At 41.1% G+C, this 144,179-nt stretch overlaps 5 protein-coding genes across 12 annotated transcripts; 3 read left to right on the forward strand and 2 right to left on the reverse strand.

Annotated features, from left to right (window-relative positions):
- Positions 1-5,486: 5,486 nt before the first annotated feature.
- Positions 5,487-16,356, reverse strand: LOC116324254 (WD repeat-containing protein 87-like). Of its 3 annotated transcripts, XM_039620273.1 has the most exons (6): positions 16,002-16,356; positions 15,244-15,317; positions 14,808-14,885; positions 14,187-14,242; positions 7,844-9,073; positions 5,487-7,751 (listed from the first exon to the last, which is right to left on the reverse strand). In XM_039620273.1, exons 4-6 carry the CDS (start codon positions 14,203-14,205, stop codon positions 6,196-6,198), a joined length of 2,805 nt encoding a protein of 934 aa, XP_039476207.1. In that variant the 5' UTR covers positions 14,206-14,242; positions 14,808-14,885; positions 15,244-15,317; positions 16,002-16,356; the 3' UTR covers positions 5,487-6,195. The 3 variants fall into 3 exon arrangements, with proteins under 3 accessions (XP_039476207.1, XP_031600686.2, XP_039476208.1); XM_031744826.2 differs by lacking the exon at positions 15,244-15,317; XM_039620274.1 differs by lacking the exon at positions 16,002-16,356 and having other exon boundaries at positions 15,244-15,985.
- Positions 16,357-28,490: 12,134 nt separating this feature from the next.
- Positions 28,491-63,231, reverse strand: LOC116324244 (protein mono-ADP-ribosyltransferase PARP14-like). Of its 2 annotated transcripts, XM_031744811.2 has the most exons (23): positions 62,972-63,227; positions 62,185-62,267; positions 56,157-56,184; positions 55,713-55,781; positions 54,695-54,868; positions 53,348-53,473; positions 51,714-51,815; positions 48,341-50,522; positions 47,897-48,061; positions 47,744-47,810; positions 44,745-44,981; positions 43,645-43,866; positions 42,486-42,612; positions 41,823-41,972; positions 41,578-41,640; positions 40,300-40,482; positions 37,829-38,032; positions 35,972-36,093; positions 34,739-34,974; positions 34,389-34,657; positions 32,027-32,166; positions 30,805-30,979; positions 28,491-28,978 (listed from the first exon to the last, which is right to left on the reverse strand). In XM_031744811.2, exons 1-23 carry the CDS (start codon positions 63,153-63,155, stop codon positions 28,698-28,700), a joined length of 5,589 nt encoding a protein of 1,862 aa, XP_031600671.2. In that variant the 5' UTR covers positions 63,156-63,227; the 3' UTR covers positions 28,491-28,697. The 2 variants fall into 2 exon arrangements, with proteins under 2 accessions (XP_031600671.2, XP_039476514.1); XM_039620580.1 differs by lacking the exons at positions 28,491-28,978; positions 32,027-32,166 and having other exon boundaries at positions 30,852-30,979; positions 62,972-63,231.
- Positions 63,232-71,109: 7,878 nt separating this feature from the next.
- On the forward strand, positions 71,110-71,667 carry LOC120443073 (GTPase IMAP family member 8-like; the record flags this gene model as incomplete). Its single annotated transcript, XM_039620811.1, has 1 exon — positions 71,110-71,667. A coding segment is annotated over one exon (390 nt), but the record flags the coding sequence as incomplete, so codon positions are not given.
- Positions 71,668-92,901: 21,234 nt separating this feature from the next.
- On the forward strand, positions 92,902-105,666 carry LOC120442997 (GTPase IMAP family member 5-like). Of its 2 annotated transcripts, none has more exons than XM_039620504.1 (9): positions 92,902-92,982; positions 94,387-94,434; positions 99,310-99,479; positions 100,680-100,778; positions 102,316-102,370; positions 102,444-102,500; positions 103,244-103,291; positions 103,580-103,627; positions 103,771-105,666. In XM_039620504.1, the coding sequence occupies exons 4-9, from the start codon at positions 100,710-100,712 to the stop codon at positions 104,325-104,327; spliced, it is 834 nt and encodes a 277-aa protein (XP_039476438.1). In that variant the 5' UTR covers positions 92,902-92,982; positions 94,387-94,434; positions 99,310-99,479; positions 100,680-100,709; the 3' UTR covers positions 104,328-105,666. The 2 variants fall into 2 exon arrangements, with proteins under 2 accessions (XP_039476438.1, XP_039476439.1); XM_039620505.1 differs by lacking the exon at positions 92,902-92,982 and adding an exon at positions 93,294-93,309.
- A 26,398-nt stretch (positions 105,667-132,064) lies between these two features.
- On the forward strand, positions 132,065-142,026 carry LOC116335398 (GTPase IMAP family member 8-like). 4 transcript variants are annotated; one of them, XM_039620507.1, is made up of 6 exons: positions 132,065-132,115; positions 136,731-136,866; positions 137,759-137,807; positions 138,626-138,679; positions 139,084-140,241; positions 140,366-142,026. In XM_039620507.1, exons 3-6 carry the CDS (start codon positions 137,789-137,791, stop codon positions 141,691-141,693), a joined length of 2,559 nt encoding a protein of 852 aa, XP_039476441.1. In that variant the 5' UTR covers positions 132,065-132,115; positions 136,731-136,866; positions 137,759-137,788; the 3' UTR covers positions 141,694-142,026. The 4 variants fall into 4 exon arrangements, with proteins under 4 accessions (XP_039476441.1, XP_039476444.1, XP_039476443.1 ...); XM_039620510.1 differs by having other exon boundaries at positions 132,076-132,115; positions 136,747-136,866; XM_039620509.1 differs by having other exon boundaries at positions 132,092-132,115; positions 136,516-136,866.
- Positions 142,027-144,179: the final 2,153 nt, after the last annotated feature.

Genomic DNA, 144,179 nt, shown 5'->3' on the forward strand with positions numbered 1-144,179 from the left:
GAGAATCACGATTTTTTTGCTTAGAATTGAGATCACGATTCTCTCACGATTTTCTTTTCCAGTATAAATATTTATTGCACTTATTAACTGCACATCAACTTCGTAACAGTTGAAACTGAACATAAAACAATAAATAAACATAAAACAATAAATGCCTCACATTTTGTGGTTGCCGCAAAATGTTGTACTGCTTGAAATTCCGTCTCCACCGTTGCTCGACACTGCGTGTATAGAGCAGGTAGTGCAACAATAGAAAAATAGTTGCGGGACAACACTGTGTAGCGTTTGTCTAGGGTGTTGATCATTTTCCTAAATCCCTTGTTTTGCACAGTGTTCATATATCTTTGGTCAGGTGATAAGTAATAGCCTCCGTAATTTGTTTGTGCCTGCGGGAGTTCGACGTGTATAGGGAAGCGCTGTATAAGGTTCCCGTTATTGATGTTTGGGTGGTTGACGAATTTTCTCCTGTCACTTTCTCGTCATCCCTGACGTGTTCTCCGTTGTTTTTTTTCCTGCCAATTTGAGCATCACGGCACAGCTTCTGTATCACGTGGTATAAGGCTCCGCCCTTGTCATTTGTTGAGCAGGAAGAGTGAGCGCTTGTTTTCATGCAGATTACGTCCCGGATCAAAATGCGGTACAACCGTCGTCGTCTTTTTTTTTTTCTTTTTTTTTTTTTTAATCGTTGTCATTTGGAAATAAGATCGCACATAAGTATGAATCTCGATTTTCTAACGATTAATCGTGCAGCCCTAATCACATGACACTTGTTTAATCAGCTACCATCTCTCCTATGGACTTTTTAATGTCTACAGTCTCAGATCAGCACAGCCCTGCCCTCCAGCACTATCAGCAGCAGGAGCAGCAGCAACCCCTCAACAGCAACATTGTACCCATCAGGTAAAATAGGCTACGTTTGCTTTGCCTCACAACAGTGATATAGTATGATGCGATCCCATATTAGATTCTTGATGAATGTGTTTTGTTGTTATTCAGCCTGGTTCAATGTGCCCCTTTTTAGCTTTGAGCACCCGCCCCTATAAACGTCTCTGCACGGCCCTGCTCTGGGATAACTTCCTCGGAGATGAAATGCTCGTTTGCTAGCGAGGCTACAAATACACACAGCCGCTCTATCACGTGAGCATACTGCTCCGACGTGCTACGGTTATGAGCCGAGTTACGCCGTGTCGCAAGTTTTGTGAGGTGCTTTTTTGATATTTAATGGATCGGATTACATTTTTTATTTCTCTCCGATATCCGATCCAGTAATTTACGTCAGTATCGGACCGATACCGATACCTAATATCGGATCGGTCCATCTCTACGGGATACATTTAATAATAATGAGTTCAGATGCTGCTTTGGTCATGGAAGAGCATTCCCCTTCATCAGAGGACTGAGGATGTCCACAGTGATCATTTTCTGAGTTCCACTGAGCACAACTGTGAAGTAAATATACGTCTAAATTATTGTTTATTTCTCAGTCTTCTCAAACCTTAAAATAATTTAAAAGTAACTAAGAACTGGAGCTGTTCTTGACTAGATTCTGATACAAGTCAGAATGTGGAATCCCACATTGGTAAATAATCCTTCCAAGTTGAGCCAAACCTCATGGATGAGAACATTTTCATACAGAGCTGTGCAAAACTGAGTGAAGAATCCTGAAAACAAACAAACAGGCCAAACCAGTCAAAAATGTAATTTGTATTAATACTTCAGCTTTTGGCCTCATGTGATGACATCCATTGGATTGAAGGCTAACTGCATATTTATGCTTCAGCAGCAAACCTGTACCTTCCACTATAAACACTATAGTGTTGTAGTGAAACATTATAAATAATCCTATAATAATAACTCGTCTGAACACTACGATGTAACCTGACATGCCACCATATTATTGTAGCGTCTACCTTACAATATACAGCGCCTGTTGTTGTGAGTTGGTGCTGTATAAATAAAATTGAACTGAATTGAATCTCCCTGGAAATCTAACTACAGTGTTGTGGATGGATCACTGCTGATTCCTCCTCCTGCATTTCTACATATTTCTTTCACCAAAGTTTTCAAATTGGCAGTCAGAAAATAACAACAGTCAATACAGGAACTCACAAATATAAAAATGAACGAATAAAAGCAAATTCAAGGAGAGAGACTGGCAAAAGTTAGACGGGAGAGAAAATACAAAGAAATGGAAACTTTAGGGATAATTATGGCCTGTATTTGTATAGCGCCTTACTAGTCCCTAAGGACCCGAATGTTAGGATGCCTGGGTCGTTGACCCAGGGTTTTTGAGTTTATTATATTAATTATAATTTCTAGTCTTTGGGTTTTTGTTAGAGTTCTGTCTTATGGTTTGTCTCTGTGTTATGGTTTGTCTCTGTGTAATCCTTAGTTGCTGTCTCCCCTGTCCGCTATATAATCCCGTTTCCAGTCAGTGTCTGTGTCTGTCCTGTAGTGATGGGTCGTTCGCGAACGAAATGGCTCTTAGAGCCGGATCTTTGAAGTGAACGACGCGAGCCGGCTCCTTATCGCGAGCTGTGGGGGTTTTTTTCTTTCTTTCACCCTCTCTCTCTCTCGCACTTTTTTCCGCTTCACTCCGCACGCGAGCCTTGTGCTTTGCGCTGGGCAGAGGGGGGAGGGGCGGTAGTTACAGTCGCAGTAGCACAGGAACAGAGCGGAAGGGAGAGAGAGAGAAAGAGAGCGAGGGACAACAATGTCACATTAGAAAGGTATAGTAATCATCCACAACTATTTTCAGTTGCAGATGATAAAGGATTCAGAAAGTTTATTCATGCAGGCCCATATGACAGAGAATATGCATCTTCTTTTTCATATTTTAATTTATATTTAATTGTGTTGTGGTTTGCAGTGTTTTGTGTTGTTTCATTTTAAATTTGTTTAAAAGGAAAAGCTGAAAATTTAAATAGTTAAAAGTTGAACAGTGACTGGTTGGTTTTTGTATTATATGATTTATTTATTACATTTTATGTGGAGTGATTAAATAAAAGTATATTTACGGTGGCCCCTAGAGACAAAGCAGCACAAACTTCAAAACACGTACAAACCCTGAAGCACGTAAAACTCCAAAACACATAAAAACTCAGGCTACATCCACACGTACCCGGTATTTTTGAAAACGGAGATTTCTAAAAAATGCCTGTCAGGGTGGATATTTTCTAAAACTCCACGTTTTGTTTCGGTGAAATGAATTTCTACAATACTGTTACTGTTAATTTTACTCTCTGCAGTGTTTAAATGCTTACATAGACACACACAGTTACTGTCCCTCCACACATACGACTCGGTTCTGCTTCTACGCCCCATCTTTGTTTACTATTTTCCACCGAGGCTTCTAGACTTCTGATTGGCCAACATTTTTACACGTTTAGGAATATATCGGCACCTGTTGCTTTGGCATGCTCCTAGCAGCGTTTTCCTTCATTTCTGCATTTACATGTGGACGGGATTATTTTTTAAAACGAAAACGGAAAATCTCTGTTTTCAAAAATACCCGTGTACGTGTGGACGTAGCCTCAGAAGCACGTAAAAACTCCAAAACATGTACAAAAGACAACAGAAGTGCTCCAGAATGCTAGGCGCAGTGTTGAGCTTTTGTCACCTAGAGGCTACACAAGCCAGCAAGTACCAACGACCGGTGTGTGGTAGTAAGAGGTAAATGACCTTTTTTTTTAAATTATTTGAATATATATGAGTGCTTGTGCATAAATACACAAACAATATACATATGCTTTCAATTGTGTAATTTAAGTGATCTAGGTAGCTCTGTTTTGGAAGTTCAGTTAACGCTAGAAATGTGTTTTAGAGTTTGTACGCGCTTTTTGGAGTTTGTACGTGTCTCTAGGGGCCACTGTATATATTTATATATAAACATATATAAATAAAACCACTTTTTTTACATTAGTAATTCCTTTTGTGCATAATTTTATATTATTGTAATAATAAATTAATTAAAGCAGCAAAACAACCTAAAGAGCCGGTTCTCTAAAAAGAGCCGGAAATCCCATCACTACTGCCCTGGTCCCACGTCTCTGTTCCCTCTGTTGTAGTGCCAGCATGTGAGTCTGTGGCCGTTTCTCAATATGCGTACTTGTGCGTACTTGCGTTCTCGTGTACTCGTGATACGTCATCAGTCGGAGACCAAGTACTGTTCCAATTTGAAATATGCATCAAGCCGAGAACGCGAAAAAGTCCCGGATGTGTTCTCGCTCCGCCCGTTTTATCGAGCATGAATCGGTGTGGACTTGGTACAGCTAAATATCCCAGAATGCATTTCGTCCAAAACTCAACAGCGGACTCCCGCCACATCCCCCCGCTCGCGGTCTTCTCACTACTCAGGTTAAAGAAACCCCAGCAGCTGTCTATAGTATTGAGTGTCCACTAGAATAGAAATAAAAGCGTTCTAACATCTCACCTGCTTGTTTTTATTAAGGTATGTACACGTATGTACATGTACACTATTTTTATTAATAGAGGTTTCACTACTGAGGTTAAAAATGATATATAAGTCACTTAGATCACTTCTAAATGTTAATGTTTGGTTTATTTCAGTGTTTTATTTGTTCCTGAGTAAACCGGTTTGGCTGTGATTACAGTTAAGCTTCATAACATGTTACTTACAGTTAAATTAGGAGGGGACGGCAGTAAAAACTCCGGACCTGTGACATCATCACGTACGCTGGTGTTCCAATTGTACAAATCGTGAATACGTACTCGCGTTCTTAGGCATTTATAAACGGCCAGAGACTAAATACACATGAGGGATGATCAAGGGAAGTGGCCACACATGGGAGCACAGCTGACACACATGAACCTAACGACAGGACAGGAGAGGTGAAACTAAATACACTGACATTGAATACAGACTTTCAAAGTAAAACAGGAAACATGGAGATTAGACATGACATGAACTAAACATAACCACGCAGACATGACGCATGAACCAGGGAGACTTAATACAGGGGGAGACAACAAGACTAAACAGCAATCTAGAAATTAACTAGGTGAACTAAGCTAAGGCACAAATAAATACAAAAGATACATAAACTCAAACACTGGGTCGCTCGACCCAGGACCATGACACAAAACAGTGAAGAAGGCGCAGCAACAAAACATATTGGAGAATCAATAATCAAAGAAAAAAAACAGAGCATTAAAGGCGTTTTTATTACAATATGCGATTGATTTAAGTGATAATAATATATGTTAAAAATAAGTTAATGCTGTAATATTTGTACTTTAAAAGTCACAGAGAGAATAGAATGACTTATATCTAAACATTCAATTTCATTCAAGTCATAAAAATCTTTTTTTTACTGAAAGAAAACCAAACTGTCTCTAATGACCAAAACTAAAGACGTTTTCCTCTCACCTGTTTATTCTTCTCTACTAATCAAACATATATTTATGAAAATAATAATGATTATAAATGAACTTATTGTTACTTTAACAACTCAGGGACATAAAAGGGAATCCACACGTTTGGCTTTAATAATACAGTATATAATATTAGCCAGTCTGAGTACAGTATTACTTGATACACATATGCTGTGTTGTGATAACAGCTGTATTATACCACTGTCTTTTCATATTTAGACACAACTATAGTTACATGTCTCATTATTAAGTCTCTATTAACTAGCAGTGGAAGTATATTATGATCACACAAAACTGTATTACAGCTTTCTGCCATATTGTTTACTGTAATAATCAAATAACATGTCGATCCACTGTGATTTTTTTATTGACTGTTTTTACTATTATAATTCAATTTTTCCCCTTTTCGGATCATTTTGTGGCCTGGCTGCATCTGATGTCAGAGATTTGTGTTGAACTAATAAATTCTTCTCATCTGCTGTGATTGTTCATTGTAATTGGTGACAGAAATAAATTACATAATTATGTGAAGAAGTGCTTGTATAATAACTTGTCTTTAGTGTTTTTGTAAGCTAACAAATGGAGTTCTGTAACATTCCCTCATATTGTTAGATTGTTTGTTGTGTATTAATTGGAAATGAATACATGTATTTAGCTTTAGAAAATAATGAATCTCCAGTCAAGTGTTTTCTATGTGCTGCAAAATATGGGGAAGTACACAGAACTTTGAAGAAGTACTGATTTCTTTTTGTTTTAATCTAAATGTCATAAAATGAAGCATCTGAAACTGTTCGTTTCTTATCACATAACGCTGCAGGCTGATGCGTCATTGATCTCTTCTGATAAGATTTCTTGCATAAGCGTAACTAATTCTTTTTCATGTGTTTCCTGGAGTTCCTCTTTTTTATCCTCATCCTTAACTTTCTTCATTTCATTTTCCTGTTTTTCCAGTAATCTCTTGATCTTGTAATAACTGGAATTCCTTTTGATGACATGTTTCAGTAACTCATTCATTTCCTTCTGATATTCTTTCTTCTGATAAGCTAATTCCTCCACAAGTTTCTTTTGGGATTCATTGGCATTTTCAGCTGCCTTTCTGGCTTCCTCTTCATGTTTTTTCTTCATCTCCTCCATCGATTTCTTATGTTTCTCCTCCAGTTCTTTCTTCTCCTTTTCCTCCTGTTCTCTTCTGAGTTGATCCTCCTTAAGTTTGTTTTCATATATTTGCTTTTCTTGTTTGTACTTTTCTTCAAGCTCTTTGATTTTTTGCTCTTCCTCTCGTCTCTTCTCTTCTTCTTGTCGTTGTTTCTCCCACCATTCTTTCTGTTCTTGCTCCCACTCTTCTTGTTGTTTTCTCAGCTGTTCTTTGCTTTCTTCCAGTTTTCTGTCCACATTTGTCTTTTCCTCTTTTTCTGACTGAATTTGTTTATCCACAATTTCAATCTGTTTGTTAAAATTCTCCCGATATCTTTCTACTTCCTTTTTCTTATTGATTTCTTGTTCATTTCTAATTTGTCCTTCTTTTCTTCTTCTCTCTTGTTCGAACCTAATTTTCTCCTCCATTTCCTGGAGTTCTTTGGCTTTTTCTTGTCTCTCCTGTTCCATTTGTTTTCTCTCTTTTTCCATGGTTTCTTTTATGGCTTCCATTTCTTGATTGTATTTTCTCTGAATCTCTTCTTCCTTCTTCTTTAGGATGCTCTCCATTTTCATCTGTATCGCAGTTTCAGCCTCTTGCAGCATCTTATTGGTGAAGTAGATGCCTCCATTGTCCTTCACCATGGTGTCAATCTTTGCTATCAGCTCACTGACTTGTTTTTGGTTTTGTTTGTCAGAGTTATTGAACACATGGTATCTTCTTCCACAGTCAGAGATCAGCTTCTTAAAGGAACTGTGACATTTTTTCTTGATGTAATCATCAATAGACTCTCCCTGACGCTCCAGTTCATCACCTCTGGTTAAAAGAACGATGGTGAACTTTTTTGAATCCTTCCCAAAGAATTTCTTGATGAGTTCTAATGTCTCCTTCTCCTCTGCTGTGAATCTACCAACCTGTATCACCACCAAGAACACATGTGGTCCTGGAGCCAGGAGACTGACACATTTCACCATTTCCTCTTGAATGTCATCATTGGTTAAACTTGTGTCAAACAGACCAGGAGTGTCGACCACAACAACAGGACGACCGTCCACCTCACCGTGTACTTTCTGACATTTTTGTGTAACTGATATTTGACTTGATTCAGCTTTAAACTCATCTCTTCCTAAAATGGTGTTTCCTGTAGAGCTCTTTCCACAGCCAGTCTTCCCAATCAGCACAATCCTGAGACAGTCTGAGTCCTGTTCTCCAACTTCACCACCTAAAACATGAACATAAAGTTTTATATTTATTATTATAGGTTGTTATGTCAAGACTGTAGGACATCAGACTAAGAAAAATATTTGTGCTTACCAGTGATCATGTTCATCTTCAATTTCTTAGCTTCATCTTGTTGCCTCTTAATAATTTTCTCTTGTTGCAAGACTTTCTCCATTTGTGCATGTAGCAAGGTTATAGCTGTATAACAGTGTGGTTTGCCCATGCTCTTTTCAGACAGGCTCATTTTATCCACAGTCTGAAGCATGGTCTCCAAACTATCCTTCTGCTGTTTAGCCTTGATATTGAGAACCACATGTCTTTGTCTGAAAGTCTGAAGGAGCTTCTGGATGTCCTGGTTTTCCTTGAAAAAGTTAAGAACAGCTGGATCTGTAGGATCTAAGTCCACAGTGAACAGAATCATGGTGAAGTCATTGACTCGAGAGCTGAATGTGTTCTGGATGGTCTCTAACTCTCCCTTGTCTTCATCAGTGAGGGGAGCCACAGGTAGGACCAGGATGAAGGCATGGATTGCCTGACAGAGGGAGATACACTTGAATGATTCCTCCATCACTGCCTCCTGAGGTTTTCCATACAAGGCAGGCAGCTCCACCAGGGAAACCCAACGTCCACACACCTCTCCCTGATGTTTAACACACTCTGATGAGTTGGAGACTGAATGAAGCTCAGTCTGACCTAAAATGGCCTTGGCTGCTGACGTCTTCACTGCTCCTCTCCTCCCACACAGAACCAGGTTCAGACTGGACTTCACTGTCTTGGGTTTAGCCTCTTCTTTTAATGTTAGATATTTTCCCCAGTTTTTACTCACTATCTCATTCATTTCTTCCATAAACTTTGAGTAAGATATGGAAATGTCTTTTTTGTCAAAACTGATATATCTCTGCCTGTGATCACAGTGTTTGATGAGTCTTTCCACTGAGTTACTCTTTCTCTCATTATGTGTCAGGATGACCATGGAGTGCTTAAATGCATCTTGACCAAACACACTGAGGACCAAATTCAGAGTTTTTCTGTCCTCTTCAGAGAAATCAGATCTCACTAACAGCAGCAGAACGTTTGGTCCAGGAGGACAGAGACTCACGTAGTTCTTCATCTCTTTAAACAGCGCTTCCACAGGCAGACTGAAGATGTCGGGAGTTTTGACTACTGTTAACGGTTTCCCGTTCCACTCTCGAGAGGCAGCGGGACATTGCTTTCCTCCAAGGACTTTAGACACAATGGATCTTTTCTTTCCAGTGATGATGTTTTCCAGGGCTGATTTCTTGTCATCATTTTTTCCAAACAGCATTATTCTGAGTTCATGTGCTGAAAAAAAAATTCATAATGAGAACACACATATGTCCATCACACTCCCATTTACCACATTTCATTACGTAGTTTTCAATAACTAAATAGACCAGAAAAATGTTCTTTAAAATATTTCTGACTATACCTTTTAGTTGGTTACAGGTGGATCAGCACAGACAGAAAACTTAGTGTTACAGACTCAAGTGACACCTAACAACTGCCATCAAATTTGAATATTATCTCACTGTCAACTTATGGTAAATGGTAAATGGACTGATTCTTATATAGCGCTTTTCTACTCTCCCGGAGTACTCAAAGCGCTCTATACAACATGCCTCATTCACCCATTCATACAAGCACTTCTAAACTCAAGTGCAAAGTAAACTACATTCACACACATTCATACTCCTATGAATGCATCGGAGGGCAACTTGGGGTTAGTATCTTGCCCAAGGATATTTGGCATGCAGACTGGGGAAGCCAAGGATCGAACCACCAACCTTCCGATCAGTAGCTGATCTGCTCTACCACCTGAGCCACAGCCACCCCCAACTTATCCATCCATCTCTCACCATGTTGTCACAGTGTGTGTGTGTGTGTGTGTGTGAAACTATGGACCGTATTTACTAAATGCAGTCCCCAGTTACAGTTAGGTGTGGGTAGTTTCCTTTTACACTCAGCTGTCTCTGCAACACGATGGACTGGTACAGCATCTGTATCACTTCAGCTGCAGCACCAATCCGTCTCTCAATATCCTGCTTCCTTCTCCTGTCACTCGTGAACAAGACCTAAAGATACGTAAAATCCTCCAATTGGGACAGGATCTCATCCATGACCCAGAGTGGGCTCTTCAAACTTTTCCGACTGAGGAACATGGTGGAAATTTGGAAATGTTGATTCTCATCCCCACTGCTCACACTAGGCCACGGCCTGTTACAGACAAACTGGACGCCATTTCCCACCAGGAGTCTGACTTATTGCCTCCAACGTTCCACATGCCACAGCTGTGAGTTGAAGATCTCGTGGACTGGAGCCTCTGCCAGGCATTCGCAGCACACCTTCACTGTACTTTTAGGTGTGGTAAATGGCCTGTATTTATATAGCGCTTTAATAGTCCCTAAGGACCCCAAAGTGCTTTACATATCCAGTCATCCACCCATTCACACACACATTCACACACTGGTGATGGCAAGCTACATTGTAGCCACAGCCACCCTGGGGCACACTGACAGAGGCGAGGCTGCCGGACACTGGCGCCACCGGGCCCTCTGACCACCACCAGTAGGCAACGGGTGAAGTGTCTTGCCCAAGGACACAACGACCGAGACTGTCCAAGCCGGGGCTCGAACCGGCAACCTTCCGATTACAAGGCGAACTCCCAACTCTTGAGCCACGAGCTTGGTCTGTCCATGTGATTCGACTCACCACCAGGTCGTGATCAGCTGATATCTCAGCCCAACTCTTTACCAGAGTGTCCAGAACATATGGCCACAGGTCCAGTGATACATTTACAAAATCCATCATCGACCCGCGACCTAGGGCATCCTGGTGCCATGTGCACTTATGGAAACACCTGTGTTCGAACATGGTACTCGTTATGGACTAAATGGGATTTGCACATAAGTCCGAGAAATAAACGGAGTGTCACAGGGCTCTGTGAGTGAGTGTTCCAGGGAGAAGTAAAAACACGAGACAAGACAAGGACATAAGAAGCTAAGCAGGGAAGATAAGGGAGAGGAGAGGAGAAAAGTGCGACCGCCTTCGCCGAGAGCCAAACGAGCAACTCAACTGTTGTTCAACAACTGTTCTCAATTCAGGCAAAACAAAGCTAGTGTTTTTTTCTAAATCAAGGAAATGGACCCAAACAATTCCATCAGTAACCACTCTTCAGGGTAATATAATAGAGTTTGTTCACACGTATAAATATCTGGGTTTTTCTTTTAATACAAAGAAGCGGCTTGTTGCTGCAACATTTTTACCTGTGCTGAATTATGGGGATATTCTATATATGAATGCTTCTGCTGCTCAATTTCTTCGAATGGTTGATCTGATGTTCATCACTAACCGTACATTTCAGACTCACCACTGTGAGTTCTATTCTCAGGTAGGATGGTCTGCTTTGGCAAGTCGGAGGAACTCTCACTTATGCAGTTTTATTTATATGGCAATACTGGGATTGCTGCCTTCTTATATATGTTCCCAGCTTGCAATGAAGCATGCTGGCCGCTATCCTCTTCATCCACAAGGTTATTTGTTGCTTTCTGTTCCATTTGCCCGAACTGAATTTAAAACCCTGTGCTTGGAACAACCTGCAGAACGACTGGAAAATGACTGAATTCTTTTCATTAAGTGCTTTTAAATGTAAACTAAGAATCCATGAAACTGTTTCCATTAGACTGATTGTCATTTTAACAGAATTTAGAATTTTTGTTTAATTTTATTTTTATTTTTTTAATTTTTATTTATTTTTGCATGTGTGTTGTTGCTGCCTGCCTGTCTTGGCCAGGTTGTCCTTGAATAAGAGGTTTTTAATCTCAATGGGTCTTCCTGGTTAAATTTGTGGATGACTGAATGTAGTGTAAAGCACTTTGGGGTGCATAGGGGCTAAGTAAAGCACTATACAAATACAGGCCATTTACCATTTAAATAAAGGTTTTTAAAAAAAGAAAGAAAGAAAAAACAAACAAACACACCACTCGGGTTTTGATCCGGGAGGCCGCTCTACCCAATCACGCCCCTCCAGGTCTCATTGTCATTGCCCACATGACCATTGAAGTCTACCAGTAGGACAACAGAGTCCCCAGGTGGAGCACCTTACCCAAGGACTCCAAGAAGGCTGGGTACTCATCATTCAGCGCATATGTGCAGATGACAGTCAGGACCCATTCCCCGACCCGAAGGCGCAGGGAACAAACCCTCTAGTCCACGGGAAAAACCCCCCAACATATAGGCAGCAAGCCCAGGGGATACTAGAATACCCACCTCGGCCTGCTAGTCCATCCATTCTCCAGGAGACTGGTTCCAGAGCCCAAGCTGTGTGTTGAGGCCAATTATATCTATTCGGTGCCTTTTCAACCTCACACACTAACTAACTTCTCACCAGTGAGGAACATTCCATGTCCCAATTTCTTGTCTTGGTAGCAGGGGATTAGTCCGCTAGGGCCTTGTTCCTGGCTGCTGCCCGACACACTGCACCAGACCCCTACGGTGCCTCTGCAATAAAATATTTTCTTCATTTAGTTTCCTGTGTAAGGGGTTATGTATGTTACTCCTCCCTGTTCCCTAGCAGAGGGGGTCGTAACATAAGTAGGGGCTCGTCCGGGATTTCCTTTTCCCCCATCAGGAGAATTCCATTTGTGAAAAAGAGAGAACCTGTGTTTTGCTACCTTTATTTCCCCTCTGCCCTCCTCCCTGGTTGAGCACCATGTTGGCTGCATTTTGTTTGGATTGGTTCTTAGCTGCTCCATCTGTTGAGCTCCTTGATAGCTGCCACAAGTGTGAATTGCTGCGGATTGCAGGTCACCTTAAGCTTCGTGTCCTTAAAACACTCTGTAAGAGTAAGCTGAAATAACTAGTAGCAGACAAGTTGGTGGAGGCTGGTTTGATCCAAGCCTCTTACCTGCCTGAAGGCTCTGGTGAGCTAAGACGAACTTCTTTGTTTGAGGGCGACCATAAAGATGGTTCTAGTATGGATGGTGTGGGAGATGAGCGGGCGAAGACACCGTGCATGCTCCCTGGCTATGATCACCTCTTCTCTGGAAGTTCAGAACCATGGATTGGGGGCCCGGTTAAAGGTGCGACTGGTACGGCTCCATTTGGAGGCTGAGGAGAAGCCCCAGGTCAGGCGAGCTCAGCTAGAGCTTGAGATCCATTGCTTGGAGACAGAAGCAGATAAAGGAATGAGGCTGCGTAAGCTGGAGTCTCAGCCACAAGCCTCATCTGTCTCTGCTGTTCTTCCAGGTTCTACCCCGACTTTGCAGTGGCCGAGTGATATCTGGCCCCTTTTATTGCAGTGTAAACTGACTGGCAAAGCCCAGAAGGTGGTGGCCACACTTCCTTTACAGGACAGTTTGAATTATTCCAGTGTAAAATCGGCTGTTTTTCAGGCCTATGAATTGGTCCCTGAAGCATACAGGCAGAAGTTTCGGCAACAGAGGAAACTTCCCTCCCAAACATATGTGGAGTTTACCAGGGAAAAAGGGATCCTTTTTGACAAGTGGTGCTCCGTGTTAAAAGCCAATGATTATTAATCACTGCGTGAATTGATGTCACTGGAAGACTTTAAAAAGTGCCTTCCAGAGAGTGTAGTTTCACACTTGAATGAGCAGAAAGTAAACACTTTAGCAACTGCAGCTGTTCTTGCCGATGTGTATGTGCTCACCCATGAGTCCTTTTTCACAGTTAATGAGAAGTCATGGCTCAGTGCCGTGCAGCAGGCAGGCATGACTAAAACTTTAGGTTCAAAAGAGAGTCATGAATGTTCATGTTGTCATAAACCGGGACATGTCATTGCAAACTGTTTGGACCTGAAGTGCAAAACATTAAATTCTCAGCAAACTAAAGGTATTGCCTTTGTGAAAGCAGCGTCCCATCCTGAGGTGCCTGGTTGTGGTGGTGAGGTGCCGGGACCTTATTTTGAACGGTTCATCTTTGATGGTTTGGTCCCACTTACTGATAGAAACACTGACCTGAAACCAGTGTGCATATTTAGAGACACTGGAGGTTCTCAGACTAATTATTTCTAGTGTTTTACCTTTCTCAGCAGACTGCATGTGTTTTTAACGTTGTACTGCGTGGAATAGAGATGTCTCCCAGACCAGTTCACCGGGTTTATATAAAATCAGAACTTGTTGCAGGATTTTTTCCCATCGCAGTATGCCCAACCTTGCTAACCTGCGAGTTGTTGGGAAATGACGTTGCGGGTGGGTTAGTGCTTCCTAGTCTGGAGGTTCTAAACAATCCCCTCAGTCACTATGCCCCAGACGTTTCGTTGACCTAGAAGCTGTACCCAGCTTGTGTGGTTACTCGTGCACATGGCCGTAAAGATGTTGATATTAAACTTTTTTTGTATAAGTGCTTGTGAAATATGTCAGTGCAGTATGTTATCTCAGTGAAGTATGACTGGACTCACCAGATTCTGAAAAGGCCATGATGTCCCTCTGCTGAAAACACCTTAGACTGGCTGACCTGTAGAGGAGAAAGTGTTTGATGCTATAAACACAACAGTGACAAATACACACTCCAAAGCAAGGCGACTGTAGAAAGTTAATCCTTCTAACCAAACAGAATCTTTAACCTTAACTATGATGTCATTTTTAAATATTAGTATTTAAATTAAGTGATGGGTAATTTATGCATAATAATCATTAATATTAACATAATATTAAAAGTTCAGAGTTAAGAGGTTCTCAGTCATCCAGGTCATCATAGTCTAAGGAGCTTGGAAAGAAAAGCATCTGGACTTCCTTAAGTTACTTGAAAATGTTCATATGGCTGATAACTGTGATTTGGCGTTTATTTTTTTCCAAATTCACAAAAAAAAAAAAAAGAAAAAATCACCTACGCATTGCCCCTTAGTATTACTTTGTACTATTATTTCATCTAAAATTTTGATATAATAATTAATTTGACAGTTACCAATAAGCAATTTTCAGTTTTGGGTTTGATCAGTGATTTACTTTCTAAATACATTATCGACAAGCTTCATTTACATATAATTTGGAAGAATTTGCTTTCATTCTAGTTCACTCACCTGCTGATGTCTCCAATGTCTCCTTACACCAAGATTAACTTGACAGTTCAAAAGGTATGAATTACAGTAGAGCTGCGCCTGGATTAATAAAATAAGATAAAAGTGTTTTACATGGTGATATTTCTCCAAATGTAAAGTTTTAATACAAACTGTGAGTGCTACAAAGATCAAAGTGTTTACAGCTGTTTTTTTATGTTTGAAACACATTTCCATCGCATATTTACCAATTGATGAACATATTTTACATAACGTATTCAAAATTCAAACTATATTTAAGAAAAAATATATACAAAGGTCACAACTGCGGCGGCAGATGTGTGGAGTTGTGATAGAGGACCCAAAATGGAGGGACGGTTTATGATGCAAGTGAGCTTTATTTAAGGTGAGCAGGATACAGCAGGAGTGGAGAATGGCATACACAGAAACTAAGGGGAACCTTAAACAGAGGAAACACAGGGAGACTCCAGGAGACGTCACAGACGGACCAACGATGAGAACGACATGACTGCACTACAAATACAAGAGCAGATACATGAAGGAATGAGGAACAGGTGGCAAAACAGCTGGAACTAATCGGGCAAGACAAGGAAGCAAAACAGAATACACTAACATGAGACACAGACCTTCACAATAAAACAGGAAACTCAACACACACAGACTCAGAGACACGGGCTTTACACAGAGACCTGACTACACTGGAACACACAGGCAGGGAAGACAAGACACAGAACAGAGGGAGCACAGAATAACATGAGGAGTAAAGGGATCAAAACTAGGACCTGGAAATACAGACAGCAATAATGTGAGGGAAATAAATAATAAACAGTGCAACTCACAGGGTCACAGACCCAGGACCATGACAATAAATACAAACAAAATAAAACCTGAAAACTGTGCACAAGTATATAATTTATGATTACACAGAAGGTTACCTGTTGTAACCAGTAGTGACTGAAAGTCATGAAACATCTAGTTCTGGAGGTGGAATGACATGTTCTCTATAAAAATATGTAATCATATAAGAATTTTACAAAAATGCTTATATAAATTGCTAGAAGTAATCTGAAATGTCAGCTGAGATCAAACAAACAAAAAAATCACCACTTATTCCGTCACATTGAAAATTGTATTTACGTCAGTAGTTTGTCATGTTTTCTTTCAATAAAGGCATTTAGGTATCTCGGTATTACTTACCTGCTGAAGTCAGTTGTGTCCTCACACCAAGATGGCTAAAGTGAAAGTAAAAAAAACTCCTGTCTGCCTGTGAAATATGTGGACTGGGTGTGGTTTGGAAAAAAATGTGTCAGGTAACACTAGCTTGTTTTTCAGTTGAGGAACATGGACTGAGACATCAAGATGTTAAATCCCACCATATCTGTGCTCTGATCATGTTTTTCCCCTAATGGTTAAAGTCCTCTTTGTAAAGACGTGAAGAAGTCATCAAAAAATGTTTTGCAACTATCTCTACTTTCAAGATTAGGCTTCAAACTTTCCTTTTTGCTAAAGCATATAGTTAGGGCTGGACCAGGTGACCCTGAATCCTCCCTTAGTTATGCTGCAATAGACGTAGGCTGCCGGGGATTCCCATGATGCATTGAGTTTTTCCTTTCCAGTCACCTTTCTCACTCACTATGTGTTAATAGACCTCTCTGCATCGAATCATATCTGTTATTAATCTCTGTCTCTCTTCCACAGCATGTCTTTATCCTGTCTTCCTTCTCTCACCCCAACCGGTCGCAGCAGATGGCCCCGCCCCTCCCTGAGCCTGGTTCTGCCGGAGGTTTCTTCCTGTTAAAAGGGAGTTTTTCCTTCCCACTGTCGCCAAAGTGCTTGCTCAAAGGGGGTCTTATGATTGTTGGGTTTTTCTCTGTATTTATTATTGTGCGATATACTGTACAATATAAAGCACCTTGAGGTGACTTTTGTTGTGATTTGGCGCTATATAAATAAAATTGAATTGAATTGAATTGAATCAACAAAGAAATTAGTGAGTTTTGGGAAGTAAAAGCTACTGAGACATGGTGTTTTGAATCAGTGGGCTTTGATCAGTAATGGTCCCATTGTTAATTCAATGGTGCTAGTTTCAGTTATTATGCAAATGTCCTGTTTATAAGGTTGGGGAAAGCTGCAGTCAGCTGAGACTAGAGAAGTCACTGTGTGGCAATACACTTCTCCCACTGAAAACATCCAGATGAACAGAATCAACTTTTTGGGATTTACATACCTGGATGATTGAGCATGTATCAAGACCTTGCCCAAGGATTTTTGGCATGAAGACTGAAGCAGTCTGGACTCAAAACACCAACATTTCGGTTGACTAGGTGACTTGCTCTACCACCTGAGCTACAGCCACCCCAAAAATATTACAGGGTTTAAAGTCTACAAAAATTAAATATCTTGGAAAGAAGAAAGCACGAAACAAAAACAGAGAAATTGTTGTTCTTTCATTTTTACTCATTGTAACTCACTAGGCCAGAGTTTGTTTGTTGCCACAATTGTATCAGCCATATAAGGACACTAAACGTTTCTCAATCCTAAAAGCTCACACAGCATCTGTTATGCATGTTTAGTTCTGTAAATAGAGACCTGCCTGACCTGTTTTATCTGCTCACTTTGTGTCAGTAACAGATTCCATGAAGATGAGTCGTCCTGGTTGGTGCAGTTTTCATGAAGTGTTTTTTTGCATTTTCACTTCAGCCAAACACCCGTGTTGGAGTTAAATTGTTAAATGTTGTCATTGTGTTTCTTACATTTGTGAGTCTTAGTTCAAGCAGCAGGATCAAAGACATTCCTCTGTCATAGACCACCTCTCCAGCCAGTTTGTTGGTGGGGGAGGCTGAAGTGTTTTATTAGGGACTTCAATGTGAGGGTTCTGTTTGTTGCTTAGTAAACTTCATTTTGTGGGCAGGAGGTCACACACACGCACCCTCAAACACACACACACACACACACACACACACACACACACACATTATTGCACATGCAATATTGTGGGATCGCGGTGCCATTTTAGAGGGCTACGGATATAAACAAACACTGTTTTGGAAGCAGGACTGCCAGATCCATGCTTAAAATCAGCGCAAAAGACAAAGGGCTATAGCGTGACAGATTGCGCCTAGATGCCAAGAGATAGTACTTGGAAAAAATAGCGTGCATCGGTAATGTGGACCCGTATGAAATAAGGCAGTGGAGCGGAAACCCAGACGACCTACTGCCGTTGTCCTATCCCGATATCTTCGCGTACCTTGTCTGTGGAGTCAGCGCATACAATACAATTATAAATCCCTGGAGGCGCACATCTAATTCACAAACGGCTGGGTGCAAGATTTGTCCATTTTAATCCTCCACATTGCGAGTACGTTGTCATTAAGACAAAGGTAAGTCGGCTTGAACTTGCTAACTTTCTAAACAACTTCCTTGTTATAGTTTTGATAACTGGATTTGCACGTACAGCCAACCCATCTGTGTTAGCCTTGGTTAATTACACAGGTATGTCGTCGTGCCCAATCAGCAGCGTTGGTGCCCAGTCTGGATTTGTTACATCCATTTCATATGCTAGTTTGCCTGCAATAATGCCATAATGCCAATTAACAACCTACTCCGTCAACGTGACGTGGTTCTGCAGCATCACACATTAGGATGTTTGATGTAATTATCTATGACCGCAGCGCACTGAAAATAACACTAAAAGCTCATTAAGAGCGATATTATTTTATTTAGAACAGTCTGTGTTGCAACACAGACTGTTAGTGGATGGAGCGAGACATTTCATTTCATTTCATTTCTTTATTTATTTATTTCACACATGGTTCAACAGTGCCTCTCCTCCCACACACAGAACCCCCTCCCATCAACATAACTGCACCCATGGGTGAAAAGGAGCAGGAAGAAGAATAAATTCTTGGTAGCACCTGCCCCCTATCTGCAATCCAAATATTCTTACAAGACGGCGCCAATACCCCCAGAAAAACCTCTAACATATCTTTATGTAACAAATCAGTATAATCAGCAATATACAGCATTAAATGGCAATGAAAATGTTTTCTTCCACATTTAGTCCTTATTACTTTCATATTCTTCATATTGATTTATCCTTTTAAGTATGTAACACATTTTAAAACGGTGCATGTTTGTACAGCTCTTGAGATTATCTTCAAGAGAATTCCATATTCTTATACCTTTGACTGTTGGACACATTTGCCTTTGTGTGGTTCTAGCAAACTTATGCTTAAAGTCAAACTTCCTTCTACTGTCCCCACTTCCTGAACACAATACAAACAAACTTTGTAACTTAAGAGGTAATGTATTATTTTTTGCCTTGCACATGAATAATAATGTCTGTAATTTCACTAAGTCTTCAAATTTCAACAATTTAGATTTTATAAACAAATTATTTGTATGTTCTCTATATTTAACATTATGAACCATTCGTACCACTTTCTTCTGTAACAAGTATAGAGGATGTATATAAGTCGCATATGTATTCCCCCACACCTCAGCAGATTAACTGAGGTGTGGGGTAACTAACTGAGGTAACTAACATGATGCCTTGCCACACCTGCCGGCTGGTGTTACTCTCCAGATGGTCCTCAATCCTCCTCCTATAGTCCCCCTTCGCCTCTCTGATGCCTCTCTTTAGGTTGGATCGGGCTGTGGTGTAGTGATCCTTATTGCCAGACCTGAACGCAATGTTCCTCTCCTTCAGCAGCTGCCTGACCTCCTGGGTCATCCAGGGCTTTTGGTTGGGATAAGCCCGGATACATTTAACTGCTGTAACAGTGTCTATGCAGTGTTTTATATAGCAGAGAACACAGTCTGTGAACATTTCCAAGTCCTGATGTTCAAAGATATCCCAGTTAGTCCTGTCAAAACCTCCCTGCAGCTGCTGAGAGGCACCCTCTGGCCATATCGTAATATTCTTTGTGATGGTAGGAGCAGTTTTCTTGAGGGGGGCATATGCAGGGATTAGAAACAGTGACAAGTGGTCAGACTGACCCAGATGTGGCAAAGATCTGGCCCTGTAGCCCATTTTGATGTTGGAATAAACTTTATCCAGAATCTTGTCACCCCTAGTGGCACACTTGATGTGCTGATGAAATTTGAGGATTGCTGTTTTTAAGTCTGTGTGATTGAAGTCCCCTGCTACGATATGTACAGCGTCAGGGTAAATGCTCTGTTTATTATTGATGTTTGTGTGCAGGAGTGCAATCGCCGAGTTAGCATTAGCATCAGGTGGTATATAAACAGCTGTTATTACAGGGAGTACAGAATTATTAGGCAAGTTGTATTTTTGAGGAATAATTTTATTATTGAACAACAACCATGTTCTCAATGAACCCAAAAAACTCATTAATATCAAAGCTGAATGTTTTTGGAAGTAGTTTTAGTTTGTTTTTAGTTTTAGCTATTTTAGGGGATATCTGTGTGTGCAGGTGACTATTACTGTGCATAATTATTAGGCAACTTAACAAAAACAAATATATACCCATTTCAATTATTTATTTTACCAGTGAAACCAATATAACATCTCCACATTCACAAATATACATTTCTGACATTCAAAAACAAAACAAAAACAAATCAGCGACCAATATAGCCACCTTTCTTTGCAAGGACACTCAAAAGCCTGCCATCCATGGATTCTGTCAGTGTTTTGATCTGTTCACCATCAACATTGCGTGCAGCAGCAACCACAGCCTCCCAGACACTGTTCAGAGAGGTGTACTGTTTTCCCTCCTTGTAAATCTCACATTTGATGATGGACCACAGGTTCTCAATGGGGTTCAGATCAGGTGAACAAGGAGGCCATGTCATTAGTTTTTCTTCTTTTATACCCTTTCTTGCCAGCCACGCTGTGGAGTACTTGGACGCGTGTGATGGAGCATTGTCCTGCATGAAAATCATGTTTTTCTTGAAGGATGCAGACTTCTTCCTGTACCACTGCTTGAAGAAGCTGTCTTCCAGAAACTGGCAGTAGGACTGGGAGTTGAGCTTGACTCCATCCTCAACCCGAAAAAGGCCCCACAAGCTCATCTTTGATGATACCAGCCCAAACCAGTACTCCACCTCCACCTTGCTGGCGTCTGAGTGGGACTGGAGCTCTCTGCCCTTTACCAATCCAGCCACGGGCCCATCCATCTGGCCCATCAAGACTCACTCTCATTTCATCAGTCCATAAAACCTTAGAAAAATCAGTCTTGAGATATTTCTTGGCCCAGTCTTGACGTTTCAGCTTGTGTGTCTTGTTCAGTGGTGGTCGTCTTTCAGCCTTTTTTACCTTGGCCATGTCTCTGAGTATTGCACACCTTGTGCTTTTGGGCACTCCAGTGATGTTGCAGCTCTGAAATATGGCCAAACTGGTGGCAAGCAGGGCTGGACTGGGACAAAAAATCGGCCCGGGCATTTTGACTGGAGACCGGCCCACAAGGATAGAGATTGAAAATGTGACGTCATTCAGGGGTAAAACCGCAAAGGATTCTGGGAACTTGAGGCAAGAGGTACTAGCGCAGCAGGCTTTCAATTGAACTCAGTTACACAGCGATAAAAAGAAACACAAAAAATGACAAGAAGCTGTTGTATTATTAACTGCAATAGCCGGTCACATGACAGCCACGGGAAGGCGATGGGTAAAGAGATTGTTTTTTTTATCGGATTACGTCATGGAAGAGAATTTTTTAAAGCCATGTTTCCGAAGTAAGAGCCGACGGATGGTCTGGATATACCAAATATAACGTCTCAGAACACTCCAGCTCACATGTTAGTCTGCTCCAAGCATTCCCGCAAAGGTCAGTGTTTTGTAGTAGTTAATACGTCAGTTTTCATAACATAATTGGTGATATAGGTTACAAGCAAGTCTGGCGCTGAACAGAAATTGTCGCGCTATGCTCCTTTATTTATTGTGCATAAATAGTGAATTGTCCTGACACAATATTGCGTTTCGCTTCTGTTATTACCACGGTACATTGACAAAAACATATACTTTTATTCACAGGATAAAACAGTTGTTTTGTATCACTAATTGTCCAGTGCGATTACAACATACAATATTACTGTTACTGCTACATTTCTGTAATGCCTACCAGAAATTATTTCCACTACGGTTAACGACTTATGACGACGATTTGTGAGACTGGTAAACTTACCTTTGTTTGTACGATGGTCTTTCGTTCTACACGGTGCATTTCAAGGTCCTGTACGCATCCGTCGGTAAACTGTACCTGGGCTTGTTGCAGTGACCTGAAGTTACTAAAAACTTCATGAGTGTATGCACTCACTCCAAGAACCGTATAATTATAAATATGAGCGTGGTGAAAGTTGGGCAGCACGCTAACGTCTTTTGTTCACTCTGTGTGCTCCTAAGGGTCTGACCCTTTCACTCCTTTGATTTTTTCCTCGTATCTTTTCTTTGCCTTTTCGTCGAGTCTGTCTTTGTACGGTCCGGCATTGTTCTCCTTAGTTTTGTACATTCCTTTTTTGTGCAGCAAAGAAAAAGCAAGAAGGTATTGGAACCGGAGAATGAACGTTTTGCAGTGCTGCAAATGCTTGCATTTGATGCGGTACTTGGATTGTTCTGCCTCGAGTTCCCGGCATGCAATGCGCGAAAGTCACGTGATCTGTCAATCGCTATAGGAAAAACCTTAAATTAAGACCAAGAACACTAGAGGTGAGACATGATCATTAATTAATATTAAAATTAAAAAATGACAGATTTAGTGATATTTTCATAAACACCTTTCCTTTTTTTGTTCTTCATTTTCGTTAGTTCGTCTATAAGATTGCTAAACAAGGGGGAGGGTGCATTCGGCCTCCTCGGCTGTAATTGGTCCAGCCCAGAGTCGATCATGACCAATTGGCCAATCCAACACCTTTCCTAAAAAAAATTAAAAAAAATCCATCGGCCCATAAAAACAAAAAATCGCCAGCGGCCCACGGGGCAAATGCCCGGTATGCCCGATGGCCAGTCCAGCTATGGTGGCAAGTGGCATCTTGGCAGCTGCACGCTTGACTTTTCTCAGTTCATGGGCAGTTATTTTGCGCCTTGGTTTTTCCACACGCTTCTTGCGACCCTGTTGACTATTTTGAATGAAACGCTTGATTGTTCAATGATCACGCTTCAGAAGCGTTGCAATTTTAAGACTGCTGCATCCCTCTGCAAGATATCTCACTATTTTTGACTTTTCTGAGCCTGTCAAGCCCTTCTTTTGACCCATTTTGCCAAAGGAAAGGAAGTTGCCTAATAATTATGCACACCTGATATGGGGTGTTAATGTCATTGGACCACACCCCTTCTCATTACAGAGATGCACATCACCTAATATGCTTAATTGGTAGTAGGCTTTCGAGCCTATACAGCTTGGAGTAAGACAACATGCATGAAGAGGATGATGTGGACAAAATACTCATTTGCCTAATAATTCTGCACTCCCTGTATGACAATGGTGAGCTCCCTAGGTAGGCAGATGGGCCTGCACTTTACAGTCAGATATTCAATGTCCGGTGAACAGTGACGGTCTGTTATCACTGTGTTGGTACACCAGCTGTTGTTCACATACATACAGAGCCCCCCTCCTTTGCGCTTACCGGAGTCCACTGTTCGGTCAAGTCGCTGTGTGGTGTAGCCTGCTAGCTCAATAGCAGAGTCTGGAATGGATTGATGTAGCCAGGATTCAGTGATAAGAAGGATGCATGAGTCTTTGATGAAGTTATTCGCTGCTATTTGCAACCTCAATTCATCCAACTTGTTCGCGAGGGATCTGGCATTTGTGATGAATAGGCTGGGGAGCGGTGGTTTGAGTGGCTGCCTCCGTAGCCTGGCTAGCGCGCCGGCCCTGCAGCCTCACCGTCTTCTTCTATCTTGACGCCGCCTGCGCCTCAACCCCGAAGGGATAACAATCCATGGGGAGCCCGGACTCCTTGCTATTTCCACCGGTGTCTTGTGTAAGCGGACAAATTTGCTAGTCACGCTCTCGCGGTAACTTACTCCAATCTTCGATTGCATCGATTGGTGGAACGCTGAGCTGCTGCAACTACGTGCGCCGCCATCTTCAATACCAGAAAACGTTATCAGAACCATCGTTATCAGAAACAAATCTCCTCTATGACCCGCAATGAATCCTGGGATATAGTAGGGCACGAAGGATACATCGGACCCATCCTTAAAATTCGGGGGAAAGTAGGACGCATTTGTCGTCACATTTTGAGCACTCTTTGAATTCGGACAGCCCTCGTCTCGTCGCCTTGACGTCATTGCATCCAAATATGGCATTTTAAACATCCTTCCCCTGAATTCGGACACAGCCAATATGTGCGTTGAAGGACATGTCCTGGTCAAAAATTACTTCAAGGTTCCTCACAGTGTTACTGGAGGCCAAGGTAATGCCATCCAGAGTAAGAATCTGGTTAGATACCATATTTCTAAGATTTTCAGGGCCGAGTACAATAACCTCAGTTTTATCTGAATTAAGAAGCAGAAAGTTAGCGGCCATCCAGGTCTTTATGTCTTTAAGACATCCCTGCAGTTTAACTAATTGGTGTGTGTTACCTGGCTTTATGGACAGATAGAGCTCGAATCATCTGCATAGCAGTGAAAATTTATGCTATGTCTTCTAATGATGCTGCCTAAGGGAAGCATGTATAATGTAAACAGAATTGGTCCTAGCACTGAACCCTGTGGAACACCATAATTGACCTTAGTGGGTGAAGAGGACTCTCTATTTACATGTACAAACTGGAGTCTATTAGATAGATATGAAAGGAAGGTTGGAGAATGGCCTATAATTAGCTAATAATGACCCAAAACATAAGTCCAAGCTGTGCCAGAACTACATCAGGAATAAAGAACATATTGAGCTTGAAAACATGGAGTTTCCAGCAGTCTCCAGGCTTAAACCCCATCGAGCTGGTTTGGGATGAAATGGACAGAAGAGTGAAAGCGAAGCAACCTACAAGTGCCACACATTTATAACAACTTCTGTAACAGATATGGGAAAAACTTTCTGAAGAAGATTTGATTTCTATTGTAGAAAAAATGTCACCGATGTATTCAGCTGTTATATCTTTCAAAGGTGGCTACTTTGACTAATCAAAGGTTTATAATAAATTTTGATCTATATATTCATTCCATGATTTCTTTTTTAACTCCAATTGCTTATTTGTACTATGTTTTCATTTCAGAGTGCAATGAGACATTAAACTGCATAATTTTCAATAAAAATTGGGGTGTTCTAAAACTTTTGACCAGTAGTGTACATCAGGTATATGAAGGCAGACAACAATGAGGAACAGGAGGAGGAACTGTCATGAAAGACCAAGCCCCTGCTTGTTCATTCATAAGTTAATTGCGCTTATTTATGCACACATTTATTCAAAGTTATTCATGCAAAAACACAAGGCCAAGAGAGGAATAGTGCTTTAATAGTGGTCCAGGGAGAAAGGGAACCCACACATCCAAAAATCCATTCCAACACTCTGCTCACTGCACCTCGGGAAGGAAATCCAGCAAACTGCACAGAAGAAACACACAGTAAATGTGTTTCCAGGAGAAACAGAAGCAGCACAGAGCAGGAGCCAGAATTTTCCAAACTGTGTAGTTCAACAATCCAGGAAAGAAACACCATCTTCAGTAGTGAGTGGTAATGAGATCATCGGAGACAACTTTGTGATTGCCACAGGTGTGTCAGGCCAGAGGCCAGAACCCAAGATGAGTCCCATCAACAAACACAGACAACAACAAACGAACACAGATAGTGGAGAGAGACAAAACTAAGGCAGAGAGACAGATAGGAAAGAAACTCAGTGAAGAGAACTGAGGGACAATAACAGCAGCAGCCTGTGAGGAAGTGAGCCTATACTGCTCACTCACACTTTGCTGAGTTTATGGTCTCGTTTGCTAGTTTAAAGACTTGTTTAATAATGCATGATATTATTTTTTTTAAAGTCAAAGTTCCAAGTTTATGTAGCCAAGTGAACTGATACTATGCATGGAAAGGGTTTAAAAAGAGGGGATCGTGTTTACGACTGGTTGCCTGTCTACCAGAGGTCTGTTGTGGAGTTGTCATGGTGATGACTAGACCTCGCGTTTGGGGGTATACTGTCCCTTTAAGAGCAGCTGTAAGCCAGAGCACGCATGCACGCAAGTTTGCGTCACACACTGAGCGCTGTGAGCGGGAGGACTGGAGAGTCAGAGCAGTGTTGCCAACTTAGCGACTTTGTCGCTATATTTAGCGAGTTTTCAGACCCCCTAGCGACTTTTTTTCTTAAAAAAGTCGCTAAAAAAAGACGTGAAAGCGCGTATCGCTTTTACTCTCAACAAGCAGCGGGTGCTGTAACACAGTCAGTTCTTCTTTTACTCTTTTACTCTTATGCTGTTTTGTGGATCACAAGGTTTAAAACTACTTATAAACACACACACACAAAGTAACTCCACCAGAGTGCCTATTTCAGATCACTTTTGCGGTCCAAGCCGGGTAAAGGAGCAGGGTTGGAATTGTGACATTAAAAACCAATAATTGCTAAAAGAAATTTAATTTGTAGTTCTAAATAAACTCTAAATGCATTTAGGACGTTTTTTACTCACTTTATGTCTCTTCCACGATGTTATTTCTCTCTCCAACAACATAGGTTACAATTATATTAGCATGACCAATTATGAAAATTAGGTGATGACGTCATTTAGCGACTTCTAGCGACTTTTAGGACAGCCAATAGCGATTTTCCTTACTGAGGAGTTGGCAACACTGAGTCAGAGGCTGCAAACGATTCTGTGGCTAGCTACACAAGAGAGTTCGTAACGCGCGACGGGTGTATGTTTAATGGTCACGTGCTGTGAGAGGGACTGAAGAGCGAGTTGGCGTGAGTAGTGACAGTGTCATAACAGAGTTCAAAGTTGTTAAGTTTATACTGTTATTCATTTTGCATAACTCTGCATATTTCTGTTTGATTCAGAGGGGAGATCACTTGCTGTGTGATTCCTGCGTGTGTACTTGTCTTAGCAGTGGCTGTGTGGAGAAACCAAAGTGAGTTCATGATGTTCTTCCATAGAAATGTGTATGTTTAAAAGAGAGTTTACTGTGTACTTTATTGCCAGTTGAACTGCGAAATTGGGGGATGTAAACAATGTGTTTATTTGTTTTGTTTTCTCTTTTTTTTTGTATTGGTTTCTAGACAGGTCACTACTGTTGTCTATACTGTTTAAATTTAATGTGTACATATGATAGTTACTGTTGTCTCAGACCCTGAAAGACAGTTTTAGGCTGAGCCAGTGGAGTAGTTACATTTCACAGTTTTCACTCAAAACTATAGTATTAAAACTGTGCTCCTCCGAGTACAGTCGGAGAATAAAAAAGCCCACAAAAGAGTATTTCCTGTGTCCTGTCTCATTCCCCATGACCGGGCCACATTTAAAAAGGAAAAAGAAAAATCAGAGTATACTTTAGGGCAGGCCTATCTTATGACTGACGAGTTACTGCCATGAGTCAAGCAGTGAGTCAGCAACTTACTCGTTACACCTGGTTTCTAAATACCATAATAGTGACGGTCAATGTGTTCAGTTTGAGTCGTCCAGAGTTGGATGATGTCATGAGCCCGCAAACTGAAGCATTATTCAAATAAAAATTTTGATTGGATTAGTCTACTTGTTTGTCTGTTTTCAGGATTACTCAAAGTTATGGAAAGCTCTGCATGAATGTTATAATAAATGAACGAATGATGTTATGTGACATGGGCCAACCTTGACCTTCTGAGTGTCCAATTCAGATCCAGGGAAGTCTTTGTTGTTACAGTTGTGAGACTAAATATTCAGACTTGTGCTGGAATCCAAAAATCAAAACTGTGGGTAGTAGGTATTTTTTCAATTTTAAGTCTGGAGGACATGAAAATATGACACAAATGTCACCAACTAGTTTCCATATTTTAGAAAAAAAATGTGAATGGTAACATACATACGACTGTATAACTCTTCCTCACTCTGTAGGTGATTTTCCTGAGACTATTACCAATGTTATTCTGTTTCTTTTCAGACCATGCAATATTACCCAACAGTACCTCATTGGATATTGAATATTTGTTTCATCCCCCCATCATAGGCTGCTACTCCCTTTATTCTATTGCACAATACTTTGTCACTTTCTAGAATCGCCTGCACTGATAATTAAGTTATTTATTCTCCAGGATACTGTCATTTATATTACTACTTCGTTAAAGTTATTTGATACTATGTCTTGCACTATCCTACTGCTGTATATTACTGTATCCTACTATTCTTATTGTATACATTGTATATCTTATTCATCTGCTCCTCTGTCTCTCCTGCTGCTTTGAGCATGTACATGACAAAAGAATTTCCCTTGGGATAAATAAAGTTATTCTTATTCTTATCACAGTAGTGCTGAAGGAAAATTAGAGAATCTTTAGCATGAATACCATCACCTCTGCAGGTTCTCAATCATCCAGGTCAGAAGGCCTTAAAACACGAATGCCATTAGCTCTATAAAGGCGAATGGCCTTTCATGACCAACGCAAAACCATAAGTCACTACTACAGGAATATATCCAGTCAAATTTAAAATGATTAATTCCATTCATAGCTTGATATCAAATCAAATACAACATTATCAACATATCGCTATACACAACACTAGTACAGTCCTTTAGGTGTAAAAACTAACTGACAAGAGAATCATTGGAATTTGTTGGAGTGCTACTTTAATGTTTCTTTAAAACCTGTGAACAGATTTAAAATACAATGTGAAACTAGAATAGCAAAAGCCTTTTCAAAGAGGTACAGTCTTTTTATATTATTTGAAATGTTTTTTTGCTGACTGAATTAGAACTCAACATATATTACAGGTCTTTTTTTTTCCTGAGACGTGTTGCACAGTGGGAGTATGGCAGTTCATGTAAATGTAATGAGGTATTCTGGGTAGGCCTGGATATCATTGAAGACCACAAACATGGTTGGATTGCCAGCGTTATTTGTGACACTGTCATACAGGTCTGAGGCACTCCCAGATTTGGGGGGAGGGGTGATCATGCCTCGTTGTCCTTGGGCGTAGTCTCCAACTAGAACTCTGGCCTGGTACATGCGTTTGTGTCCATTGGTGTCGGGCTTGGCATAGTTTCCTGCTGAATAGCTTGGGTCCACAGCAAAGTAAGAGCCGTTGCCGTACATCGCACCTGTGACCAAACAAAGTGAATGCTGTGGTTCAGTGGATGGGCAATTTTAAGTGAAATCTGACTGATGCTCCTCCACTGTGCTCTCTGGTACCATTGTAACTTCATTTACAAACTTATTTTTTGACACAAACCCACTTTATTGACTGAACTGGATTTTGAAGTCAAACTCCTGGATGAATACAACCTTTCTGTCTGAGAGGTGCATTCTGAGATGCACCTGAGAATTAGTGAAGTTGTGTGAGAACCAATTGACAAGGACTAATTAACATCAAATCTGTAACATAATGTATTGTTTGGAGTTTATTCTGCTACTGTTACTATTTTTAGAATTTTTTCTTGGAGCAACTGTAACCCACATAATTTCCTTTAATTAATAAAGTATTCTGATTCTGATTGTTTCAGGATGACCTGCCATTGTCCAATGACACATCTGTTTACCTGTATCTTTTGCTCGTTTCTCCTCCTCTTCTTTTCTCTTTTTTCTAAACTGAGCACCTGATGGCTTTGAACTTTTCTTGTCCCTCCTCCATTGGTTTTAATTTTGCACTCCAGAACACCCATCCCCCAACCCGAGGATCACCACAACATAACCTAATAGACCTACACCTTAGTTCACAGATTCACTTTGTCTAAGGTTTATTTCTGGGATTTCACACAACCCAGGATTCAAATCATGAATACATAAAGGGCTTGGATTTACAAAATTATGAATGAAATGTGCTCTATTTGGAAGCAGCCGCCCCCCCCCTCCCTTTTCGACAGGTTGTGTGTGAGACTTTAAATCATCAAACTGTAAATTATAAATTTTAAATTGTTATTGATCCCTTTACCCCGAGTCCTAAAGTGTATATTTATTTCCTTACTCAATATACAATATATTTATTGTTCGTTTACTTGCACTGCTGTAACTGGAGCCTCGTCGTCTCGTCTCTCTATATCCTGGACTGTATGTAGCGGAGATGACAATAAAGTTTACTTTGACTTCAGCAGCGCGCAGGCGCACTGAGGGCTCTCGCGCTCACTTTTCGCGTATAGAATTTTGAAATGCTATCTGGTGTTTTCGTGTTTGTTGGTTTGTTTTGATTCTGTTTTATTTTGCAAGTTGGCTATTAGATGCTGCTCCAGCCAGCCAGAGAATCCCCCCTGCCGACCCGCCCTCTCCTTTTTTGCCGATGCCCGTGATGCCGCCCCTCATCACGATGCCGCCCTGGGTAACCGCCCGTGTCGCCCATATCAAAAACCGCTACTTTTTGTGAGGACTGAAATTTGCATTCTACTGTACTTGTGACAACCAACAGGTATTGACAGATTTGTCATGTTTTTTTTTTTGTTTGTTTGTTTTTTTAACTTATGAGTCTACAGTAAGATAATATCACAATATGGGTTCAAACTAATTTTGTTTTATTGTGACAGCAAGTCTTGGATTACTCTTGTATGCTCTGCCCCGGTCTGATCGGGCAGGCTCGCTGTCGTTTGTTGTCCAAACATGTGTTGCCAACAAGGAAGTTGCAGAGTGCCCTCTAGTGGACAAAATTTGTACATTTTCATTTTTTTAGTTTTAAATATACTGGCAAATAGCTCATATCAGCCAATATGTCAGCTCTGCTGATACACACACAGCTATGCTGATACATCAGTCAAGGTGCACTTAAAATGCCCCTCTAATGAAAAATCATAAATCCCCAGAAAATATATTTAACAGTTCACATTATTTATTATAAGCGGAGGGTTTTATTGATTATGCTGCTTGATCAGCAATTAATGTGAACCAGCACTAATTTTAATATATTCTAAGTGGAACTCTGTGTGTGTGCCTGTTTGGTTACCATTTTTTCCTGCGTAGCTGCGGTTGAAGCCTTTGCTGTTGATCAGATGGATGGAGGTGTCAGTGGTGCCGTGAAACAGAAGCCGTTCATTGTTTGTGTGTTTATTCTTTGTCTCCATTTGTTTCTTCAGGATCTGGTAGTTCTGCCACAGTGCTGGGTTTTGCACACGTTCAATCTGCCAAAAGAGTCCAAACATAACATTAATTCTCACAATTCATCCCCTTCTTATGTCTGTTACTTTTCTCTAATGAATTATATTTCTTCTCTTCTTGTCATGAAAACACTGGGGTGGCTGTCTCTGTATATGCATGAACTTTGAAGCAACACACGTCTCCCCAAGAGGATGGCTGAAGCAGCCTCCAGTAGTGAGTCAGTCCTATAGACTACAGCAGAAATAAACATGTTTACAGAAAAAGGTTTTGGTCTCTTTCATAGGAATAGAGAAGAGAACTCCAAGAATATCGACTTCATTGTCATTCAGAACATACACCAGTTAGTGCACATCAGAATAACATTTCAGTGCATTTACTCGCCATCGAACTGTACAATATAAATAATAAACAAATCTAAATCTGTAAGGTGTAAAAAAAAATGTACATGTAAGAATATAGGAGAAATGTTTACAAAATATTAGAAAAAATAAATATATTGCACAGCAATAATAACAGCAGAAAAATATAGTGCACAATTTAAAAAAAATTGCACTGTCCTAAATAAAGTCATAACAACTGTACAGGGGGTCATTTTTTATATTCTAATCTATTTAAATGTATTTAAGAAATACCACTTCCATGTTATTGGTGGCTTTTGGAGCTTACTCTGTGGTTAACAATAAGAGACCATCAAAGAAGTCTGTGCTCCAATTTGTTAAGTGAAATTCTAGGATGTTCTTTTTTTAGATGCCAGGTGAAAAATCTTTAAGCACCTAAAAAGTCCAGCTGACTTCATCTCAAGCATGACCTGCATGAAAACCTACACTGACATAAATTATCAGGTATTTGTTTCTGTGGGATGTACAAAAAATTAAATTTCACACATATTTCATTTACAGTCTATGAGAAACAAGCTCAATTTAAAGTTGAAATTTAATATAATAATATAATTATAATTATATATATATAATATAATTATATAAAATTAATAATAATATAATTTTACTAGCCAATTATTTTTAACGGTCACAGTCATACAGTCTGCTCTGTGTATTTGTGACTGAACATACACTGATAATGTTAAGATAAAGTCCGGTCTTTGTCAGTTCCTGCTCCACGTTGTTGTATTCCTGAGCTCCTGGAGTCAGAGCAAACAACTTCACAAGGTCTCCTTTCATGTCCTCCCAACAAGAAGGCAGAGCGCTGTCATCTGTAAAGATCATTGGAAGAATTCAGTTTAAATAATGTTGTGCTACACTAATAGTTTTCACATACTTCATACGTTTCAAAGGTTTTTATCGACAGTTACATGACATTTATGCAAAGAGTCAGTATTTGCAGTGCTGCTCTCAATCAACTTCTGGGCCAAATCCTGACTGATAGCAACCCATTCTGTCATGATCACTTCTTGGAGTTTGTCAGAATTAGTGGGTTTTTGTTTGTCCACCCACCTCTTGAGGATTGACCACAAGTTCTCAATGGGATTAAGATCTGGGGAGTTTCCAGGCCATGGACCCAAATTTCCACATTTTGGTCCCTGAGCCACTTAGTTATCACCTTTGCCTTATGGCACGGTGCTCCATCGTGCTGGAAATGCATTGTTCTTCACCAAACTGTTGTTGGATTGTTGGAAGAAGTTGCTGTTGGAGGGTGTTTTGGTACCATTCTTTATTCATGGCTGTGTTTTTGGGCAAAATTGTGAGTGAGCCCACTCCCTTGGATGAGAAGCAACCCCACACATGAATGCTCTCAGGATGCTTTACTGTTGGCATGACACAGGACTGATGGTAGCGCTCACCTTTTCTTCTCCAGACATGCCTTTGTACAGATACCCCAAACATCGGAAAGAGGCTTCGTGGGAGAATATGACTTTGCCCCTGTCCTCAGCAGTGCATTCACCACACTTTCTGGAGAAGATCAATCTGTCCCTGATGGGTTTTTTGGAGAGAAGTGGCTTCTTTGCTGCCCTTCTTGACACCAGGCCATCTTCCAAAAGTCTTCGCCTCACTGTGCGTGCAGATGCGCTCACACCTGCCTGCTGCCATTCCTGAGCAAGCTCTGCACTGGTGGCACTCCGATCCCGCAGCTGAATCCTCTTTAGGAGATCCTGGCGCTTGCTGGACTTTCTTGGACGCCCTGAAATCTTCTTAACAAGAATTGAACGTCTTTTCTTGAAGTTCTTGATGATCCTATAAATTGTTGATTTAGGTGCAATCTTAGTAGCCACAACATCCTTGCCTGTGAAGCCATTTTTATGCAATGCAATGATGGCTGCACGTGTTTCTTTGCAGGTCACCATGGTTAACAATGGAAGAACAATGATTTCAAGCATCACCGTCCTTGTAACATGTCAGGTCTGCCATTCTAACCCAATCAGTCTGACATAATGATCTCCAGCCTCGTGCTCATCAACATTCTCACCTGAGTTAACAAGACGATTACTGAAATGATCTCAGCAGGTCCTTGAATGACAGCAGTGAAATGCAGTGCAAAGATTTTTTGGAGATTAAGTTAATTTTCATGGCAAAGAAGGACTATGCAATTCATCTGATTCATCTTCATAACATTCTGGAGTTTATGCAAATTGCTATTATAAAAACTTAAGCAGCAACTTTTCCAATTTCCAATATTTATGTGATTCTCAAAACCTTTGGCCATGTCAGGAGAATTATTCTAAAACACTTCTTCAGTTGAGAATCAGAGAGGAGAAACACACACTGCAGTTAGTTACTTGCAAGCAAGGGCAGCCACAGCACTCGCACAGAAGTGCGGGCTCTGAGACTCGCGCCGTGCCACTGCCCTGGTCTTTATTTATACATCAGTGGGTGTTTGTTCCTTACATTGGAATGTGGATGTTTAGGTGTGTGTGTGTGTGTGTGTGTGTGTGTGTGTGACCCCATAAACGACTTCCCTAAACCTGCTGGTCTGGAAAATCCAACAGTTCATCTATATGTAAAGAAGGCACTTAGACTAAAACTGACATAGCTACGTTTATCCTACCGTAAAACAATAAAAGAAGGTACGACCTCTCCCATACTCCCAGAGTGTGGGGGGGTGAATACCAGAACACTCTGGAATCACACAAACCTCCTAGGATGAGACATTCTTTCAATATACCATCTACTACATACTTCTAAACACAAATGATTACATGCAGCATTCTACCATAAGTAAACCTGTATAATTAAAAGATTATACTGACTACCAAGTAATAATTTTATATTGACAGGCCACGACTGTACTTTAGGACTGTGGTTACCTGTTCTCAGGGTTTTTATAAGTTTTCTTTTTTATTTGTTTTTCCCTCCTTTTCTTTAGAATTCTAACATTTTAAGGGAAGATGTCAGAACTCACCACTTAGTCTTTCATGAAGGTTTTACTTTGGAAAATACAAATGGTTAAAGGAGGACTACATGCACATAGGTGACTCACCTTTAAGGTCTTTCCGAAGAAGCTCTACATTACGCCTCTTTGCTGAAACTGCTTTTCTAAGTCCTGGATCAGCGGTGTACATTTCATTGTTGATCTGGATCTTCACCTTTTGTTTCTTCTCTAGAGCCTCCTCCAGTTTGAGGTTGGTGTAAATATCAAAGGCCACCATTGAGCCACTACTGCCTAGAAACTGCCATTCTACCAGACTGCTCACTAACAAAGCCTGTCTCTTTGAGTTCTCCGCCCTCTCCACCTTTCGGATGATGTCCCTGATGGTCATCAAATAGAAAAAGCAGTTAGCACTTTGCACTGAACATTGCTGAAATACATTTACGTCTCTGTTTGCTGACCTGACTGCAGACTCAGCAGTGAACACGTCTCTGGTCAGACCCTCCAGATGGATCTCGGGGTCCTGGTCCTCTGTTCCTTTGTCCAGACGGATGCTGACTGTCAGCTTCCTCTGCAGACCCTTCAGCTCCTCCATGTCAGCCTGTGACAGCTGACTAATGAACGGGTCAGAGATGGTTTTCTGTGCCTGCTCGGCAACAATCAGGTCATTAATCCTTTTCTTGGCCTGACTCAGAGCCTGCAGTGTTGGAGAAATTGTGGTACATTTTAGTTACAGGCATCGACACATTTTGATAAAATAATAATCGCCCATTAAAACATTTACTGGGAAAAAGCTAGTCCTGAAAAGCTCCTGATCAACAAGCTTTGATGGAAATAAACGTGAACTCTGTAGCTTCTTCATCCACCATGTTTGTTTTACACCGAGAAAAATCTGCAGGAAGCTCCAGAAGACGATTAAAATATGCAGATGAATTGTTAACTTAGTCTGATATATGTTTAAATCATACAGCTTGCTGAAGGCTGACGGCAGCCGTCCTCTGTGACATGGAAGTGATGCCTGCAGTAAACAGGGGTGAGTCTAAAGGGGGACATGAGGTGTACTGGACCGTATTTGTTTCAAGGCTTTTGTAACATTTTTCATATTGAAAATGAAATAATATAAAATACTGTGTTAATTAAATTGCATTAATTTTTAAAAATATAAAAACAAAAGCTTTTTTCACAGGGCATCAAAAATGTCAATGGGCCATCAAACTCTGAGCTAATGGCCTGAGGGTTTTTAAATATTGCAATTACAATAGAAACCAACGAGCAGTTCATTCTTGTTTTTCCCTTTTAAATATTTATTATTGCTCTTTAATAAGACAAATGCATTTCTTATCCGATTACTTCATTAAGCAATGATCAGTACAACACTTGTTAAAATAATCAATAGCTGCAGCCCTAGTTTAACTTGCACTTCTTTTTATATTAAATGTGCCCTTACTCTCTAAACTGAGAGAAAGGGCCTGGCCTGTGGCCCACGATGTAAAATGTGCTCCGTGGTAAAATTTTTGTAAAGTTTGAATCTGACAGAATCTGAGGGGATTTTTTAAAATTATACAGGCTTTGATTCATTGTGTCTTTTGATTTAGCACAAAAATTTGCAATTTCAGTTGTTTTGTTTGATGTGGGAAGCCTTGCCCTGCAAAATTTTAAATATTGTTGGAAAAAAGTATAAAATACATGTATACCTTGTTGTCGTCGGCACACAGCTGAAACACCGTGGGCTCAAACTCTTCCCTCTCCAGAACTAAGTCAACAGGGCTGGACTCTGACCCGAATCCCAGAACTGAAGCGACTTGACGAAATTTTGCTGAAACAATAAAACAATAATAAAACTACATGTATACATAACAAAGCCTCATATAGCCTGAACTTTAAAATAAACAACTGATTCAGCTGGCCTCATGGGCTGTTTCACACTCATTTATATAGGTTCCCACAATCTGTCACCATCACTTTTGGCTATAGTTCAACCATAGTTTTGTGCAACCAAAATTTAAACAAACAAAAAAGAATAAAACAATCAGAGTGTTGTGAAATGTAAATAAAAACCAAATGCAATAATTTTCAACTCACATAAACCCATATTTTATTAACAACAGAACATAAACTTGTTAAATATTTAGACTGAGAAAATGTACCACTTTAAGAAAAATATGGGCTAATTTTGATTTTTATGGCAGCAACATGTCTCAACAAAGTTGGGATGGGGACAACAAAAGGCTGGAAAAGTAAGTGGTAATAAAAACAAAAAGCTAGAGGAACGTCCTGTGACTATCAAGTTTAATTGGTAACAGGTCAGTTTATTAATGGGTGTAGAAAGAGCATCTTAGAGAGGCCGAGTTTCTCAGAAGTAAAGATGGGCAGAGGTTCACCAATCTGCAAAAAACTGTCTACAAATTATGGAAAAATTCAGAATAATGTTTTTCAGTGAAGTGAATCTGGAGAAATCTCTCTGATAAGGTGGAAAACACTGGATTTTCTTAATCTTCATCTTGATCTTCAGGCCATCGGGCAGTGCTGCATTACAAACATGATTCTGGGATGGAGATCAGTGTACAGGCTCAGGAACACGTTGATAAATCACTGCCTGCACCCACACATGCAGGTTAAAGCTCCATCATGCAGAGGTCATATGAGAATATGATACAGAGACACTGCCATCTTCTCTGGACCAAACTTCATTTAAACTGGATGGAGGCTCTAGGAGTATGCTGAGCAACTAGAATCCTTTATGAGACGAGGATGGGACAACATTCCTCTCCCAGAAGTCCAGTAGCTGCTCTCCACAGCTCCCAGACATTTACAGAGTAAAAGAAGAGCGGATGCTACTTAGTGGGAAACATGGCCCTGTCCCAACATTTCTTGAAATGGTACTTTTTATTTTTAGTTTAAACACTTGATATGTTTTCTGTGTTCTATTGTGCAGATCATTCCATTTATTTATTTATATTTCATGCAGTGTCCCAACTTTTATGAAATTGGGGTTGGCTGTAGTGAATGTGAGACTGTTATTATTATCATTATTATTATTATTATTATTATTAACATATCTATTTATATTATTACATATCTAATTCCTTTGATCTACAGAGTTATAACACTGCACCATAAACGCATCAGGGCATTGTAATAATAGTAAGTGACATTTTCCTTTATCACTCTGACCCACAAACGTCATCCTGCTGCAGGAAAAGCACACCACAGCTCTAAATATAATCATAGGACTAATGGATGCCGAAAGAAAATTCCCTCTCAGATGCATTACTGCCTTCAACACATTGACCAAGAATTAATTCCAAACCATTTTATATATTTGTGATGTGCTTTTACAGACTTTCATCTCCAGTATAGAGCCAAAGAGTTGTACAGACAGGTAAGATTATTGTGAAATGCTTTTCTTTCATTAAAAAAAACACACAAAAAACGAGAATTATGTTTTGAGAAAATTTTAAAAAAAAAATTTCTGTGCAGAAAAAAGGTTTTATAAATGAAAAAAAAAATCCTCTAGAGTTGGGTTTCCCTGCCAATGAACAATGACATACCTTTGACTTTGTCAAAGACAGTCTTCTCCTGCATCGTCTCTCCCTGTCTCTTCTTCATGCTGGTGTGGAAATGGTTCAGCATGGCTGTCTGGAAGATCAGGATCTTCACACTCTGAACAAACCTCGGCTGTTTCTTCCTCACAAACTCCACCACTGCATCCACCATGGCATCAGCCACGGCTGATGGGCTGGCCCCTCCCTGACCTAACAGGCAGACAAGGACCAAGTGATGATGATGATGCAAAGACGGAAAGAGGATGAAGAGTCCACTTTGTAAAACTCAGCACAGCAACAATCTCACACACATCACCAACAAACCAATGCTTTATGGCAGAGGTGTCCAACTCCAGGCCTCGAGGGCCGGTGTCCTGCAGGTTTTAAATGTGTCCTTGATCCAACACAGCTGATTCAAATGGTTAAATCTATGGTCTACCTCATAAATCCCTCCATAAATTGCAGTTAGTTCAAAATACAGCTGCTCGTATTATTTCCAGAACTAGATCCACTGAACATATAACACCTGTTCTTAAACAGCTCCACTGGCTTCCAATTCAGCTCCGTGTCAATTTCAAGATCCTGCTTCTCACTTTAAAAGCGCTTCATAACCTCGCTCCTCCATATTTATCCGATTTTCTCCACACATACTCACCCGTTCGTACACTCCGCTCTTCTTCAGCTTCCCTTCTGTCTGTTCCACCTGCTCGCCTGACTACTGTGGGACTCAGAGCTTTTAGTTGTTCTGCCCGAGACTTTGGATGCACTTCCACTTGCTCTCTGGACCACAAACTCTCTCACCACTTTTAAATCACGTCTCAAAACTCATCTATTTAGAATTGCATACACCTGATCTGTCTAAGTCCATTTTTACCTGCTCAGTTTTTATATTTGCTTTTATACTTTTATGACTGTTTATGTCTAAATTTTATTTTACCATGTTTATTATATATACATATATTTTTTAAAATGTTTTTTTATGCTATTGTTCACGTGTTATTGTAAGGTGACCTTGAGGGTCTGAAAGGTGCCTATAAATAAAATGTATTATTATTATTCTTCTTCTTATAAATTACCTCCTCAACATGTCTTGAAGTTCTCCAGAGGCCTGGTAATGAACTAATCATTTAATTCAGGTGTGCTGACCCAGGGTGAGATCTAAAACCTGCAGGACACCGGCCCTCGAGGCCTGGAGTTCGAGACCCCTGCTTTATGGACTGTTCAAAAAATATTTGAACAAGTGTCTACACATGTGACATGTTTCCTACCCACTGACACTAAGGTCACGCTGTGTTTTTTCATACTTAAGATCAAACTTGGGAAATAATTTTTTGACCATCCGGCATCTTCAGCTGAGCACATTTCTAGATAATTAGCAAACAGGATCAGCTGAGCTATCCCACTGCCACACAGAAAAAAGGGTTTCTTAAAAACTTCATGTTAACAATGTCAGATTTGCAATGTTTGGATCATTTTTTGTGAGACAAACACTCCAACTAATTGACACCCTGTGACATGCAGGTGGTAATATGGTGTGTCATTTACATCTGATTTTCAGACAGTTTCAGGAGAATCTGCTTGGGATATTTTCACATCACAGCTCAGAGATATTTGGAAAAAAACATTAATGTGATTTAGTGTGGAGATGGCAACCACTTCCTAGCAGTAAAGCTAGCTGCTCTAGTCACACATCTGAGATCACACAGATTCTGTACAGTCGTGACCAAAAGTTTTGAGAATGACACAAATATTAGTTTTCACAAAGTTTGCTGCTAAACAAGAATTAAACCTCTTTCCTTGAAGTTCTTGATGATCCTATAAATTGTTGATTTAGGTGCAATCTTAGTAGCCACAACATCCTTGCCTGTGAAGCCATTTTTATGCAATGCAATGATGTCTGCACGCGTTTCTTTGCAGGTCACCATGGTTAACAATGGAAGAACAATGATTTCAAGCATCACCCTCCTTTTAACATGTCAGGTCTGCCATTCTAACCCAATCAGCCTGACATAATGATCTCCAGCCTCGTGCTCATCAACATTCTCACCTGAGTTAACAAGACGATTACTGAAATGATCTCAGCAGGTCCTTGAATAACAGCAATGAAATGCAGTGGAAGGTTTTTTTGGGGATTAAGTTAATTTTCATGGTAAAGAAGGACGATGCAGTTCATCTGATCACTCTTCATAACATTCTGGAGTTTATGCAAATTGCTATTATAAAAACTTAAGCAGCAACTTTTCCAATTTCCAATATTTATGTGATTCTCAAAACCTTTGGCCACGACTGTTGAAGGGTTAGTTAGTGTGTCTCAGCTTTACATTAAAGATGTTTGTTGTGACACAAACTCTCTGCAGACTTTAGCTTTGTGAGAGTGCTTTGATTCACCACCCGTACTGATGGTTTATGGAACCGTCCATGAACCATCAGCTGTCTGCACAGTGAATCAGTGAACTGAGTATAAAGTTTGTACAGACCTGTTCCCAGGGCAGGGAAGGCCACAGAGCTGAACTTGTTCTCCTCGCAGACCCTCAGCACTGAGTAAACCGTGTCTTTAATGTTTTCAGGGTCGTTCTGGCCGATGACGTGAATGATGTTCCTGCTGGGCAGCTGCCCGGCTGATGTCAGGATCATTGCACGAGGCTGAGCCGTGGAACTCACTGCAGAGAGGAAACACAAAACACTTATAACACAAAGGACCAGATTTACTCAGAATAGTCTGTGAGCACAGTGTCCAAATAGCGTTCATAGGTGTGATTACTTTAATGAGGATTTACAAACGTTGCACAGCTTTCTAAACATGACGTGCAGTCAGCTCATTTCAGTGTGACAATATACCAAGAGCCAAGCAATTCAGTGCAAGGTCGCAATCTCAGAGATGATATTCTGTTGTGAGTAACCACTTATCAGGACAGGCACAGCTTGTTAATTGTAATCAGAAAAGCAAATCACTATAGGTCAAACATGGTAAATGTAGGCCTATGGTGGCAGTCTGGCAGAGTGAGCTGTTATAAAGGAAACAGATTTTGGTAAATGGCAGGCTCCGATGTAGGACAGCAAGCCCTTTGACAATATTTTGAAATCTCTGTAATATTCTTCTATCCTCTGTGACTGGTGGTGTTAACAGAACCAACACAGTTTTTCTCTCCTGGATTTGTTTAGTTTTAGTTTTAGTGTTTGTGTGTAATCGATATCTCACAGGCGCTGTTAAAGTGAACGCAGAAGCCACAGCATGTTTAAAGACCTGGAAAAACTTTTATTGCCGCTGGTATTGCATGACTATTTTAGGTTCGAGGTTTCAAGTCGTCTCTGAGTTCACTGAACTTAGAGCTTAGAGCTTAGTAATATACACTGCATGTTTTTATCACATCTTTGTCTAGCATTACAAATGATTGGCATAAGTAGAAAATTGTCTCACTTATCTAGTGTGCGCTCTTAAAGCTAATCCCTTCTCCATGCAGCAATAACTGCAGCCGTATCAAGGGAAAAAATTAAAACACAATTTTTTACTGCTTTAAATATCAAATCGTATTTTGTGATGAAAGTGAAAACAGTGGAAAAGACCCAGGCTTCGCTAAAAACTTGGGGCTATACGAAATATTAAAATAAATCATTTAATGAATTTAGGGTTGTGAGGAGATCGAGTCTGTCCCTCTGTGAAAATAAATATCAACACATTATCAGTTAGAACTGCTCAGCTGTATGAATTTGAAGCACAGAGGTACTGAGGGAGTAGTGTCGTTCCATGTACACACCAATCTGAACACACTCCAGCTCGACTGTTCTCCCAGCGCCTTCCAAGATCGCCCTGGAGACTCCTGAGGAACAATAAGAGGTCCTGTTAGTCAAATGTTACACTGTCACAGAATTAAATCCAGACCACAAAAAATACATACATACAGCTGTGCTTACTCAGCTGTAGAGATAAATATACTGATACATATAACAAACGTGGATATCTCTGTTTTTTTAGCATCAGCACTGAAAAACAAACACTGACCTGCTTTAAGGTTAAAGGTTTTATTCGAGGAGTTGACAATGACATCACTCGTCTCTTTGGTGATGTCACCAGATGACACCTCAAGGGTCAGCTGACCCATCTGCATCTGGTACACACCGAGGGAGGTGGACAAGACTGGACCGAAGGAGGCTATGACACACACACACACACACACACACACACACACACACACACACACACACACACACACACACACACACACACACACGCATATCTCAGCCTTTTCTCTTTTATCTATTGTGGATAGATGACCTATTAAGACTGCTTCTGTGCCAAGTTATGTCTAGACAACACTGGTTCGTACCTTAGGTGCCTTTTGTATGCCTGAATAATTTATAGGGCAAAAAGAAGAAAATGATGAGGTTCAAGGACTAGACTGAAAATGTGACCACTTTAAAAATTACCACAAAGACTCTTTGGAAGCGAATCTAAAGAAAGGCTTTTGAACAGTTCTGTATCACCAACAGTCACATCAGGGCTGTTAGACCTTTATAAAACAGTGACTATCGTCAGTTTGTTCTGGATGAACTTTAAATCAGTTAAATTCAGTGCTCTAAGCCTAAATACTCGGTAAATCGTGTATGAAAGAAGGCTTCTGCTGGAGTTGTTTTGTGCTCTCTTAGTACTGCTGAAGGCTCTTACCTGAGGAGTGTTTTGATTGGCTGGTGGATTGATGAGCTGGTAACTCGCCTGGAAACTCACTAAAATCACGTGCTTCATGCTGCATGTTCCTTGGAGCACCCTGACCAGTGAACTCCCTGGAGAAACACTGACAAGGAATATTTATAAGACTATTTCGTATCAATCTATGTCTAGTTTTTATTTTTTTGTTATTTTTGCACTGCCTAGTTTTTGCTAAAGCAGAATGAAACAGTGTTGACCATGTAAAAAAGAAAAAAAGGAGCTAACACATCAAATTCAACTAATGTCACTACCTTTAGAAACAAACTGTGTAGCCTGAAATACAACCTGGGTGTATATTGTTTATGTGTTAACACAAAATGATTAAATTAACAATTTGGATAAAACATTTATTTTATTTCGTGCTGGTGTTAAATGAATACTAAACTTTCTGATCCAAACTTTGTTGTTGTTGTTTTTTTTTTTCTGGACATAAAGCAAAGCATCACCTGTCATCTGTTATTAATGCAACTCACTCTACTGGATACTGGTCACAGAGATTATACAAATACCCTATTCTTAAAATCAAAAACACTAAAATTCACTGATCTGGTTCATTTTCACCACAAATTATGTATAAAACAAAAAAGAACCTACTTCCTGACAAAATTCTGAAAACTCTCCTAAAACAAATGTGGGAAACAACTTCATGGAAGAATCACATTTATAACATCCCTGTATTTGTACAACATTAAAAAGATTATTATTAGTATTTAGTGATGATTATTAGTACAAATAGAAGAAGTGTATGCTTCTTCCTACTCCTTTTTGAACATGTTATTTATTAGGATTATTCTGTTTTCCTTGTGCTTTGTTTTGATTGGTTGTGTTTTTTCTTTTGTTGTTGAATTATTTTAACATGTTCAAAATAAAGCCACACAATGACAATGACAACTTATTTGCACTGCAGTGTATTTTTGCTTTAATTTACAGGCTCACCATTTTCCCTCTCAGCCCTATGATTAGCTCTGTAAGTCCATTTGAACACGGAGTGAAGTGGAGTATTTCTTGCAGCAAAAGAGAATTTTGCAATTTTGGGGTTTTTTTTTTTGTCTCTAGTGCTCACTGTCAGAACATGATAAGCACTTAAACAGCTCCTATCAGAGAGTCACAAACTCACATCCACGGTTTGGCTGTCACTGGGGTGAACGACGATGACCACCTCTCTCAGACAGCGAGGGTTTCTGCTGCTGCTGTACGAGCGGATCTCCCTCAGCAGGAGTTTGGACACCAGGGCTCTGGGGAAGCTCAGGTTTCCTGTCCCGATGGCTGGAAAGGACAACGATGCCATCTGACGTTTCTCAGCCTCCACCAGACAGTATCTGATGATGGATGTTAACTCCTGACAAACAGAGATAAGACATAAAGTGAGGCTGGACTTCAGTGATATCATAACAAGCTTAATATGCTGTATTACCACACAAATGGTATCAGACAGCGGTGATCTGAGGCCTTCATATAGATGACCACTCTCTCCTGTAACTATCTGCCGTTCAGCTTGTCTGTATTCTGTCTGAAGTACTGTGACTGTTTTCTGTCTCGATATTTATTATCCATCCATCCATCCATCTTCATCCGCTTTATCCGAGGCCGGGTCGTGGGGGCAGCAGCCTAAGCAGAGAAGCCCAGACCTCCCTCTCCCCAGCCACCTCCTCCAGCTTATCCGGGGGAACACCAAGGCGTTCCCAGGCCAGCCGAGAGATATAATCTCTCCAGCGTGTCCTGGGTCTGCCCCGGGGCCTCCTCCCGGTGGGACATGCCCGGAACACCTCACCCAGGAGGCGCCCAGGAGGCATCCTTGTCAGATGCCCGAACCATAGGGGGTCGGGTACACACAATGCACCCGACCCCTATGGCGCCTCCTGCGGGTGGTGGGCCTGCGGGAGGATGGGCCCATGTCTCCTCTTCGGGCTGTGCCCGGCCGGGCCCCATGGACTAAGGCCCGGCCACCAGACGCTCGCCCTCGGGCACCCTCCCCGGGCCTGGCTCCAGGGCGGGGCCCGATATTTATTATTTGTCCAAAAAGGTCCCAGGTTTATCTTTTTATTATTCAATTAAAAAGAAACATTTCTTCTGAAACATGTAAGTGAGCCTTACAGTTCAGAGTTTTCTTTGACTTTTCTTTGTTTAAATGAGGTTAAATCATCCACATGAATTCCTACAGATTCAGCCGTCGCTGGACTCACGTTAGGTGTCTAACCTTTAAATAAGAGGCCTCACCTCCTCTGCCTGGCCGCCTCCGTTATCCCAGAATGGACAAACAGCATGAAAGACTTTGTGACATGTGAGGTTGTAGCCGTCAGTGACGACGACCTCCCCGTGTCGCAGTGTGTTCCCTCTGACTTCAGAGTAGATGGCGTCCTGCAGGCTCCCTCCAGCTGCTGATAGGATGGCTTTGGACACAGCTCCCTGGTTCAGTTTCATGTCCTCTGAGATGGTGTTGACGATGACGTCAGTCTGTGGAACAAAAGCAAAAGGCACAAAGTTTATGCTTTAACGATCAACGGTTCACGCAAAAATACAAAAACATTTTATGATTTTCATTTTTAAAACAAAATGGCCGAGGCACTAAATGTCTGCAGAGTGTTTAAATCTACAAGGAGATGATACCAAACTGCTTACAGTAAAGCAGGCGTCTGCTCAGGCTGGTCAAATGAGATTTTTGTAAAAAAAAAAAAAAAAAAGCTAAAACAGCAAAAACAACCTTGAACCAAATATTCAGCCCCACAATAAAAGTTTACCCTTTGATATTTCACATTAAATGATAAAAATTCTTCACAGATGTATGGTACAAACAGTGTAACACAGACTGTTATAACTATACTTTTTGTTTTAACTTAAATCTTAAACATGCAAATTACTGCAAATTGTATTCTGGTTAACGGGTTTTAGATTTGGTATTTTAATGTCTTTTGTGATGTAAACTGTCGTGGTTATGCTGTGTGGCAGACAGGATGAGGACCCAAACTGAGGACTCGAACACAAAAGGTAAACTCAAAGCGGCAGCTTTATTTGCTAAAAAATACTCAAACACTAAAAACAAGAACAAAAACTAGAAGCTAGGACACTAAGACTCAGAACATGTGAGTCGAGGAAAATAGAAACAAAGGTACTTGGAACTGACAGGAAGTAACAATGGGACTCAGGAGCATAGAGACAACACCCAGCATTGTAAGGACACGATGCAACAACGCACAGAGGAAAACACAGGGCTTAAATACACCAGGGAGTAACGAGGGAATGGAAACAGGAGGGAAGCACAGCTGGGGCTAATCTGACAAAAGGAGACAAAAGAAGCAAAGCAAAATACACTGACATAGGACACAGACTTTCAAAGTAAAACAGGAAATACACGAACGCAGAGGCAAGGATGACAAGGAAGACAGAGAACATTGAGACCTGAAATGTGGGACAGGAAGGCAAAGAGTAAACATAACAAGGAACACAGGGGAGGCACGTAAGCAAAACCTAAAGACTAGAAATCTGGAAATACTAAAGAACTTACGGAGCTAGAATACACAACAGAAACCAAGAGACTAGTAATGATAAATCATGATGAAATCAAAGATTAATAACAACACAAAACCCTGGGTCACCGACCCAGGACCATGACGCCCATTAATGGGTGCGGTTTGGACCTGATTTAAAACTGACCTGTTAGCAGTGCTAAGTATAAGCAGACTGAAATGTCTACATTGCACTTCTGCTCATCAGGTCAGGTTTGTTTTTTTTAGCTCAGTGGAGATGTTGGCGTTGGGAACCAGAGACTGTTAAACTGAGATGACAGACAGCGATCAACAAATTGTAATAATCTAGAATTAACCTTTAATCCTGGTTTATATGTGTATGTGATCTAATCAGTGTTGGGCAAGTTACTTTGAAAAAGTAATTCAATTATAGTTACTAGTTACTTCTTCAAAAAGGTAACTGAGTTAGTAACTGAGTTACAATATTCTAAAAGTAATTAATTACTTGGAAAAGTAACTATTGCGTTACTTTAAAAAAACAAACAAAACGTTTAACCCTCTGGGCTCCAGGGTATAATTGGCCATTTTTTACTACTTTTGATGTTTCCTCCACATTTCACCTTTAAAAACTATTTACTTTGCCTTGTTTGGTATCATCCTTTTCAGCACAACCTCACGTGTCTGAATTTACAGTCATGTTTTCATTTTGACATACTGTGTTAACACAATTGATCTAAAATCAGACAAAAACCATAAAATCAGAGTAGAAAAAGTTATTTTACTGTAACAACCATAAACATGTTTAATGAATCATATTTCATAACTTCAAATGCAAATATTAATTGTCAATTTTAAAATCCTTTCCACAAGTTTTGCAAACAACAAAGTTATTTGCATCCATTTACCTTTTACCCTTTTTTAAAATAACCATTTCAAACTATTTACAGAACAATCAGCTGTTCTTCAATAAGATGCCACAAATTATTTGTGCCACTCCAAAAAAATAATTTCTGTCCACTCTAAAGGAGAACATCACAGCCTGATACCTGCAGGTCTGACAGCAGCAGGTGTATCACTGCTGTTTCTACCTGGAGACAGCAGTCGCCTCATTGTTCTGACACACAACACAAAACTATCCACAACACTACACACTAACTACACAAGACAACACATTAACTACACAAGACAACACCGCCGCGTATATCTTGTTGATCATGACTCTGGTTTTACGTGGCCTATCAACACAATTATAAACTGGTATATGTCACCTTGTTGCTTCTTTAAGTGGTCATGTGATTGACTTACCATGACTACTTTATTCTTCCTCAGTCAAACAGCAGCACTCATGCGATTGTTTTGCCCCCTGAGCTCCAGGTGTTGTGCTGGACAGTGATCATGATTACCGTCCGCGGGAGCGCGCAGCTGCTTAAAGCTGTAGCGTCCAGATTACTTACAGCTACTTCCTGCAGCTGATATAAGATGCGGTAAGCTGAACACAGCTTCAACCGTCTGTTTGTTGAAAAATAGTAACGGACCGCGTTTCCTTGTTAGTAACGGTAACGGCGTTGTAACGATAGGAATAGTAATTAGTTAGATTACTCGTTACTGAAAAAAGTAACGGCGTTACTTGTAACGCCGTTATTCCCATCACTGGATCTAATTCTATATTCTAATGTTAGAATTAGTTCTAAACCAGCCAGCAGTTTACAGAATCCTCTCAGTCGTGATCCAAACAGCACCACAGGTACTCACAGTCTGGTCCTGAATGTTTCCCTTGCACAGAATGATCTTTAGCCCCTCAGCTGTCATCTGCTCCAACCTATACCCAATCAGATAACAGAACTGATGACATCACACTATGGCAGAGATTTATAGAAACAAAGAAAAGAAGATGAGGAACCTTACCCTCCGTGCTCTCCATGGCTGGTGTGTTGCTTGGGACTTTGGCTTCCCCTGTTACCCTGATGATTTCCCCAAGATTCACCTCTTCCTCCTCTTCCTTCTGTTTCAGACCAACTGGCACCACGTGACTGGCTCTGACCTCGTTTGCCTCGACCTCGGTGATATCCACTGAGAATCAATTTTAAAATGTTTAAGTTTACTTTGTTTTAATAAAATAGCTGACATTCAACTTACATGCTGCATGTAAGTTTCTTTGCAAGCACAAACTCTGTGTAAACAATCTTGGTATCAAAATAAAGCTTGTGAGATTTCATCAGAAGTTTAAATATTACACTAGATGTTGCTGAAACACAGAAACACGTCTATTTTATTTTTGGATTTTATTGCATATAACCAGTGTTGAGTTGCACGCAGTAAAAGTTCATTATTAAAAAACTTTAACATTACCCTGAAGCTCCTGTTCGTTTCCCGCCTGCTTGCTGTGAGATGGTCATGGTAGGTCTGAGGTCTGAGAACTCCTTGCTCACAGCTGTAGCCATGACTCTGACGGTCTTATCGTTGTTGTCCACCAGGTGAATCTCAGTTAATGATCTCAGACCTTGTGGGCCTTCACAGTACTCCCGAACTGCCTGGGCTATGGCCTCAGCACAGAGGTCAACAGGGAAACCAAAGATGCCCGAGCTGATCGCTGGCAGTGCAATGCTGGAGCAGTTGGCCATCTCTGCTTGTCTCATACTTTCTCTAACTGCAGTCTTCAGGCGTGACACTGCTGTCTTCCTGTCAAAGTCAGAGAATCGTGGACCAACTGCATGGACAACATGTTTGCAAGGCAGGTTGTAGGCGTCTGTTATGATGGCGTCACCTGGACGTAGACGTCCATTTTTAGCGACATAGTCGCTGCTTTCTCTCTGCAGCTGTGGTCCTGCAGCCCTTAGCAGTGCCAAAGCCAGGCCACCAATGTGGTCTAAGTCCTCATTAGCTGCATTGACCACAGCGTCCACACCAAAGCTGCAGATGTCCACCTTACTGACAGAAATCAGAACTCCACTGTTGGTCTGCACTTTACAATAACAAAGGGTAGTTTCTCCTCCATAATTCTCAGCTTCTTCTTCTTCATCATCTTCAATCTCTGGACGAAGGAGAATCACACATCTTAACTCATTCATTATTGTAGACAGGAAAATGCTTCCTTGGGTTTGGAAATATTTCTTTGCTCCTGGCTTGTCCACAGTTAAGGTGTCAGTGAAGAGAGCGCTGGCCAGTTCCATAAAGCAGGATTTGGCTTTCTGGACATGAAGACGAGCTCCTGCAATGCTGATTCTTGGCCTCTCTACATCAAAATTTACTGAAACATCATTATTTTTGGCAATACTGGACCATTCCTCTGTTCTTTTTCTTTCAATAAACTGAACAGCAGCACAGGATTGGACACGAAGGGTTTCTTGAACTCGTGAGTAGTTCTCAATAAATACCCTCAGACTGTGGCTGACCTCTTTCACTGGATTCACAAAACCAGCCACTGTTATTTTTCTCTCTGGATGCATCTCAATGGCCACAGTTTTTTTCTTCGATAAGTTGTAGGTATCTAGCAGGTTTTGTTTCAGGTCTGCCCAGGTATCGAGTTTTAGAACTTCCTGATCTTCCACATTTACAATCTGATGAGCAAAAGCAGCCTTCATCTTACTTTCTGCATCAGCAAGGATTCTGTCAGAACTCCCAAACAGGAGAAGCCCTTTGCTTTCGATGGTGTAGATTGCACTGATGCCTTGAGATGTGAACAGATCCTGGGACAAGTCCATGGGATCCAATGTTTTGAGAAAGTCTAGAAGACATGGGGACACATTCTGATGTTTCTTACTCATATTCACATTCCTCTCCAAGATCCATGACTTAGTCTTGAAGACCTCTGCAGGGAGTCCTGTAATGGTTAACTTCTGGGTGCCTTCATCATAAGAGAGTTTCATCTCAGGAGAAATATCCAGAGCAGCTTTCTGGAGCCCTTCCTGCTTCAGGATGTAGAACCATGCAGGGGACAAAATCATTTCCTCAGAGATGCTGTTTGTCTGCCGTTCAATGTGACTCATGGCTTTCAGAAGAATGTTCTCCACAGGAGCCCTGATTCGTTTTATATCATCAGCTCGGCCAGCAACAGTCAGAACCCCTTTGGATGCATCCAGCACCAGGATGGCATCTTCCTTCACAACTGAACGGACATCTTTCTCTGCAGCTGTCCATCCCGGTGCATTTACGTGACATTCGAATGCCGTGTACTGAGACATCAGGCGACGGAAGGCATGTTGGGCCTTATTCATCCAGTTATCTACATGTTCTGCAGTCAGAGCTTGCTGCCTCAAAAACTCCGGCACAGGGCTGAGTTTCACATCAGGGCCATTCAAATCCACTCTGCAGAAATGTGGACGCATCTGATCATTGATGTGTTCTGATAGTTTCTTCTCCACAAGGAATTTCCAGATAACGTGGTGAACAGGCTCTGTGAAGGGCTCGGGCATCTTCCATGTTGGTCGTTCTTTGCCGTACAAGGCGGTTCCCAGTGACTCATAGTATGGATACACTTTCACTGTGATAGATTTCATCTCGAGGTCTTTCTTTACACAAATCTTTTCCACAACTGCAGCAAACAAGGAGCAGAGAAGCAAAGGTTAGATAAGTGGTGTTACAGGTTTTTTGGTTTTTTTTTTTAATGTTTCTATAAAGTTTTATCCAAGTGACAAGCAGTTCTGAACCTTTTTTTTATTTGACATAGCCCCACAGACATAAAACATTCTTCTACAACTCTTTTCATATTCAAATTATTTCAGTTGAACATATTTCAAATTAGAACTGGACAGCTATGAGTTTGCAATTTATTACTTATTGTTAGCTAACTGTTTTAGTTATATATACATGTATCTATATATAGGTCCCCGTGTGGAGATTTTGAGTATGAATCAATTATTCATCAATTTATTCATTTTTTTTTTTCATTTAAACTTTAGGTTCACGTTTAAAACATTGGACAAAGTGTTCTTTTACTCCAGCTACTGAAACACAATTCCTGTCTGGGACTTGATTATAAAACCAAAAGTATGAGGATCACTTTGCTATAACTGGTCACAGCTGTTTAGTTCCAGGAAAGGGAAATATTGTATATTAATATTATAGCCCCGATCGTGGCTGTTCGGGGCAGTTCGTCCTGTAACCGGAAGGTTGCCGGTTTGAGCCCCGGCTCGGACAGTCTCGGTTGTTGTGTCCTTGGGCAAGACACTTTACCCTACCGCCTACTGGTGTTGGCCAGAGGGGCCGATGGCGCGATATGGCAGCCTCGCCTCTGTCAGTCTGCCCCAGGGCAGCTGTGGCTACAACTGTAGCTTGCCTTCACCGGTGTATGAATGTAAGCGTGAATGAATAGTGGCATTGTAAAGCGCTTTGAGGAGTCCCGAAAAGCGCTATATAAATGCAATCCATTATTACTATTATTATTATTATATTCTGAAATTTTAGGCAGTAGTTTCCAAATTTGGGGAGAAAATTAAAAGATGTGGAATAACTGTATCTTGAACTTTTCTGGACAAAGGTCTCAACTTAACCTGAGTCAACCTCTAAAATAAACTTGATCTGATTGATTAATGGGAGCAAATCCCTGCTGTGGGTTAAAAAAAAACTTTATAAAAAAAAGAAATCAAAGAATTATAAATTGCTAAAGCAGTTGATCAATGACCATGATTTCCCAATCATGTTACACTACCATGGATGACATACCAGTGTCCACATATGTCTGAACCTCTTATAGCTATTTAGATCCTAAATAAAATAAATAAACCTTTAGGGTCGCTGAAAGTGATGATGGCAGCCTGTTCAGTTGGCATCATGACAATTTTGGCCGGCAGAGTCCAGGTCTTCTCAAAATACAGCTCCAGCATGTCTAGAAATAAGACAGAAATACACAATTTTACAGCTGTTTAAAGGACAAATTAAATTTCTAAAGGTTGGTCTCCATGACATTTGACAATAACGTGAGGTTCGTGTCATTATGAACGTGCTCAGGAGCAGCAGAACCCCCTCAGGACATCCAGCATTCATTGTAAATAACATAAGATAACTCTTTTGTTTATTCTGTAACATTTAGCCATATAGATTATTTTAAAATACATATTTATGCCATAAATAAAAGTCAGCTCAAACTGACATATATAACTTTTCCAAAACATCACAAAAAACTGTAATAATATAGAATCTACTGTGTGTGAGAATCTTTTTTCTTTCTGTAGGTGTTTTTCTAAAACAATTTTTGGCAAGATCTATAATTAATTAATTAATTAATTATAGATCCTAGCATGTCTCAGGATTTCTTGCCAAAACTGTTTAATTAATTAATAATTCATCGTATTTATTGAAAACACACTGTAATATGTGTTGAACCTCACAAGAGAGGAAAAAACAGATCTCTATGGTTTAAAAGGGGGAAAAAAATTTAAAACCCGGATAATGTGAAATGGTAACAACAAAAAAAGAAAACCAGGAGAAAAGGAATCATCAACAAATATGCAACAAAGCTTTAAAATACGCACAAATACACACAATCAGCAACCTCACATGAATCTAGTCCCTGTCAGGACTCTTGCTGATTGAAGATTTTCAGGGCTGAGTACAATAACCCTCAGTTTGATCTGAATTCAAACAGTGTAACTAATTGGTGTGTGTTACCTGGCTTCATGGATAGATAGAGCTGCGTGTCATCTGCATAGCAGATGGCACGCCTAAGGGAAGCATGTATAATGTAAACAGAATTGGTCCTAGCACTGAACCCTGTGGAACACCATAATTGACCTTAGTGTGTGAAGAGGACTCTCCATTTACTTGTACAAATTGGAGTCTATTAGATAGATATGATACAAACCACTGCAGTGCAGTACCTGTAATACCTACAGCATGTTCTAATCGCTCTAATAGGATATTATGGTCGACAGTATCGAACGCAGCACTGAGGTCTAGCAGGACAAGCACAGAGATGAGTCCACTGTCAGAGGCCATAAGAAGATCATTTGTAACCTTCACTAAAGCTGTTTCTGTGCTGTGATGAGCTCTGAAACCTGACTGAAACTCTTCAAATAAGCCATTCCTCTGCAGATGATCTGTTAGCTGTTTGACAACTACTCTTTCAAGGATGTTTGATATGAAAGGAAGGTTGGAGATTGGCCTATAATTAGCTAAGACAGCTGGGTCTAGAGATGCTTTTTAAGTAAAGGTTTAACTACAGCCACCTTGAAGGCCTGTGGTACATAGCCCATTATTAGAGATAGGTTGATCATATTTAAGATTGAAGCATTAATTAATGGCAGGACTTCTTTGAGCAGTTTTGTAGGAATGGGGTCTAAAAGACACGTTGATGGTTTGGAGGAAGTAATTATTGAAGTTAGACTATATACAGTCTATGGTTTTTAGAAGCACATGTACCTTGAACCACAGTCGGAGGAAGACTCTCTACTCGGATGTTCGTTGCTGCCTCCAGAGGCCGAGCGGTCAGTCCATGCTTCTTCATCTTTGTGCTGGTCTGACTTACAGAGAGGAATCTCTCCACATCTGCAAAATAATCCAGATTAATCCTTTCAGACTGAAACTGTTTCATCAGAGAATGAGAGACAGAGCTGGGCTATAAAATGTCAGATTTATTTATTTTAGTGTTATTTCTAATAGAACTTGTTAAAAAGGTTAAAATCAACGTTTAATCTCAAAGATTGAGCCAGGATGAGCTGTCCACTGATATCAGCTCTACAATGTTTGTAAGGATATTTGAAAGACATGGTTTGAAAACATAGACATCTTAAAGCAACATTTACAAAATGGCAAATGGCCTGTATTTGTATAGCGCTTTTTACATATCCAGTCATTCACCCATTCACACACACTGGTGATGGCAAGCTACATTGTAGCCACAGCCACCCTGGGGCGCACTGACAGAGGCGAGGCTGCCGGACACTGGCGCCACCGGGCCCTCTGACCACCACCAGTAGGCAACGGGTGAAGTGTCTTACCCAAGGACACAACGACCGAGACTGTCAGAGTCGAGGCTCGAACCGGCAACCTTCCAGTTACAAGACAAACTGCCAACTCTTGAGCCACGATCGTCCCAAAAAATGGGAAATGAGATCTGGGGTTGAATCCAACGTGAACACTGAGCTCAGACGTGGAGTGAAAGGTTATACCGAGGAAAAAAGTAACCCACATGTGCCTGAAACCTCACCAGTAGACATCTTACATTAACCTCTTAAGACCCGACCTCTTCCACGGCATTTTTAATTTCTCTTTGATATTTGGGCTGATTGGGACCTGATGAATGTAAAAACAATGAATTACCAGATTTTTTTTTAACCTAATTTTTGTTTCTAGGAAAAATGAGAGCCACATATGAGGATATTTGTTTAAAATTTCGATGGAACAGTAGCAGTATAATGTCCTCATAACTGGATATCCGGCCCTTGTACAGCAAAATGGAGTATTTTGGTCTAAATAACACAAAATATGATGTCCACATATGTGGACGGCAGTTTCCTAGGAGGTTAAGATAACAGTTTTTTATATTTCAAGTTCCGTAAAATCATATATTAAAATAATTATTCAATTATTATCTTATAGTTTTATTAAAAATTTCTGTAAATATGGACAAATCTGCACAATTTCTCTGACTGCTGCATGAAGAGAGTTTTAAAATGTAAAATCAGAATCAAATGTTTTAACAAAGGGGATCTGGGATGCCTGCCCTGCAGTGTAGTGTGTGGGAGGAAAAGTCCAGGTGTGTCCTACCTGCAGGGCTTTTGAATGTGACCACGGTGCTGTTGGATTCCCAGATGTTCTCCATGCTGTAGCCGTTCTCATCCAACCCGGAGATGTTCTCCACCAGCATGGAGAGCAGGTCTGTGGACATGTTGTCTGTGGCATTTTCCAAAACCACTGCACAGCTCTGACACAACTCTGAGTCTGAGAGAAACATGAATCAGAACCAGCCCATCAGTGTTGGAGGAAAATGATTCTTCATTCCAGGCTGTTATTTCCTAAAACTTTCCTTCATAGAGTCACAGAATTTGAGACTAATCAGATCTGAGTTTATTCACTTAAGACTGAAATGTGTCCGTTTCCATAACACTAGCGTGTAAGTGCTCAGTACTTATTTCTAATAAAAATATTTTAATTGTGAGTCATTCACACTGCTGAGTAAACCTCTTTCACACAACAACTACAGGCGTGAACCTACGACACTGAGAGTCTGTGACAACCAGGTGAGCCGCATGAGTACAGTGCAGGTCCACTGTGTGCAGTAGTGAGCTGACCTCCTTACTGCTGTGTCCAATAAACCTCTGAAGAGGGGGATCCACTCCATCAGGACCACATCTTCATGAACAAGAACTCATCAATAAGACCTGAGAGCCTCATAAACACTGACACTACATAATCTAATAACAAAGTCACCCCCCTGTCTCTATGCATTTCTCTATCCTGACTATTATATCTGCAAAAACAGCATATTTACTCCACACATGCTGCTGTTCTTTTCACACATGCTCACAACTGGACTTTACACTGGTTTTAATACATTTACTGTCACACTCAGACATTGAGTTCATACTTAAGTTCACTCAGTGCATGTGTGACCACAGCTTTTAACAGCAGAGGAATCCAGTGGAATTAATTATTAGTGGAATTAAAACAAACTGTCACATACAGAAATATTCAATTTGAACCAGCTCCAGCTTTGATGAGGCACTGTGGCATATAGTTTTCATAAGTTACTGTCACAACATTTGTTCCATCAGTTTGTTTTTACCCTCTTTGTTGGCAGCAGCAGCTCCACTTCCAGGTTCAGCCTGAGGCTTCTTTGAGTCTGTCGATGAGTCTGAGAATCAAGAGGATCCAGTTTGTCCAGTTTAGAATAATTATCAGCAAACATGAATACAGAGAATACAGGAGCTCAGAGAAAAGCTCAGATGAAGCTTGAACACATCAAACTGATTTAAAGTTGATCTCATTGCTTTTCTTCATAAAAACGATGAATAATCAGTCAAATCAGAACAAGTTTAACAAACGTATCTGACATCATGACAGATCATTTTATGATATGAATGTGCTTCAACTTAAATAAAGTCCAGTAAAATCACCCTTCAGTACCACAAACACTCACTGCAGCTCATTTTACACAAAGAAGCTAAAAAAAACTAAATAAACTCTGTGATGATAAAAACTGAGGAGAGAAGCTGAGAGGAGGATTTACCTGAGACATCGTCGCTGCTTGTTGGGCTCTGAAACAAACAAAAAAAAAGATTTAATCTAAAAAAATAGATCTGCAGTCAGTTTAATGAGTATTTCAAAGAGTTTTGGTCAAAAAAAAGAACAACATTAACCAAAATAAACACAAAGTTAACCAAAGCACTGCAAATCAAATGTTTGACCTCCTGCTGGCACCAGCTCACAAAGTCAGAACATCGATCAGTCCTCCTCATCGTTCGTCTGAGAATGACGTCAACTTTGTGATCAAAAGTTGAATCAAAAGTCTTTGTCAAGCATCTGCGTAGGACTGGACTTCTTTAGGCTTGTAAAGATGTTTCACCCTCATAGAGGGGCTTCTTCAGACGCCAGTGTTTGGACTGAGAAGAAGGTTTGAGAGAGGAGCTGTCTGTGCCCACTGTGGATGGAGCTGCTGGATCAGGACTCCAGCTATCAGCCACCTGCAGTCTCAGAGCCCTGCCCAGGCAATTCAACCCCACACTTACACCTTTGTTCAGGTGACCATAGTAAGTCATATAACCTCCACTGGAGACAGCCCCCACTAGGGGTTATTTACCCGCGACACTCCACCAGCTGATTTAGAAATGAAGAAGCTTCTTGGATAAGAGGAGAAACGTCTCCACAGACCTGAAGTTTGTGTCATGAAGTCGCTGTCTTTGTGCGACACACTTTGTGATGTGAAATTATTTTACCTGAGAGATGCAGCAACAAAAGAAACGTGAGTGTTTTTGTCTCTTCAGCAGGAAGTGACAGCATTGGTGGATCACCGGCTGAGAAACTGTCACAGTCCTGGGTCAGTGACCCAGTGCTTTGCTTCTGTTTAATTTGTGTTTGTTGATTATTTGTTATTCATGGTTGTCATTGTTAGTGTTTTGGTTTCTGTCCTAGTATTTCTAGCTCCATAGTAGTAATTCCTGAGTTCTAGTTCTTAGATGTTGTTGTGCTTCCCTGTGTTCTGTATCATCTACTCTGTACCCTCCTGTCCCGTTTCAGGTTCCTATGGTCTCTGTGGTAAGTTTACATATTTTGAGTTCAGTCGGTGTGTTTCCTGTTTTGTCACTGGATTCAGTTTTGCTTCCTTCCTGTCTTGTTATGTTCAATTCAATTGAATTCAATTCAATTGAATTCAATTTTATTTATATAGCACCAAATCACAACAAAAGTTGCCTCAAGGCGCTTCATAGATACAGAGAAAAACCCAACAATCATATGACCCCCTATGAGCAAGCACTTTGGCGACAGTGGGAAGGAAAAACTCCCTCTTAACAGGAAGAAACCTCCGGCAGAACCAGGCTCAGGGAGGGGCGGGGCCATCTGCTGCGACCGGTTGGGGTGAAAGAAGGAAAACAGGATGAAAGACATGCTGTGGAAGAGAGACAGAGATTAATAACAGATATGATTCGATGCAGAGAGGTCTATTAACACATAATGAGTGAGAAAGGTGACTGGAAGGAAAAACTCAATGCATCATGGGAATCCCGGCAGCCTCACGTCTATTGCAGCATAACTAAGGGAGGATTCAGGGTCACCTGGTCCAGCCCTAACTATATGCTTTAGCAAAAAGGAAAGTTTGAAGCCTAATCTTGAAAGTAGAGATAGTGTCTGTCTCCTGAATCCAAAACGTCAATTAGGTTCAGCTGTGTCTCCCTCCTGTGTTCAGTTTCCTTCTTTCCCTCTGTGCTTATATATTGTGTGTTCTTTGCTGGTGCCTGGTCCGTCTGCGTCACCCCTGCATGTCTTCCCTGTGTTGCCTCAGCGTTACCACCGTCAGCTTTCCCTGTGTTTCCCGGTTCCTCATCCCTCAGGTTATGTTTATGATTAGCTTTCCTCGGTGTAGGTTTCGTTAGTTTTTTCTGTTCCACCTGTTTGCAGTATTGATCAGCTGTAAACAGAGACTCACTTTCTGTCCAAAACATTCTCCTGCATCCGTGTCTGCATTTGGGTCCTCATTCTTCTATAATTCCACATGTCTGACAGAAACATGTCTGACTACGACCATCTGACCTGTGTGACTGTGAAACTTTATTCTTTTATTCCCAGCCTCGTGTTTTTCACCAGGCTGTCCACCTTTAAAACCTGCATCTGTATCTGAGACTCTCTGGTTTAAATGTGGGAAACTTTGAACACAGCAGATCCTGCTTCTCTTTTCCTCAAGTGTCAGAATCCACGATGGCTTTCCTTCACCTCAAGTTTTTCCAAAAATCCAGGAAGGTAATTTTAGGAAAAGAAGAAAGTACATTACATCATAACTGTGATTTTCTTTAAATAGTCCCGTGTAACATATTTTAGTCATATTTAGTTACACTGTGGTAGTGAAGGACCCGACAACACCAGCGTTACACTTTTTATGTCTTTTATTTTCTAACTTTCCGGCTGCCCTGCTTCTGCACACACAGCCCTCTCCTCAGGTCCCAGCAACATCTTTAACAGGTCAGATGTGATTGGATGATGAGGTCAGGTGTGTGAGTCAGACTCCCCTGACACCACACCCTGAACCCACTGCTCCACCCCTCCCCTGCAGCTCGCAAGCCACACCCCACCACAGTGATTGTTATATAACACTTTAGTGCTCAAACCCTAACAGTGCTTTATACAGCACACCTTGTTTATCCATTCATACTTTCTTCTGTCAGTGCTTTCTCTCTGACACTCACAGTCTGATGGAGAACTACTTCAGGTTAGCACCTGTGAGTACAAGAAAACAATTATTACAATATGATGTGTTACATTTGCTTAGATGAGAGGGTCCAGCAGTAGATCAGAGGAATAGAGATTGAAAATGTGACGTCATTCCGGGTTAAACCACAAAGGATTGTGGGTACGAGTGGCAAGCGGTACTAGCACACGCAGGCTTTCACATGAAAACAGTCACACAGCGATAAAAAGAAACACAAAAAATGGCAAGAAGCTGTTGTATTATTAACTGCAATAGCCGGTCGCATGACAGCCACGGGAAGCCGACAGGTAAAGAGATCGGTTTTTATCGGATTACGTTGTGGAAGAGAAATTGTTCAAGCCATGTTTCCGAAGTAACAAAGAGCTGACGGATGGCCTGGATTGCAGCCATTCAAAGACCAAATATAACGTCCCAGAACACTCCAGCTCACATGTTAGTCTGCTCCAAGCATTTCCACAAAGGTCAGTCTTCTCTTGTAGTTATTACGTAATTTATCATTATCATATCAATTATGATGTAGTTTACAAATAAGTCTTATATTGATTTGGATTGAATTCGTTGTGCTATGCTGCTTTGTTCACTGTGGCTTTGTGGGCTAATGTTTGTTGTGTTTTGTAGGAAAACCAGCCTACAAAATGCAGAAATGTGATCCAGACTGGGCACCTCTATCAACCTGGGTCAGACCGAGTTTAAAGCTGCTACCACAGCCAGATTTGATCGGTTAAGAGAGAGAGCGATATCAAAACAGCCACGAAAGGTCACACATATATGTGCCCAAGGGTTGTATTGAAGCAAGCAAGTGATGAATAACTGTTTTCCAGTATGTTGTTTTGTAATGGTTTTTTTTGTTTGTTTTTTTTTCATTGTTGATTTGTTTTTCACCAAAGCAGCTAATAAAGCATAATGGAATACAATTTTGCGTCTTTCCTGTAAGATTCTATAATAGAATGAAACAATAATGCCAGTTATAAATAAAGACAATAAATTGAATCAATTAAGAAACATTTATTTTATTTCTATTAGATCTGAAAATGTTGTGTAATACTACAACCTGAAACGACAAATAGATGCGTTTGCCTGTACAGGAGATAAAGGAAAAAAATGTAACAACAGCTGTGAAATGGAATAGTCCAAATCACCAAAGTAAACTGGACCTGGGCTTGTTGCAGGGATCCAAACATTTTGTGAGTGTATGCACCCTTTCACTCCTTTGATTTTTTCCTCGTACTTTTTTTTTGGTCTTTTCATCAAGTCTGTCTTTGTACGGACCTGCCGTGTTCTCCGTCGTTTTGTACATAACTGTTTTGGGGGCAAATAAAATGCAAGTACAGATTAAAACCACAGAATTAACGATTACCGGTGCTGGAAATGCTAGCGCTTGATGCAGTGTTTTGAGTTTGCTGCAACTCGTACCCACAATGCAATGCGCGAAAGTCACGTGGTCTGTCAATCTCTATAGGGAAGGATTTGTCTGTGTTTCAGTTTGGTTTAGCTGTAGCCTGAGAGTGTGTGTAATTGTGTAGAGGGAGAGGAATTTATTGACACTGGGGGTCTGCTGTCATAAAAGGAGACAGGAAGCTACAGTCGGGGGATGCTGATGTTTTTACCTGAATTTAATAAAAGCTCATAATTGTCATTACTTAGAAGTAGGTTTGCAGGAGACTCTCCACATGCTTATCTGTAAATGTAAGACAATAAGAGGCCAATGGCCCAGTGGATGCAGAGTGGGGGTTTCAGTGTTTGTAATATGTTAACTCTGTTTTGTATGTTTTGTAGAGGAATTTGGTGTAGCTTGGGTGAGGAGATTACTTTTATGACCGGCAGGAAGTCACATACACAGAGACACACACACAATGCTTTAACTGTTGCACTCACACATACACACAGGTACACGCATACAGTCACTCACGTGCACTCACATACATACACAATCACAGGGTTTGCAGCACACCATGGGGGTTTTATGATGGGGTCGCTTCTATAAAACTGGTTCTAACAAACAAAGAAGTGAAGATCTGCAGAGGAACACCGGCCTTGCACATCTCCTCTTCTAGAAGATGCATGCATAACTGAAAATGAATAAAGGTTTTTGTGAAAATGACTACTGAGTCCGGTGCCGTCTCTGGATGCCCAAGAATAAAAAGAACCGGGGTGAAACTGCTTTACGTAACACACCCTGGGCAAGGATATTTGGCATGCAGACTGGAGCAGACGGGGATCAAACCATCAACCTTCCAATTAGTAGATGACCCGCATGCCCTCCTGGGTCACGGATGTGAGAAGTGTAAACTGGGAGGTTTAGAGGTGAAGCTGTGATTTCACTGCTTTATAAACGTGAAGAAAACGTATCATCATCATGTCAGCCAGGCTGGTTATTAATGGAGTTCATAGGAGCCACACCCGATCACACGTGCAAAACACACAAACAGCAACGACAGGAGGAGGAGAAGCTGAAAGTGAAAGTCACGCTCCTGCTGCCGTCACACAGCCAGGAATTTATTTCCACCCATGAAGAAAACACCTTTAAAACCTGCCACACAGACTGAAGTTCACCCTCTCTAAGGACAGCTGATCCCTCCTCCGTGCTGTTATTAAGACTCTTTGGACTGATCAGCACTGAAACAAGAATCCAGGTTTGTTTAATAAATCACTCACTACATCACAAACATGAAGCCACCTCAGTGACTCCATGATTATCGATGCTTCTGCCCTTTATGGGATAAAAATCTGCCAAACAGTTAACTGAAGTTTCATATACAAAAATAGGGGAAACTATGTTTGCCCCTAAATTAACCCTAAAATGAATGGGATCAGAGAACCAGTGAAAATATTCACCTTCCTTTAATAACTGGCTCGTCCTTTTCTGCAGGACGTTTGTGTTAAACTTGTATTTTCCTGTGAAATTAAAATCTGGAGCTCTGAATCTGTTTGTGCCCTGAGCTGATAAGAAGCTCAGCAGCCACAAAACTCCTGCGTGGATTATTTTACAGTCAGTATCTGATGTTTCCAGATCTCTGATCAGGTCAGAATCACAGCTTTAGGACCAGGACTAATGTCACAGCGTCAGAGTTTTCTGTTTTTAAAGAACTAATCATGATATTTGTATAAAGGGAGGAGCTCAGTGAGAGTTTATGGAGTCATAAAAACCTAAAGGTGCTTAGTCCAAAGAGCTGAACCCAGAGCAGTGATAGTGAGCTGTTTACAGTCGTGACATCAGGAGCAAACATGAAACTGAGCTTAACCCAATTTCCCTCGGGATGAATAAAGTATGATCAATCAATCAATCAAACTCTGAGTGAGGAAAAAAACCACATGAAACATCTAAAACTGGACTTACTGCTTCTGAGCTCAGCCGCAACTGGATGGTTTTACTGTCCAGGATGATCTCATGATTCTTCCTCGCGAGGACTCGCTCTCTCACTGAAATCACATCAAACACACACACACACACACACACTTAATGATCAGGTGTTTGTAAGAAAGTAAGAAACTAATCCTTTCTTGGATCCACTGTGCACTTCCTGTGAATAAAAACCTGCTTCCTGTCATGTTTTTGGTGACAGCTGCTGAGTATCAAAGCCACACAGACTCTTGGTGTGGAATAATTTTCACGCCTTTAAATACACGTTTCTAAAAGTGATGAAGGCTCCACGTATGAAGCATGGAAATAAAACCCTGCAGGAGCTCTGCACTGAAGACATCAGAGGTCCTGATGTGCTTTATTAACCGGAGGAGCTGCGCCTCAACAACAACAGGAAGGAGTGGCGCTGGAGGGTGAAGTGCATGCTGGGAAATCATCGCAGAGGCTCTGGGTGTTTATTAACCAGCTTCAATAACCGGACAGATATGAAAATATGAAGAATGAAAGAGTTTTAAAGCTGATGTAAGTCAGCTGCTCTCTGAAACTTTCATCTCTGAGCTGAAAGGTTAGAAATATGAAGTTTTGAGATCCTTCAAAGCTTTGTGGCCAAACCTTCTCTGCAGTCTGTCCTGTCACAGTGAAACTCTCAGACCTGTTTGTTCCATCATTACACTCGCAGGTCTCTGAGCTCTCCGACTGTCTGTGTTTTTAATTATGAGATAATTTATTTTACTATCTGAAACATCATGAAGCAGACTCTCACCCTCCGGTGAGCTGAAGTAAACGGCCGCCCTCGGGGCTCCTTCCTCCGCCTCCACCCGGCAGTCTCCTCCGCTCGACTTCTTCTTGCTCTGGAAGTAAATCTGTAGTTTGTTCTTCAGGGCTTTGGTCTGAGCCGGAGTCCAGTCCCCCTCCACGGTCACAGGCGGACACTCGGATCCCTCCATCCTGCCGTCCGCTCACGCACACGGACACACACACACTGACACTGACAGCTGAACACACTTCAAACTAAACTTTACTTTCACTTTCGTTTCTTCACAAACAGCAAGAACTCTGGAGCCTGACTCACTGCTTATTCTGACACACGAAACTTAACTGTGCAAACACGTTTCTTTAACCACTCATTCCTTACATTCAGAATTATTTTACTAGTTTAGGATATCTGATAAAACTCAAATCAAATATTATTTAAGGCCTTTTGTAATGTTTGAAGGCATAAACACGCAGAGAAAACCCAGTACATAAAGAAATGCATGATAAAATACTAGAAACCACGGAAACTGCCGCTATTATTGAAGCGAGGCTCTAAATGCAGTGTAAATATTGATATTTCTGAAAAATGAGATGTAATATAAACCTGATAATCACAGATGTTAATGTGTAATATGCATTAAAAGAAAAAAAAAATCTACAGTAATAATTTAGAAATGATTTGTTTGAGGTGACATAATTAAAAGTGAGCATCAGCAATTTTAATGAAAACTAATATTTTAGATTTAATTATGTTTCATTATTTTAAATGTGTTGTAAAGGGAAGCTTACGTGTATTGTTTTAAGTACATTTTGTTTTTCTCTATAAACCTGTTAGAGCTTAATGTCCCCCCCTGGTGGACACAGCTGCACATTGCGGTGGGTTTTGTTTTGAATTTGCAGAAAGCGAAAGCTGAACATTTGGAAAGAAGACCCTCTGTCTTATGACCTTTTGTTCAGCAATCAGCTGATTTATTTTCTATCACAGAGAGATTACATGTTTGAATTTTACTTCTTACTTTACTTTCTGCAAAATGATCCAAAAAGTGTGGTTAAAGGGAAATCAAAGATGTAGTCATTTTAACTAATGTTTTTAATTTTATTTTAAATTATTGTCTATTAACTGTAATTGTATTTATGATGTAATTTGGTTTTTATGAAAATGTATGTTTTATTGTCAAATGTATCTATTTAGATTGTAAGCCCAACAAGGGACAATTGTTGAAAATTAGCAGTAGCTATAAACCTATGTGCGGTACATCAGTTTCATGTCTTGCACTTGAACTATGTTAAACTGCACTGTCCCTTTTAAATAAAAAAAACAAAACAAAACAAAAAAACAGGAAGTTAACTAATGACCTATAATAAACATGCATTAGAGGTCTATCATAGGAGATCATGTGACATTTAGAACGAACAAAATTCATTTCACAACATTAATGATGATCCAGGAAAAGTTATTTTATTGATTTCAAATCTTTCTGCTGCAAATGAGCTCAAACTGTTGAATGTTTCAGAAATCCACACAAGAACTTTTGCAGGTCAGTTCCTGAATCTAAGACGCAAAAATATTTTTATGACAAGATGAGACGACATTCTGTTTATGGACCCACTGACTGGTTTGTTCTTTCATAACAAACACAGTGTTAAGTGATTGTTGAACTTAAGGTTTCTTTGGCTGCTTTGTTTTCACCTGCAGAGGAACGAGAACCATGATGAGTATCAGGAGGAGGAAGAACCACTTTAACCAAAACAGATTCAAATATTTGTGCTGCTGTTTAAAATGACTGCTGCCTTGGTGCAGGTGTAGGACACCTGCAGTTACCTGGTCCTTTGATGCATATTTAGCAAACAGGACCTGACAGACATCTTGATCCCACAGCTCTACAAAGAGTTCAGTTTGAAAGAAAAATCTGTGATCAGATTTATGTTCAGTTGAAATAATTGACACGTCTCTCTGTGACTACACTACCCATGATTCTTAGCTGCTCTTAGCTGCATGATTCGTGTGCTGTGCATTAAGAGAGCAATTAGATATTTGAATCATAACTGAGGGAAAAGAGGAATTTTCTGTTTTATTTGGGGACTCATGATGTTTTCCAGAAAGGTGGAGCTGTGTGGAGCTGCAGACCACAAATGGAGGATGGGGCTGTGGATTTAGTGACATGTTTGTAAGTGTTGCATTTCCACAGTGGAGCAGTCTGATAGCATCACCTCCAGTTACCACAGCTGCTGCTGCAGAAAAATATTGGTTTGGCCCCATTAAATCCTATTCATTGAGGACTGTCTCATTAGCGCCCCCTAGTTGAACTGCAGCCAATTTCGTATGAATATTATTGACTGAAGAAATTGTCCATAAATCAGATTGAACAATCTGACTGTTATAAATGTAAACATCTCAAATTTATCAGAAACTGATGAAGAATTTGAACGTGATTTAAAGTTCAGTGAGGGATGTTTGTTAGGTTGTAGTTTACTCTGCCCCTCAGAGGATTTAATGACTTCAAGGTAAAGAATTATCTATTAGTCTAATACTTGGAGACAGCTCCATCAGTCATATGACATCGTCTACAACAAAAACAAGGACTCTCTGGAGATGATAGAATAAAGTTATGCTGCACAGGTTTCCTTACAGATCCTCCCCCACCACCTCAGACCAGGGGAGGGGCAGTAGGTGCTGGGTCTGTTGCTAACACATCTGCAGACAGAAGTGTCACAAAGCAGAGCACAGTTTCATTTCTTAATAATTTGTTGCAATTTAATTTCTTTACTTCAGCTTAGATGCAGTAAACTGACAATATAAATGAATATTTCTGTTAGTGATGTCACGTTTGTTGGTCACATATGCTCCACAGGCATCACTTAAAGGACTGCACTGATCATCAAGTCAAGAGAATGCAGGGTTATTTATAAAATATGAAGTTCCATTTGTCAGCTGGGTGGCTTAGCTCGTGGCTAAGATGGAGGTGATTTATAACGTCTTATTGTCCTGAGACTAAAAAACACATTTCCATCCCTGTTATGTTGTCTGGCATTACAGTTTTTTTTAACCGTCCAATTCTGGGCAACCTCATCCCACTTGTTCCCAGTCAAAATTGACCTTTCTGTTTTAGTAGCATAACAAACATCTTTGATCACTAAATTCAGTTCAGTGGGTCGTTCAGCCCCATTAACTCATTACATCACTTCCTATAAATGATGTAACAAGGTTGATTAAAACACTCAAAATACAATGAAAGAGGTGATCGTCACTTTTATATGTTCAAGTGCATAGTGTGCAGGATTTCATAAAGGAGTCATACCTTCAGCATAATAATATTTCAGAGATGCAGAGTACATTCATCCAGACTTACTGTGATTTTTTTTGTCTTTGTGCCTCTCAGCCGCCTGACAACGTCTCTCCCTCAGAGCTGTGGTGGGGGCTGTCAGGACGTGAGGTGAAGAAGGGCCAATAATCCAGTGCTGAAGTTTTAAAAGTTTTGAAGTTCATTTGATTTAATCATTTGATTCATGTTGATCATCTGAACAGGTTTAGATCTCGGTCAGGCGAGGGAATGAATGATTTAAAATGAGTGCTTTCATACCACAGTCTCACAAATACTCCAAACACTGATGTTACCCCGTGGTTGACATAATACAGCTGTTGGCTGCAACATATAAAAGACAATTTAGGCTCATACAAAACAGCAAGATTTGATTTACTGTGGTGAACTGATGTACTTCCATGCTACACCAAAAGGTGACACTGTGTATTTGTGTCGGCACTAAAGTTGTGAGCTTTGGTAGAAGGATATGAAAAAACAACAGGTACAAGAATGATCTGATGCATGGCCCTGTTCTATCTGCTAGCCAAGAAGAAAGTAACAAAGGCATGTAGCAGAGACTAAACAACTCGTTGTTTAAAGATAATAAGGAGGTAAACATACACTCAATACTTACATTTTTTATGATGAGGACACTCGTAGACAAACACGTCTGGAAACAGAACATTTTTTTATCTGGCACATCTGAAGGTGACCAGATTTATACTGTGAAAGCAAAAATATCTGGAATGATGCCTGTTATGCAGAGTTTTCCTCTCCATTAAAGCTTAGATAGATATAAATACATAAGATAGATTAGATTGATACTTTATTGATCCAACACATGAGAAATTCACGAGTTAGAGCAACATAAGGGTCACAGAGAAAAACTAAAAAAGCTTAACTTTTAATCCAAAAGCCATTAAATTTCCTTTAGTCCATTTCTGTGAGAAGAAAACATTAAATGATAAAGACTCTGCATCTCAAAGCTTATCTCATAATCATTGCTGTATTTTTATTTCATTATATTTATAAACTGTTGATGCACACTGAGCCTGTCATAAATGGTCATAAATGTCTTGATTTGATGACGTTAGTCTTTCTTGTCACGTCCCTTCCTCTTCCCTGACACACCCTTTGTCAGTGTTTGCATTTACTCAGGTCTCATTTGTTACTGTCAGGACTGTGCTTTTGTTCACTGGAGGCAAAATGATGCAACATTAGTTTCTGGTGAGAACATTTAAGATAAATGTGAGCAAATACTGATACTGATGAGTTACACAATAACACTGTACAATATAATGTGATCCACTTCTCAATTACATATATGCTCATGTGTTGGTATAGTTTAATTAAAAGTGGTTTTAAAATATAGTTTGACCATAATGTAACATTTATGGTGTTATCAGGGCTTTAATAAAAAAAATCTGAACACTATGATGGATCAGCACTCATCATTGCAGAACTGCTGTAATTCAGCCACACTGCTGGGGTTTCTAACTTGGGCAGCCTGTTTAAAGCATCTCAGTCTGATTTAAGTCTTGATCTCAACTCGGCCACTCCAAAAGCTTCATGTTTTTTTTTTTGGTTTATTTATTTATTTATTTTTTAGCCAATCAGAGTTGGGCTTGCTGCTGTGTTTCGGATCATTGTCCTGCTGCATAACCCAATTGGTCTTGAGTTTCAGGGCATGAACTGATGGGTGGACATCTCCCCTCTGCTGTCAGGGGCGTTCTAGATGTCATTTATCTGTCTAAAGTCCCTGGAAAGCAGAATATGAACCAGCTTCCATTTAGAGGCAGAATATTTGGAAGCTGACTATGATCACAGAGTTTATTTATTTATTTATTTATTTAGGACAGTGCATGCTAATGAACATAAATGTAAAAACAAATTACATGAATGTAAACATGCCAGATTATAGCCAAAGGCTAATTTCCATCTGTTGTGCTTAAACATAAAAAAATAGACATAATAATTCATAAAAATTCATCATTCATTCATAATAAAAACTCCATCACCAAACTTACACATACACACCATTCTGTTCCCAAATAAAACATTAAAACTATACAACTCATACATGATCACACACTTGATTTGTCCATAACCAGTTGATCCTTGTGATGACAAACTGGCTGGAGAGGCAGCTGATTATGGCTTTATTATATATTTTCACAAAGTATTCCATCCATCTATTCATTGCCAGGTCACAGCAGCAGCCTAAGCAGAGAAGCCCAAACCTCCCTAGCCCCGGCTCATCTGAGGGAAAACCAAGGCATTCCCAGAGGTTGCTATGGAGATTAGCCAGGCTGGCTTGATGGACGACATTTGGCCAATCCAATTAAAATCAATTCATTCAAAAAGATGCTCTGGAAAAGTGTAGAATTATTGGAACAGAGTTTAATACATTGAATCAGAGCCACACAGACAAGGACAGAAAGAAGCTGTCCTCTTGTCACTGAATTTATAGGGACCAGTAACCCCGCCCCATTCTGCTGGGTAACTTTCCTCTTGTCCTCCAGCCAAAAACAGCAGGTGCAGGGTTAGGTGCCGGCAAAGGTCCTGGCCTGGGGCCAGTCAGGACTCTGGCTACCCTTTGCTTTGCCTTATCACAATAGGTCACGACACGGTCAAACATCGCACATTACCAAATTATTAAGTCTTACAACAAGCAGTCAGCAAGTGGTATAATCTTATACATGTGAATAATACTTGATCTAACTACATAGGCTACATGCTTAACATGATGATCCTCATATATAAAAACATTCCAGTGTAGGTTTATAGTGTGTGTGTGTGTGTATACATGATTACTTAAGGTGATTTGATTGTCATGTGTTACCGGAGCTGGAGAGTAAGTTATTCAGGAAAAATCTTCCTGGCATTAACTACCCTGTTACTGTAAAACCTTAATAAAACCTGGTGAGGGCAAAATGTCTTGTGCTGAAGAGTTACAGCATATACAGTACAGTATATATGTTCAGTGCAAATAGATATATAGTTATATAGATACACATGTCATCCAAAAATCACCACAGGATTGCACAGATTTTGGTGTAAAATGAACATTTTATTGTACAGGGTTTATTTTTAATTATTTTATTTTTTAGCATTGTTTGCTTATTCCTGCATTCCTCCTCTGGGAATAAACTTTTTCTGGTTAGACCTGTTTAGTCTGTGTGCGCTGGGTTTCTGATTTACTTGCTCCCCGCTTGTATTTAAAGAACCCCCTGTATGATATTTTGGTGCACCAGCTTTAGTGCATACAAACATATGAAGATTGCCAGAGTGTTTTCAATACTGTGGTTGAATTGAACCACGATATTGAAACACACTATCGAAGTGCCAGAATGCTGCACGAGAGTCATTGGACTGTTAAAAGGAAAGGAAATAGCTCTCACCAACACTCTATCACGGCCGGGCAGCCAAACACAGGTAAGTGGACCCAAATGCAGACACCACACGGAGGCTCGGAGGTATGGTGCAAACGAACAATTTATTTGGCACTCAAAAGTGGCACACAATGAAAGAGGTGAATGAAACAAAACACTACACGTGAACTAAGGGCGAGCGGGAAAACACTTGACCTCTGAATATAAACTACCTATTAAACTAACGCAAAGCTTCATATTATGGTACTAAGAATCTGTAACTAAATACACACTGTGACTGGCAAGAACTAAAAAGATGCTAATGGTGGTATCATTAGTTTTGATACCACCATCAGGTTTAGATGTCACAGAAAGCAATCTTGGGAATCCACCCTTAGAAGATATCATCACAAAATGCAGAAGGTACTTTTTTTGGGAGAAGACCACTGAACCTTTAGAGCTGTTGGATCACTTGGACCAAACTGTGAAGAACAGCAAAGGACAGCATGTTAGACGTGAAACATTTGAACATTCTGAAACCTTTAACACGGCTGGTAAGTTAGTATAATGGGTGATATCCCTTGACTGTCATAAAACTAGTCAGATTACCGAATACTTATAGTATACTGAATCAACCAATTGTACTGAGCGGGTTCTGATTGTCATTTTAACCAAAATGGTGACACCCAGAATATTTAAACTGAAGCTTTTGTATCAGAGTGGCTATGACCATGATCTTACATATTCTTTCTTGTCTATGTATATGTTATTTCAACTATTACCTCCACTACATACAACATTATTTAAACTGTGAGTGAGGTCTTGCTTTGGCTATCTTTAAAAAAAGACCAATGGCTTCTTCATATTTGTGCAAAGCTCTGACAATCACCACTTCATGAGTAGTCTTACTAAATGCATTTGATCACACAACAGGTTGTTTTTTAATCTACATAATTATTTTTTTACTTTCTCTCATTGCTGAGTTTCAGATTCTGCATTCAGAATTCTGCTGTCAGGAAAAAGTGAGGACAAAAAGACTAAGCTTGGAAACTTCATCATAAGTCACAAAGGGAAGCATTTCCAAAAGCATTCTTCAGTGGACAGATGACCTGTGGAGAGTGGAGAGCATATGGTTTAACAGTAGTTAAAACTCCAAACATCTTCAACTTGTCTGAGGAAACTGTAAAAAAAAGAAATTAGCAGATGTGTGAGTTTATGTACACCTGGACTAAATGTTCTTCTGCTGTTAGTTAAACCCTCGACATTCACCGAAAAGAAGAGAGAAAGACCAAACTTCATCCTGAGATTGTTTGGTGAAGATGCTTAAAGCACTCAATGGTCATCATGACTAATGAGTCCACTGAAAGTCAGTCTGTAAAGCAGCTGCTAGAGGATTGTAAAGGAAGACAGTACAGAATGAGTGAAAATAGCCAAAGATCACTAATGAAGCAGGTTAAGTACATCAAAACTAACGAAACCTCCTCACCTACACCGAAGAGACCAAAGGACCACAGCCTGAGAACATCAAGCGGACTTTAAACCTGGTTCTGTGTGGGAGGAGAGGAGCAGGGAAGACGTCAGCAGCCAAGGCCATTTTAGGTCAGACTGAGCTTCATTCAGTCTCCAACTCATCAGAGTGTGTTCAACATCAGGGAGAGGTGTGTGGACGTTGGGTTTCCCTGGTGGAGCTGCCTGCCTTGTATGGAAAACCTCAGGAGGCAGTGATGGAGGAATCACTCAGGTGTATCTCCCTCTGTGATCCTGAGGGTGTCCATGCCTTCATCCTGGTCCTACCTGTGGCTCCCCTCACTGATGAAGACAAGGGAGAGTTAGAGACCATCCAGAACACATTCAGCTCTTGAGTCAATGACTTCACCATGATTCTGTTCACTGTGGACTCAGATCCTACAGATCCAGCTGTTGGTAACTTTTTAAATGAAGAAAAGGACATCCAAGAGCTCTGTGAGAAATCTGGAGGAAGATCCGTTGTTTCCAACATCGAGGACAAACAGCAGATCCCACAGCTGTTGGACACTGTAGAAAGAAAGAATAATAACCCACATGGCTATACAACAAAAATATATGCATGCGCTCACACAAAAAATATAAAGAAACTAAAGGCAGAACTTAAGGAAATGAAGTCAAGGAACATGTCCAGGAGTTAGTGTTTTTAAAGATACAAAGCTCTGTGTCTGAAACTATTTTCTTTAGTGGTCTTGCAGCTCCACTTTAGCAGCTTTCAGCAATTAAATTAACTCCATGCTTCTTCCTTTGCAGATAATGATAAGCAGAGCCCAGAGCCTCTCAGGATTGTCTTCTGGCTCCAGGACCACATGTCTTCCTGTTGGTGATGCAGATTGGCAGATTCACAGCAGAGGAGAAGGAAACACTGAAACTAATCAAGAAATTCTTTGGGATAAATTCTCAAAACTTCACCATTGTGCTTTTCACAAAAGGAGATACACTAGAGCACGATTCAAAGTCTGCGGAGGAATTCATTAAAATGGGACAAGAGGATTCTTTGAGAAGGTGGTGTCTGACTGTGGAGGAAGAAATCATGTGTTTAATAACTACGATGCACAAAACCACAAACAGGTCAGTGAACTGATAGCAAAGATTCAGGAAATGGTGGAGAAAAATGGTGGTGAGTGCTACACAAACCAAATGCTCTGAGAGGCTGAGGCAGCAATACAGAAAGAAGTGGAGAGGATCCTGAACACCAAGGAAGAAGAGATGCAAAGAGAATCTGCAGAACTTACAAGACAACATGCGGAAGAATTAATAGAGATGGAAAGAAAGATGAAAGAACAGAGGAAAGATAAAGAGCCAGGGAGAGAACAAAGTGTAAAACAGATGAACAAATGAGAGAAAAACTTGACAACGAGCGTGAGAGGAAGATGAAAGAACAAGAAAAGAGGGAAGCAGAAGATGCAAAGAAGAAGAAACAGGAAGAACTACAGCAGCAGGAGTGGGAAAAAGAGCTAAATGGTTTGCAAGAAAGAATTAATTCTACATCAGATGAGGAAAAAAGAATCGAGCTACAGCAGAGTAAGAACAAGATGAGAGAGGAGCAGCAGGAGAAGAAAAAGGAACAAAAAGAATTTGGGGTAAAATGTAAAAAAATCAAAAGCACTCAAACAAAAGCAAGATGAAGCAAAACTCAAAAAGTTCCAAATGGATTATGAGAAGGAGAAAGAAAAGTATGAAAATGAAATTAAAAAAGAAGATCAAAGCAGAAAAGAGGAAGAAGACAAGGAAAGAAAAGAGTTGAAGGTAAATTACGAGCAGAACATCCTTGACATGAAGAAAAGATATGAAGATGATGCAAGAAAGCAAGCTGAAGAAAACAATGAATTCAGAAAGAAATACAGTATGAACTTTGCAGGCCTGATGGAAGAACATAAGGAGGAGAAGGAGGCAATGAAGAAGCAGCATGAGAGAGAAATGCAGGAGAGAGAGGAAGAAAATCAAAAAGGGTACACTGAAAAAAAGGGATTGGCCATCTCTTCGATTTCTGTAAGTATCTTGTGTGTATTTAACACAAGTGCCTCATGCTTTAAAGTTAAGTGTAACTATATAGTGTAGAAACTACAGAATATGCAGAGAGGGTAGATTAAATTGTTCATATCATGTTCGAGTGAAGTAAGTCAATAATATAGGAATGTTAAATCTCGCGACACCGCACCGGATTTCAGTCTCGCGCGCTTTGGATCGTGGATTGAGGAAGGCATCCATCTCAGTCAAGTCGAGCAGCCGCCTCTATTTTTTTTGGTATACTGAAAAAAGTAAATTGGGTGGTTGTTACATTAAAAAAGTCTACCTTGTAATTTGAACACAAAAATGTCATGTTTCTATCTTGAGCGTAATTAAATCATGTAGGATCTGTACGAAATTCAACAACTGAATTTGTTCTTGTTGAGATAAAGGAGAACAACAGCCTGATACCTGCAGGCCTGACAACAGGAGATGTATCACTGCTGTAACACCTGTAACATTCAGCAGCCGCCTCATTGTTCTGACACACACAACAAAACTATTGACTACACTACACACTAACTACACACTAACTACACACTAACTACACAAGATTTGCGCTAAACGTCTCAAATCTCTCACATCTCAAACACCGCCGTCACTCCTAAAACTTCCCCCTCCCTAAACAACTAAATGCCACGTTGCCATATCACTTTTTGATTGGTCCACATAGTACATTTTTCCACCAATAGGAAAGGCTGGCGGCGGGGAGGAGGGGGGGGTTTGCTCACAGGTGGAGAGTGCTTTCCGGCGTTTTCCTTCTAAAACGCCGTTTTTACCGTTTCTTCCCGCAGTAAATATAAACAACGATAGTATTCAGGAAGAAAACCAAACATTGCAGATATTTTTATCATAACTCTGGTTTTACGTGGCCGATCAACACAATTTAAAAACTGGTATAAAGTCCACACTTTTTCCGTCAGTTGTTCCGTCTGTCCTGCTCACATCTCCAATGGTTGTACACGTTGTCATTAACGTGGCTTCACCGCACATCAGCCACGCCGCTTTGCTAGCTAAAACACCGGTGTCGGCACATAAGGACGCTGTCATAGCCTGTCAACGACGTTGATTAGCTGTGTATATACGAATGTGAATCGCATCATTGGCTGGACTATAGGATAAGGTGGCATCGTTTAATCCCATACGGGAGCAGCCAGTCACTCACTGACTAACACTGCAAAACAGAATTGTTAACATATTAATTTTAATTTCAATTCAGGTTAGATTTTTTTTGTGTGCGCAACGTAGATTTTCTGTGCGCAGAGACCGTGCCAGCAGTGCGCAATAGCGCACGTGTGCAGCTTAGAGGGAACATTGGTAACCAGTAGCTACAACTGTCAGATAAATTAAGTGTGAAACAAGTGCACAATAGGACAAAACAGGTACCATGGCATTTTACCTCAGTACAGTAGTGGATTAAATTGATAATAAACTCTGTGTGCTTCAAATGTAATCTTATTTCAATTAACTCACTCTTCAGTGTTGAGATTTATATACTTTTATATACTAAAAAATGCAAAACTGCAGTTCATACATATGATCTCCAGAATCTCTGCAGTCATTGTGACCAAACATTTACATTGAATACAAGGGGACTCGTCTAATGTCTATTTGACGGTCAGTTCAAAGAAAAACTAATCAGGCACTGAAATTAAAAGTATCCCATTTGATTACCTTGTGTGAAGTTTATTCATAATTTTTTATGTTGTCCATAAAACATTACAGACAGTAACTCCAACTCTTTCAGAGGTGTAGCTTCCAGTCAAACAGCAGGTCAAAGGTCAGATTTATTGGAGTGCTGCTGAGTGTTGCTGCCAAGTTTGGGTAAATCATCTTCAAAATAGTCTAACACAGACACCATTTGCGCTCACTTTCACACTTACAGGTAATTTAGAATCACCAATTAACCTAACCCCAGTAACTACATGGGTGTTCTGGTGGGAGAAAACCAGACAGAACCCACTGCAAACTATCCTGATTGTGGATTTGAGCCCAGGATGTTCTTGCTCCACTGAGCTGTCGATCCAAACTTAACAAAAGGAAATCTATGATAAAAAGGCTTGATGCAGAATTTTCTTTACTTTTTTGTCCTTGACAGGTTAAACCACAATAAATAGCGAAAGCATACATGCAGTGGCAGTCCTAGCCTGTTTGGTGCCCCGGGCGAACACCCCCTCTGGCGCCCCCCTACGCTGTTACATGCTTGGGCAGCAGGTTGAGGGTCACAGACGCCAACAGACTAAATAAACTGATTCACAAGGCCAGTAATGTTGTGGGGATGGAGCTGGACTCCATTAGGGTGGTGTCTGAGAGGTGAATGTTGTCCAAGATAAGGACAATCATGGATAATACCTCCCACCCACTCGATGACATGACATGCTGGCTAGTCACAGGAGCACGTTCAGTGAGTGACTGAGTTGACCAAAAAGCACCACTGACTGACAGAAGAAATCATTCCTGCCTGTGGCCATCTCCCTGTACAACTCCTCCACCTAACACACTGTAAACACTGCAATAGTTACACCCTTTTTGCACACACTCTTTTCTACTCTGTAATATTCTTGTCAGTTTTCTTGATATTTATTTATAATTACCTCTGTTAATCCTTGATATTTATAATTGAGTGATCTGTATATATTAGTGCTATTTCTTAAATGTGTAAAATCTGTAACATAATGTATTGTTTGGAGTTTAGTCTGTTACTGTTAATATTTTTACCATTTTTTCTTGGACCAACTGTAACCCAGATAATTTCCTTTAATTAATAAAGTATTCTGATTCTGGTTGTTTCGGGATAGATGACCTGCCATTATCCAATGACACGTCTGCTTACCGGTGTCATTTGCTCATTTCTCCTTCTCTTCTTTTCTTTTTTTCTAAACTGAGCACCTGATGGCTTTGAACTTTTCTTGTCCATCTTCCATTTGCTTTAATTTTGCACTCCAGAACACCCATTCCCCAACCCGAGGATCACCACAACATAACCTAATAGACCTACACCTTAGTTCACAGATTCGCTTTGTCTAGGGTTTATTTCTGGGATTTCACACAACCCAGGATTCAAATCATGAATACATAAAGGGCTTGGATTTACAACATTATGAATGAAATGTGCTCTATTTGGAAGCAGCCGACCCTCCTCCCCTGTCAACAGGTTGTGTGTGAGACTTTAAATCATCAAACTGTAAATTATAAATTTTAAAATGTTTTTGATCCGTTTACCCTTCGTCCTAAAGTGTAGATTTATTTTCTTACTCTTCTTATATTTATTGTTTGTTTACTTGTGTAGCTGTTGCTGTTCTGTGAGTCTATGGTGCATGTGGTGTCAAATGCCCATGTAGAAAGGACGGCACTCCAACGCTGCACTTGCCCTTACTCTGGGCTCCCTCTTTATTCTGGCAAATGGTACAAAGAAAACAGCACACAGTCGTCATCAACAGTGTGAAAAGCAACCGCCACATTCAGTTAAAATTGACAACAGCATCGCTCACAAGCACCTACCACCAGCTTGGGAGTATTTTCCTTTGCTGAGGCATGCGCTGTGCAGCAGTTTGGAACCTTAACAGTTGCAGTTGCGGTATTTGTCCGCCAGGTGGCTCCAACTATTCACAAAACACATCAATTCTGAGGAAATTCATTAAGCTGTTTTCTAACTCTGTTACATCCACCCCCACAGAATTTAGCTAAAAATTATAGATGCACAACCCACAGAATCCACCAAAATCAACAAAACAAAAGAAAGACCCAAAAGAAAACAGACCCGACATGGTTATATAGACACACCAACTCAAGAAGTATCCGCAAAAGGATGAAGCAGAGTGAGCGGCGCCAACTCATTACCAACTCCTGGATGCAGAATGCCGTCTACACTCCACACAAACCATGCCCCACAGAAAAAGAAACGTCCCGCATCGGGACCGAAGTTCAAACATGGGGGTGCCATGGCAAACCAGAACGGAACAACGAATACACCAAACTGAAAACCACAATGTAGAAGAAAAACCTTACTGAAAAGCCTGACGTATAGATTTAGAGACTTTGCCAATGATCTGACTTGCATCATTAATGACCTCTTGAGTGGACATTATATGGAGCAACCGTTTGACGGATTTGATAATGCTTCCAAAATGAGATCTGACTGATTGTACATCACCAGGACCAAATTGGTTGGAAGGCGTGAGTTGTCTGTTTACTCTCTGAGTGATGTCGAAGGTGCCGGTAAGCAGGCTCGTTCAGAGGTCACTGAACCGGATTGATGGTGCAAATCACTCACACGCCCAGGTTCATCAGCCATGCTCAAAACACGACTAGAGGGCTCAGCGCCCTCACAGCTGTCCGAACATGCAGCTGACAAATTGTCAACCCATTGCCGAGTTCTGTCCACAGAATCCCCACTTTCTGAGAAAGACAGCAATCCTGTCGCATCCATGACATCATCAGATTCAGCCTCAGAAGAAGACTGAAAAGTGTGATCTGGGCGACTGTCCACGTCCACAGGTAAGAAGTTAACAAGCATCAACAGGTTATGGTGCACAATCCTCTCCTGTCCAGTCATAGGGTTCTTGATCACATATGTGTGAGTAGCGGGGTTCACACCAACGACAGTGTATATGGTGGACTACCACCTGTCTGCTGTTTTTCACTTCCCCCTCTCACGTCTGTTGGAAACCAGGACTCTATCGCCCATAGCGATCAAGTTCCCCTTCACACGTCGGTTATAGAGCTCAGCCTGATGTCTCTGTTCTTTGTCAACATGTCCTTGAGCAATAGCCATTGCCTCTTGAAGATCCTTTGTCAGGGACACCACGTAGCTATCATAAAAACTGATTTCAGGATCTTTTAGTGTGTTTTTGAACAGCACATCAGCTGGAAGACGGGGGGCCCTACCAAACATGAGATAGAAAGGAGCGAAACCTATTGTCTCATGCACAGTACAGTTATACATGAATGTCAGGGTCTGGAGGCGTCGGGGCCAGTCGTGTTTTGCATCAGGAAGAAGGGCACGAATCATGTTGCCCAGTGTCGTGTTGAAATATTCCACACTACCGTTGCCCATTGGATGGTATGGTGTCGTCCGAGACTTCTTCACACCAGCAACCCTGAGCAATTCAGCAACAAGTTGACTTTCGAATGATGCCCCCTGGTCAGAATGGACCCTCTCTGGGAATCCATAAATGCAGAAATACTTGTCCCAGAGTTGCTTCGCAACCTGTTTAGCAGACTGATCTCGACAAGGGAAGGCCTGGGCCATCCTAGTAAAATGGTCTGTCACCACCAACACATCAACAGGCTTCTTGGTAGAATCCTCCGCAGTCCAAAAGTCAATGCACACAATTTCCAAAGGTGCAGATGTCTTGATACTCTCCAGGGGTGCCCTCCCCTCAGGATCAGCTGCCTTACCAACGACACACTGCTGGCATTGTCGCACATAATCCTTCACATCTCTGTCAATGTGCGGCCAAAAGAATCTCTGGCGGGCCAGACATAAACTCCTAAACTGCCCCTGGTGACCAGCATTGTCATGTGTGCCCTGGAGGACCTCGAATTTAAGGGCATCAGGGACAACAAATTGATATCTCTTCTTCTTGGAGACCTGATCCCTAGATACTCTGTAAAGGCCACCATTACACATCGTCAGTTTGTCCCAGTGTTTAAGGTATCTAATGACCATGGCACACTCCCTGGATTTCTCCCTCCTGCAGAATAACTCCCTCGAGAGGCAACAGGATCACTCATCTGCCCCTCACGAAGCTCACCCTCAGAGAACACAGGTTGAGCATCTGTTGCAGGGAGAAGTAGCTGTGGAAGCTGTTGGAGGACGTCAACAGCACGCGTTGACCTCTTCTTTAGTCAAGGACTGGTTCTTGGTATGCACTGACACATTAGGCTCCTCCTCGACCTGGCTGTCTAAGAGATGTCGACTGTGGTTCGACTGTTGAAATGCCTCCTGTACTGAGCCAAAAGAGATGGGAAGAGCTTCTCCAACTAGGTCGCTATAAGGGCAGCAAAGCAACCTCTCTCCAGCAGCCAACTTCACAAACGGTCGACGGCTTAGTGTAGATGCGACAATGTTCTTAGAACCAGAGACATATTTGATATCAAACTCGTAAGACGCCAGCTTCGCCACACACTGCTGCTCACAGGCATCCAGACGAGGTTTAGTCATAATGTGTGTAAGCGGGCATCCAAGGAGGCGTCGGTGGACAAGACAAAAGGGCGAGCAAAGTCAGGTTGGGCCAAAACCATTGAGGAGACCCAAGCAGCCTTCAGATCCTCAAATGACTGTTGATGATCACATGTCCAGTCGGTAGATGTCAACTTCCGAGATTGCATAGCATGGCCCACACGTGCCCGCCCCTTGCGCCTCTGCTTCTGGCCAGGCAGAAGGTCAAAGAGAGGCCTCGCCAAGGCAGAGTAATTGGGCACAAAATGCTGGTAATAGTTCACCATCCTCAGAAATGATCTGACACGGGACTATGACGGGGTGATCCCATCAGGCTCCATTAGGTCCGCAATGGTCATATTGCTGACAGCCTCGACCTTAGCAGGATCTATGGACACACCAGACTCATCAATGATGTGCCCAAGGAATTTCACCGACCTCCTGAGAAGCCAGCACTTCTTTGGGGCCAATTTCACGTTGTGTTGGCAAAGTCGGCTGAAAACCATTTCCAACCTTTCCAAGGTTGGTGGTCCTGGTGGTCTTTGCACCAGATGGTGCAAAGACCAACAGGTCATCAAGGTAGCACAGCAGGCTGAGGAAATTTTGATCGCCAAAAATGCAGGTCATCATTCTCATGAAGCTAGCTGGGCTGTTGCACAAACCCTGAGGGAGGCGGTTATACTCATACAAACCAATGGGCGTTGTGAATGCAGAGTATTTGCGATCCTCCTCATGTAGCGGCATGTTATAGAAGCCAGAAGTCAAGTCCATTGTGCTAAAAAACACATTGCCACCAAGGGCTGCCAAGCAATCAGCTTGATGTGGCAGGGGATGAGCGTCCTTTAGCATTCGCCTGTTGAGCCATCGGAAATCGGTGCACACTCGCAAGTCACCATTTCTCTTCCACACAAGGACAAGAGGTGAGGCAAACTCGCTAGTAGACTTCCTGATTATGTCTCTCTCTTCCATCTCGTTAAGAACCTGGCGGAGCTTGTGGTATTCGGCAGGACGAATGTGCCTGTAGGGGAGACGAAATGGTCTGTCATCTGTCAGTCAAATCCTGTGTACAAAGCCCTTAGCCTCACCACAGTCCAGATGATGGCGAGAAAAGACATCTTGATAATTGACCACAGGGGTGATTCTTTTTTTTTTTTTTTTTGCCTGTCCCATTTGGTTCTTTAGCCGTCAGAATTGTTGTCTGAAGACCAACAAGGATACCAAATGGATTTATTTTGCCAAATGGATCATCATGGCATTGCCGTATTGGTCCATTTGATCAAACTTTGTTGTTATTATTTATTTTATTTTCAGTTGTTACAGATGGGACAGACATGACTGGGGGATAGGAAAGGGAGAAAGAAAGAGAGGAAGGAAAAGAAAAACAGAAGGGAAAAGGGACAGTGAGAAAGGGCACTTACAAAGACAAAGAGAAAAAAAAAATCTCCTGGATCACCTGTTGAGAGAAAAAGGAGAAGACAAGCAAAAAAAACAAACAAAAACAAAGCAACATACTAAACACAACACCATCACGTTAATCTAGCTGAGTGTGAACAGCAGTAAATACTAAATATTGAAAGTTGTTGTGCAGCACGCAGGACAGACAGCGCACAATGTGCTTTGAAGTAGCAGCTAAGAAAGGTGTAGTTTATGTCTACGAACAGTGAACACCCGTGTGCACATCTGTGTGGATCAACGCGCTTGTATACAAAAGGTTTCCCCATGTAACTGTCTGCTAGAGGGTGTGGAGGGCCATAGCCCCGTCCCCTAGGGCATGAAGCAGGCATGGAGGAGATCCAGGCTCCAGACATCCAGAGGCCCCAGAGTGCGAGAGCCCAAGGAGTACCACCGGAGGGGCATCCGTGCCACCCTCCTGGGAAGGGCTGAGGAGATCCCCAGACGAGGGGGTCACCCAGTAGCCACGGAGCAGAAGCCAGAGGGGGCTGCACTGGCGTGCCCGCCGGCACAGGGGTGATTCTAGGATCAGAGTTTTGTGGGTGCTGAGCACCCAGAGAGCTGCCCAGCCAGGCAAGATAAACTTTACTCGTCATGAGACTTCTTCCCTGTCTCTGTCAGTCCCTTAAATGTCTCCAGTTGTCCAGAGTTCCCTCTGACTGTCTCCTTGGTGCATTTAAACCCCTGTTCCTCCCTGTCCTCGTCGTCTGTTGTCTTTGTCTCCATTATCAGTCATCATAATTTTACCATCTCTGTGCAAGTCTGCAAATTTCTTTATTAAATCATAAGATTCTTAAATTCATCAAGTCTCTCTGTGCCTGGGTCCTCGTCACAAAACATGACATCACTGTTTTGTACATTTTAACTCAATGTAATCTCCACATTTGTGAAAGAAAAGCAAAACTTTTTTGAAAAGTCTGTAAAAAACATCAAATCTGATAAAGGTTATTTAAATGCTGCAAAAGAAGAATGGATTGGAATAAAAAAAATACATATCCTAACCTTAATTACTGGAGGAGAATAATGAATGATGCTCATAGTGAGTAAAAAGTAAACTGAGTGCATTTTTTGGACAGAGATTCACTCCTCTATGCTATAAAACCAGAACTCAGTGTATTTTTGTCAGAGCAAAACAGGCCATATGCTGATGGTTGTTCTCCGTTGTCAATAAACTCATCGTTTGATTGCACTTTTCTGGGCCTCCGTCGTTTGTTGTCTGGTCTACAGTTGATCGATCTCGCTTCAATTGGTGGAGAATGCGGGCAACTAAAGATCAGCAGTAAGAGGTACAGGTGTTTGTTGTCGGCGGAGGTCGAGGCCAGATCAGGTGATCGAACGGCAGACGTCACGGTGATCGCTTGACTATTGGGCCCGCAAAAAGGTAAGGCACAAACCTCTTAAACTGAAATTGTGCTGTAGTGGATTATAATTCTAGAATATGTAGTCAAGTGGTCATCCGTTGATCTCTGTTTTGAGTTTTGTTTGAAACGAAAACCTTTGTTGCAACGAAAGTGAAACTTAAGAGTGTGTTGTGTTCACGGTCGCTCGGAAAAAGCAGTACTGAGCTAAAAGTAATTTGTGTTGTGTTCACGGTCGCTCGGAAAAAGTAGTACTGAGCTGAAAGTAACTAGAGATTGAGCTGTGATTAAGGAATAAAGAGATTATAAGTGTTTAAAAGTCACGGAGCTGAAGAACTCCACCCCTGGGAAAGACGTTTCCTGGGTATTAAACTGGGGGAAGGGCCCCACTGAGATTTTGTGGCCTCAGATATAGCCCTGGTGATCGCAGAGGATCATTGTTAGGGAGACACTTAATTGTGAGAAAAAGAGTAAAATACCGGACGCAAGAGTCCGAGGAAGTTGATATATGATTTAAGAGAAACTCAGGTCAGCCGTAAGCTTGAGGTTTTGCAGTAAAGCCAGCCGAGCAGTAAAGTGAAACTAAGGTCTGTTGTGTTGAAGTAACTCTGAGAATAAATACTGTGAGCTATGAGAGACGATTAAAAAGTATTACCTATGCATTTGTGGACCCGCTGTGGTCAGTGAAAAATTTGTGGACCCGCCGTGGGCCGAGAAAAGCTGTGTTTTTGTTGATATTCCTGGAGAATTTGCAGACCTGTTGACGTCTCTTAAAGACGAGCAGCGGTGTGTATATCCGGGTTGTAGGGACCCACTCATACAGCTGGAAACCGTGACGTAAGAAACTGTCTGAAATGATTTAAGTGCCAGCCGGCTGCAGGCTGTGTGTGAGAGAGGCTGTAAAAGTCTCTTTTTCCGTTCTTTTTGCTGGGGAAAAGTGCGCAGTTAAAATTTGGGTGCGGTCACTTCCCCTTTTAATTTTAACAAAGAATAGATACATTGATTAAATGAGGGGTAGATAAAAAGGCATGCTCATTGTGCCGTTGTTTCATTATAGGTGCTTGGAAATAGACAGTGAGAGGCCCACGGGGATCCCATTAAGGCTGCTGAAGCATTTTCCTGTTTTGTGAGCGTGCCTTTGGTGATTTTGAAATACAGTATCACTGGACAGGGTGATTCTAATATAAGAGTTGTTTTAATCCAACCAGAAACAGAGTAAGAATAAAGCTGTGAGCCTCCTCCTGAGTGGAGAGAATTTGCAGAATTTTTGAGTATCTCTTGTTAAAGAAAAGGAAAAGAGATTCTGTGCACGGCAGACCGTGAAGTTTCTAGATTAAATCAGAGAGAACTAATGTGGCCGAAGGTTGGATCTGATATGAGGTGAACAGAGGACCGGTCTAAAAAGATTAAAAGGTACGCACAAACCTGTTCAATAAGCAAATTTGTGCAAATTGACTGAATTCTAAATTATCTGTTCGCTGAGTAGATGATCTTAACTACTAAATTGGCGCAGTAGGGGTAAAACTGAATTCTCGAGAATAAAGTAAAACGTTGAAGTAATGAATGAGTAACTTGGAAGTAATGAGAAGCTTTGAAGCAAGGATAATGAAACTTTGAGAAACAGACAGTACTGAGTTAAAAGGTTATATGGTATTTCATGGTAAAAGAGAAAAAGAGACCAATGCATGTTTAAGAATAGAAGAATATAAGAGTTATTGGTCTGCTTATGGTTTAATAAGTGTGAATAGCTAATGATCAAGAGGATCATTTTGGGAGACGCTCATTTGTAAGTAAAAGGATTAAGTTCGGACGAGGAAGTCCGACAGAAAACACCTGGTGCTGTCAGGATGTTTAAGTGACACAGAAGTTCAGAAAATCGAGTCAGAAATGGTTTTGTGGCTCTTGGTAAACTGATTTTGAAGGAAAATCAGTGTTTATTGTGCTGAAGTAACAGATCCGGCGTGGTCTGAGGAAAAGAAATAAATCGGTTAATGGCTGATATATTTATATGAATTTTGGTGGATCTGCTGAGGTCCAGAAAATAATCAATGCGGACTGTGTTTGTTCGAACGTTGATAAATGATCCAGGAAGAATTGCCCTGGGTCTGTGTCTGTGTGTGTGTGTGTTGTTCAGTGACAGCATGCGCAGTTTAAATTGGGCGCTGTTCCTTCCTCTTTTTAGTTTCAAAACACAAAGGCTGTTGCATTAAGAATTACTGGGTGAAGAACGGCTTCACTTTTGACTAAGGGAAATAATAATATGCTTACTTTTGGGTCTATGAAGATCTGGTAACATTCGGTTGAGATGCTGGGGTAAAGAGTGAGCTCGGACGAGGGGTCCGAGAAAAGAACACCGTGAGTTGAGCAAGGTGTTTTAACTGACTCAGGATTTCAGAGAATCGAGTCAGCTGTGATCTTGAGTTTTAAGGGTAAGTTGATTTTAAAGGAAAATCAATGTTTACCATGTTGAAGTAATTCTGATGATATTACTAGATGTGTTGTGATACAAGTAAAGAATAAGTTGTGTAAAGGTGAACACACGATTGTGTTGAGATGTATGGATCGGCTGCAGTCCACCTGATAAGTTAATACTGGGTAAACTGAGACAATAAACTGTTTTTAAATCTTCACTGGCTGCAGTGAGACACGTGTGTTGAAGATTACTGGACCCAGCGAGGTCCATATGATGAAGTTCTTGGGGAGATAAATGACAGAAACAGTTTCTGAATTTTGAGGAGAATTCTGAAGCACTGAGGTTGAATTTTCTCTGTGCTTAGTGCGCTGTGTGGACTTATATCAGAGTTATAAGTCCAAAGGTTATGACCTGGAGGTCATTCATGGTGTTTAAAGAAGAACAGGAATTAGAAAAGGATATTTAATGTCATATTTTGTGTAAATTGAGGAAAACTCACCACATGTGTTCACCTTTTTTCATTTAAAGGGACACAGATATTAACACACACACACAGTACTTGGGTGTGAGTTACTTCCTCTTTTAATTTTAAAACTGCAACACACGTGTTCATTGAACTAGAATTTCAGCAGTGGATGAGACAGGATTTAGGTTAGGGCTAGTTAAAGATAAAGATGACCTTTATTAGTCCCACAGCTGGGAAATTTGTTTTGTTAAAGCAAAAGTGCAAAGTTATGCAGCAGAAATTAGAAAACACTGGAATGCAATAAAATAAAGTAGAATAGAATAAAATAGAATACCAATACTATATACAGCTGAGTAAGAAAATACAAAATACAACCTTGTCAAAGAAAGAATTGCACATATAGCAGTCTTATTGCACGTATGAGGGTTCTGGTAAAGTACTAGTCCTGGTAAAGTAAAAGATTATGCTCAAAGTTTTATGCCCTGGAGGCCAAGAGTCGTGTGTAGAGAAGAACATGACTTGGAAACGGACATTAAAGGTCACATTTTGTCTAAGATGGGGAGAATTGTCCCATATGTGTTTATTTCTCTTCTTTTTAAGAGGACAGACGCACTGAGTGTTGTCTACTTGCTCTTTCTGATTCTAAGCAAGCATGTTTGATAAAATACTCTTAGGAAAGCGTATTTTGAGTGCTTCTAAGTGTGTGAATGTTGTGAGTACTTGATTTGAATGATTCTGTGTGATTTGTACAAAATAATAAATAAGTAATAATAACTCATAGGAGAGTGCGTGAATAGAGGAGGCCTGAGAGAGAACTGTGTGCGTCAAACAGGAAGTCTGATTATAGCTGGGGAGAGACGTTGCAGCATGAAAACAGAGCAATTAGAGACTGAATGTCTTAAGAAAAAGTAATAAAATATATTAATTACATGTTTTAAAAAAAAGAAAGACTGAAAAAATAAATACATGAACTAACAATTACATTAATGAATAGAAAACACACGTACACAAATTGTTACAGGTGAAATGTTGGGAATAATCAAGAAGTGAGATAGCATAATATACTGATGAAATGAAGAAAGCAGCTTACACTCCTTTGATTTCCAGAGTCAGTGTGTCCCCTCCCCTCATAGCACCCGTGCCCAGTTGGCCCCCCGTATCAGGCGAAGCATGGAAGGCTGGACAGCCCATGACGGGTAAGATCCCACCTCGAAACCCTGGGACAACCTAAGGCAAGGCGCAGTCACGATTGCTTGAACCTAGGTCCCTAAGTGAGCTTGGACTCACTGGAGGAGACGGGACTTCAAGGGTAAAGCCGCTGGGGCAGAGGGGGAAATGTCATTAACAATGACGAGTGATGAGCCAAAGAGGGGAGACACTCACTGTCTTACAGGGTGAATTGTTCCCTGAACCTGAAAATCAAGCTCTAACTTCTGGCTGAGGACAAGGAATGTTGTTATTTAACGAGGGAGATCAAATTTGGGAAAGAGAAAAACTGACTGTTTAAGTGGAACCTTGTGAGGGAGTCTGAAAAAACCACGAAAAGAAACATATACACAATCATACACACAAACAGAAAATGCATTAGCCTTAGAATACAAAAGAGCTCATGAAGATCAGATAGCAGGTTGCAGGTTTAGCATAGGAGTCTGTTTATCGTCTTGATTTGTGTTGTTTTCTTATTTTAATAGAGGGAGTTTTATCAAACATGCACATGTCTAAGGGGGTCCATCATTTTTGTAACAGTGCACTTAGAAACACCTGTCAGGTGATTTTGTTTTGTGTTTTGATGAGCTAATAATCAGCTCTCTTTTTCTCATTTTTGTTCTAAGCAGGCCTGCAAAAGAGTGGATAACAGCGCTGAAAATTCTCGGTGACCTTCTCCAGACTAAAAGGGCAGAGGAGAAGGCTAAGTCTCTGTCTAAAAGGATTGCCGCGAGCCAATCCAGTCTAAAAGCAGAAAGAACTATTTTCTTAAAAACAAAGTAAAACAAATAAATGAGTTGATGTTGCTGAGAGTGAAGACTGAATATTTGCGAGATAGTCTCCACTGTCAGCAATACCTGATGTTAATGCATGTGAGTGAATGTGTGTAAATGGATGGTGACTGGACGGATGAAGCAGACCATAGGTTGGACCGACTGGACACTGAGATAAAGACTGGACTAAGGTTAGACACATGACTGATAACTTTTCTGTTTAAGTTTTCTTTCTTATAACACAGATTGGATCATAAGTGGGGAAAAACTGAGTATGAAATGTGAAGTTCTGGTTAACATACAGGTTTTTGTTTCTAGGAAGTTCCAAGGATGCAGGCTGTGGATGGAGCCAAGAAAAGATTTGACATAATGATTAATTTGATTTCATTCCTTAAACACAGGTTTGAAGGGCCGGAGCATGTATACCTAATATGATATGACTAACCTTTTTCTTTTAATCTCCTAAGCTCGAGTGAAGGATTTTGAGTTTGTAACACATAAGATGTGTCACAAAAGGGGGGAGTTATAGGATTTAAGGTTTAATTAGAAATGGGTTTTAGGATCGTTTTATGACGTTTGGGGTTTTTGATAATTTAGATATGGTAAAATTGAGGCAGAAATTGTTATTTTCATGTTCTTTTTGATCTGTTTTTATGCTCAGATGGTGATGGTTTATATCTTACCCTGGGTGTGTTTAACAAGGCTAACAGTGTTGCTCACACACATGAAGGGCATGGAGATTAAGTAAAGTTAATATGAAGGACAGAGCCCAGAACATGATATGGTGAAACAACTTTGAATGATTAAAGGAACCTTAGATGAACACAGTAGATTAGTGAGGTGTAGCAGAGAGAGGCTGTTTGTTTTCTATCCTTTATAGGAGAAGATTTCAGGACCACAGCGACCATAGGGGGGCGAGAATCCTGGAAGCCTGAGATCGAACGGAACCAACCAGAGAAAGGAGAAGAACAGAGCACAAATACACCTAGTTGTTTATATAACAAAGAAGATCAAAAGCTTGTTAGACATAGGTTATAATGGAAGCATAAAGGGGATGAGAGGAACTTTACATAACATAGAAATCCTGCAACAATTCGTAAATTGCCCAAACACAGTGTTCAGACCGGATATGCGCTACCCGTTAAAGGGGGCGAAGAAATCAGGCCTAAGTTTGAAAAATGAAATGGGTTAACTCGATAGAGGATGTTTCCAAAGGTCGAGAAAATAATTTAGGACCTTTTACCAGGAGAAAGCTAATTGTATCTTTTACACTTTATAGTGTGCACGGAGGGAAGTCAGGAATAGTTTAAATTAGGATTGAAAAAAATTAAACTAGGTGAAAGGGGGTGTAGCAAGTAGATTTAGGGCAGCTCACAGCCTGGCGAAACGCAAGGTGCCGTCACACAGCTTAAGTTATTTGTTTGATTTATTTTAAACATTGAAAACATACAACCCGTTGAGGAGACAGATAGGGTTGGGGAATTGAAAGGTTTTGTTTGTTTAGCATAATTTCTTTTGTTATATTTTAGCTTTAACAGGGAACATGCCTCTCTGGAGCTTCTCTCCTGATGCTACCCTGCCAAAGACCCTTATCCATAGAGACTATGTCAGCTCCCAAACAGACAGCAACAAACCAAATCTAGCAATAAACAACTTAAACATCAATAGTAACAAAGCAAGAACAATACAGAATCCACATCTGAACCGAAGAATAAAACAGTGAAATGTGGATTATTAAATATTAGGTCTCTCTCTTCAAAGCCTCTGTTAGCTCACGCCAAGCGGTCGCAGCAGATGGCTGCCTGTACCTGAGCGTGGTTCTGGCGGAGGTTTCTTCCTGTTAAAAGGGAGTTTTTCCTTCCCACTGTTGCCAAAGTGCTTGCTCATAGGGGGTCACAAGATTGTTGGGTTTTTCTCTGTATCTATGAAGCGCCTGGAGCCAATTTTTGTTGTGATTTAGCGCTATATAAATAAAATTCAATTGAATTGTATTGAAGTAAACTTAATGTAATAAATTAGGAATTAGTTCATTTCTCAAGTGAAAAATGAAAAAGGGGGACTGGTGTTAGGAATAAAAGAAATATTTTTAATGTGTATCTGCTCATTATCTTGTTTTATGTACTTTAATAATGAAGGCTTGTAGAGCAAGGCCACCTTTGACTTACAAACAAGTGCTCAGCCAGATTGAAAAACAGGAAGTTTTAGTGCACAAGGCATATTAATAGATATAGACACAAAAAAGAGGAACTCCCCATATAAACAACGTTCAAGCCTGTGTGACGTGTAAAGTACCGAAATAACACCATATAGGTCACAGCTGATGATTCTAATGTTAGAGAGCTCTTGCAACTGGCGTCTGAGCTGTGCAGAGGTCTCTCACCCCCGGAAGACGATTGAATAAAGAAAGACAGGTACTTATGTATGCCAGCATAAGGTGGAGTCCAACAGAAGCAAGGCACCCTACATGCGCACAGCATGCAGCAGGGGTTGCCAAAATAATATAGAAAACAGCACATGTAGTGAGAGAACACCCACTAAAAGTTCTGACTACACATAGTGTGGTGGCATATGTGAACTCGCAGGCGTTCAACTATGACATCATTAGCACAACAGAGACTGAGTAAAGTTTTAGATGCTCCAAATCTGACATTTACACATGAAGGAATCAATATGGCAGATTTAATGGAATCAGGAGAACCTCATGATTGTACTAAGAAAGCAGAAGTTGAAGGGAAAGTCAGGGAAGATGTAAAAGCAGAACCTATCCCTGGAGCTGAGGATTGGTTCATAGATGGCTGCTGTCATCGTGATGAAGAAGGATCGAAAGCAGGCTATGCTATAGTCTGCAAACAAGGAACTGAATTTGAGCCCACGAGGAGCTCCAGCAGTGGAAGGAGCCACGCTGGACTGGTCCTTATGAGGTCGTTGCCAGAACAACTATAGCAGGTCAACTAAAAGGGAAAGGCGATACCTGGTATCATTGGTCACAGTGTGTACCAGCACATGAGAGGTTGGTAGAGGAAAACCCCTCTACACCCAACACAGGTGGTAACGAGCAGAGGCAAAATAAATCCTCTCACCTGTGCAACGGGCCAACCAGTAGTCTACCTGGGAGGCCGAAGAGAGAAGAGGAGCAGCGCAGAAGGTCACCACGCCAGCAGAAAGGAGCGGTGACAAGTTGAGGACTCCACAAAAGCAGGGGAGTTTCATTCCAGGATATAAAGTTTATATAACATGATGCAAACACACGAATCAGAGACACGTAATGAGAAAACTGATTAGAATGTTCCTTACAACTACATGTTTATTGTATGCAATGATATTAATGATGGCTGTGTTGTTTATTGTTTATATTTTGCAGGGCACTCCGGACCACTTGTCTGAACACGGAGGCCAGTCCAGCCCAGCACTTCCTGAGACTGTACTTGCCAATACGGGATCGGTAAAAACGACAAAAGCGCGAGGTGTCAGGTAAAGGTGATGAGTGTCTCAGCATGAATAATGGCATAGAGTTGAATTATGTTAAAGGGTCTACCAGCTCATTCATGTTTGATTTGTGTGACGTCATTAAGTGTACAGGAGCTAGTAGTAGCTGGAGAGCATATGATGTATGGGTCTGCAATCACCCCATGATATGCTTAGGGTAAATTTAGTTGATGCAAAGTCTAAGCCGTTCGCAGAAAGCTTAATCACCATTCTGACTGATCAGATGGTAACTTCGAGAACAGTAGCTCAAAAGGAACAGGAACCAAAAGGGAGAGTACTTCTGACAACAGATTACTTTAGACTGAAGCCTAAGGATTTGATAAAGCGTGCCACCGGTTTCAAGGACAGTAACCTCTGGCTTGATTGGGTGGCTCAAAATGTTAGAGAACAACATGTATCTGACTGTGTTGCCTGTGCTTCAGTTAGGCAGGTAAAGGCTATTCCACAACACAACACACGTACCTTAGCCGCCAGAGGTAAGAGACATATTTTGGCCGAAAGAGGGACCCAGGGTACACATGCATATGACCCTGGGTTAAACTCTCCGACCTGGATAGACTCTATTGGAGTGCCCAGGGGAGTTCCAGACGAGTACAAGCTGGTAAATCCGGTAGAATTTGAAAGTATATTTCTTTGGGTGACACCTAATAAGAATGTTGATCGCATTAACTATGTTCATTGCAATCTGCTGAGACTCTCTAACCTAACCAGGGATGCCATGATGGGGTTCGCAGAACAATTGGGTCCGAGTTTGCTGATGGGAAATCGAATGGCCCTTAACATGAGAAGGGAGGTGTGTGCGCCATATTCGGAGACATGTGCTGCACTTTTATCCCCAATAATACTGCCCCAGATGGCTCAGTAACCCGAGCTCTGGAGGGCTTGAAAACTTTGTCTAAAACTATGCATGAACACTCAGGTATCGAAAATCTGCTGGCGTCCTGGATGACATCTGTGTTTGGACAATGGAAAGGTGTGGCTATGTCAGTGATGTTTTCTTTGACTGTACTTTTGGGAATACTGGTCATCGCTAGTTGTTGTATCATTCCTTGTGTCAGAGGATTGTTGGTAAAAGTAATGGCGAGGGTTGCTAACCCTGGCTGGGTTGAGGGCATCTACCAGATGAACTTAGAACCCCTAGAGTGGGGCAGGGAGTGATACAACATGAGGTATGGTGACATTCCTTGATGGAATGTCAAAAGAGGGAATGTTGGGATTTAGAGATTCTTTTATTGCTGCCATATAATCTGCCTTATGATAAATGCATTAATAACATGTTCTACAGTATTATTTTATCAGTAATATTGTTTACAGGGTTCATATTGCATTGAATATGTTTGTCATCACATTCATTCTATTCACAGGTTGAGTTCATTCTATACACAATGCATAACTGTGCATGTTTAGAGTTGATGTTCTATCCAAGAGGGTTTTAAGCTTCACTGGTGAGAGTGTCCAGGTGATACATGTTGAGGGAAGATGAGAACATAGCAGGTTAATTGCATGCATGCTTACAATACACATAAATCTAGTAGCAGGCCTGAGCGAAGGCCCAAGTGTCTTCTGCTTCTTATTTGAGACCTGCGCCAATTTAGTCTACTTAGTGATTGAGGACGAGGGTCCATTATTAGCCCTTAGAGACCCTGAAGCTTGAAGTTATTACCTTAAAAGGAAGGTGTTATCAAAAAGAGAAGTTATATGTCTGTTTATAGTTATTAGAGATGTACAAGATGTACCCTTGTCTGTAAACAATGACTGGACATAATGTATTTTTGACCTGTATTGACGTGTATGTGGGGGTGTGATCCTCTATGCTATAAAACCAGAACTCAGTGTATTTTTGTCAGAGCAAATAAGCCATATGCTGATGGTTGTTCTCCGTTGTCAATAAACTCATCGTTTGATTGCACTTTTCTGGGCCTCCGTCGTTTGTTGTCTGGTCTACAGTTGATCGATCTCGCTTCAATGTATATGTATAATATAATACAGATACACTCCAAAAATAAAATAGTCCTTGAAATGTACAAATGTACAAAATATTAACAAAAAAAATATAAAAATGGAGGCAACTTTGCCTGTGGTACAGTGTATATAATGTATGAAAAAATCTTTACTGCAGATACTAATTTAACTAATTTAATAATACTAATTTTGTGTTGTAAGATTTATGAGTTTCATGCTTTCATAGTGGTACTTGGGAGAGCTTTACATTTGGTACACACTGTAAAAAGTTTAAGAAACACTGATAAGTGTATGTGTGCTTTTAGAAAACATTTAAAGCTGCTGTACAGAATCTTTGAAACAAGCTTAAAACATTTTTAGAATATAAACAGAGCATCTGCTTCTCTCTACAGCTCCTCACTCCACCAGGGCACCTTTGGCACTTTCTGATAGTGCGCAAATGTGGTGCACGTACTGCAGCAGTCATACAGACAACTGGATGGTCCAAAAGTTGGCCTACCTATTACTGGCTGAGGTTTTAGTAAGTAAGTAAGTAAGTAAAATTTTATTTATATAGCACTTTTCAAGATAAAAATCACAAAGTGCTTTACAGAGGCAGAAAACAGACATTAAAATCCAAAACAAAACAAAATTAACCAAAAGCGAGTTTAAACAGAAAGGTTTTTAACTGCTTTTTAAAAGACATGACTGAGTCCACAGATCTCAAACTCAAAGGGAGCGAGTTCCAGAGTCTGGGAGCCACTGATACAAACGCTCTGTCACCTTTTGTTTTTAACCTTGTATGCGGGACAACCAGCAACCCCTGGTCACAAGACCTCAGGGACCTGCTGGGGTGATAAGAAAGAAGAAGATCACTTAAGTAAGTTGGAGCTACACTGTGCAGGGCCCTATAAGTCATGATTATGATCTTAAATTGGACCCTGAACTTGACAGGGAGCCAATGCAGCTGAATCAGGAGGGGAGTGGCATGGGAGTGTTTGTGATGCTTTGTCAGAAGCCTAGCAGCAGCGTTCTGAACAACCTGCAGCCGTTCCAGGGAGGCATTACTTAAGCAAGTAAACAAGGAATTACAATAGTCTAAGCGGGATGAAACAAAAGCATGAATAATCATTTCCAATTCGGAACGTGACACAATAGGACTCAGCTTAGCGATATTTCTTAAATGGTAAAAACAAGAGCGAACCAAAGATTTAACATGTGTGTCCAGCGTCAGAGCTGTATCAAATGTAACACCAAGGTTCCTAATGGATGATTTAATATAAGAAGCAAGAGGGCCTAGATTTTTAACCACATGGGGAACAAATTTCTCAGGAGCAAAGACAATGATTTCCGTTTTGTCAGCATTTAGTTGAAGGTAGTTACCAGCCAGCCAATCTCTAACGGAATCTAAGCAGGACTGCAAGATTTGGAGCTTAGAAACATCAGGTGGCCTAAAAGAGATATATAGCTGAATATCATCTGCATAACAATGATATGAAATATCAGAGAAAGAGCTAAGAAGTTGCAGAAGAGGGAGTAAATACAACAAAAACAATAACGGTCCCAAGACAGAGCCCTGAGGCACCCCATAGGCAAGAGAGCTGACAACGGATTTGAACTTAGAGGTAGCCACAGAGAAAGATCGATTAGACAAATAGGATTTAAACCATTCCAATGCGGTACCCGATACACCCACCCAGTGGTTTAATCTATCTAACAAAATAAGATGATCAACGGTGTCAAAAGCAGAGGTCAGATCCAGCAACATCAAAACAGTGCACTCTCCAGCATCATAATTCATCAAAATATCATTAGACACTCTAATGATAGAGTGCCACAGTAGAGTTGTGGCTGAACCACAGATATCATTAATTTTAATCTCCCCAATCAATGATAATGTTATGTTGGAATGTTGTTAAAGAGGGTCAAAAATGTTTCAACCCAGTTTGTTTTGCAGATTCTGTATAGCAGCTTTAATATAGGGAGGACACAACTTCCTGATTGTGTGAGTAACATTAGGTTTTTTTTCTTTGTCGGTTTAACAGTTTCTGTTTTGCCTGTCACTGTTCCCTGTCTGTTTTCTTACCTGGTTCTTCCTGACCTTGTACTTCCTCCTCACGTTCTCTCTTTCCTCTCTCCTTCTTTTGACTGAAAATCATACACATTTAGATTGTATTCAATTAGATACTATTAAAAAATTAGTATTAAAAAATACTATTAAGATCACTAATAAAAAGTCCTCTCTCAGTGTACTTTCAACCAAAGGCAAATAACCAAACCACATGTACATCTAATAAAAGATATAAATATGGAAACACTGATCCAACATTATTTTCGATTGATGGATCATTTGTTCTTACACTTTCACCTGAATGTGGCTCCTTTTTAGAAAAAAAAAATCCTTATATCCATTATGAACCTGGCTGTCTCTCTGTACACAAACACACACACACACACACACACACACACACACACACACACACACACACACACACACACACACACACCAGGAGTCATAAGGTTAATGAGAATCCAGTCAGTTAGCTAGTTAGTACCTTGGGCACATGCACATATAACAAAATAAGCAGCTTCTCTCATTCGATTACAAACAGGACAGTGGTAACAACAGCAGGCTACGGACAATTTTAAGTTTTAGATTTTAAATAGGCTGTATACATTTCAGTGGGAGCAACAGGACGGTCAAATGTCGCTGATTTTACTACAGAGTAGGACGGATTGTAGGGTAGCAAACATTGGCGGAAAACACGTTTTTTTAAACACTGCAGGTTACCTGGGTGTAATGTTTTTCAGCTAAAAAGAAACATGGCCTGACTCCTACCTAACTATATACAGAGTAACCAAAGGTAAACGGTTCTGTACTCGTCTGCCACCCTTCCGTTAGGGGGAATGTCCATCCCCAGCCTTCACTTTATTCAACAGCTCCCTGAGCATTGACATCATTTCACCAAGCACAGCATTGTCGCTGGGCTGCTGACTGTGGGGGAACTGCTCCTCAGGCGCAGGGAGAGCAGATGGCTTCTGGTTATGCAGGCGAGTAGTCTGACATCTATTTTGAGATGAGGCCGTTGGAATCCGTTCCCCATCCTGTGACAATAGAGGAGGAACTGTCGGACGGCTTGGAGCAAGAAATGTCTGCTGTGTCTGGGGCAAGAGAGGAGAGGATGAGACAGAAGGCCCAACCCCAGGAGACGGGGCTGAGGTAGGAAGCGAGTCAACACCAGAAGACTTCCTGTCATCGTTATTCAAGATTATTCAAGACTATTTCATGTGTGCCATCATGAAATAGCGCTACTGCATGGGCCTCAACCACGCGTACTCTCACAGAAGACACCCTCTCGCGCCGATACTCATCTATCCTCTCCTGAATTTCCTTGCACGTCCAGTCATGGATCTGCTTGTACTTAAACACAGATGCGAGCTCAGGATCTGGGCAGTGTTTCACAAACATTTTAGCGATCTCACCACCAATGTCCTCCATGCATCTGCCTTGACGCTTCAAACCTTCCTCAGCCATATCAGCAGCCTTGTTGAGGCGTATCCAGTAATCAACAGGATTCTCCCTGTGAGAAGGCAGAGTTGAGTAGAAGTCCTGCAGGGGTAGGCAAGAGGAAGTGTCGCTGAAGTACCTTATCAGCATGTTGAATTTGACATCAGGGGTGCAGGAAGTAATAAGTGTGGGTTCACTTCTCAAGCCTATCTTAACTACATCCCTGGCCTTCCCCATTAGTCTCCCCATCACCTCCTCTGTCTGCAATGACACATCAAGACTTTGCTTCCTGATGTATGATTTCATCAGCTCAACCCATTCAGTCACTGTGTACTTGTCTGTACCATCACCCCTGAAAATGACAGGCTCCCTGTCGGATTTGACAATAACGCTGAAATGAGTGTTCTCACTAGGTGTTTTCTTATTGCCACCCGAATGGGAAGTCTGGTTATGTGAGTGAGCATTATCTTGGTCAACATCACCAACAGCTCCACCAGACATAAGTCTGGCCGCAATACATTCACCTATCTGTGAACCAGTTTGAAAGATCATGTCACCAAACTGGTTTAATGTGTCATTCCCATCACTGGGAGTGGAGTGACGTGCTTCGCCCCGCAAAAATTGCCCCACGGGAGACTCATCTGGATCTACACCCGACCCAAAGGCTCCAACCCTCCCAGGCAACACAGGTGAAGCTCCCTCATCCCTCCCAACTGACCCATGTGACAGTAAATGAACACTTGCTGCACCTCCACCCCGCCCAACAAAGGTGCGAACATTGTCACATATATCACTCAGCCGGAATTTGCTTGCCATATTAGCATATACACAGAGAAAAGGAAAAGCAAGAAAGGAAAAAAAAAGGTAGGCAATAAAAAATATTCAGAGTTGCCAATGTCAGCATAAGCAGTCCGGAGAGAGTCCCATCAAACCAAGGAACAAACAGTCCAGTACCTCAACGTAATTCACAGTCCAAGACGGGCAATGGATGAATCTTTAAGCACAATACACTGCAACCTGGGTTGGAGATCTGCATCAAGTGGATCTCAAATCACAGAGTCACGGCACCAATGTAGCTGTTGCTGTTTTGTGAGTCTATGGTGCATGTGGTGTCATATGCCCATGTAGAAAGGACTTGCCCCACGCTACTGACGCGTTTTCACATTCTCGCGACGCAAATCTGCTTCTGAATTTTCGCGGGACCCCCAGTCACGCGTCATCGCGCTCCTCCATTGACTTTACATGTGAACCTGACGTTCGGTGCGAACACACCGTAACCCATATCAACTACGCACTGTCACATGTCCCACGTCAGCTGATTTGAGGTCCCTCTCCTCACGTCGCGGAAAGTATGAAAATGTGGAGGGATACTTCCGGGTTCGACTCCTGCTGTGGCTGTGAGCTTATGGTGTTTAGAACGGCGTTGGAAAACAAAGCGTTTTCTCCCCTTAATTTGTCTGTAAAATCTTATCACCTCAGGGGTCAGGTTTTTTTTTCTCACTGAATTGATCTTCTTCATATTGAAGTGGCGAGCCGGTAGGACCATTCTTTTCCTCTCTTTTCACTCACTTTGCCGTCTTTGGATTACCGACATATTTTCCCCATTACATGAAGCTGGACCCTAAGGAGGAATTCCTTAAAAGTGAACTTTAAAAAAGAAACTTTAAAAAAGGACCAAAAAGGACTCTTGCACAGAGAATCACAACATTAATTTATTAATTAATTGTGGTACATTTACTTATGTTGTTTTGTATTTATTATTTTGTCCCATTTCCCCTTTCGCCCATTTATTCAATATATTTTTGGGTTTTCCTAAAAAAGAATTTGCCATCTCTGGTCTCGTCATTTACACCATCTAGGCTCCATAAAGAACTATTTCTTCTATGCGTCAAGTCAGTAAACTCACCCATTGCAGTAAAACTAGCCCTTAAATAACTTTGCGCTACAATTTCATAGACAAACAGAAGAAAATGGTATTGAGGTGAAAAGGAACACAGTTTGTCCTGGACTTCAGCTACAATGAAAAAGACAAAGCTGGAGTTATTCTGTCGTTACGCTGCACAGCTGCCTCTTCTGCTCTCATTCTCTCCCCTCCCTCTCCTGTTTCTGCTTCAATCACGAAACTGATCAATGATCAGCTGATCGGCTTTTCTCTCTTGTTTGTTTATCGCCCACTTTGCGCCAGAAAGAGGAAACCAGCGGATGTCGCGCTAAACAACAGCAGCACGTTTAAGCTTGATCAGCTGTTGTTAGAATTTATTTAATATTAATTTCTAGTATCAGCTGATGTTTGCTGGAGCCACAGCTGTAAAAGCTGCTGGTCATGATATCGGTTTGGATATGTGGTGAGAGGGAAACATGCAGATGAAACCAGGAGATGTCCTTACTGAATCATCAGAGCTGAACAGGTGATGGAGAAACAGGTTTACCTTTTAGGTGACATGAATGAGTTGAAGTTATGAGCTGTTTCTGAGAGACAAATAACACCAGGATCCTTTTCTGTGTAGCTGACAGCTGGTAACTGTGCAGGGGCGGGCCTAGGAAAGCTTTGCCAGGGGGGCAGGTAGGGCATTAACAGGGAGAGGGGGGCACAAAGAAATACTTTTCTTTCTTATTCTCATTTAAAATGTCTAGATTTTAATAAATAATTATCTGAATCTTGCAACCAACGTTTTTATTTGATGTAAACTGTATAGAAAACATACATATATACCAACAAGACTGTACATCACTGTCACAACAGCGTCTGTTTTCATTCAAAGGATTTATGGTTTTTCCTATAATACCTGGTGGGCCGGTCTCTAGTCAAAATACCCAGGCCGATTTTTTGTCCCAGTGAACTACTTTAATTAAAATCAGATGAATATGGCGCTGGCACGGCTGGCAGCCTTAACCCAACTTCGCTCGGGATTAATAAAGTATCAATCAATCAATCAATCAATACAAAAACAAATGCTCAATGCTCTGATAATGCTCTTCTGTTCCACTCATTATGATTCAGCTCAGTTCTTTGCTTTCCTGTAAACTTCAGAGGTTTATTTTTATAAGATATACTGAGAAGAGTGTGGGATTTAATTAACGTACATATTACATGACTTTATGTGTAAATGTAATCCTACACAAGGAGAAACTGTAAACCTCTGAGAAAATGATCCACCTGGTAGTTAGTTATATTTATCAGCCACAGCTTTTAATGCAAATAATAATATGAATGTTTAACAGGATTCTTTTTATAATAAAACTCTGACAGACATGAAGTTTCACAGAAACCCTCCTCAAGTGAGCGTCTTCCTTGTTTGGTTAATGTTTGATTCAGTTTAATAAGTTCTTACTAACAAATCCACCATCACGGGGAAATCTGATTGGTTCCAGGAAACAGTGACGGCTGTTTCCAGCAGACTGCAGACCGACTACAGCAGTTCTTCCTCCTGTTATCACCTCTGATCCTCTCTGCTGTAACTCAGCTCTCACTGAGTCGCCTTCACTCTGACTCAACTCTCCTTCTTCAACCTGGAAAGAAAATTTAGCAGCAACAATCTCAGGTGAGTAAACCAACGCTCAGCGCCACTGTGTTACAAACTCATGATTCAATATTCCTGCTCTGGCATAAATTCTGCATTATGAACTTTATAATTTTCATAATGAGTCAGAGTCCTGCGACTGGTCACCAGATAAACTTACAGTCTTTCTTTATTCTTGGCTGGAAATTCTGTCATAAATAGCAAAAGTAGTGATGAATTAATCAATGATTAGATTTATTTGTTTTTGCAAATAAAGCAGTCGACTTTAGGAGAATCTTCATCAATATTTAATATTTAATAATCTCACCATGTAGTTTTTGTTTCCATAATTTATTTTCCTAACTTATCATCCATGTTTGTGTTTGCTCCTTCGTGCATACAGTGTCTGCTGCCCTCTTTCCCAGGAAACCTTCAAAAAGGAGGTTTTTTGTTAGTTTGTTATTTGATGTTTGTTATATTGTTTGGTGTAAATAATACAGTGTTAACTTTATAATGTTCCGTTTTTGTAGCTTTGGAAATATGTAACATTGCTGTATATATAATGTTTATTACTGACATAATTAGAGTTTTTTATTTTGCTGTTATTTGGGTTTTTATGCACAGAGAGGTCAGAAACAGCTGGTTAAGATCCAGACTAAATGAGTAAAATAATCAAACAATTAATACATTAAAAAACATTAAAACCACCAAGCAGAAACATCATTTGATTATTTAGAGGAGATCATTTAAAGCAGAAGATACGCGTGAAGCTCTTCCTTCTGTGGTTAAGTTTAGGTTAAAGAAACACCGTACACGGTGCAGTCTGTGTCCACGTTTAAAGATCAGTTTGGGAGTTATAACTGAGGACGTCTGTTCAGCATTAACTACTGAAAACACAAAATATAATTTCATTATTATTTCTAAGACAATAGAAAAAAAGGCACTGATAAACCCACTTCCTGCCTCCCTCAGAATGAGTTATTACTGAGGGCTGTAACCAGAATGCAGGTCATGCTTTTCATGTCAGCTGAAGAACAACGACTCACAATGTTTGCTTTAAGGTCACCTTTGCACAGGTGAGGCAGGAAGTGGAACAAACACCTGTGAAGAGTTTAAACTTGGAGTCCTAAAAACCTGTGTGTGTGTGTGTGTGTGTGTGTGTGTGTGTGTGTGTGTGTCTGGTGTGGGGTTTCTAACTTTAAGTACTAACCACACATTAATATCCTTGTGTGTGCTGCTCAGGTGTGTCCTTGAACCACACACCGACACGTCATGTTTCAGAAGACACGCGAGAGCCTCACACAGAAGAAATACACAACAGTGATGACACACCGACCTCTGGTGAGTGCTGCCGCCTCAGAAGGGGAACAGAATCTTGGTTTGGACGTGCTCATGTTTAAGCACTTCCTGTTTGGAAACCTTTCCTTATGGTTAATGCCTCAGCGAATCAGAACTCCAGAGTCCAAGATGAAAGTGAGCATATGAGGAAAAAAACACTCCAGTGATGAAAAATCCAGGCAGAAAATAGGGCCATTCATTAACTGCTGCACCCTCTGCCAACTACACCTGCACCACAGTGTTATGCTGAATGTGATGCAGGACAAAACAGAAGCTCATAGGACTTTTGCACAGATTAGTTATGTTAATGCTACATTTATTTTTATGTTATATGTGCATCATTTTTATCTTTTATCATCTTTTTACTTTCCTGTTTCAGTAGAAGTTATCCTTGATGCTGAGCTAAGTTTATATCTTTTTATAAAATCACTGTAAAGAATATCTGTTTATTGTGAGTGTTTTAAACAAATTTGTACTGTAGTTTTTTTTTTTTAAATTAACAATTAAACATCAGGAAAGAACACATATTTGGGACAATGTGTACAGTCAGCAGAAATCACAGAACCATCGAGAAGATCAGACAAATATGTTTTTGAGTCTTTTTTTCCTGCATCAACATTTAGTGACTGTGTTTTTCATGCATTGACATACTCAGTGAAATCGGTCCCTACAGGGTCAGGATGACTCATCTGCAGACCTAATATTACAGCACCTTGTGTGTTTGCTACAGGAGAAATAAACTGTGTGAAACACTCCTGTGATGAGGAAAGAAGAACATCAGATCAATAATTCAGATAAACTTTCATTAATTTACTTGTGATTCTTGATTTAAAACACACACACACACACACATTACCATCTTATACAACATTTTAAACTCTGTCATCTCAAAAATGATGCAATTTTCACAAATTTAAATAAAAAACATTAAAAATTATACTCAGTGACGTGAAAATCTTCTGTCACAGAGCTTTCTGTGCATTGTAAAATTTATTTGTTCAACTTGTTTGCACTTTTAAAACTTTAAAAATTATTTTTAGAACAGCAGTGGCAGTATTGCTCCATATTTCTGTAGTACTGCTTGTTGCCCACCAGACGGCGGTGGTTTAAAGGACATCTGTTTCTGTCACACCTGTTTCACCTGTGAAACAGGTGTGACCACAGAAATATCTCCAGATGTAAAAAAGCTAGATTTAAGACAGAAAGCTCCTTAAAAATAAAAAGTTTTCTTTTCAGCCACGAAATTCTGACTTTTCAAGGTCAAACAAAAATATATTCACAGATACTTCTATGCAAAACATCAAATTCGTGACTGATTCAATTTTTTTTGCATAAATCTGAGTTATTTTAATTAATTAATTAAAATATAATTAATGTAATTAAATGTAATAAATGACATCTTTAAAACATCTTTAAAGCTGCCCAGCTCTTTATTTCTTTACTTTTACCTCCAGTGACTCTGTTACTCTGTAATGTTTGTCTCAATTAAATTGATAACTGTCAGCTGGTTTTATTAATTTGATCTGTATTTTCTAAACAGCCAGAAATTCCTCTGTTATGTCTCCCGCTGAGGGACAGTGCAGCTGAAACATCTGGTGAGTCCATCAAGCTTCATGTCACAGATGTTAAATACAAATTACTGCAATTATATTTCTGTCTGTTTCACAGACACATGTGATGCTGAATCTCCAAACAGCAGCAGCTATGACCAAAGACCTCCTGACAGTGAGTCCAACTGAAGTGAGAGAAAGTTCATGTGAGAAAAACTGTGGAGTCGTCTTTCTGCGACACGAGTCAGACTCCACACCTCGAGTTTAAACCTGCAGGATGATGAGCTGATGAAGGAAAAATGATACTGGAGGCAAACAGGCTAGAGAGAAGTGCGAGCCTCACGTATGCATTTCCAACAAGACAATCTGATATAGTTTTAACTTTAAAGCAACGCAGTAACAGGGAGACTGAGAACAAACACACAATGATTCTGTGCTGAAGCAACTAAGACGAGTTCATCATCACAGAATAAATAAATCAGGTTTTTCTTTATTTTTCACATTGAAGTTGAAATGAAACAGAAAAATATTCAAGAACAAAATTAATGATTCATCATTTCTTTTCATGTGTTTTAGCTGTCATGTTCAGGCTGGTTGAAGTTTGTTAGCTTTATGTTTCTTATCTGAAGTCTGAACATATTGTTTTGCTGCTGAGTGCGATGATGAGTATCAAACATGTGGGAATACATTTGGGAGAAATTCTATGTAAGAAGTTTTTGTGGGACATCATCCAGGATCTTTACATTAAAACATGTCAGTAAACCATGTCTGTCCTTCTGTGGCTCATATCTCAGTGTTACATTAAACACTCAGAGTTTATGATCTCTACTCTCTGTGAAATACACTCAGAATAAGGTGTAGCGTCAAATCACAGAATTCATGAACAAATGAAAAAAAAGAGTTTGTGTCTCTTTACAGATGACGAGCGTCACTGCAGCCACAGCTATGAAGTGATGCCACATCACAGTGAGTAAAACTGAAATTTTTTCTTTTTCTTTCATTGTTGCAGTTTATTTATAGCTGCACACTGAATCTGCTGAACTACAAACAGAAATCCAAACACTGTACTTACATGAACTCAGCTCTAAAGTTTTGCAAAGTGAAGAAATCACTTTAGTTTCAGGTCAAATCAAAGTAAGTTTTATTTACAGTATAGTATGTGTTTGTGTCTGTTTAACCGGTGAATGTGAGCACTTCCAGGACAAACATGTTTTCAGATGATGACCCACTCAGATGATCTTTGTGTTTTCACAGATGATCTGCAGCTGCTGAACAGCAGCGATGATCTGCAGCCACCAGACAGTGAGTCAGACCCAACTCTGAGTTTTTATAAAAACAATCAGTGCAGTCAGCTGAAACAGTCAGAGACAAATAGACAATAAATCTTTACCTGAATCTTCTACACTTCGTTATATTCATTGCTTCCTTTACGGTTTTCTTTGCAGTGTCTGAGATCAGGGTGGTTCTGCTGGGGAACAGCCAGTCTGAGAGGGCAGCTGTGGTGAACTTCATACTGGAGGTTCCTGTGTTTAGCCCTGAGGAAGAGCCAGACTATCAGCCAGTCAGAGGACTTCTGAGGGACAAAGAAATCACCCTAATCAACACTCCAAATCTGCTGCTTCCAAACATCTCTGAAGACGATCTGAGAGATCATGTAGAAAACTGTGTGAGGCTCACAGCTCCTGGACCTCATGTGTTCCTGCTGGTCCTGCAGCCTGAAACCTTCACAGAGGATCACAAACAGAGACTCTGCAAAGTCCTGAAACTCTTCGGAAAACGAGTGTTTGATCATTCGCTGGTTCTGCTGGCAGCATCCAAAAACAGGGGCTCGAGTTTCATGGAAGAGCTCGGGCTCCATCGTCCCTTAAAAGATTTGATCAAAATGTGCAGTTACAGATATTTGTGGAGGGAAAACCTCGAACCTCAAGAGCTCTTCACACGCCTGGTCCAGATTTTTAAGGAGAACAATGGAGAGCGTGTGAGATATAAAGCACATAGCTAGGAAACGTTTACTGAAGTGTCCGGTCTCAAAATGCAGAGAACAACCTGCACTGTGTAACCCACAGAGGACTGCATGCCTTTTAAAACCAGAGTAAAGACCAAAGGTTTGTTTGGTGAGTTTCAACCAACAGCAAGGGGTAAAAGTAGCTTTTTGTTTTTTTAAAGGCACCAAAATAGATATAGATGTATAAGAATTCTTGGTTATCTGGATGTGTGTGTTTGTTGCCCTTTAGTCTGTTTGTGCGGGTGTTATTGGTTCGGTATCTCTTCCCTGAAGCGCGTGTTGTCTCTGTTTCTGTTTGAGGCGTCAGCACACACAGTGACTCACTGACAGGACGCTCGCTATTGTGCTTCACCGGGAGCAGAGAGCACAGTCGGGACAGTTTCAGCTTCCTCAGGAAGAACAGTCGCTGCTGTGCTTTCCTACCAGCTGTGATATGTTCACTGACCATGTGAGATTGTTGGTAATGTGAACACCCAGATGTTTGATGTTCTTCATATTCTCCACCTCTTCACCATTTATGGGAAGTGAGGATTTTATCATCACTGGTGATCAGTCGAACCATAGTAGTGTCATCAGCAAACTTCACTGTATCCCAAATCCCTGCAGGGCTGTCCTCAGGACCAGGGTTCACGAGGTTTTGGTGCCGGTTCTGAGGTGTGATGGTCTGTGGGTAGTGGATAGTCCCAGGGTCCTAAGTTTGTGTCCCAGTTTATGAGTGATCATAGTGATAAAGACGCAGCTGAAATGAACAAAAAGCTCAGCTCCTCAGGTGAATCCAGTCAAAGCTCATGACGTGACAGCAGCAAAGACAGATTGGAGCTGTATTTCTGTTAAAACCAATGAAGATATGTTTATGATTTTGTGACTTGATTGTTTTATTTACCATCATTCAACGTTGGTATTTTGTGAATCATGTCAAAATCAGTTCTTGTGAAGGCAGATGCAAATTGACAACCAATAAAAAAATCATGGTGATAAGTCGACACAGTGATAAATATCTGATAACGTATTAGGACATGTCAGTTACAAATGTCATCTCAAAATTCTCTTCTATCACAAGGAAATATAGATGTTGTCCGAAGTTGAATTCTTGTGTGCAAGCTTCACATCAACAGAGGTGTGAAAAATACAAGAAACATAAGAACAAAGCAAAATATGAGAATGGAATCTGAGAATTATAAGAATAAATATATTTACAAATATAAGAATGTATGCATATTACTGAATATGTATACCAAATATGTACATATGTATAGAATTAAATAAAATCTACAGAGGTTGGCATTTGGAAATGTGCAAAACAAGTGGCATTTATGTACAGTATGGAGTGCATAATGTTGAAATTCCAATAAGTGAAGGTGATGTGTCTATGAAGTGTTCAGCAGTCTGATGGCCTGATGGAAAAAGCTGTCTCTCAGTCTGCTGGTTCGGGACTGGATACTGCAGAACCTCCTGCCTGATGGAAGTGGTTTGAACAGTTTGTGGCTGGGGTGACTGGAGTCTTTGATGATCCTCCCAACTTTCCTCAGGCACCGCTTCCTGTAGATGTCCTCGAGCGAGAAAACCTGTAGTGATCCCGTACGTGTCAGGAGTATCGGAACAGTTGAGAAGCATTTTTTCTAAACACTGGGTCTCTGTGATAGAGCTGCGTGTCAGAGCTGCGTGTCATCTGCATAGCAGTGAAAATTTATGCTATGTCTTCTAATGATGCTGCCTAAGGGAAGCATGTATAATGTAAACAGAATTGGTCCTAGCACTGAACCCTGTGGAACACCAAAATTGACCTTAGTGTGTGAAGAGGACTCTCCATTTACAAATTGGAGTCTATTAGATAGATATGATACAAACCACTGCAGTGCAGTACCTGTAATACCTACAGCATGTTCTAATCGCTCTAATAGGATATTATGGTCAACAGTATCGAACGCAGCACTGAGGTCTAGCAGGACAAGCACAGAGATGAGTCCACTGTCAGAGGCCATAAGAAGATCATTTGTAACCTTCACTAAAGCTGTTTCTGTGCTGTGATGAGCTCTGAAACCTGACTGAAACTCTTCAAATAAGCCATTCCTCTGCAGATGATCTGTTAGCTGTTTGACAACTACTCTTTCAACACTAGAATTACTGAGCCTTTTTTCCCTGGTGCAAGTCCCTACTACTAGATTTACTGGCCTGCGCAGATTTGCGTAAATTCCCCCCGACCTTAACACCTCTTGGCACCCCGCTGAGATTTTCACAGGTCGTCAGCTCCATTGTTCTCCTGCTTTTGTTGTGCAAACACACCTCCCCAACCCCTAACCATGAGAGATTCAAGTTTTTCCTTCCCTGCAAGGCTACTTTCCTTCCTTACCTGCCTGCATGCCTGTCCATAAACACATATACACAGAGTTGTACATATATTTATATATTTATATAGCCACACCTTATATAATATGCATAAAGTCTAGTTATACACACAGACACATCTATATATATATATACACACACACACATATATATACATATGTATGTATATATATATGTGTGTGTGTGTGTGTATATATGATATAGATGTGTCTGTGTGTATATATATATATATATATATATATATAATATGTATATATGTATATATATATAAAATGTTTGTATAGTGTATAAATGTAGCTTGCCATCACCAGTGTGTGAATGTGTGTGTGAATGGGTGGATGTCTGGATATGTAAAGCGCTTTGGGGTCCTTAGGGACTAGTAAAGCGCTATATAAATACAGGCCATTTACCATTTAGTGCACTTTCTATACTGTGCTCTGTCCACTTTTTTGCAATGACAATGCAGATTTTCCACTTGTGGGACAAATAAATGCAGATTTGCTGTGTGTGTGTGTGTGTGTGTGTGTGTGTGTGTGTGTGTGTGTGTGTGTGTGTGTGTGTGTGTGTGCAACATTGGCATTTGTTTACTCAGATCCAAGGCAGGCCAAACCTCTGTGTTACAACCTACATACAAAAGACAGACATTCACAATATATGGGTACACAAGTCTGTTTTATTTCAAAGTCTTTCAAACTTTACAGGGTTTGCAGACCCAGTGTCCATCATCCCTGCATTTGGCACAGGTGAATTTCTGACATGTTGCACAGGTAAATCTGCTGCGATTCCTGTTGCAGCTCTCTTGCACCTGGCACTGCGTTGGCTTTACAGTCCCGGCACAGCAGCTGCAGCAGCCTGCCTCTGTGCTAAGATTTCCTTGTGCTGCATGAATCGGCAACGGTTGCTGAGCTAGAAGACGCAGAAACAATCTTCTTTTGCCTGTCCACCCTGTACATGCCTTGTACAAAATGTAGGCATTCACTGCCGCCAGGTCCAGCATATTGTAGAAAACCGCTACTGGCCACCTGCGTGTTGCTGATCTTACAGAATACATCCGTGCCATTTGGTCCAACACGTCTACACCACACTGTAAAAGCAGAGCGAGAGAGTCATGAGTATATGTTTTTTCTATAGGCCTGTATAGCACACATCAGAAAACATTGTAGCACTGGTGTAAATTGTACACACATTCACATACCTTCATGTGGTTGTAGTCTGTGATCGTGTTGGGTTTCCTCTTTCTGCCGTCACCGATCGTCACGTCTTGGTGCATGGAACTTAGAACACACACAGTCTTGTTTTTTTTAGGTGCATAAATTGTCAAGGACACACTGCCACTTCTAAGCACTGAAGTGGAGAATACCTCTCGCTTTGCAGTATCTTTTGCAAGTTGAGGAAGTTCACGCCGGACTTTATTCACTGTGCCCAGTAATGTTGTTTTGCGCTGCAGCAGTCTGTGCGACAGTGACAGTGAAGTAAAGAAATTGTCCGTTGTGACATTTCTTCCATCATCCAAAAACGGCTCCATCAGTTTCATGACCACGTTCTCTGCCAGCCTCTCTCCCTTCTGACGACTGGGGTCCTTTCCCAAGTAAGGAGATGCACTGCAGACATATTTGGTGTCCAAATCCGTGGCCATCCAGAACTTGATCCCAAATTTGTCTGGCTTGGTTGCAATATACTGGGTGAATGGACAACGAACCTTGGTAGGGAACAGCTGTTCATCTATGGTCATGTGTTCCCCTGGAGTGAAACTCTTAGCACAGTTCTCGTTGAAGCGTGTCCAGATGTCGGAGATCGCTGCAAATTTGTCTGTTTTTCACCCGTTCTGCCCGCGTGTCCCTGTCATCAAATCGAAGGTGTTGCATAATTGAAATGAATCTATCTCGGGCATTGTCTCTTTGATTAGTGGCACCAGAAAACTTTCTGACCAGCAATCCACAATGGCACCAACAGGACACATGATTGCTCTTACAAACAGGATTGAAATGAATGCCATAAGTTCATGAACTTAAAGCATAAAGTCTAGTTATACACACAGACACATCTATATCATCTATATCATATATATATATATATATGTATATGTGTATATGTGTATGTGTGTGTATGTATATATATATACACACACACACACACACATCTATCTATCTACGTGTGTGTGTGTGTGTATATATATATATATATATATATATATATATATATATATATACACCAATATTTTTGAATACACGTGTCCATATTTATGTTTCCAGATTGTTTGTATAGTGCACTTTCTATACTGTGCTCTGTCCACTTTTTTGCAATGACAATGCAGATTTTTCCACTTGTGGGACAAATAAATGCAGATTTGCTGTGTGTGTGTGTGTGTGTGTGTGTGTGTGTGTGTGCAACATTGGCATTTGTTTACTTAGATCCAAGGCAGGCCAAACCTCTGTGTTACAACCTACATACAAAAGACAGACATTCACAATATATGGGTACACAAGTCTGTTTTATTTCAAAGTCTTTCAAACTTTGAAACGAACCTTGGTAGGGAACAGCTGTTCCCTACCAAGCATTTCTTGCAGCTGGCAACAACGGTCGTGCATTCAATATAGTTGTGACTTCTGCAAAAAATGTGGTCAAAATCTCATGAGTAAGTTGAAGCATTTCTATCAGGCATTTCTGAAAGTTGTAACACAGAGGTTTGGCCTGCCTTGGATCTGAGCAACTCTGAGTGAGCAAATGCAAATGTGCCAGGCCTCAAGGACAATGGGTGGTTTGCACAACAAAAGCTGTAGGAGAAACAAGCTGACGACCTGTGAAAATCTCAGCAGGGGTGCTTAACACCTCGGGACTTGCACCAGAAAATAAAAAAGCCAGTAATTCTAGGGGGTATTGGGTTTAGGGAAGTTACGCAAATTTGCGCAGGATAGTAAACCTAGTGTCAAGGATGTTTGATATGAAAGGAAGGTTGGAGATTGGCCTATAATTAGCTAAGACAGCTGGGTCTAGAGATGCTTTTTAAGTAAAGGTTTAACTACAGCCAGCTTGAAGGCCTGTGGTACATAGCCGATTATTAGAGATAGGTTGATCATATTTAAGATCTAAGAATTAAATAATACCAGGACTTCTTTGAGCAGTTTTGTAGGAATGGGGTCTGTTGGGTCTAAACTCAGACCCTGCTGACCCCAGGACTTATTCCCGTGAAAGAAAGACAAGGCAACAGTGGTCGATCGTTTTACTTGCAAGGTAGGCCTTGTCTGTATCTCAGAAACGCACTTCAAATCTCATTAAGAATGACCCCGATGATGGCCTCCTCTCGCTGCCTTTTATTGGGAAAACAGTTCACACAATACACAATAGTTTACAACACGTACCTCCCCTCGTAACCCCCCTTGGTTACAAAGACAAGGCACTGTATGTATATATGTGTGTTTGTATGTGTCCTCCTACTGACCAAAAGGGTCATAAAAGCAGGAAGCAACATCCTTGGTCATAAAGAGGGTAGTCTCACCCACACCCAATGTATGGTTCACCATGCACAACACAGTGAAGCCATACAAAGGCCAGGAAGCTTACCAAACATCAAACAGAGCTTCACAAGGATGTGCTTGTGATAAAACACTACAGCGCCGAGGCTGGGGATGGGGATAAAAGAATTCCTTTCATCACAGAGTTAAAACAATGTAGAGATGGTAAGCATAAAAATGACAACATTTAACAATTCACTTTAATATTTCCTACCAACTGCACCTACCAACTGGTGAATTATCTGCATTTACAACTCTTTTCCTGTCCTGTTGTCTCTGCAGAAAAAGCTTTGTAAAGGAAATTGGATCAAGCTGTTTTGATCTTCTCGGCTCAAAACCTCAACCAGATTAGAGAAGTGTTCATGATATAAATGTAGACAAAAGCACTCATAAAAATGAGTCATTGGATGAACTCAATTGGATTGATGGCAGGTTTTCCACATAATATATATATTTTGGTTCAACCAAATCTACATACATCATGACAATTTAATTAAACTGAGTCAGTTGAACACAATTTTTAAAATAAGTTTAAAAGGAAGAAAATTACATTAATAAGATGTAAAAGGTTTTGGTTGGTTCAACTCAATACAATGTCATTCATTTGAGCTAGATTGTCTTTGCATTAAAATGATTTTTTTTAAGTTCAACTAACTATTGAATTATTGAAATAATAACAAAATGAATTTGTTTTTCAACTCAATTTTAATCACCAGAGGTGTGGACTCGAGTCACATGACTTGGACTCGAGTCAGACTCGAGTCATTAATTTTATGACTTTAGACTTGACTTGAAAAAAGGTTGTAAGACTTGTGACTTGACTTGGACTTTTACACCAGTGACTTGGGACTTGAATTGGACTTGAACCTGTTTACTTGAAAAGACTTGATATTTTACCCAAATCTAAAATTTAACATACATATTATATAAAAAGTGCGGACCATTAATTCACTTTATTCATTCATTCATTCTTACCACACTCCGTATGTATGTGAGCGTGGGCTGTAGCACAGCCAATCAAATTAACCAGATTTGAAAAAACAAGAACAAAAACGCTCGAGCCAAAAATGCTTCCAAGAGTAATTTCTTTCGGGTACATAAACTACGAAGTAGTCAACAAAAAAACGAAATGCAATATGCAAAACATGCAAGAAGAGAATCACAGACGGAGATGGAACAACTTCCAACTTTGTCCGACATTTGAAGTTGCATAAAGAACGGTAGGTGGTGCTTTTTTTTTTTTTTGTTGCTTTTTTTGCTATGATGAGACAGCTGACTTAGCTAACTTCATCTTATTAGCAAATGTTCTTCGGGCTACGTTGATGATACTGTTTGGCTTTAACAGGTATGATATGTTTGTCATGCTATTTTAAATCCGGTCCTGCAAGCGCATCCAAGAATAACATGCAACTTGTTAGCTCAGAATTGTCGGTGAATGGTGAGCAGGGTCCGTTTCAGAAAGTGGGTTCTGTAGCTGTACTCAGTCTCTCTCCGTCTCCTCCCCATCATTAACCCCGTAGATTTAACCCAGTTTAGACTGACAAATATTTATTTTACCATCACATCACAATTCAAAATCACTGTGTTTAATTTGCAATTAGTGTATGGTCGTGTTTAACTTTTGCATGTCTGAGCCAGGAAAATTTTTTTTTGGTTAGAAAATCTGGCCCACCTTAGTGTGTAATTGAGTAGTCCTGCTATACATGGCCTTTTTCTAATGTCATTTATGTCAATACATCAAATAAAATACTTTGATCTTATATTATTAGCTGTTGTTTATTTGCAAAGGTTATTCTCAACAGGGATGCTAGACAAAAAAACGGCGTTTTCTACAGACAGCCTAGGATACGCTCTCCACTTGCGAGTGAAAAAAGAAAAAACACCTCTTCCCTATTGGTGTTAGAGTTTACCATGTCAGCCAATCAAAAAAATGATAAGGCAACATGTGACATTTGGTTGTTTAGGGAGAAGGGGAAGTTTTTAGGAGTGACACCCGCGACGGAAAGCGGGCGAGCGAAAGAAAGAGAGAGAGTTTTCATATGTGAGACATTAGTGACGTTTAGCGTGTTTGGAGGCTATAGTTAGTTTGTTGTGTAGTTATTGTTTTGTATTGTGTGTCGGTTAGACTGCTGAATTTCATATTTGATCTAAAAAGCTGTCAAAGGCAGATTCCAGTGTAAACGCTGTCTCCACATAGAAAACTGGACTGTTGCACCTCCAGTTGTCAGACCTGCAGGGTTTAGGCCTGTGGTGTTCTCCTCTGTCTTATACTGAACACAAACTACATTTTTGGACTGGCACAAATAATTTGTGTGCCTTCTTATTTGATGCAGCACACCTGATTGTTCTGTAAATAGATTTAAATGGTTATATAAAAACGCCTGAGGCCTTGGCTGCATTTTTAGGTAAATAGTACCATATAACTTTGTTGTTTGCAAAACTTGTGCATAATTTTTAGAAATGTACAATTTCTATTTGCATTTCAAGTTATGAAAATGATTCGTTAAACATGTAAAAAAATATAACTTTTTTCTACTCGGATTCTGAATTTTTTGTCTGAATTTAGATCAACTGTGCTAATATAGTATACCAAAATGAAAAAAATAACTCAAATTTCAGATATTTGAGGTTGTGCTGTAAATAATGATACCAAACAAGGCAAGAAAAACATATTTTAAAAGTGAAATATAGAGGTAAAATCAAAAGTAGTCAAGAACGGCCAATTATACCCGGGACCCCAGAGGGTTAAAAAAAAGACTTGAAAGGACTTGAAAGTTTCGGACTTGGGACTTGACTTGAAAGTTGTCTGTCTTGACTTGCGACTTGACTCTGACTTGCTTGACTTTACTTGAGACTTGACTTGTGACTTGAGGATAAAGACTTGGGACTTACTTGAGACTTGCAAAACAATGACTTGGTCCCACCTCTGTTAATCACATGAATTAACAGCAGAAACAGAATATTTTGTGAATAAACATACATGTCACATGGTCAAATTAACCTTAACAAAATCAAAGTGCTAACAAAAAAGTGCTGTCTTACATTTGAAATGAATATCAAATCTGAATAGGACACACCTTTGTATTACTAGGCAAGACTGAAAACAAATCTGTCCCCTCGGTATAAAAGAAAACGTATGTTCTTGCTTTTTCAAACTGCAATTTGTAAAATCAGATTTCACTTAAGAATCATTGTATACATTTACAGTGACACTTGCAGGTAGCTTTTCAGCAAATTCGCAATGATAACCTACTAAACATTACAATTCACATCATAGTATGCCAGTCACTGAACATTTTAAAACAACCCAACAATACTTGAATACAAATATAATGTATATATAAAAGGTTTTCATTAAGAACATTTTTGTGTTACCAAAGCAGATGTATTTTAATTAAAAAAAAAAATCTCAACTTTACTTCTCTAAAACCAATGACATTCAAACTTTTACAAGCTTATAAAAATGGGAACACCAGCTTTAAAAACACTGGAAGACATCAAAGTTGTCAACATTTGTTTTGTGTCTTTGAAAATCCCAAAAGCAATTAAAAAGAAAATGCTGGTTACAACCATTAAACTTTTTTTGAGCTAAATTCCCACAGTCCTTTTATCTATCTATATTAGTATAGATTGAAGGTTACATCACTCACAATAGGATGTTCATCTAAGATGTTCAAACAGAATAGCAGACAAAAATTGAGAACTTCCATTTTTGTTTTTTGTTTTTTTTTAAAAAAGGTCACAGTCTGAAAAAAAGAGATAAAAAGGCCAAAATCAACTTTTGTGCTGGAGTCTTGTTTGCCTAAGCAAACATCTTCATTTTCATTTGCTGCATCTTTGCACTGAGCCTTTGGCCATCCAGATTCATTCAAATCTTCTGACAAAACTCCAAAGTGTACTTGTGGTCATTTGGATAGCTCAGATCAAGTGCATAAATCAGTCCAAAGAAGACGATGAATGTCATGATGACACTACCGAGGTTGTTCATAACTGTAGTACCTTCAATGACAACTCCCACATCCTCTGGCTCCTGAATGCCTTCTCTTGTGATGGTGTAAATACCCATGACAGTTGCTGCAGTGGATCTCAACCGTTCATCCTCAGTGGAGGTGGTCTGAAAAACAGAAACAATACCTTGGTTAAGAAATAGGTTGTTTGAGGGCTCTGTCACTTGGAGGAGAACATATTATGCAAAACTCACTGCCAAACTTCACTGGTTCTCCAGTGCCCTCCCCTACTAACCCCGCGACTATGGTAAATGGCCTGTATTTATATAGCGCTTTACTAGTCCCTAAGGACCCCAAAGCGCTTTACATATCCAGTCATTCACCCATTCATTCACACACTGGTGATGGCAAGCTACATTGTAGCCACAGCCACCCTGGGGCACACTGACAGAGGCGAGGCTGCCGGACACTGGCGCCACCGGGCCCTCTGACCACCACCAGTAGGCAACAGGTGAAGTGTTTTGCCCAAGGACACAACGACCGAGACTGTCCAAGCTGGGGCTCGAACCGGCAACCTTCCGATTACAAGGCGAACTCCCAACTCTTGAGCCACGATCGCCCCTATCACCGGCCTCTCCTTCCAACGCTTCCCCCTGACACAGCATTTTCTTATAATCTAGGCGGTAGCCAATAATAAATAAAGAAATCATTTCTAATAATAAATAGGTTTGAACGTCACGGGAGTGCGTGTTGTGCTGACTGCAGTTACTCTTACGGCCACATGGTTCGCTTTTGGTAGCACCCTCAGTAAACTATACATTGCTGTTAAAGACACCTCAAAACAATAATTTCTACTAGAATATGGCATTATATAATAATAAACACAGAATGCCACATTTTTAGATTATAAAAAGAAAACAGTAAGAATGAAGTTAGCCTTAGGAGATCATCTTTCATTGAGCACATGGCGGCTGGCTAGCTGCTATCAAGCTAGCACAAACTCCGAGTACTTAAAAGTTGGTGGCTACATAATTTGTCCTCTAAAACAAGGCGCTTTTGAAAAGACCTGTCTATTTGGTAAAAAAAAAAAATAGTATTCCAGCAGAGAGGAGAATGGTAGCACCACCAAAAGTTCAAAAAACAACTGTTACAAGCTTCTGTGATAAATAGCAGTACTCTACATTCAGCTCATAGAGAAATACACAATTGGTTATATGAAAAATTAATATGTTACCTTACCTGAAGGTGTAGTTTTATCCAAAAAGTACAGAGAGGCCAAGAGCAGCTGCATTCATTTAGGTGATCCTGAAAGAGAGCAAAATTTTCGAAGAGGGCGGACGGTTGTGTAACTCAATAACTTTGTGTTCTTGTAACAAAGACTGCTTTGAGAGAAAATAATTTAGGTTCACCACACGAATAATAATTGCAGTAACGCTGGATTGCTACATTTGCGTTGAGTGAGATAAAAAAAAATGTTTCAACTTAAAGAGGGGCTTGAATTTTTTTCTTTGAGTATACAAATGCACATGTGCAAAAATGTACTCCCCCTACCGCCAGTGCCCCAACAAACTCATTCATTTTGTGTTCAGAATCAGCCTCTGCTGGTTTAGAATAATTTTAAGTTTACACAAAGAAAACCAAATTAATTTGGTATTTTTTAATTACATTTATGAACAACTAACAAAATTTGTATGTGTTCTTTGAAAGAAGGACCTGAATCTGTTTTTTGAGTGAGGCTTCTCTGTTTACATCCTTCTTGCAGAGGACAAAAAAAATAGGTATGTTGCACAAATACCATGGTAAATCTCCAACTTGGACTAATCCATGGCCCTTCATATGTGGCCTGTTTCCAGTTCATTTAGCTGTTCAATGTCCTGCAGCGAGTCAGATACTTAGAGTCAGACCAGCAGGTCTGTCGTACCAGAGCAGTTCACCTTCCCAGCTACTGGTGAATCAACCGTCCACTCAGGTTCAGAGGAGTTGAAAAGTTGGCAGTGTTCCAAGTATGTTTACTCCTGGATGTGTTGCTAAGGCAACCAAACAAACTGTCTCGCTCTCAGTGATGCTATATGGCCACAGTCCAGAAGAATGTGTAGCCAGTGGCATCACAAGCATAACCATTGGTCTCGTTGTTTATGTGAGCGGTTGTGTTCATAAACTGCCACCAGTAGTTGGTTGAAAACCCATGCAGGTACTGGGTGTGGTTTGCTCTGTCCCAGTGCGCTCCTGTCATCCCACTCAGAGTCCACAGGCTCAAGAAGGTGCACAGCACATTCCTTAGCCTTCTAAATTGGGTTCTGGATCCGTTGGTTTCTTCACCAGGATTAAGACGAGAGGTCCTAGAGATATACTCCCCCCTTTGGACCCTGGCCTTTTCACCATCACCCAGTCGGCCAGAAGTGTGTTACCTTCTTGCAGTGTGCTTGATGTATCCAAGTGTTTCTCTCAGCAATCTTCACTGCTGTGGGCGTCGCCAACAGCACCTGATAGGGACCTTCCCACCGTGGACTGGACCAGCACTTCCTCTTTATGGCCTTTATCAACATCCAATCTCCAGACTTGAGACTCTGCTCCTGTGGAGAAACAGAATCATCTGGCAGATCATTTGTTAACATGACCTCTTTACTTTTAAACATTTTAAGCATCCAATCTGCTAATGTGCTCTCTCTTCTGCTTTTCTATCATCACTACAGAAAACTAAACCTCTAAATACTCTACCATATATAATCTCAAAGAGTCAGACCATTCTCTGTTGGAGGAATCCTCATGTACATCTTAACTAATTCTATACAGTCTAACCATGTCCTGCCTGTCTCCTCCATTGTTTTCCTAAGTCTTAGCTTTACTGTCCCATTAGTTCTCTCTACCAACCCTGCACTTTGTGGGTGATGTTTTAGTGTTATCCCTAGATGCTGTGCCATTAATCCAATCACTTCATTTACAAAGTGTGGACCATTATCACTATAAATGAACTATTTTTCTGCAATAGATGAGTGGGCCTGCATGTCTGCCAGTGCATCTCGAAAAATAGGCGATGTCTGCTGATGTTGCACTGCTAAAATATTAACACCATGTTCTCCTAAAGCTGCCTCTTTTGCGATCTTATCTGCAAAAGCATTCCCTAATGCAACTGTATCTTTCCCTCACATGTGTTCTCTGCACAATTACAAACGGCAATTCTACTGGGTAATAACACTGCCTCCAGCAGATTTTGCAGATTTTTTGAGCTTGGCGTGTTCTACAGGTTTCTCTACAGGGAAACACCAATCCTGCACCTACCTTTACTCACTTTCAGGTCCTTCAACAAACCAAAAACAAAAAGATTAATAAAAAAAAAAGCAAATTGGAGACAACTTCCTGCCTTTTCTATCAGTTGCTCTCTACAAATGACGTGAAATTATATCAAAACCATTGTCTTAAGTAGGGATGGGTATCGTTTAGGTTTTATCCGATACCGGTGCCAAACCGGTACTTTTGAAACGGTGCCGGTGCTTAAACGGTGCTCAAACCGGTGCTTAAAGAATGGAGAACACAAAATTGGTCCAAAAACCTCTCATGTTCAGCTGTTTTTTTTGTAAAAAGATAACAATGTTAGCCTTTTCTGCAGCTATAGGGCATATATGGTATCACTCTTGGCTGGAAGCAGTGCTTAAACAATGGAAAAAACACAAACTTTGTCCAAAAACCTCTCATGTTTAACTGTTTTCCACTTTTTCTTTGGTCATTTTAGCCTTTTTGGCCAGGGTGAAGGGAGTATCTGCCATCAAACAAGAAGACAGCCGCATGTAACTACGACGGTGTTTGCTAGTTCACCTTACATGCATTAATGTAATAATGTGGTTAGCGTACTCAACATTAATTACACACGAACAACATGAAGCTACTCACGCAGAGGAGAACGGCTGCTGCTGCCATCATCATCCTCATCATTTCTGCTACGCTGACAGGGCTAGGGGCCAGGACTCTACTCTTTTGGGGGGATGTTGCTAACTCCAGGTCCGCTAACAGGCACCACACCCGCAGTAGATGTGCTCGGTGTGAGGTCTTGCAGCAAGCTATCAAACACGGCAAATTTCTCGGCTTTAAAAAAAAACGCTATGCGTCGCCAGGTGTTTCATCAGATTTGAGGTGTTACCTCCTTTGACAGTATCACAGTATCAGCTTAAAGCACTTGTTGCAGGCTGCTGAGTTTGCACCTTTTGCTGTGAAGTACAGCCAGACTATTGACCGCTTCGCCTTGGGCATTTTTAATCTGTAGCTCTGCTCTAAAAGAACGTACGTACCTGGCCCCGCCTACTATCCTCGGAAATGTAAAATGATTGGCTAGAATTGGCTCAGGGAAAAAAAAGCACCGAAATAAAGCACCGAAATGTGCGCTGCTTTTCGGTCTGGTTACTACCGTTTATGTCAGAACCGGTGCCATCATGGCACCGGACACCGGTACCCATCCCTAGTCTTAAGTAGTCTGCCAGCATACCATTAAGCTATGTATGTGGCTACTATTGCCTGACACACTTCATGTAATACTGAATAAATATTCTTAAAATTATCTGCCTCAATCAGATCACTGTGCTTATTTAAATAAGGTGTTCTTAGAAATGAACCCATTTAAATTGTATATTTAGCCTCTTTTAGGTACTTTGCAATTTTTCATATTCTTTAAGTGCTTAATTTAAAAAAAGCAGAAGCAAATGAATCACATCTAATGTTAGTGATCATTGGTAAATGGTAAAATGGTAAATGGCCTGTATTTATATAGCGCTTTACTTAGTCCCTAAGGACCCCAAAGCACTTTACATATCCAGTCATCCACCCATTCACACACTGGTGATAGCAAGCTACATTGGATCCACAGCCACCCTGGGGCGCACTGACAGAGGCGAGGCTGCCGGACACTGGCGCCACCGGGCCCTCTGACCACCAGCAGTAGGCAACGGGTGAAGTGTCTTGCCCAAGGACACAACGACCGAGACTGTCCAAGCCGGGGATCGAACCGGCAATCTTCCGATTACAAGGTGAACTCCCAACTCTTGAGCCACGATTGCCCTGCCATGATCGTTGTTTCCAATGAAAACAGAAATATACAACATAGAAATGTTTTCATTTTCTTCACTTTGCTTTCAAAGTTGCCAGCCATTACAATGTGACACTGTTTTATTTTTAAGCAGATGAAACATTCAGTGAGAAAGCTTGTGTTATTATCTTGCAACAGATTCTCGTTATAGAGCTATAAACAGATGGAGCCTCATCTCACTTATGAGGGAAGAGGAAGGTAGGTTTGTGTCAAGGCTCCTGAAAAACTCAGTTTTTTTTTTATTTGTGGGTGTTTAAATGAAGTATATTTTCATTAAACAAGTTTGGAGCAGCTCTCTCTGCAGCTGGATCCTTCACTTTCTGCCTGACAGACGCCAAGTGGTCAGACTGGGCAGCATCACCTCATCACCCATCAAAATGAACACTGATGCTCCACAGGGGTGTGTATTGCGCCCTCTCCTGTACTCACTCTACACCTACGACTGCACGGCCATTAGCAACTCCAACATCATTGTGAAGTATGCAGACGACACTACAGTGGTCGGTCTTATTACCAAAGGTAATGAGACAGCTTACAGGGAGGAGGTCAGCACCCTGACACACTGGTGCCGAGACAACCATCTCACCCTCAACGTCGCAAAGACAAAGGAGTTGATAGTGGATTTCCAGAGGTGCAGGGAAGCATACACCTCCATCACCATCAATGGAGGTGTTGTGGTGTCATGGTTGGCTGTATGGCAGGCAAGCAGGAGTGGCGGACCCAAAATGCAGGACTCTTTGGAAACGAGGTTTAAACTGAAAACGCAGCTTTATTGCTGGAACAAAACTTCAACATAAAATAAAACTCACAAAAGCAAACAAAACTCTAAACTGAGGTGCAGGAGGACTGGAAATCATGAACACACAGCAAGTTGAGGGTACGATGCGACAGGGAGCACAGGAAAACACAGGGCTTATATACACAGGGGAGTAATCAGGGAATGAGGTTCAAGGTTCAAGGTTCTTTATTTGTCACATGCATAGTTATACAAGTATAACACACAGTGAAATGTATCCTGACACGATCCTCGACATGTGCAAAAACGGGGGGGGGGGGTAGAGGAATAACATTATAAATATATATATATATATGTATATATAGTATATACATTGGGTGAATGTGCAGTAGAAGCAGCAAGCAGGTGAATTCTGTACATTAATATGAATAGACATTTGACTATTTTACAGAATGGACACTATAAACATATTTAAAGTTAAAGGAATTGAGTGTCTGGAGGAGAGTCTCAGTCAATTATAGATGATGTGAGATGGCGGGTGTGTGTGTGCGTGCGTGTGTGTGTGTGTGTGCGTGTGTGTGTGTGTGTGTGTGTGGGGGGGGGGGTGTTGGTTTAGGGTCCGGATGGCTTGAGGATAGAAGCTCTTCTTGAGTCTCTCTGTCCTTGCCTGGATGATGCGGAACCTTCTACCAGATTGTAGAAGTTGGAACAGTTTGTTGCCAGGATGGGACGGGTCCTTCAGTATCTGCGTTGCTCTAGTCCGGCATCTCCTGGTGTAGGTGTCCGGAAGTGGGGGGAGAGCAATCCTGCAGCAGCGTTCTGCTGTACGGATCACTCTCTGGAGAGCTTTTTGGTCCTTCACACAGCTGTTCCCAAACCACGCTGTCATGTTCTGTGTGAGGATGCTCTCCACAGCGCCTGTATAGAAGATCCTGAGGATCTTTGGAGAGACCCTGAACTTCCTTAGTTGTCGGAGGTGATACAGGCGCTGCCTAGCCTTCTTGGTCTGGACCTGAATGTGGGCAGACCATGTCAGGTCTGACGAGATGTGGACGCCAAGATATTTGAAGGACTGCACCCTCTCCACTGGAGCTCCATTGATGATAATGGGCTTGTAGTCTCTGTGCTGACTCCTTCTGAAGTCCACCACCAGCTCCTTGGTCTTGCTGACGTTCAGCTGGAGGTGGTTGTCCTGGCACCATGATGCCAAATTCTTCACTTCGTCCATGTAGGCCGCCTCACCGCTGTTGGAGATGGCACCCAACAGCACTGTGTCGTCAGCAAACTTCACAATGGTGTTGGAGCCGTGGGTGGCCACACAGTCAGAAGTGTAGGGGAGTAGAGCAGTGGCGAGAGGACACACCCTGTGGTGCTCCTGTGTTGATGGTGATGCTGTCGGAGACACACCCACCCACCCTCACCACCTGAGTTCTGCCGGTGAGGAAGTCCAACACCCATGCACACAGACGGCTGTTGAGTCCCAGGTCCCTCAGCTTTGTGAACAGTCTGCTGGGCACTATTGTGTTAAACGCTGAACTGTAATCAACAAACAGCATTCTCACATAGTTACCCTGTTTCTTGTCCACGTGGCTGAGGGTGGTGTGCAGGACATGGGCGATGGCGTCCTCAGTGGATCTGTTGGGTCGGTAGGCGAACTGGAGCGGATCTGTGGAGTCTGGGATGGAGGAGGAGATGATGTTCTTCAGCAGCCTCTCAAACACCTTCATTACTACCGAGGTCAGCGCAACTGGCCGGTAATCGTTCAGGGATGAGGGTTTGCTGTTCTTGGGCACCGGGATGATGGTGGATCTTTTGAAGCATGTGGGGACCACAGACTTCGCCAGGGACTCGTTGAAGATGTAAGTGAACACACCTGCTAGCTGGTCAGCACAGCAGCGCAGCAGATGGCGGTGATGCCGTCTGGCCCGCCGCTTTCCTTGTGTTCACTCTCCTCAATGCCGCTCGGACATCATGCTCCGCGAAGCTGGTCACCGTCTCTCGTTGATGACGTCATTGTCCTCGGTAGTCCAGCGGTAGATGGCATTAGCCGCCTGGCTAACCTCGAAAGCAGGCGTAGAACTGGTTCAGCTCATTGGTGAATGCAGAGTCGGCGTTGATCGGCGCAGTGTCCCTGGGTTTGTAGTCCGTAATGGTGCGTAGTCCGTGCCACATACTCCGTGTGTCGCCCTGGTGGAAGCGGGACTCCACACGCTCCTGGTACCGGCGTTTGGCATCTCTCACCCCGCGCCGCACGCCGTATGAGGCCGCTTTGTAGGCGCTCATATCGCCAGTGGCGAGACCCGCGTTGTAGGTGGCGGTCCTGGTGTTTACTGCAGCGCGGATCGATCTGTCCATCCACGGTTTCTGGTTAGGGAATGTGGTGACTCTCGGAGTGGGGATAATCTCCTCCGCTAGCATGTTGACGAAGCTTACTGCTACTTCTGTAAACTCGTTGATGTTGACTGCGCATGCTCTGAACATGTCCCAGTCGATGTCGTCGAGTGTGTCCTGTAGCCTAGCTTCTGATTGGGCAGACCACCGTTTCACCTCCCTTGTGGTTACTTCTTCCCTCCGTATGTTTTGTTTATACTGGGGAATGAGAAAGATGGCGTTGTGGTCAGACTTCCCAAAAGCCGGGTGTGAGACGGCTTTGTAGCCCTGCTTGTATGGTGTGTAGCAGTGATCCAAAATTCGGTCCCCCCTCGTTGGACACGAGACATGCTGGTAAAAGTTTGGCATGACTTGTCTGAGGTTCGCTTTATTAAAGTCTCCTGCTACAATGAGGGCTGCGCCCGGATCTTTGTTTTGAAGCGAACTCAGCACATCATGTAGTTCAGACAAAGCCATACCTGTGTCCGCTTGGGGTGGGATGTAGACCACCGTGGCGATGACTGAGTTGAACTCACGGGGCAGATAGAAAGGGCGGCACTTAATGCTCAGGAATTCCAGATGTGGTGAGCAGCTGCTGGAAAGAGTAGAAATGCTCCTGGCATCACACCACTTTCTGTTTACCATGAAACACACTCCTCCACCTTTTGTTTTGTTCGACACTGCTGTTCTGTCCGCGCGGAGCACAAAGAATGAATCCGACGGAGTTACGGGCTGGTCCGGCACGGTGGGGGTCAGCCATGTCTCCGTGAAGCACAGAATGTTGCAGTCCCTCATGTCGCGTTGGAAGGTGACTCTTGCTCTTAGGTCATTGAGTTTGTTCTCCATGGATTGTACGTTGGCCAGTAGGATACTGGGCAGTGGTGCGCGATGCGCCTGCTGTCTCAGTCTGTTCCTAATGCCAGCGCGTTTCCCCCGGCGCTTCTTTGTTCTACGCCTCGGATGAGCGGCCCATCCTTTGTTGTTCTCCGCGCCGCGTAGAATCTCTGGCGGCCAGGATGGGTCAGGTTTAAAAGTGTCCAAGATAAGATGTGCAACCTTGTCACCGATGTTTACAAGTGATCTGCCGTCGTATACTATAAGACTAGAGGATTTTGGAATGTAAACCAGTGCAAAAAATAAATAAAAAACAAGAAAAGTGGATAGTCGGAGCGGAGCGGTCAGGAAGGCGTCTGGACGTGGCCGCACCATCTTAACAGGAGGGAGACACAGCTGGGAGAAATTAGGCTAACGAGACAGGGGAGAGGTCAAACTGAACACACTGACATGAGACATGAACTTTCAGAATAAAACAGGAAACAAGAAACCATCACACACAGACTCAACACTGAGAGGCAGACAGAAAATAACACATGGAACTCAAACTATACATGAGGCAACAAATCCTTAACACGAATAAACAGAAACATAGAATTCTAATAACAATCAAAGCACAAGAGTATCAAAGGGCAGCCCATGATGCAAAAATAAACCAAAACCTCGGAAACTCAAAATGCTGGGTCGAACCGACCCAGAACCATGACATGTGGAGAGAGTGAGCACCTTCCGTTTCCTTGGTGTCTCACATGGCGGAGGATCTCACATGTTCAGTACACATAAACAAAACAGTGAAGAAGGCGCAGCAACGCCTCTTGAATTGAATTTAACTGAAAGCCTTTATTGTCATTATACATAGTATAACAAGATTAAAACAGCTCTATAAAAGTACACATGTGCTTTAGAACATTATAAAAAACTATACAATAATTTAACTATTCGCTTAATATAAATAAATATCAATACACAGTACAGTACTGGATGACAGAGACAGACAGAGAATTGTGATATTTCGTGCCGATTACTTTTTGTGCAAGTTTGAGTTGAGTATGGTGATAGCTTTGGGGAAGAAGCTATCCCTGAGTCTGTTTGTTCTGGCCCGTATGGATCTGAAGCGCCTGCCAGAGGGCGGTAGGTTGAAAAGATGGTAGCCGGGGTGGGTAGTGTCCTTCAAGATGTTGTAATGTTTGCATGCCTCAAACATTAATGATGACACCTTCAGTATTTCTCAGTTCCGTTCTTTAATTATCGGGCTTGCAGTGGCAACACAATCTGCAGCGGTAACTTGTTTATTTCCTGTTTTTTCTCTCTTACATTCCCTTTCAAAATAAAATCTCTGTAAACATCACAATCACCTCCTTTTTTTTTTTTTTTAACAAACTTAGGTACTCAGCGAGGTGAATTACTAGTCTGAACCTATGACAACGGGACGTAATAAAATTACTGAACATTCTTATTACTCGAGTTTCTCCACACCGAAACATCAATTAAACAGCACTGCATTTTCGCAGATCTCTGACTAAACACTATCAACATTCAACAATAGAATACAGGTTACAGTGTTAGATTCAGGAACATCAAACATGTTACACACAGTGACCTTTAACCGGTCACTCAGATATTCAAGTCTTAGATCTGATGTAATCAGACAGATGCATAGGTACGCGTCTGTTTGATCTGACTGGGTATCTGGGCTTGTCTGTTAAGGCGGGGTCGACATGCCGTACAGGTGGGGCATCTTCAAGTCCATGTCTGATTTTCTTGAAGAATGATGCATTCCTGACAATCGAGTGTCCATCCCTTGTAGCTGTAATTTCAGAACCCTTAACCTTGGTCACGTTGTAGGGTTTTGCATTGTATGGTGTGGATAATTTGTTGTGCTTGGGTTGGCGATGCAGCACTGTGTCACCTAGACTTAGTGAGTGTGGTCTGGCGTGACGGGTTGCATCTGCGATCGCCTTCATCTTGATCTTTGCACTATCATCCCTCGCTCTCACTTCAGCATCTGAACACTTCTGTGGAGTGGTGTTAAAGAAAGGGAGCTTGGTGTATAGCTGGCGTTGAAACAATATTTCAGCTGGTGAGCTCGCCGTTGTGCTATGAGGTGTAGATCTGTACTCACGAAGAAAGATGTTTAGTTGCTGTTTCCATGGTGTGCCCTGTGTCTCGACAACTCTCAGTGCTTTGCCTAGGGTTCTCATAAACCTCTCAGCAATAGCATTCGCCTGAGGCCAACAAGGTGTGATCTTGCGATGATGAAATCCCAGGTAGTCTGCAAACTGTGAGAACACCTCACTGTTGAAAGGAGGACCATTGTCAGTTTTTACTGTCCTTGGGATTCCAAACATGGAGAACACTTTGTCAATAACTGGGATAACAGAAGATGCTGATGTTGAGCGTACACTTTCAACGACTGGATAGCGAGAATACTCGTCTGTGATAATGAGCAGGTATTCCCCCGTAGGGAGCGGTCCATAAAAATCTGCACTGACACTGTGCCAGGGCGTTTCGGGTAATGGTGACATCTGCAGAGGATCAGTGTGTGTGACAGGTGTGCTGGCTTGGCATGGCAGACAGTTTTGAACTGCAGATTCTGCTTTCCGATCGATCTCTGGGAACCATACTTTGGTACGTAGCAGCGCTTTGGTCTTGACGATACCCTGGTGCCCTTCGTGTGCCAGTTGTATTGCTCTTTCTTGCAGGACAGTTGGAATAACTATCCTTGTGCCTCGGAGTATGAAGTCAGATGAGTCAGCTACTGTTAGTTCACTTTGAACATGTTTGAATGATTTCAAAATGTCAGCATGCTGGGATTTATCTGTTAGATGCCACGTGTTGTTTCTGATGTGACCGATGACTTCCTGCAGAATCTGGTCTTTCAGAGTCTCTGTTTTTATCTCCTGAAGTGTCATGGCTTTTGGGGTGGAGTGATAAGAGAAGAAATTGACATACTCTTCTGCAACCTTACATGCACGAGCACTTTCATTCTCCTGTGTTGGCACTGGATGACGTGACATAAAGTCAGCTGGATTATCAGCACCTTTTCTGTATTCCACTCTGAAGTTATATGGCTGAAGTCTCAGTCCCCATCTTTCTATTCTGGCAGGTGGTTTTGATCTTGGGTTATTCCAGATGATTTCGAGTGCCTTGTGATCGGTCACCAGTGTGAATGGATGTCCATAAACATACAAGTGGAAATGTTCGCAACTCCACACAATGGCGAGCGCTTCCTTCTCAGTTTGCGAGTATCTCGTTTCCACATCACTCAGTGCTCTGCTTGCATATGCAATAATGTGCTTCATCCCCTTTTCATCTTGTTGACAGAGAATGGCACCCAGTCCTACTGGACTAGCATCAACAATCAGTTCAGTCTGCTGGGATAGAAGTAGGACATCGTCGTGTCGCTTGTGAGACTGACCTTGAGTGCCTGCAACGCAGTTTCTTGGTCCTGACCCCAGGTCCATGGGGTGTCCTTGTGTGTGAGCCTGCGCAGTGGCTCAGAGATCGATGAGAAGTCCCTGATGAACCTCGAGCAGTAATTGGCCATGCCAAGGAGACTTTTGATGTCAGCAGGTGTTTTCGGGTTGGGAGCGTGTTGAACTGCTCCAACCTTTTTAGGATCTGCTGAAACGCCACCTGCAGAGAAGATGAAACCAAAAAACTCAAGTTTTGTTTTATTAAATTCACACTTCTCTCGATTCAGAGTAAGACCTGACTCTGATAGTCGCTTAAAGAGAGCTGTAAGATTGTTGTCATGGTCAGCCTGGTCCCTGCCAAAAACTATAATGTCATCACTGAGATTTTTGACTCCGTTCAGTCCTTGCAGCGTCTGATGAATAGCATTTTGGAACACTTCAGCTGCAGAAGAGACTCCCAAAGCTCAGTCTTTTATATCTCCGAAGTCCCAGATGAGTAGTGAATGTCGTAATGTAGCGGCTGTCAGGGTGTAGTTCAAGTTGGTGGTATCCTGCCCTGAGATCAAGTTTTGAGAACACCGTAGATCCATTCAGCTCATGGATTACATCATCAATCGTGGGTGTGACATGTCGTTCACGTTCGATTGCAGTGTTTGCTTGTCTCATGTCCACACATATCCGTACTTCGTCTGGATTCTTTGGTTTTGGCAGTGTTACAATGGGTGAAACCCATGGTGTTGGTCCCGTAACTTTTTTTCAATAATGTCATCAGCTTCCAATTTCTGAAGTTCGTCCTCCACTTTTTGACGTAAGTGAAAAGGAACACGTCTGTGTGGTTGACAGGTTGATTTTACATCTGTGTTTATGTGCAGTTTCACTTGAAAATCTTTGAGTTTTCCAATTCCCTGGAAAAGTTCTGGGTGTTGTTCCACTAGCTTGTCTGCAACAGAACGTTGAGACTGAGAAGTGACTGCAGTGACAATATGAAGGAGTCCCAAGTCTTTTGAGGTTTCAAAACTCAAAATATTGAAACCTCCTCCTTTAATGACAAAGAAGGAACACCTAACTGTTTTGTCTTGTTTTTCCACACTGCACCTGAACGCACCACACACAGGAGAGACGTAGATGAGTGGTATGGGTAGATTTTGATGTCTGTAGAAGTTAACATAGGACGTGGTGTCAGTGTGTTGTAGGTGGCTTCAGTTAAGCAGTTAGCAGTGGCCCCAGAGTCGATTAGCACCGGTATCTGGGTGCCCATTACTCTGACTTCAGTGTGTGGGAGTTTAGGATGTTGAGCTGTGTTCACCACATATACATAAGCGTCATCACTGCTGGATGTGTGCCCTGTCTCCACATGTGCAGCGCTGTCTGTTACTTGATGAACAGTTTGCGGTGGCAGGTTTCTCTTATACTTCTTTCCATAATGTGTCTCTTTTCTCTTTGAGCGACATTGCTTTGCAAAATGATTGAATTTGCCACAAGCATTACAGATTTTGTCTTTGGCTGGGCAGCCTTGCTCATGAGGATATCTGCCTCCACAGTTTCAACAGCGGTTATTCGGCTGCCATGAGGGTGTCCATTTGTTTCTAGTCGTGGCGTCACGGCCTGTTTTGTGCTGTACTTTATTAACTGCAGCTGTCTTGTCAGCTTCCATCCCTGTAGCTTGCAATTCTGACAACTCACATGCACGGCCATGATTCAATAGATCATCCAACGTTAAATCAGGTTCTCTGAGTGCTTTTCTACGCAGCTGTGATGATGTACAGCTTTGGATAATTTGTGTTTTAATCTCTGCAGCCATGTCTGCAAACTCACAGTTTTTGGCTAGAATCCTCAGCCTGGTGTGATAGTTGTCCAACGTTTCACCTGATTCCTGCACCGCTTTCCTGAACAGATAAATCTGATACTGCACATTTTTCTTGGGCGCAAAGTATGCTGACAGTTTCTGTTTTGTATCTGCGTACTTGTCGCCATCCGTTGCTAACGTGTCGTAAACGTCATGCACTTTTTCGCCAGCCACATGCAGCAGTAATGCTCTTAATCTCGCATCTCCAGTAATATTCATTGCCGTGGTATAGTTTTCAAACCTCTGAAGCCATTTCGTCCAGCGAGGTCCGACGGAACCGAGGTCGGTCTCCGTGTCGAAGGGTGGAAGTGGAGTAGCGTGTGCAGCCATGTTCTTGTCTCTTAAGCTCTGGGTAGGGAAACTTCCTTTGTCTTGCTTTGGTTGTAGCCTTTACTCTCGTCGCCAATGTAATGTTTGCATGCCTCAAACATTAATGATGACACCTTCAGTATTTCTCAGTTCCGTTCTTTAATTATCGGGCTTGCAGTGGCAACACAATCTGCAGCGGTAACTTGTTTATTTCCTGTTTTTTCTCTCTTACATTCCCTTTCAAAATAAAATCTCTGTAAACATCACAGATGTTTCTGGCCCTGCTGGAACAACAGGAGTTGTAAATGGCAGACAAGGAGGACAGGGGGCAGCTGATGATTTTTTGAGCTGCGTTTACCACCCTCTGCAGTCTCTTCTGGTCTGCCTCCGTGCAGCTGGCGTGCCACACTGTCACTGCATAGGTCAGCAGGCTCTCAATGGTGGATCTGTAGAAGGTTACCAGTAGTGGTGCGTTTAGTTGCTCCTTCCTGAGCACCTTTAGGAATTGTAGCCACTGCTGGGTCTTCTTGACTAGTGCCGTGGTGCTAGCTAACCAGGAGAGGTCTGCAAAGATGTGGACGCCAAGGAATTTGAAGGACTCCACTCACTCTACACATTCTCCATTGATGTGCAGGGGGGCAGGGGCAGCTCTCTTCTGCCTGAAGTCCAGGATGAGCTCCTTGGACTTGGTGATGTTAAGTGCCAGGTTTTTTGATGCATGCTCAATCATTCAGGGAAGTAAATCTCCAAAAGTTGATTCTGTTCATCTGGACGTAGCGTTTTGTGGGAGAAACGTTTCGTCACTCATCCAAGTGACTTCTTCAGTCTCAGCTGACTGCAGGTTTCCCCAAACCTTATAAACAGTACATTTGCATAATGACTGAAACCAGCCCACTGAGGGAACAATGGGCTGTGAGGTCAGTTCCTTAATCTTAATTATACAAATTCTCATGACCATTGATCAATAACCACTGCTCAAAGACCACTGATCAATGGCCATGAGTACCATTCACAGAGAGTTGGGGAATGGCTGCAAATCCCCAATGCAAAGCCCCCAGCATCTAACATCACCATGGAGGAGAGGAAGGCACTCACATCACTTAGTGATGACAACAATATTATCATCCTTCCGGCAGACAAGGGTAGGTGCACAGTATTGCTAATCCAGAAAGACTATCATGAGAAAATTTTGTCACTACTCAGTGATGAAAATACTTATGAGCCCCTGAAATGAGACCCAGGAAGTGGTTACAGGAAGAGGGTGATAGACTGTCTGAAGCAGTTAGAACAAGACAAGGCTATTGACCGGACCTCATACCACAGGCTGTACCCAGGGGAGTCTACACCAAGTCTGTATGGTTTACCGAAAATAAATAACACCACATCCAAATTCAGCAGGGAGGATATGAAAAGTGGCAGGTTAGCCTTCTTAGACTGTGAGATTTCCATCAGTAATGGGGGACATCTAAAAGCTGACGTGTACCGTAAACCTACACATGCGGATCAGTATCTAAGGTTTGACTCTCATCATCCACTGGAGCACAAACTGGGTGTCATCAGGACGCTACAACACAGAGCGAACACCATCCCCACTGACACAGCGGCCAGGGAGGCAGAAGAACAGCACATCAAGAAGGCCCTGAGTAAATGTGGTTATCCCAGCTGGACTTCTATCAAAGCTGGAAAGGCACCTAAAGAAAGCTCCAGCCGATCCAGGAGAGAAGGACAACCGCTGCCCAAGCGAAAACCTGTAGTGATCCCATATGTGTCAGGAGTATCGGAGCAGTTGAGACGCATTTTTCTAAACACCGGGTCTCTGTGGCTTTTAAACCCCAAAAACACGCGCTGCGCCAAAAACTGGTCCACACCCAAGGATCGGGTCCCCGACACAAACAGAGTAACATAGTGTATGCTGTTAAGTGCAGGAGGATTGCCAGGATTTATACATCGGGGAAACCAAACAACCTCTAGCGAAGCGGATGGCACAACACAGAAGAGCAACCTCGTCAGGCCAGGACTCTGCAGTCTATTTACACCTACAGGCCAGTGGACACTCTTTCAGCAATGAGGATGTACACATCCTGGACAGGGAGGAACGCTGGTTTGAGCGCGGAGTCAAGGAGGCCATTTACGTGAAAAGGGAAAGACCATCTCTGAATCGAGGAGGGGGCCTAAGGGTACATCTGTCACCATCTTACAATGCTGTGATTGCAGCCATTCCCCAACTCTCTGTGAATGGGACTCATGGCCATTGATCAGTGTTCTTTGATCAGTGGGTTTTGGTCAGTGGTTGTTGATCAATGGTCATGGGAATTTGCATAATTATGATTAAGGAACTGACCTCACAGCCCATTGTTCCTTCAGTGGGCTGGTTTCAGTCATTATGCAAATGTACTGTTTATAAGGTTTGGGGAAACCTGCAGTCAGCTGAGACTGAAGAAGTCACTTGGATGAGTGACGAAACGTTTCTCCCACAAAACGCTACGTCCAGATGAACAGAATCAACTTTTGGATATGGACTTCTTTAGGTTTCTTGAAGATGTTTCACTTCTAATTTGAGAGTTTTCTTCAGTTCTAAAACCAAATGATTCTAAAACCCAGGTCCCAGTAGGAGTTGTCCCTTAAGAAGGTCATAGACCCACAATAGATCATGTGCCTCATCACATGAGCCAAGGTGTGAAGAAAGGTGCGGGTCATTATCAGCAGAGGTTTTAGTTGAAATCCTTGTGAGACCTTCCCTCACCCCATCATATGACCTATTGAGGTCATTTGACACAGGATGTGAGTGGGAGTTTAGACATAGGGAAGGATCTCAAAACTGGATCGCAGGCGGCAGACAGTTGGTGTCTTTAGCCACCCCCTCTGTTCAAGGATGGTCGTTCACAGTGCACATAGATGGAGTTTTAGAGGATGCCATTGTTCACATTTTCAACCAAGAAGAGGATTGGTGTTAAAGAGGAGGCCATGTAATATGTCCACTCTGAATCACCACTGGCTGATTCTTTGAAATAAACACCTTATTAATTAATTAGCAAAAGACTACACTTCTCAGAAGTTGGACAACATTCTTTATTTTTCTATTTTTGGCAAAATTTCATTTAGCTAGTGTGTCCCTCATATTTCAGCTCTTGTGTTGATTTAAGGGTCAGAGGCTAAACTGTTCCTCATGTTTTCATAATAAAAAAGGTCATCTAAGGTTTACACCTTACACATACCTGTGGGAAGTAATGGTGTCCATGTTGTGGGGTTATTTTGTCCAATCGGGTTCTTTACTTTCTCCTGACACACCTTCTTACTTTTATATGCATGAACTCTGTTCTCAGTGAGTCAGTGATCTCTGTGAAGTCTGAACGTTCCTTTCTGAGGGTGGAGGTAAAATGGCGTGGTAATGTCAGGTGAGCAGACTCAACCAAAAATGCATAGAAAGAAAAATGACTGTTTCAGACTGACAGGACAGTCATGATCCTTTCTTTACTGTTAAGTTACTGATGTTTTTGTGTGCTTATATAATTCTAATTCTGTGTTTGTACTATCAGTAGTGTTTCAAATATTTTCATAATATATAACAACAATTTTTGCTTAATTGTAAGGACAAAACCACAAAGTTTAACTTAAAAGAAACAGGTTTGTAGGCTTACAGGAGAACGTTTTATTATGATTCTTGTGCTACATATTAGTACTTTTAAACTATGATTATGTTATATTATTCTGAAAGCTCCAACTTCTCAATCCTCTAGTACAGGGGGTCAAACTCCAGTCCTCGAGGGCCGCTGTCCAGAAACTTTTACGTGTCCCTGCTGCAACACACCTGAATAACATTAGTAGCTCATTAGACTGTATAGAACTTGACTGCATGCTGAGTTGGCAATTCAGCCATTTGATTCATGTTACAGCAGCTCATGAGTGAAAGAACATGGTGCAATAAAAGTACATTTAGAAGTACATTTTTCCAAACAATGACATTTATTTAAATTTACTTGAGTAGGTAGAGTTAGGGGTTACATTCTCAGCGTGCAGTCAAGTTCTACAGAGTCTTGCTAATGACCTACTAATGTTATTCAGGTGTGTTGCAGCAGGGACACGTAAAAGTTTCTGGACAGCGGTCCTCGAGGACTGGAGTCTGACAGCCCTGCTCTAGCGTATCAACAAAAACTTAAAACAACTTATCTCATGCTTCATATAATAATACACATCTCAAACTGAGCAAAATGAATCAGTTTTACATGATCAATAAAACATTTCACTGTTCGAAAGTCTAAAGTTTTTATAAAGATGTATTGTTATCAGGACCAAGTGATACAAATTACATGTAACCACAGTTTCTTTTACTTGTAGCTGCTGATGCTTTGATGCACCCACAGAGTATGATTAAATCTCAGTGTTAAAATGACAAATGAAGTTCTATGTGGCCTCTACCACAGCACCTTTGAATTAAGCACCAAACCTTGTATCATACTTAAATTATTAAAGCATTTTAAAATCTAGATAGTGTGGATCTCTGGTTATATTATAAGTAAATAATTGACAATGACTGACAGTTTTTATATGATACATCAGTATCACAATAAAAACAGTGAACTGCAGGTTAAAGGTTGGCTTTATGGAATAATGACTCGCTGCTTGGACAACTGGAACTGACTTCTACACTTTTCTTTGTTTAACTTTTTTGAGTGTTGGTGTCTTTGCAAGGCCAGCAATGACATTATTGATATTGACAGAATTGTTGTTTCCCATCTACAGCTCAACATGAACTGATAAACACTGAATGGTTTAACTGTATCTCACCTTTAATATGGATGTCAAATAATATCAGGGAATCTTTAAGAAAAAGACACAAAGTAACATCAAAGTTTAGAATATAAACTAGATGTTTTAAAAAAGAGTATTAATAGCATAAAAATAGCATTAATATCAGGGAAATAAAATGCTCTAATTACAGGAGAAAAGAAATATTCTAATATATTACAAGATCATTTTTTAGTTTTGTCAAACTCATTTTAACTTTGAGCCCACATAGATGCTAATTTGAGATCAAGGGGCCCAGAATACTGAAACCATAAGGACATGGGAAATCCAGTGTCTCCAGATTTTACTTTTGTGTTAGTGTAAAGAAATTTAACTATGCTTTTGCAAACCAGATATCAAACCGCATATGTTTAGAAAAATATGCAACTCACTCTGCTGCCATTACACACACTTTATAGATCTCAGTAGATCTACGGTTCTACAAAATGTTCACAGTTTACAGTACTTCTAAAATTCAAAAGTTTATTTCTTTATGAACTTAATAACTTGTCAAAATAATTTAAACTCCTGTAGGATACGTACTCTTGTACACACTAATGTACTCCTGTCATCATGCCATTAACCTGGCACCATTTTTTATTAGTATTAGGAGCAGTGTTGGGACTAACGCGTTATTAAGTAACGCGTTACAGTAACTACGTTATTATTGTGGTAACGAGCACGGTAACTAGTTATTATGCCAAAACCAGGAACGCGTTACTCGTTACTGGGATTTAGATAGGCTCGTTACTCGTTGCCGTGTGGTGGATATCGCGGAGCTTCCACAGATTCAATAACATTAGCAAGTGGTGGAGGCCAGCAGGTGGATGAAGGAAAGGGAGGCAAGAGGAGAGACCCAAGCGGCCGCCGGTCCGCGTGTCAGGTGAACTGAACTTCAGGTAAGAAGTTATGACCTGCAGTCTATCTGAGTCAGATATAAACCAAGTTTAGGTGGAGTTTATTTTTGGTATGCTGACTTTTTCGTACTACGTGTTAGCTAGCATGACGGAGTTTCTATACAGCTGTGTGGGTGCTATGTTACTGATGTTGAACTTTATTTTGTTCATACGGTTAATTATTAGAGTTGCCAAACAGAATCGTCTTGTATTCAGAGAAAATATTACGCGTTTCGTATTGAGGTGAAAAGGAACACAGTTTGTCCCGGACTTCAGCTACAATGAAAAAGACACAAAGCTGAAGCTGCACAGCTGCCTCTTCTTCTCTCATTCTCTCCTCTCCTGTTTCTACTTCAATCACGAAACTGATCAATGATCAGCTGATCGGCTTTTCTCTCTTGTTTATTTATCGCCCACTTTGCGCCAGAAAGAGGAAACCAGCGGATGTCGCGTTAAACAACAGCAGCACGTTTAAGCTTGATCAGCTGTTGTTAGAATTTATTTAATATTAATTGCTAGTATCAGCTGATGTTTGCTGGAGCCACAGCTGTAAAGCTGCTGGTCATGATATCGGTTTGGTTATCTGGTGAGAGGAAACATGCAGATGAAACCAGGAGATGTCCTTACTGAATCATCAGAGCTGAACAGCTGATGGAGAAACAGGTTTACCTTTTAGGTGACATGAATGAGTTGAAGGGAAGTTATGAACTGTTTCTGAGAGACAAATAACACCAGGATCCTTTTCACGTAGCTGACAGCTGGTAACTGTGCAGGGGTGGATCTAGCAAAGTGTTGCCAGGGGCCAGGTAGGGCATTAACAGGGAAAGGGGGCACAAGGAAATACTTTTCTTTATTATTCTCATTTAAAATGTCTCGCTTTTAAAAAATAATTATCTGAGTCTTACAACAAACAATTGATAGATTGATACATATATACCATCAGAACAGTGTACATCACTGTCACAACAGTGTTTATTTTCATTCAAAGGCTTTATGATTTTTCCTATAATGGTGGGCCGGTCTCTAGTCAAAATGCCCAGGACGATTTTTTTGTCCCAGTCCAGCTCTGTATGCAGCTCATCTGCAGTCTGGTGTTACCTACATCTTCCTATTCAGAAGGCAGAATTTCCAAGTTCTGAGTACAATCAAAAGCACCACGACTGCAGTTTTTGTGTTGGATGTAAAAAGCAGGCTAGAATCATGGCGGTCAACGACGGTCCAGGCGTGGGATTTCTCTCGTGGAAATGTGCACATTATTTTTTCCTTTCTGTTGGTAGGTGGCACAGTGCACTTGTGGCAAGTAAGCAAGATAGAAGACTGGCAGTCTGGCTGGGTATCCAGTTACGGAAGCAACACATTAACAAGAGAATTCTGAGTAAAACCAAAGTTACTTTCCCTAATAACTAGTTACTCTGAAAGTAACGAGTAACTTGAAGTAACTGAGTTACTTTTTTAGAGAAGTAACTAGTAATGTAACTAAGTTACTAATTTAAAGTAACTTACCCAACACTGATTAGGAGTCAAATCCTGTGCAGTTTCAGAATGTCATTTAGGTGTTTCTGTGTGAGCCGGGAGTTCATTTTTGTTTTGCTCGTTCACAAAGGAAATTAGTTCCAAAAAACATTTGCAACACGGTCCGTCAGTTTGTGGTAGCATGGTAATAGATACTCATAAAATGTGTCCAAACCAACAGATGTTTATCCTTCAAATCTGAATCACACTGCAAATTAATTACCTCAAGCTAGACGCTGTGGGCAGATCAGAAGCACTGACTGTGAATGGTGAATGAAAAACTTCTGTTTCTGTTTTGAGTTCATCAAACACCTGAAAGTGTTGCTGAAACCGCCACACCAATCATGCCTCATTAACATCAGTTTCAGAGGTGCATTCATTTCTTAGACAGGTTAAATGAGCAGAGTCATCACTTGACAGCTGCGTCTGCCACTAACTTGGTTTCAACTGGAAAGCACATGTTTTAATACCACCTAACAACTTTGTCGCTGCCTTGCAAAATTTTGTTGGTCCCATAACAACAGGATCCTGCAGCCATTCTGCTTCCTGTAATTCGGTGGTTATCACTTTTGTTCGATGAACTGTCTTGTGTCCTCTCGTAGGTCAGTGAAACACAGCAGGACGGCTTAACCATGTGACTTTAGCTTGGTACAGCAGACCACACACGATGCCTTTGTAATGAAGAAGGCTGTCAAACTGACAGTGATTCAGAACTCTGGTGTGGACGATATTAGCAGTTGGGACAATGACTCTCATGACATGATCCATTTTAAGGACTTGCAGCACAGTATCCAAAAAGGTGTCCCTCCATTTACAGCCTGTCTTTGGTCCAGCAATTGCAGGTGCTCCATCAGTAGCCAGGCTGACAGCATGGGCCCAGTCCACCCCGACCTTCTCCAGTTAAGAGAGTTAAAAATGTCATCGGCACCAAATTGATGAATTCCTCTGTGACGGTCAGTGTCTCGTCAACACCACGAATTAATATGGCAACTTGAACATCATCTGTAATATCTGTGCGCTCATCAATCTCATGAAAATGCAAAAAATGACTTTGTGCTTAATTGATCCAAATCTCCAGCAAGATCCAAAATCACATCTGCCACAAATTTTCTTGTCAGGCTGATATTTGCAAAAGCCTGTGGTTTGTGGGAGCACCCAAGTTCTACAGCCTTCAGCAAACATGTCTTCAGCTTTCACTGCTGCTTCACCAATCTCTCATCTATGAGTAAAGAGTGATTGTTGTTTCCTCAAACCTACCAACAGCTCGTTTATCTTCTCTGTTCTTAGTTGTTCTTGTATGATTAGTCTCATAATGCTGCTTAATATTATATTATTTGAGCACTGAAACGTTCTGTGAACACAGCAAACACACAGCTGTCCCATTTATTTCTGAGATAAATCACTTTTTTATGAAGATATTTTTAAAAGGTTTCCATGAACATCACCATACATTTGACCTTCACACCAGCATGTGTTTCTGTAGCTTCAATGAGCTTGATACTCTTAATAGGATAGTGAGACACCCAGTGGACAGATCAGGAATAACATTGAATTTTATTTTATTTTTCCAAGTTTTTGATATTAAAAAAAAAATCTGTTATTATTTAAAGACATCATGCAAACCTGATTATACGTTGTTAGCCAGGACAACCACAGTCAAAATGAGATTCATATACATGCGTATGTGCAATTTATATATAAATGCCTATAGATATTATAACATATTATGTGACCTAAATGTGTGCTTGTGCCTGTAATTTCAAGCAATGAGTGGAAGTAATTTCAAATAGTGAGCAGCTTTGAGGTATTTCAAGGAAACGAGACTTCTTTATGTTCTGCCTGTAGTGTCTCTGATGGTTCCAGCTGAGTGACACTATGGCAACCGCAGCATCTGGTGAGCAAATTCTATTACTCTGAATCCCATGCTGTCTCTTCACACTGTTGATGTAATTAGTATGGAGAATATTTGTGTGGCCTATACATTTTTGCTAAATAAGTAATTTTACAATTTTATTTTTTATTTTTTGAAATAACTACACTTGTAGAGAAAAATGGAAGATGCATCACTTTCTGTATTTCTATTTTTCTATTTTATATATTATTTTATTTTTTTAATTTTGTCATTTTATTATTTAATTTAATTGTGTTTATTTTTTTCTTTTATTTATTATGGATGGATGGATAGGTAGAGGTTGAAGTGTGATTTACCCAGCTCACTGAAACTCTGTGTCTTTGGGGACAAAGGTGTCCTACTGTAGCTGAATAAGTCTGTAATGGGAGTACTGATGGCTTGTTTAGAGGCTTGTATCAGACAGATTCTCAGGTTTTGGGAAGAATCTTAACCTCTGACAGTGACAATGTGAACTGAACAGATGATGTTGCCTGTGAGGAGATTTGAAGAAGGCTAAACTGTGATTAGATGGAGCAACAGAACAGTTTCTGTGACTTCATATCCAACGACAAAGTAAAAACCATAACTTGATATGAACTGGATAGTGTGTACTGCATGTTTGATGAATATTATCCAATAGCTTAATTGCCCTGCGTACCTAATTATGTGTCATTGTCAATGAAGGGTTTTTGTTCTGTTTTCATAATTGCACGAAGAAATCAAGAAAAGTAGTAGGCTGTGCGTAAAGACCAGCAATGTTCACATTACATGTAAATATGTCAGTTAATGCTGTTTACATTTCTCCGTCTTTATCTTCTCAGATACTCATCCTCCCCGGGGACGCAGCAGCAGCTTTGATTTCATTCCACCAGAGTGTGAGTCAAACTGAACTGTGTTATTCTGGAGGTTGTGCTTTTTAGTTGATACACTATAAGAAACTAAAATGCCTGAATATAATTTAGTATGTGTTTAGCTGTGTTTCTAAGCCTGAGTTGAAGGTTGTTCTGCTGGGGAACAGCTGTTAGGAGACATTTAAATCTTAAATCTTTTCAATTTAAAAATGTTGTGCAACCACTTTCTCTGAGAAATCCACCACACCATCGTCCATATCCACTTTTCTGGATTGAGGAAATACAATTTTTATATTCAGCTGTATATGAACACAATTTATATCACAAATTAAATAAAATAATCACATTTTAACCAAAGTATGAAAACACAGATGATGTCAGCCTCCCATGCATGTGTTTTACTTTTCTTTCTCTCTGTTCTGTCACAGTGTCTGTGTTCAGGATTGTGTTGTTGGGGAAAAGTGAGGACAAGAAGACCAAACTTGGTAACATCATTACTGGTTGTGAAAGTTTTCAATACCAAAAACAATCCCTAAAAATGCAATGTGTGGCCTCCTGTGGAGAGTGGAGAGGAAAATCATTAAGAGTGGTGAAAACCCCCGACATGTTCGGTCTGTCTGAGGAGAAAATAAGACGAGAAGTGAAGAGCTGTGTGAGTCTCTGTCCTCCTGGACCAAATGTGCTGCTGCTGTTAGTCAAACCTTCTGATTTCACTGAGGAGAACAGAAAAACTCTGAAGTTCATCCTGAGTTTGTTTGGAGAAGATTCCTTTAAACACTTCATTGTCGTCATAACCAACAGGGATGAAAATAGCGAATCTGTAAATGAACTCCTTAGAGAATGTGGAGGAAGACGCTACAACATGTACGAAGGTAACTGTAGATCATTAATGAAGAAGATTCAAAAGATGAGAAATGAATCCAGTGAACCTCCCCGGCATAAACGAGAACCATCTTTAAACCTGGTTCTGTGTGGGAGGAGAGGAGCAGGGAAGACGTCAGCAGCCAAGGCCATTTTAGGTCAGACTGAGCTTCATTCAGTCTCCAACTCATCAGAGTGTGTTAAACATCAGGGAGAGGTGTGTGGACGTTGGGTTTCCCTGGTGGAGCTGCCTGCCTTGTATGGAGAACCTCAGGAGGCAGTGATGGAGGAATCACTCAGGTGTATCTCCCTCTGTGATCCTGAGGGTGTCCATGCCTTCATCCTGGTCCTACCTGCAGGTCACCTCACCGATGAAGACAAAGAAGAGTTGAAGACCTTCCAGAACACATTCAGCTCTCGAGTCAATGACTTCACCATGATTCTGTTCACTGTACTGTCAGATTTTACTGATCCAGCTGTTCTTAGCTTTCTAAAAGAAAACAAGGACATCCAGGAGCTCTGTGAGAACTTTGGGGGACGGTATTTTGTTCTCAACATGAAGGACAAAGACAAGATCCCAGAACTGTTGGAGACTGCAGAAAGGTTGAGACTGCGTAAAGATAAACCAAGCTGCTATACAAAAGAAACTTTTGGACATGCCACAATAGCTCAAGTTATAACTGAGCGGAAGATGACTAAAGCACTAAAAGCTGAACTTAAATCCTGTAAGTACACTTAGACTAAATATCTGTTTATGCCATATATAATGATTCACTCATATTATAATGTTCCCTTTTACTCTTTCTTCTTTAAAACTAGCATTTAAATCCAGCTGTTCTTATTTTGTAGATGAGGATAAACAGAGCAGAGACCCTCTCAGGATTGTGTTAATTGGGAAGACGGGCAGTGGAAAGAGCTCTACAGGAAATGTCATTCTAGGAAGAAAGGCCTTTGAAGCCAAAGCAATCCAGATGTCACTCACCAAACGTTGTCAGAAAGCATATGGTGAAGTGGACGGTCGTCCTGTTGCTGTGGTCGACACTCCTGGACTGTTTGACTCAACTTTGTCTCATGATGAAGTTCATAAGGAGTTGGTGAAATGCATCAGCCTCCTGGCTCCAGGACCACATGTCTTCCTGTTGGTGATGCAGATCGGCCGATTCACACCAGAAGAGAAGGAGACACTCGAACTGATCAAGAAATTCTTTGGAAAAGATTCTGAGAAGTTCACCATCTTTCTCTTCACAGGAGGAGATACACTGGAACATGAGGAGCAGTCCATTGAAGAGTACATTGAAAAGGGGTGTGATGATTATTTTAAGAATCTGATCTCAGACTGTGGAGGAAGATACCATGTGTTCAATAACTATGATAAAGAAAGCCAAACACAAATCAGTGAGCTGATAACAAAGATTGACACCATGGTGAAAGAAAATGGAGGCAGCTGCTTCACCAATGAGATGCTGCAGGAGGCTGAAGCAGCGATACAGAAACAACAGGAGACGATCCTGAAAGAGAACGAAGAAGCGATGAAGAGAGAAATGCAGGAGCTTGAAAGAAAACATGAAGAAGAAATAAAGACAGAAACTGTAAATGACACAGAATTGACAGAAAAACAACTTCGTGAAATGAAGGGGAAGATTAAAAAAGATGATCCACAGAGAAAGAAAGAAAATGAAATGAGAGAAGAAGAGGAGAGGAAAAAGAAAGAGGAGGAAAAACATCAACAAAAGAAATGGGAACAAGAACGGGAAGCTTTAGAGGAACGAATCAGGTCATCAACGAACAGGCCAGCAGCTGATCAGAAACTGAAACAGATTAGAAAAGAGATGGAAGAAAAACGTGAATCCTGGGAGAAGGAAAGAAAGGAGTGGTGGGAAAAACGACACGAAGAAAATGAACAGAGACGTCAAGAGGAGGAAAGGAGACATAAAAAGCTTCAAGAAGAGTATAAACAGGAGAGGAGAAAATATAAAATGAGGAAAAAACTATACAAAAAAGAGAAAAAAGAATTAGAGGTAAAGTACAAGAGAGAGATGGAAGACATTAAGAGGAAATATGAAGAGGAAGCGAGAAGGAAAGCTGAAGAATTCAGTGAATTCATAAAGAAATACAGCGGAGCTGTTCCTTTACAACCAGCAGCTGAAGACTTTCCTAAAACCTGCGCGATCCTGTAACGACCTCTGTAACAGGAAACACACACACTGACACGAGGAGACTAAAACACTGGTGATGATTTATAAATAGTTAAGTTGGCTCATTTTATTCATGTAGATGAGGTTATCATTAATGATTAGGAAACTGTGACGCTTTTTTTTATTTCTTCTGTTTTTCTATATTACAAAATATGTTTTGTTCCTTTACATTCATGAAGCGGATTTAAACTAATTATATGAAAACTTCTTCTTTTTTGTTCTTTCTTTTTTTTCTTTTTCTTTTTTTACAAACCATGAAGTCTAACACTTAATTACAGCCGCAGGCTCGAAAAATGAATTCAATAAATGCACCATTAAATCATTAATTAAACATGTCAATTAATTAAAATGTGAAATAAATAAGTTATTGTGTCAATTATTAATTAATTAAATATAGATTGAATTAATGTGTAATTAATTAAATAAAATTTAAAATAAATAAATAATTCATTCATTTTGTCACTTCTGGGGCTCCATATTTCTTTCCGTCTTGTGAACAGCATCGATGTGGTGACGTTTATTTGTCTGCTGTGTTCGCGGTCGCCTTGTGCATGGGAGCTTGGTGTCATGGTCCCTGTGCCTCCCTGGGCCTACTATGGAACGCCATCCCAGTGTGGCCACAAATGCTTGTTTTTTTGCTCTCTCTCTCTTGTCTGTCTGCCTGGGCGGAGCTCAGATTGGACTCCCGCCCTTGGCCTATGCGCCTGCAGCTGATCACCGGTGATTTGCAATTTGATCTCTGGCTCTTCTTAAGGCAGGGGCTCTGAGCTACTTGTCGCTGGAATATTGAGTAACTCTCGTTAGTATTGCCCGGCTCTATAGCGATTCTGTTGTTCCCGTGCTTGCCTTGGATTAATCCTCGTCTCTGTAAATAGGTTTCTCTGGATCTGCCCTCTTTGTGACCCCTTGACTGAAAGTGAGCTGCTTGTGTGGAGATTGTTTGGACGAGGAGCGGAGTGAGTACGGAGACGTGTGTTTCCCCAACCTGTTGACCCCCAGGACCCTGGTGTTTCCCCCCCTTCACGTGTATATAGCGCACCAGTGTGATTAATAAAGAACTGTTTGAACCGTGCTTTCTCAGTCTGCGCCTGAGTCCGTTCCACCGCCGTGACACTTGGAAAGAAAAGCGTCTGGACTTCTTTAAGTTGCTTGAAGACGTTTCACCTCATCCGAGAAGCTTCTTCAGTTCTAAGGTCAAATGGTGGAGAGTCCCAGATTTAAGCTCTGTGGGAGTGTCCCACCGAGAGGGTCATGGACCCCTGATGATCCCCTACCTAATCACATGAGCCAAGGTGTGAAAGCGGGTGTGGATCACAATCAGCCAGGGTTTCGGGTGAGCTCATTGTGAAACCTGGCCCCACCCTATCATGTGATTTCCTGAGGTCAGATGGCCCAGGATGTGAGTGGGCGTTAAGGCGTCTGGGAAGGATCTCAAAACTGGATTATAGATGGCAGACAGTTGGTGTCGTAAGCCACCGCCTCTGTTCAAAGATGGTCGCTCACAGTGGACATAAATGGCTGACATTCAGCAGTCGCCTCACTGTTCTGACACACACAACAAAACTATCCACTACACTACACACTCCAAACATGCTAAACGTCACAAATTTCTCACATCTCAAACTTTGGTCTCTCTCACTCACTGCCATCACTCCTAAAACTTCCCCCTCTTCCTAAACAACCAAATGTCATGTTGCCATATCATTTTTTGATTGGTTGTCATGGTACATTTTGCCAGCAACAGGAAAGGGCTGTTTTTTCTTTTCTTTTCGGTCACAACCAGAGAGTGCTTGTTATCGCTGTCCTTAGCAATGTGATGATAGTATTCAGGGAAAAAAAAAACCATTGCATATATTTTGAACACAATTTAAAAACTGGTATATACTTTGAAGTCCCCACTTTCAACAAAAATGGAGAGTCAGGGTTGCTATGTCATTTTAAATTGGTCATATGATTGGTTTAACATGACTACTTTTGTTTCTCAGCCAGTCAGCAGTTTAATTTAACCCAATTTAATCACTCACTAACTAAAGGTCTGAGCCTGCTTTTTCTCTGGAGTTTTTTGAGGGGGGCAGGACTCTGGGTACAGAGTTATGCTATCCAATCAGGTTCCATGTTTTTTCCTGACACGCTTCCTTCCTTCTCTATGATCAACTGTGTGATTGTGATCTCAGAAGTACCGTCCTCTCTGCGTGTGGAGGTACAAAGACATGCTTACTATTTCAGGTGAGTAGATTCAACCAAAAATAAATAAATAAAGAAATATATTCTCTGAGTGTTGAGGGACAGATACAGCTGAACTTGTATTGTTAAAGTCTGATTATCCAATTGTGTTATATTATAAACTTCAACAAAAAAAACTGAAAGAACTTGCGGTAGATTCTGAAACATCTCCAAAAAACACTGACAGCTCAACTGTAGTAGAAAAGGTACAAAGAAAATAAACTATAAGTTCAGATTAAAGGTGT

The sequence above is a fragment of the Oreochromis aureus genome, linkage group 12 (assembly GCF_013358895.1).
Source record: "Oreochromis aureus strain Israel breed Guangdong linkage group 12, ZZ_aureus, whole genome shotgun sequence".
Taxonomy (NCBI): Eukaryota; Metazoa; Chordata; class Actinopteri; order Cichliformes; family Cichlidae; genus Oreochromis; species Oreochromis aureus.

Coding starts and splice junctions, on each gene's coding strand:
- LOC116324254 (XM_031744826.2), bottom strand. Junction 7,752..7,843: donor GAAGATGAACATGATCACTG/GTAAGCACAAAT, acceptor TTCATGTTTTAG/GTGGTGAAGTTGGAGAACAG.
- LOC116324244 (XM_031744811.2), bottom strand. CDS start 63,155: ATGGAGGGATCCGAGTGTCCGCCTGTGACCGTGGAGGGGGACTGGACT. Junction 51,816..53,347: donor TCCTCCGACTGTGGTTCAAG/GTACATGTGCTT, acceptor TCTTATTTCTAG/ACATGCTGGAGCTGTATTTT. Junction 40,483..41,577: donor GCTGGAGTGTGTTCAGATTG/GTGTGTACATGG, acceptor TCCTCTCTGCAG/TGAGTTCCACGGCTCAGCCT.
- LOC120442997 (XM_039620504.1), top strand. CDS start 100,710: ATGTTTCAGAAGACACGCGAGAGCCTCACACAGAAGAAATACACAACA. Junction 102,371..102,443: donor CAGTGCAGCTGAAACATCTG/GTGAGTCCATCA, acceptor TCTGTTTCACAG/ACACATGTGATGCTGAATCT. Junction 102,501..103,243: donor TGACCAAAGACCTCCTGACA/GTGAGTCCAACT, acceptor GTCTCTTTACAG/ATGACGAGCGTCACTGCAGC.
- LOC116335398 (XM_039620507.1), top strand. Junction 138,680..139,083: donor TGATTTCATTCCACCAGAGT/GTGAGTCAAACT, acceptor GTTCTGTCACAG/TGTCTGTGTTCAGGATTGTG. Junction 140,242..140,365: donor AAAAGCTGAACTTAAATCCT/GTAAGTACACTT, acceptor CTTATTTTGTAG/ATGAGGATAAACAGAGCAGA.